Genomic DNA, 144179 nt, shown 5'->3' with positions numbered 1-144179 from the left:
CTTTAGAAGAGCTCCGGCAGGATGATGTGATAATGGAGATCGATTGGCTCTCTAGAAGGGGTTTTGCTAGTGTGTGTGTGTTTTCAGCGTGCATTTTGCGTACGTGTCTTCTTGTAAGTTCCAGGCCCTACCTTCACACAACAGAAGGAACCTGGAGGAGGTAGCGTCTTGATGACTGTGGGACGCGTCACAACAACAGAAGATGTCTAACTATTCACTTCTCTGAGATGGGAGATGAGATGCCTCCAGCCAACGCATGTTTAATGTCTCTCAGGCTACTACACACTGAGGTGGAAAAGGGAGAAATCATTTAAGTTTCTGCTTTTCACAAGATTTTCTCTCTGCAAGTCTTTTTTTTACATTGATCCAATCAACAGTTGAACTAATGGACCTACCTAATCACCAGCTATCACAACCACTCCATGGGTGTTGGACTTTGGACTTGTGAACGCTGCATGATTAGATATCTAGTTGGATGGCAGTGGTCATATTACAATAATACCTTGGCAGGTACTATGTTTAGTTTAGTCCATCCTGCTGGCGGAGTGGACTAATTCCATAGATTTTTTATTTTTAAATATTATTTTTATTTTTAAATTTTTTTAGTCATTTAGCAGACGCTCTTATCCAGAGCGACTTACAGTTAGTGAGTGCATACATTATTATTATCTATTTTTTTTTTCATACCCCCCGTGGGAGTCGAACACACAACCCTGGCGTTGCAAACGCCATGCTCTACCAACTGAGCTACATCCCTGCCGGCCATTCCCTCCCCTACCCTGGACGACGTTGGGCCAATTGTGCGCCACCCCATGGGTCTCCCGGTCGCGGCCGGCTACGACAGAGCCTAGATAGAGAACAGAAGATTTTAGGTTTGAATCTCACTGAGGTGTGACAATAAAAAAAATACATGTGTTTGTATGGTTAATGCCTAAGGAAACCGTTCCTACTGTACTTCCCCTCTAGAGTGTCAACAGTCAACTCCCCAACTCTCCAGAGAAAGCCTTGTGCAAAAAGTGAAATCTAAGCAAGACTGAATATCTTATATCGAGTGATATTTCGCTTAAAATTAGTGTTTGTTTCTTGTTTTATCGGAGCTAAATTATCTAACGTCATTGGCAGATAATTTTGCAGTTTCTAACCTAAAAAACGTTTAATACAAGTAATTAATCTTATTTCAAGATATTTGACCTTAATCGTCTTATTATCATCTTAGTCTTGTGAAGGAAAAGTACCCAAGAGCATACACAGGCTAGGCTACTCAGCATACACAGGCTAGGCTACTCAGCATGCTGAGGCTACTTAGCATACACTGGCTAGGCTACTCAGCATGCCGAGGCTACTTAGCATACACAGGCTAGGCTACTCAGCATGCCGAGGCTACTTAGCATACACAGGCTAGGCTACTTTGCATGCTGCTAGGCTACTTTGCATGCTGCGTTTTGTTTGCCTTTACATAATGTATCCTGTTTGTGTTGGGAGACATCCTCCTACACACTAAAAACAAATGGTATATAGTGTAAGCATAGCATAACCCTTTTTGGTGCTATATGGAACCTTTTTCTTTAAAGGTTCCATAAAGAACCATGTTCATAAGGTTCTAAAGGGAACTTGTATGGTGCTATAAAGTGCCCTTTCCCAAAGTTCTGTATAAAGAACCATCAAAAACAGTTCTATATAGCACCAAAAAAGGGTTCCGCTATGGTTACAACCCTTTTTGTGGCTATATAGAACCCTTTTTTATGGTTCTTTATAGAACCTTTATGGAGAATGGTTCTATAAAGATCTTTGTAGAACCATACAGTTTTTTTTAAAAATTCAGGTTAAATAGCCATGTTATATAGTTAATATTCCATAGGTTTTTATTATTGCGTTTATTAAACAAGTTGAATCAGCTAGCTCTGGAACAGCTGGGGGTTCCTGAGGAGAGAATTAAGAACTACTGATTTAGTCAAACGTTCTCAATTGACACAAGGCCAATACGTCAGTCTTTCACAAGACACCGTCACTGGCCGTAGTCATATATAACATGTAATAGCATAACACACCAGATTAGATCAACTGGAAGGACACTCACTCACGGTTGCACAAAAAGAGCTGTGGACAAAATATTTGAATGAGCTGCCGCCTCCCTACATTTTAATTATCACTAAAAGAGGAAAGAATCCATTTTTGAACTGCAAAGAACCAATTGAAGGGCTCAAATGGTTATTTGGGTCAGTATGGTTCCACATAGAACCCTCACCCTTCCCAAATAACCCTTGAGGAACCCAACTTTTTTTTGTAAAATGCTATACACAAGAAGAGATTGTTACCATAAATATACACAGTCCAATGCAATGCTCTGCCACGAATTGAATAGAGAAGAGAAATGAAGAGGAGAGGAGAGGAGAGACATGTTTAGATGTGCCATCCCACAGTGCTACCATAGAGCTGTGAGCCAAACATTCACCCAGCTCAGTTTTTCTCTGCTCACTCATCTGGACCCACCCACAGACAAGATGCTGGCTCTGACTGTTCCCATAGCGTATGGGTGGGGGTTGGTGCTCGGGGGGGGGGGGGGGGGGGGGGGTGTTTTCGTGTGTGTGTGTGTGTGTTAGACGTATGTGTTTGATGTGACTTCTTGTGTGTCCTATTTGTATTCATGAGTGTAGAGAATGACTGTTTCAATGCTTTCACCTGTGCCTGTTTTGCTGATGTACAATATCATCCTTCATAAAAATAAAAAAAAGACAATTATTCTATAACCAATGACCATACCACTGTTCTTGATGAATACAATCTCTCAAGAGTTTCAACAATGGCCCTCTCAAGTGCAGTGCAATAAAGACTGCATATTTCTTAAAACAGTAAGCTGGTGAATTACTTTCTCAGCACTAACTGACAGAGAGTTGTTGCATTGGTCGGGTACAGAGGTTTTTATTTGACTCTGTACCATACACACTATGTCAACCACAGAGAGACTGGAGACCATTCAGAACCCTGCATGCTTTCAGATGCCAACATTAATGCCAGACTGTACTACGCTCCTTTACACTGATCTCTATCCTTTACACTGATCTCTATCCTTTACACTGATCTCTATCCTTTACACTGATCTCTGTACTTTACACTGATCTCTGTACTTTACACTGATCTCTGTACTTTACACTGATCTCTATCCTTTACACTGATCTCTGTACTTTACACTGATCTCTATCCTTTACACTGATCTCTATCCTTTACACTGATCTCTATCCTTTACACTGATCTCTATCCTTTACACTGATCTCCATCCTTTACACTGATCTCTGTACTTTACACTGATCTCTATCCTTTACACTGATCTCTGTACGTTACACTGATCTATGTACGTTACACTGATTTCTGTACTTTACACTGATCTATGTACTTTACACTGATCTCTGTACTTTACACTGATCTCTATCCTTTACACTGATCTCTGTACGTTACACTGATATCTATCCTTTACACTGATCTCTGTACTTTACACTGATCTCCAACATTTACACTGATCTCTGTACGTTACACTGATCTATGTACTTTACACTGATCTCTGTACTTTACACTGATATCTGTACTTTACACTGATCTCCATCCTTTACACTGATCTCTGTACTTTACACTGATCTCTGAACTTTACACTGATCTCTGTACTTTACACTGATCTCTATCCTTTACACTGATCTCTGTACTTTACACTGATCTCCAACATTTACACTGATCTCTGTACGTTACACTGATCTCTGTACTTTACACTGATCTCTGTACTTTACACTGATCTCTGTACTTTACACTGATCTTCATCCTTTACACTGATCTCTGTACTTTACACTGATCTCCATCCTTTACATTGATCTCTGTACTTTACACTGATCTCCATCCTTTACACTGATCTATATCCTTTACACTGATCTCTAGCCTTTACACTGATCTCTGTACTTTACACTGATCTCTATCCTTTACACTGATGTCTATAGTCTAGATGGAGATCCACAGGTGTTTATGGCAAAAGGATGAAGGGGGAGCCTGTCCGGACATAACCTGGTCCCAGATCTGTTAGTGCTGTCTTGCCAACTCCTATAGCATAATCCTATGATTTATAAGAGTTGGCAAGACAGCACAAACAGATCTGGGACCAGGTAGAAACAGGCCATGTCTGGACCAGTGCTTCCTTCATCCCTGTGGCTCTACATCTAGTCTAGAGAGATGCCTACTGTAACAGACCTAAGTGAAACTTCCCAGAGGACTATAAACAGCGTGACACATCCCAGAAGACGACTGACTGCTCTCTTAGGAATCCACATCCACTAATCTCATGTCTGACCTCCATCATCAGTCTTTATGTTCCCCCTCTCTCATGACACCATCCCTGGTCCCTACATCCAGTAGATTTACAGATAACATGATATGAACTTCAGCAGGAAAGAGGTGAAGCATCGGATGTATGAAAGCCATACATTTGGCAGGAGGTTAGAAAGTGCAGCTCAGTTTCCACTTCATTTTGTGGGCAGTGTGCACATAGCCTGTCTTCTCGTGAGAGCCAGGTCTGCCTATGGCGACCTCTCTCAATAGCAAGGCCATGCTCACTGAGTCTGTACATAGTCAAAACTTTCCTTAATTTGGAGTCAGTCACAGTGGTCAGGTTTTCTGCCACTGTGTACTCTCTGTTTAGAGCCAGATAACATTCCAGTTTACTTTGTTTTTTTCTGTTGATTCTTTCCAATGTGTCAAGTAATGATCTTTTTTTTCTCATGATTTGGTTGGGTCTAATTGTGTTGCTGTCCTGGGGCTCTGTGGGGTCTGTTTGTGTTTGTGAACAGAGTCCCAGTACCAGCTGGCTGAGGAGACTCTTCTCCAGGTTAATTTCTCTGTGGGTGAGGGCTTTAAGCATTATTTTCTCTCTCTCTCTCTCTCTCTCTCTCTCTCTCTCTCTCTCTCTCTCTCTCTCTCTCTCTCTCTCTCCTCTCTCCCCCCCCCCCTGTGTGGTGTATGGCATCCATCCAAAGTACAGAGAATCACAAGCAGGACATAAGAAATCAGACAGTCGAACACTGGGACATGATGAGGCAGCAGGCAGCTTCAGGGACAGAGAACCAGCAGCACTTTTCTCTCAGACAGAAGAGGCTGGATTTCAGGATAGAAATGACCTTTTGAATTTCCTTTCAAAGGACTTTCTCTCAGCTAGAAGGTGAAGAGAAAGGCAGAGACAATCAGGGCAGTGGCCTGGTTTTCAGAGCAGAACACCAGGTGTTTTCTCTGGGGTAATTTCCCCCAGACATAACCACGTCTGACCGGGTGTGCTCTGCTGCTCTGCTGTGTCCAGACAGACTTAGGCACCAGACAGGGTCCCCCCTATCACTCCCACATCGATTTCCCCATCACAGGTTGTCCTTATGGAGCCTGTGTTCAGGATTCTCCTTCCATTGATGTTCCTTCAAAACATCCCTCCCTCCCTGAGAGGTCAAAGGTTGTTATTTTCCTCTTGGCACCCTATTCCCTATATAGTGCACTACTTTTGCCCAGATCCCTATGGGCCCTAGTCAAAAGTAGTGCACTGTAAAGGGAATAGGGTGTTATTTGGGACGTATCCCATGACTCAGGACTCAATGGTGTTTGTGTACCAGACAAATACTGTCCTCATACCGTTAGAATACACGGATTAGCTGCGGAATCCGACTTTCTGGACAGAGACCCTCTCTTTTCCCGAAAGGTTCAGAAAAGTTGCATCTGCAGCCTCGCCCTAAAATATAATGGGAAAGAGAGAATCACTGATGTAGAAGATGGGGTGGTTTTAATAGTTGGGTTTGTTTACTTCCCACTGGGCAAAAAACTGGTTGAATCAACGTTGTATCCACGTCATTTCAAAAACAACAAATCTATGTGATGACAAAACTGGATGGAAAACTCATTGGATTTGCAAAAAGTAACCATTTCATATTTTTTTCCATCTAACTTTCAACCTAAATCCAATGACATGGTGACATGTTTTGTTGATTTCACATTCAATTCACAATAGTTGACAACTCAACCTTAAATGTAAATCAAAACTAGATGTTGAACTGACATCTGTGGCCAGTGGATTTGTATTGTGCCAAGTGCTATCGAGCAGTTTTGGCCTATCTAATGACAGAAATGAGAGTTGGATGTTAAATCACAGGCTATGGTTACTGTGAATCCCCACCCCCACCCTGCTATCTACTGTTGCTTTTGACACTTGTTGCAAGGTAACACTGCTGTTTTAAGCCAGTCAAGTGAACATGAAGGTGTTTCAAACTTTAACTGAGTAGGAGTGCTGATCTGGGATCAGGTCGACCCCCCTGTCAATGTAATATTATTCATTATGGTCTAAAAGGGAAAACTGATCCTGGATCAGCATAAGTCTTTACATAACATTTTTCAGGTATGAGTTGAAATGTTGAGAAGAGCCCCCTTATTCATCGCATCTATTTCTTCCACAATACCTCTATTCACCTGTTTCACTCTCTAACCGAAACACACACATCTCAAGATGACTAAGACAGCTGCTTTAGAGTCTCTTCCTCTTCCTGTTGTTGCCTCTACAGTCAACTGTCTCGCGTTGAGTGGCTGTACCCAACCCTCCCATAGCTGTGGTTAACATACACCTCTACTGGGGCCTACTCTGTCCTCTGAGAGAGCAGACAGTTTAGTACTGTACTGACGTTGGGTAGGTGTATGTGAATAAATACCCCGAAACCTGTACAACACAGTAGTGCATTTAACCATTTGCCTCCTGATGCACTGCTGTGTGAGGTGTTATTGCCCTCATAGATCAGAGCACAACACCAGTTAGTCTGATCAGAACACAACACTACGTAGAGTTAGGCTGATCAGAACACAACACTATGTAACCAACTGTAGAGTTAGTCTGATCAGAACACAACACTACGTAAACAACTGTAGAGTTAGGCTGATCAGAACACAACACTACGTAGAGTTAGGCTGACCAGAACACAACACTACGTAACCAACTGTAGAGTTAGTCTGATCAGAACATAACACTACTTAACCAACTGTAGAGTTAGGCTGATCAGAACACAACACCACGTAACCAACTGTAGAATTAGGCTGATCAGAACACAACACTACGTAACCAACTGTAGAGTTAGGCTGATCAGAACACAACACTACGTAACCAACTGTAGAATTAGGCTGATCAGAACACAACACTACGTAGAGTTAGGCTGATCCGAACACAACACTACGTAACCAACTGTAGAGTTAGTCTTGACAGAACACAACACTACATAGAGTTAGGCTGATCAGAACACAACACTACGTAACCAACTGTAGAGTTAGGCTGATCAGAACACAACACTACGTAGAGTTAGGCTGATCCGAACACAACACTACGTAACCAACTGTAGAGTTAGTCTGATCAGAACACAACACTACGTAGAGTTAGGCAGATCAGAACACAACACCACGTAACCAACTGTAGAGTTAGTCTGATCAGAACACAACACTTTGTAGAGTTAGGCTGATCACAACACAACACTACATAACCAACTGTATAGTTAGGCTGATCAGAACACAACACTACGTAGAGTTAGGCTGACCAGAACACAACAATACGTAACCAACTGTAGAGTTAGGCTGATCAGAACACAACACCACGTAACCAACTGTAGAGTTAGGCTGATCAGAACACAACACTACGTAACCAACTGTAGAGTTAGGCTGATCAGAACACAACACTACGTAGAGTTAGGCTGATCAGAACACAACACTAAGTAACCAACTGTAGAGTTAGTCTGATCAGAACACAACACTACGTAGAGTTAGGCTGATCAGAACACAACACTACGTAACCAACTGTAGAGTTAGGCTGATCATAACACAACACTACGTAGAGTTAGGCTGATCAGAACACAACACTATGTAACCAACTGTAGAGTTAGTCTGATAAGAACACAACACTACGTAGAGTTAGGCTGATCAGAACACAACACTACGTAACCAACTGTAGAGTTAGGCTGATCAGAACACAACACTACGTAGAGTTAGGCTGATCAGAACACAACACTACGTAACCAACTGTAGAGTTCGGCTGATCAGAACACAACACTACGTAGAGTTAGGCTGATCAGAACACAACACTACGTAACCAACTGTAGAGTTAGTCTGATCAGAACACAACATTATGTAGAGTTAGGCTGATCAGAACACAACACTACATAACCAACTGTAGAGTTAGGCTGATCAGAACACAACACTACGTAGAGTTAGGCTGATCAGAACACAACACTACGTAACCAACTGTAGAGTTAGTCTGATCAGAACACAACACTTTGTAGAGTTAGGCTGATCAGAACACAACACTACGTAACCAACTGTATAGTTAGGCTGATCAGAACACAACACTACGTAGAGTTAGGCTGACCAGAACACAACAATACGTAACCAACTGTAGAGTTAGGCTGATCAGAACACAACACCACGTAACCAACTGTAGAGTTAGGCTGATCAGAACACAACACCACGTAACCAACTGTAGAGTTAGGCAGATCAGAACACAACACTACGTAACCAACTGTAGAGTTAGGCTGATCAGAACACAACACTACGTAGAGTTAGGCTGATCAGAACACAACACTATGTAACCAACTGTAGAGTTAGTCTGATCAGAACACAACACTACGTAGAGTTAGGCTGATCAGAACACAACACTACGTAACCAACTGTAGAGTTAGGCTGATCAGAACACAACACTACGTAGAGTTAGGCTGATCAGAACACAACACTACGTAACCAACTGTAGAGTTCGGCTGATCAGAACACAACACTACATAACCAACTGTAGAGTTAGGCTGATCAGAACACAACACTACGTAACCAACTGTAGAGTTAGTCTGATCAGAACCCAACACTTTGTAGAGTTAGGCTGATCAGAACACAACACTACGTAACCAACTGTAGAGTTAGTCTGATCAGAACACAACATTATGTAGAGTTAGGCTGATCAGAACACAACACTACATAACCAACTGTAGAGTTAGGCTGATCAGAACACAACACTACGTAACCAACTGTAGAGTTAGTCTGATCAGAACCCAACACTTTGTAGAGTTAGGCTGATCAGAACACAACACTACATAACCAACTGTAGAGCTAGGCTGATCAGAACACAACACTACGTAACCAACTGCAGAGTTAGGCTGATCAGAAGACAACAGTACCTAACCAACTGTAGAGTTAGTCTGATCAGAACACAACACTTTGTAGAGTTAGGCTGATCAGAACACAACACTACGTAAAAATTGGAGAGCTAGGCTGATCAGAACACAACACCACGTAACCAACTGTAGAACTAGGTTGATCAGAACACAACACTACGTAACCAACTGTAGAGTTAGGCTGATCAGAACACAACACCACGTAACCAACTGTAGAGTTAGTCTTGACAGAACACAACACTACATAGAGTTAGGCTGATCAGAACACAACACCACGTAACCAACTGTAGAACTAGGTTGATCAGAACACAACACTACGTAACCAACTGTAGAGTTAGGCTGATCAGAACACAACACTACGTAGAGTTAGGCTGATCAGAACACAACACTACGTAACCAACTGTAGAGTTAGGCTGATCAGAACACAACACTACGTAACCAACTGTAGAGTTAGTCTGATCAGAACACAACACTTTTAGAGTTAGGCTGATCAGAACACAACACTACGTAACCAACTGTAGAGCAAGGCTGATCAGAACACAACACTACGTAGAGTTAGGCTGATCAGAACACAACACTACGTAGAGTTAGGCTGATCAGAACACAACACTTTTAGAGTTAGGCTGATCAGAACACAACACCACGTAACCAACTGTAGAACTAGGTTGATCAGAACACAACACTACGTAACCAACTGTAGAGTTAGGCTGATCAGAACACAACACTACGTAGAGTTAGGCTGATCAGAACACAACACTACGTAACCAACTGTAGAGTTAGGCTGATCAGAACACAACACTACGTAACCAACTGTAGAGTTAGTCTGATCAGAACACAACACTTTTAGAGTTAGGCTGATCAGAACACAACACTACGTAACCAACTGTAGAGCAAGGCTGATCAGAACACAACACTACGTAGAGTTAGGCTGATCAGAACACAACACTACGTAGAGTTAGGCTGATCAGAACACAACACTACGCAACCAACTGTAGAGTTAGATTGATCAGAACACAACACTACATAACCAACTATAGAGTTAGGCTGATCAGAACACAACACCACGTAACCAACTGTAGAATTAGGTTGATCAGAACACAACACTACGTAACCAACTGTAGAATTAGGCTGATCAGAACACAACACCACGTAACCAACTGTAGAAATAGGTTGATCAGAACACAACACTACGTAACCAACTGTAGAGTTAGGCTGATCAGAACACACAACACTACGTAGAGTTAGGCTGATCAGAACACAACACTACGTAACCAACTGTAGAGTTAGGCTGATCAGAACACAACACTACGTAGAGTTAGGCTGATCAGAACACAACACTACGTAACCAACTGTAGAGTTCGGCTGATCAGAACACAACACTACATAACCAACTGTAGAGTTAGGCTGATCAGAACACAACACTACGTAACCAACTGTAGAGTTAGTCTGATCAGAACCCAACACTTTGTAGAGTTAGGCTGATCAGAACACAACACTACGTAACCAACTGTAGAGTTAGTCTGATCAGAACACAACATTATGTAGAGTTAGGCTGATCAGAACACAACACTACATAACCAACTGTAGAGTTAGGCTGATCAGAACACAACACTACGTAACCAACTGTAGAGTTAGTCTGATCAGAACCCAACACTTTGTAGAGTTAGGCTGATCAGAACACAACACTACATAACCAACTGTAGAGCTAGGCTGATCAGAACACAACACTACGTAACCAACTGCAGAGTTAGGCTGATCAGAAGACAACAGTACCTAACCAACTGTAGAGTTAGTCTGATCAGAACACAACACTTTGTAGAGTTAGGCTGATCAGAACACAACACTACGTAAAAATTGGAGAGCTAGGCTGATCAGAACACAACACCACGTAACCAACTGTAGAACTAGGTTGATCAGAACACAACACTACGTAACCAACTGTAGAGTTAGGCTGATCAGAACACAACACCACGTAACCAACTGTAGAGTTAGTCTTGACAGAACACAACACTACATAGAGTTAGGCTGATCAGAACACAACACCACGTAACCAACTGTAGAACTAGGTTGATCAGAACACAACACTACGTAACCAACTGTAGAGTTAGGCTGATCAGAACACAACACTACGTAGAGTTAGGCTGATCAGAACACAACACTACGTAACCAACTGTAGAGTTAGGCTGATCAGAACACAACACTACGTAACCAACTGTAGAGTTAGTCTGATCAGAACACAACACTTTTAGAGTTAGGCTGATCAGAACACAACACTACGTAACCAACTGTAGAGCAAGGCTGATCAGAACACAACACTACGTAGAGTTAGGCTGATCAGAACACAACACTACGTAGAGTTAGGCTGATCAGAACACAACACTTTTAGAGTTAGGCTGATCAGAACACAACACCACGTAACCAACTGTAGAACTAGGTTGATCAGAACACAACACTACGTAACCAACTGTAGAGTTAGGCTGATCAGAACACAACACTACGTAGAGTTAGGCTGATCAGAACACAACACTACGTAACCAACTGTAGAGTTAGGCTGATCAGAACACAACACTACGTAACCAACTGTAGAGTTAGTCTGATCAGAACACAACACTTTTAGAGTTAGGCTGATCAGAACACAACACTACGTAACCAACTGTAGAGCAAGGCTGATCAGAACACAACACTACGTAGAGTTAGGCTGATCAGAACACAACACTACGTAGAGTTAGGCTGATCAGAACACAACACTACGCAACCAACTGTAGAGTTAGATTGATCAGAACACAACACTACATAACCAACTATAGAGTTAGGCTGATCAGAACACAACACCACGTAACCAACTGTAGAATTAGGTTGATCAGAACACAACACTACGTAACCAACTGTAGAATTAGGCTGATCAGAACACAACACCACGTAACCAACTGTAGAAATAGGTTGATCAGAACACAACACTACGTAACCAACTGTAGAGTTAGGCTGATCAGAACACACAACACTACGTAGAGTTAGGCTGATCAGAACACAACACTACGTAACCAACTGTAGAGTTAGTCTGATCAGAACACAACACTACGTAGAGTTAGTCTGATCAGAACACAACACTACGTAGAGTTAGGCTGATCAGAACCCAACACTACATAACCAACTCTAGAGTTAGGCTGATCAGAACACAACACTACGTAGAGTTAGGCTGATCAGAACCCAACACTACATAACCAACTCTAGAGTTAGGCTGATCAGAACACAACACTACGTAACCAACTGTAGAATTAGGCTGATCAGAACACAACACTATGTAAACAACTGTAGAGTTAGGTTGTGTCACGGATTCAGCCTAGGCTGCTCCTCCTCCTTGCTCGGGCAAGCTTCGGCGTTCGTCGTCCCCGGAGTACTAGCTGCTACCGATCTATGTTTCGGTGGTTGTCTTGTCTGGTCTTTATTGTTTACACCTGTTTCCAATTATGTTGTATTGTGTTCCCTTTATAACCCTCTGTCTCACATTGTGTTTAGTGTGTGATTGTTTTTCGTCATTTTCGGCTGTTGCTATTTTGTGTGCGGGTTAGTTGTTCCTCTCTGTTTGGAGGTTTGTTTTGTTACTTTGTATTTACTGTGTACAGTATAGTACGTGCCAGTAGCTCGGTGTCCTGCTCTTGACTTCACCCACCGCATACACGTCGTATAGACAGAATCACACACCAAGACATGGAGTCAGCAGGAGCGGCGGTGCCAGCTGGATCAATGGAAGAGCGCGTAGCACAACAAGCGGCCATGATCCAGGCTCTCGGCACCGCCATGGAACGGGTGGGGAGCACCATGGAGCGATGGGAAAGAGGAGGTTTGCCTACACCTACCATCAGTTTGATACCACCACCATCAGCGATGCCCATCGCTTCACCTCCGGGGTCCAGTGGGATTCGGCTCTCGCTCCCGAGGGCTTATGATGGCACAGCTGCCGGGTGTCAGGGTTTCCTGCTCCAGGTCGAACTCTACCTGGCAACCATCCACCCGGTGCCCTCGGGATACGAGAGCGTGTCCGCCCTCATCCCCTGTCTGTCCGGCAAGGCGCTGGAGTGGGCCAACGCCGAGTGGGGGGGAATAGACGCCGCTACTGTCAACTATGCGGAGTTCACCCGCCGCTTCAGGGCAGTATTCGATCATCCACCAGAGGGTAAAGCGGCGGGTGAGTGTCTATTCCACCTCAGACAGGGGAGGAGGAGCACGCAGGAGTTCGCACTGGACTTCCGGACGCTGGCTGCCAATGCGGGATGGAATGAGAGGGCCCTCATCGACCACTACAGATGTAGTCTGAGGGAGGACGTGCGTCGGGAATTGGCCTGCAGGGACACCAACCTAAGCTTCGACCAACTGGTGGATATGTCGATTCGCCTGGATACCCTGTTGGCTACCCGCGGACGTCCGGACTCGGGGCCGTCCATTCCATCCCCCAGCACCTCCGAGCCGACCCCTATGGAGCTCGGAGGTGCTGGTACTAGGAGAGAGACCAGGAGAGAGGTCGTCCCCTGCACCAACTGTGGCCGCAGAGGACACACTGCTGGTCGGTGCTGGGGAGGGTCTCCTAGGAATCGAGGCAGTAGGCAGCGCACTGATGAGGGGGACAGACAGGTCACCATCCGACTGGGGAGACAGACAGGTCACCACCCGACTGGGGAGACAGACAGGTCATCACCCGACTGGGGAGGCAGACAGGTCACCATCCGACTGGGGAGGCAGACAGGTCACCACCCGACTGGGGAGACAGACAGGTCACCACCGGACTGGGGGGACAGACAGGTCACCACCGGACTGGGGAGACAGACAGGTCACCACCCGACTGGGGAGACAGACAGGTCATCACCCGACTGGGGAGACTGACAGGTCACCATCCGACTGGGGAGGCAGACAGGTCACCACCGGACTGGGGAGACAGACAGGTCACTACTGGACTACTGGAGAGAGGGGGAATCCATCAGGGTGTGTGAGCACATACACATACACACACACACACACACACACACACATGCATGTACGGACATGCACACACACACACAGCGACATCTCTTCATATTTGGGAAAATGTACATAAATTAATAAAGTGGAAAGTACCATTATCGGCAGGCACCCCTATTTGGAATAACCCCATCTTACCTCTAGTGTTTAATGACAACACCTTTAAGTCCTGGATCCAAAGTGACATCATGAATTTTGAACATGTGTACTATGATGGACCTCTACTGTCATTCAGTGAATTACAAGAAAATTTAGATTATTCAAGGCCAATTATTTTTGTCATGATTTAACTGGATTTGAACCCAAATGCAGACAACTACACCGAGCCAGAGAAGGTTTAACAGGTTTATTTACAAAGTTCAATTTGTCCAGGTTTCCAATAATAGGGGAAGAGCAAGTCCAGGTTTACAGGGAGGGTAACAGATCCAGGTTCAGAGCAGGAGTGGTACCGTAACGTCCTAGTGTCCGTGGTGAGTCCAAAAGGGAGGTCCGGTAGTGGAAAGCAGGATGGTGGTGGCAGGAGTGAAGCGGAGGCAGGAGTCAGGTTCCAATAATCTGTGGCACAGGAGAAAAAATAACTAGAACAGGCCAAAAACACAAAGGGCGAATACAAGCAGGTTGAGTCAATGCATCCACCTCCACGACAAACTGGCGGTCGGGGTCTGGCTGCATCAGAATGGGAGCCGAGGCGAAGCGATGTTTCAGTTCTTCGAACGCTGATTCGGCCCCTTCATTCCAAGCGAACGGTAGTGAGATGGAGGTGAGAGCGGTGAGTGGCGCCGCAATGCGGCTGTAGTCCTTGATGAACCTCCTGTAGAAGTTCGCAAACCCCAGGAATCGTTGAAGTTGTTTGCGGGTGGAGGGGGCTGGCCAGTCCGTGACAGCAGAGATCTTAGCTGGGTCCATCCACAACTCCCCCTGAGCTATTATGTAACCCAAAAAAGAGGTCTCAGACACATGAAATTCACATTTCTCCATCTTCACAAACAGTTTGTTCTCCAACAACCTTTGCAACACCTGGCGCACATGCAGTTCATGTTCCTGGGAGGACTCTGAGAAAATCAGGATATCATCCAGATAGACAAAAACAAACCGATTCAACATGTCCCGAAGGACATCATTCACAAGTGCCTGAAAAACAGCAGGGGCATTGGACAACCCAAAAGGCATAACCAGATACTCAAAATGTCCCAAGGGTGTGTTGAAGGCAGTCTTCCATTCATCACCTTTACGAATGCGCACCAGGTGATACGCATTTCGTAGATCCAGTTTGGTAAAGATTGTAGCACCATGAAGGAGGGGAAAAGCAGAATTAATTAAAGGCAGAGAATATTTGTTCTTAATGGTGATGTTGTTAAGTCCACGGAAATCAATACAGGGTCTGAGGGTCTTATCCTTCTTTCCAACAAAAAAGAATCCCGCTCCTACAGGTGACGAGGAAGGACGAATAATACCTGCCGCCAAGGAGTCCCGAATGTAGTTCTCCATAGCCTCCGTCTCCGGGCGGGAGAGATTGTACAGGCGACTGTTAGGGAGAGGGGCTCCTGGCTGGAGGTCAATGGCGCAGTCGTAAGGCCGGTGAGGAGGAAGAGAAGTAGCTCTGTGTTTGCAGAAAACGGATGCCAGGTCATGATACACGTCAGGGACAGCAGAGAGATCCATGGACTCCAGTGGAGGTTGAGGCACAGTGCTGGCAGGGGTCTGAGCAGAACACAAACAATTCACATGACAAAATGTGCTCCATGAAACAATTCTACCTGTCACCCAATCAATGTGTGGATTGTGTCTTATGAGCCAGGGAATACCAAGGACCAGGGGGGTCTGTGGGCAGTCAATGATGCGAAACTGAATGTTCTCCTGATGATTACCCGACACTCTGAGACAAACAGGCACAGTCTGATGAGTAATACGGGTCAACAATTGTCCATTTAGACCCTTAGCCTGCAGCGGACGGTCCATAGGTACAGTCTCTAAATCCATTCGTTGAGCCAACTCTCGATCCAAAAAGCTTTCATCGGCACCCGAATCAACCAGCGCACTAACAGGAAAATTCTGGGACTGCCACTGGAGGGATGCCTGGAGCAGAATGCGGGAAGAAGAGGAAGAATCCGCTGCTCGGCTCACCAAAACTTCTCCCATTAATGATGAGCTGGCCCTTTTCCCGGACGAACTGGGCAGGAAGGAACGAAATGACCAGCTTCTCCACAATACAGGCAGACCCGAGCCTGAATACGACGTGCACGCTCCTCTGAGGACAACCGTGCACGACCCACCTCCATGGCTTCGGGTTCAGTGCTCCTAGTATCGACTCGGGAAGACTCGGCCCTCTCCGTAGGGAAGAGGCGGGGAGGAGTTGGTTGACGACAGACCGGTTGCTTGGAACTACCAGTCCTCTCCCGGCGGCGCTCCCGAATCCGATTATCCAACCTGATGGTGAGTGAAATAAGATTATCCAGCGTAGGCGATTCATCATATGACACCAATTCATCTTTCAAGGTCTCAGCCAAAGCATTAATGAACACTCCTTGTAATGCCTCGTCATTCCAACCACTCACTGCCGCTAGAGTCCGAAACTCCACTGCCATCTCCGCCACACTGCGAGACCCCTGCCGAAGAGAAAACGAACGTTTAGCAGCCTCCTTGCCCCGTACGGGGTGGTCGAAAACCTTCCTCATCTCAGTGGTGAAGGCAACGTAAGCGTTGCAAATGTCCGACTGACTCTCCCAGACCGCGGATCCCCAGGAACGAGCGGAACCGCTAGTAGAGTTGATAAGGTAGGCAATACGGGCTCTTTCTGAGGCGTAGGTGAGGGGCTGTTGTTCAAATACCAATGAGCATTGAGTCAAAAAATCACCACAGGTTCCCATGTTCCCGTCATAGCGCTCTGGAGCAGGAACAAAAGGCTCTCTGATCTGGGCTGGAGGAGCCGGAAAAACAGGCGGAGCATGAGAAGGAGCAGTTTGTATGCCGTGAACGAGGGGTGCATTATTAACTTGGGTAGTAAGGGCAGACACTTGATTGGTGAGTAATTGAACCTGATTAAGCAGCACCTGACTGTTCTCAGATATAGTCTTAAACAGGGTATCATGTTGGCCAAGTAAAATGCCCTGATTGGCTATGGCAGTCCGAATTTGAGTGCACTCTGGGGTGGTATCCGAGCTACTGTCTGCTGGGTTCATGTTGGTCAGATCATACTGTCATGATTTAACTGGATTTGAACCCAAATGCAGACAACTACACCGAGCCAGAGAATGTTTAACAGGTTTATTTACAAAGTTCAATTTGTCCAGGTTTCCAATAATAGGGGAAGAGCAAGTCCAGGTTTACAGGGAGGGTAACAGATCCAGGTTCAGAGCAGGAGTGGTACCGTAACGTCCTAGTGTCCGTGGTGAGTCCAAAAGGGAGGTCCGGTAGTGGAAAGCAGGATGGTGGTGGCAGGAGTGAAGCGGAGGCAGGAGTCAGGTTCCAATAATCTGTGGCACAGGAGAAAAAATAACTAGAACAGGCCAAAAACACAAAGGGCGAAAACAAGCAGGTTGAGTCAACAGCAAGACTAACATGGTCGTCTTGACTATGATCTGACGATGAGTGGCAAGTTTGACCGGGTCTTTAAGGCTGAGGTGATTATGGTGAATGAGCTGCAGAGAGAGAGAGAGAGAGATACCTAGCAGCAGTAGGCCTAATAACTTTAAGTTCTTACGACTCAAAAATTGTATTAAATTGCTTCAACAGAATCTTGATTAACCTAAGGCATCTAGCATAAAACAAATACTGAAAGAAGCTGCTACGCCAAAGAAGTTGATTGCCAGGTTATATCAAGGGTTGATTGAAACTCTACTTGATGGTTCAGAACCTAAGGAAAAGACGGGGAACAGATGTAAAGGATAAATTGAGGAGAACCATTGGTCACAGATATGTGACAATGTTCATACCTGCTCCTACAACCTACAAGTCATAGGACTTACCAGACTACTGCCATAATACATGCAATGCACCCAGAAACGTCACATCTCTGTTGGAGATGCAAAAGCAGAAAGGAACCCTATTACATATGCTGTAGTCCTGTGATAAACGGACACCATTTTGGGATAATGTACGTGCTGTCATTTCATTGTGCCTAGTCACTTTTTTAAAAAAAAACAAGATCAGCTTTAAAAACCATATCTCTCTCTCTCTCTGTCTCTGTCTCTGTCTCTGTCTCTGTCTCTGTCTCTGTCTCTGTCTCTGTCTCTGTCTCTCTCTCTCTCTCTCTCTCTCTCTCTCTCTCTCTCTCTCTCTCTCTCTCTCTCTCTCTCTCTCTCTCTCTCTCTCTCTCTGTTTATTTTCTCTTTGACCCCTACCTACATCTACATATTACCTCAATTACCTCGTACCACTGCACATTGACTCGGTACCGGTACTCTTTGTATATAGCCTCGTTATTCTTATTTCATTGTGTTACTATTTCCTTTTTTTATTTTGAAATATTTTCTTACTTTTTGACTCTGCATTGTTGGTTAAGGGCTTGTAAGTAAGCATTTCACCTTAAGGTCTACCTACACCTGTTGTATTTGGCGCCTGTGACAAATAAAATTAGATTAGATTTTGATTTGATTTGAAATGTCATTGGCCTCTTCCCTTGCTTGAGGAGCAATAGAGGAGCAATAGAGGAGCAATAGAGGAGCAATAGAGGAGCAATAGAGGAGCAATAGAGGAGCAATAGAGTACAATGGAGACAAGGCCCACCCCCCCACTTGTACCATGTCATGTCATACCTGGACCACCTATTGAGATGTACCTTTTGTTAAGTAAATCAGGTGTTAAATGAGGTGAAAAGGAGACTGGAGGAGGACTTTAATACACAGTTACAGAGCAATGGTGGCTGGTGACTTATTACCTTAGAGAATGATTTACTTTAATTTTACATTTTAATCAAGCCAATGGGGTTGACGTGTTTGTAACAGATGTATAATTCCATTAACAAAGAGCACGTGTTCTTCATGAGGTAGACCATGGTTCCAGATGATGAGGACGGATCGGCCACGCTCTCCGAAAGCCCCCCCCCCCCTCCAACCCCCCCAACATCACCAGACAACCTCTATCCTGGAACCAGCCAGGGGGAAAAGAGGGCACCCCATGGAGCACCTAGAGGAGCAGACACCAGAAGGTCCGGAATGGGATAGAATGACAGCCCATTGTGATGGAGAGGAGTCGTCCATGGCCTACGGTCCCTGGGGGAGAGACGGGTCCTCCCTGAAGGAGTCAACTCGATTACAGAGTTCACTCATTTGTGAGACGACATGCACCCTAACATAGGTCACTGTGTTAAATCAAGGGTGTACTACTTATCCCTATGTGAAATAACGTGTCCCCTTGATAGAGCACCTAGTTAGACAAGGGTGTAGGATACTTATACACACACCTATTGTGAGATGACGTGGCCCCTTCATAGGGCACTATGATTCCCTCCTATATGAGCCGTGCACTCTTTATAGGGTGTAGTATTCACTCCTAAGTGAGACGTGTCCCCTCTCTAGTTCACTTCATTAGAAGCAGGCTATGGTTTAATCACCACCTCTGTAAGGCCGCTCCGGTGCAACCTTCTCTAGTCACCAGGGAGCCAATCAAATGCCAAGCTCTGTCGAGTCCTTCTGAGACCGCAGCTATTGGCTGACAGGTCACCTGCTAGGGCGAGAAGCCGAGAACTCAGCCTGCTTTTCTCTGAGCATAAGAGAGGAGGGACACTTCACTTAATTCAGTGAAAGGGGAAAATGGCACACGCTATTCGACTGGTCAAAGGTAAATGGTGCTGTGTGCTGGGAGAGGAGGACGGTGGAGTGGACTTCTTCAGGAGTTCGCTAACCTGTTAAACAGACAGAGTACAATGTAATATGATGGGTCATCGCCATTCGATCCCCATGGGGGGGAAAGAAAACATTTTAGGAAGTATTTTAGTTCTGGAAATCATGTCAGTAATTATCGGTATCTGTGAGGAGGTAATGACAAACATAATCTTGCCTAATATGGGCTTGTCACAATATCCTTTCAACATTGGATAAAAATACCTCTCACGATTATATTCTTGGGCACATAATCAGTGATGTAATCAAAAGGTTATTGATCCAATTTTGTTTTTCTAATAAAGCAATTTGCTAAAAAGGTTTGAGGCACATTGTCAATAACAACCCGCCTCCTCAGGTCACTGATTGGACGACAGCTCCAATTACCAATCAGTGACAGCCAGGTTCTGTTATTGTTACACTCTGTGTTTATGTGTGTGTGTGTGTGTGTGTGTGTTGTTGTTGATGTCAACCAGCATGTTTATTGGATAATTACCACAAAGTCTCCTGGGAAATGAGCGAGTCAACACTTGATCATCTTTAATGGCTGTGTCTGTCATTCACCCCCTCGGCTTGTGTGTGTGTGTGTGTGTTTGTGCGTGTGTGTGTGTGTGTGTGACTCCTCAGGCTTGGAACATGAGAGTGGATTAGTTACAATGGTCCACTGCTAGCCCCTACAGCCTTACAGTATCAACTCCTTATTTGTTTTAATATAACAGGAAGCTATTTCGTTCCATCCCTTTCACCTCTACGCAATCATCTGTACATTTCACTTACCCTTCCACATCCAAGATGCTAGATTACATTACGTTGTAACACATTAATTTCCATGGGAGCTAAGCTCATATATGCGTATCGGCAATCTCTATTAGAATACAAAATGAAATCAAGTTTTCTCTGAGAAGCATCGATTTCTGACTGATATCCCTCTAAAATTGATCTTCCACAGAGACAGCGGATGTTGAATATGGATGTTGAATATGGATGTTGAACCAACCCAGTCAAATGATGTAGCAGCAAAGCTGTAATTCCATACCTGCAGTCAGTCAGTCAGTAGGTACACTCTGAGAAAAAAAGGTGCTATCTAGAACCTAAAAGGGTTCTTCGGCTGGAGCCTCTCTCCTGTTTCTGTAGTGTGAGGCAGCTTGATGTACATGTACACCCAATGGAAAGGAAGCTAGTCTATCACAGTCAATAGTGTTATGTTTTATCCCAGAGTAGGCCGCCCGTCACGTTGGCAGCTTGTCATCCTCACAGTAACTGGTCTGGAAGAGAAGAGCTGCGGGCTGCCGTGCTCTAGGACTAGGCCACTGGGTAAAAGACAAAGGGGGTGAGAGGTCCACATAGGCACCTGTGTCTCAGGATCCTCCTCATAAATCCTAATTACATTTTGACCCAAGTTTGTAATGAAAGCTATGTCTTGATTGTTTTGTGAGTTTGGGCAGACCAGCACCTGCATTCTGGTAGAACTCTGCTGGTGAAAGAAGAGGAACATTACAGAGCAGTAAAGAAGGATTGCGGGCAGTGTTAAAGGTGAAGACTTAGACAAACACACATGGGCTCAGTAATACCCCAGTCTAGTCTAGTCCTGCTCAGAGAGGACTGTAATATCCCAATCTGGTCTGGTCCTGCTCAGAGAGGACTGTAATATCCCAGTCTGGGCTGGTCCTGCTCAGAGAGGACAGTAATATCCCAATCTGGTCCTCCTACGAGAGGACTGTAATACCCCAGTCTCGTCCTCCTACGAGAAGACAGTAAAATCCCATTCTGGTCTGGTCCTCTTCAGAGAAGACATAAATACCCCAGTCTGGTCTGGTCCTCCTCAGAGAGAACTGCAATACCCCAATGTGGTCTGGTCCTCCTCAAAGAGGACAGTAATACCCCAGACTGGTCTGGTCCTCTTCAGAGAGGACAGTAATACCCCTGGTCTGGTCCTCCTCAGAAAGGACAGTAATATCCCAGCCTAGTCTGGTCCTCCTCAGACAGGACTGTAATACCCCTGGTCTGGTCCTCTTCAGAGAGGACAGTAATATCCCAGTCTGGTCTGGTCCTCCTCAGAGAGGACAGTAATATCCCAGTCTGGTCTGGTCCTCCTCAGAGAGGACAGTAATACCCCAGTCTGGTTTGGACTGGTCCTCAGAGAGGACTGTATCTCCCCAGTATGGACTGGTCCACCTCAGATGAGGACAGTAATACCCTAATCTGGTCTGGTCCTCCTCATAGAGGACAGTAATACCCCAGTCTGGTCTTGTCCTCCTCAGAGAGGACAGTAATATCCCAGTCTGGTCTGGTCCTGCTCAGAGAGGACTGTAATATCCCAGTCTAGTCTGGTCCTCCTCATAGAGGACAGTAATATCCCAGTCTAGTCCTCCTCATAGAGGACAGTAATATCCCAGTCTGGTCTGGTCCTCCTCATAGAGGACAGTAATAACCCTGGTCTGGTCCTCCTCATAGAGGACAGTAATAACCCTGGTCTGGTCCTCCTCATAGAGGACAGTAATAACCCTGGTCTGGTCCTCCTCATAGAGGACAGTAATAACCCTGGTCTGGTCCTCCTCAGAGAGGACAGTGACACCCCAGTCTGGTCTGGTCCTCATCAGAGAGGACAGTGACACCCCAGTCTGGTCTGGTCCTCATCAGAGAGGACAGTGATACCCCAGTCTGGTCTGGTCCTCATCAGAGAGGACAGTAATATCCCAGTCTGGTCCTCATCAGAGAGGACAGTAATACCCCAGTCTGGTCTGGTCCTCATCAGAGAGGACAGTGATACCCCAGTCTGGTCTGGTCTGCTGCTCCAGCCCTGTTTTAACACAGCAGAGCACCTGGGTATTTCTGTCAATGACATCACTTTGAAGTGTGTGTCTCTCTGACTCTCTCTCTGTGTCTCTCTCTAACGCAGCATCATCTGGATATGTGTGCAACAAAAGTTCAACATTCGTCTACGCATACAGTTTGACGTATACGTTCAATAAATCCAACGTATGCACCACACTGCAACTTTTTCTGCAATGCAATAATGCAAGGCAAACGCAGTGTTCCATTGGAAATGAATGTACTTTTGGTGTAACCAAAACGCAACAATGCTGTCGGTGTGATCAAGACATTAGGCCCTAATCTATGGATTTCACAAGACTGGGCAGGGGCTCAGCCATGGGTGGGCCTGGGAGGGCACCGACTTGGGAGCCAGGCCCACCCACTGGGGAGCAAGGCCCAGCCAATCGGAATTTGTTTTTCCCCACCAAAGGGCTTTATTACAGACAGAAATACTCCTCAGTTTCATCAGCTGTCCGGGTGGCTGGTCTCAGACGATCCCGCAGGTGAAGAAGCATGTGGAGGTCCTGGGCTGGCGTGGTTACGCGTGGTCTATGGTTGTGAGGCCGGTTGAATGTGTTGCCAAATTCTCTTTAAAACGATGTTGGAGGCGACTTATGGTCGAGAAATTAACATTAAATTCTCTGGCAACAGCTCTGATGGACATTCCTGCAGTCAGCATGCCAATTGCACGCTCACTCAAAACTTGAGACATCTGTGGCATTGTGTTGGTGACAAAACTGCACATTTTAGAGTAGCCTTTTGTTGTCCCCAGCACAAGGTGCACCTGTGTAATGATCATGCTTTTTAATCAGCTTCTTGATATGCCACACCTGTCAGGTGGATGGATTATCTTGGCAAAGGAGAAATGCTCACTAACAGGGATGTAAACACATTTCTGCACAAAATCTGAGAGAAATACAAGTTTTGAGCGTTTGGAAAATTTCTGGGATCTTTTATTTCAGGACCGACACTTCACATGATGAGTTTGTATTTATGTTCAGTATATATGTGAACTCTATTGAATAGGGAACAGTATGTGAGGTGCATTAGAATGGTGCAGGATAATGTATAGGTGCCCACTGATTTGCCTGTGGGGAGATAGTAGGACAGATAGTTCTCATCAGGCACTAAGGGACAAACACAGGGGTTTGGTGCAGTGTGTGTGTGTGTGTATGTGTGTGTTTGTGTGTGTGTGTGTGTGTGTGTGTGTGTGTATGTGTGTGTTTGTGTGTGTGTGTGTGTATGTGTGTGTGTGTGTGTATGTGTGTGTGTGTATGTGTGTGTGTATGTGTGTGTTTGTGTGTGTGTATGTGTGTGTGTATGTGTGTGTATGTGTGTGTATGTGTGTGTGTGTGTGTGTATGTGTGTGTGTGTGTGTATGTGTGTGTGTGTGTGTGTGTGTGTGTGTGTATGTGTGTGTGTATGTGTGTGTGTGTGTGTGTGTGTGTGTGTATGTGTGTGTGTATGTGTGTGTGTCTGTTTCTGTCCACCTTGATTAATGTGTGCTGTTGCAATGGCTTAATAAGGGCAATAAACAATGAACTTTTCTTTATAACGTCTCAAAGACTTTGACGATGAAAACCTACATCAGAATTCTAAACAGATGCAGGGCAGATGGCAACAGTAGGCACATAATGTATGAGCAGGATTCCTCAACTGTTTTTTTTCAAGATAGCAAAATGTGTAGCCAAAGAGGTCTTTAGTCTCTGACGACTGAGAAGGCCGACATAAGTCCTTCATAATGCCTTCATAAGCACTACATACATGTGTTACAAAGCATCTATAACCATATGTAATGCTTTATAAAGGGTTAATAAATGTGGCATAACTTTGTGGCATAATCACCCATGTCAAATGTGACATACCCACTATATCGAAATATGATATAAAGGGTGACATGTTGTGCTGAAGGAAGGAAATGAAGTAATTTTAGTCACATTAAACTTAATCTCGTTCGGTTAGTGCTATACGGTATCCTTGGGACATCCATCCCCTAAACGCTAACCCTAACCCCTACCCTAACCATAACCCTTACCTAATCCTAACCTTAACCATTTTAAATGTCAACTTCAATAGGGTTGGGACATCCCAAGAATCCCGAATAGCATTCTCGTTCCCAGACACTTCCGCCTAAATGCTCAGAAGGTCTGGTGGACCAACGCATCAAACTTGGCCTTCGTTAGCCAATAGAATGTCGAGAGATTCATTATTCCATTGGCTTAATCTACCAACCAATCATCTCCCACAACACCTTCCCCGACGTGTCTTGTGCACCTCTGTCGTATCGGTCCGACATCTTGGCAAGAAATAGATTGTGTTTGTAATCTTACTGGGATATTGTTTTCAACAAGCCAGACACACATCGACCACAGATTTTAAGGTTGTAGTCTTTCTTCTTCTTGGTGGAGCCATTAGCTAGCTAGCTAAGTCCTTTGCTAATTAGCTAGCTGGAAGGTAGAACCTGTTTTTCTTTCTCCCTTGAGGCCAGGGGGTATGGTTTCCACTAGATAGCACAGCCACAAAGTCAATGCTGGCTATATCATAATAATTCATTCATTTTTTGGGGTGCTTTTTTGTCTTAATTTAAGGTTAGGGTTAGGCGGTTAAGGTTAGGGTTAGGGTTAAAATAACATTTTAAGAAGAAATTGTGGAAATGGGCAGGGTTTAGCCATAATTACTCTGAACACTGCCCTATCCCATCTGGACAAGATGAATACCTATGTAAGAATGCTGTTCATTGACTATAGCTCAGCATTCAACACCATAGTACCCTCCAAGCTCATCATTAAGCTCGAGGCCCTGGGTCTGAACCCCACCCGGTGCAACTGGGTCCTGGACTTCCTGACTTTGCTAATCCTCAACACTGGGGCCCCACAAGGGTGCGTGATCAGCCCACTCCTGTACTCCCTGTTCACCCATGACTGCGTGGCCAAGCACGCCTCCAACTCAATCATCAAGTTTGCAGACGACACAATAGTAGTAGGCTTGATTACCAACAATGACGAGACAGCATACAGGGAGGAGTTGAGGGCTCTGGGAGTGTGGTGCCAGGTGAATAACCTCTCACTCAACATCAACAAAACAAAGGAGATGATTGTGGACTTCAGGAAACAGCAGAGGGTGCACCCCCCTATCCACATCGACGGGACCGCAGTGGAGAAGGTTGAAAGCTTCAAGTTCCTAGGCGTACACATCACTGACAAACTGAAATGGACCACCCACACAGACAGTGTGGTGAAGAAGGCGCAACAGAGCCTCTTCAACCTCAGGAGGCTAAAGACATTTGGCTTGGCACCTAAAACCCTCACAAACTTTTACAGATGCACAATTGAGAGCATCCTGTCGGGCTGTATCACCGCATGGTACGGCAACTGCACCACCCGCAGCCGCAAGGCTCTCCAGAGGGTGGTACGGTCTGCACAACGCATTACCGGGGGCAAGCTACCCGCCCTCCAGGACACCTACAGCACCCGATGTCACAGGAAGTCCAAAAAGATCATTAAGGACATCAACCACCCGAGCCACTGCCTGTTCACCCCGCTATCATCCAGAAGGCGAGGTCAGTACAGGTGCATCAAAGCTGGGACCGACACACTGAAAAACAGCTTCTATCTCAAAGCCATCAGACTGTTAAACAGCCATCACTAGCACATCAGAGGCTGCTGCCTATAGACATAAACTAGAAATCACTGGCCACTTTAATAATGGAACACTAGCCACTTTAATAATGTTTACATATCTTGCATTACTCATCTCATATGTATATACTGTATTCTATACTATTCTATGGTATTTTAGTCACTTTAATAATGTTTACATATCTGCATTACTCATCTCATATGTATATACTGTATTCTATACTATTCTACTGTGTCTTAGTGTCACGATCGTCTTGAAAAGGAGTAGACCAATACGCAGCGTGTTGAGCGAACATGATTGACTTTATTACCGTCAGTGATAATAAGCACACTACACAAAACAATAAACGACTCGTGAAGTCCACGGTGACAAAGACCGACAAGGAACAAAAACCCACAAACACAAAGTGAAACACAGACAGTTAAATATGGCTCCCAATCAGAGACAACCAGCACACAGCTGACACTCGTTGCCTCTGATTGGGAGTCATTCCGTCAAACATAGAAATAACCAACCTAGAACACCCAACAAAGAAACAGAACACATAGAATGAACACACCCTGGCTCAACATATAGAGTCCCAGAGCCAGGTTGTGACACTTAGTCCATGCCGCTCTGACATCGCTCGTCCATATATGTATATATTCTTAATTAATTCCTTACTTAGATTTGTGTGTATTGGGTATATGTTTTGAAATTGTTAGATATTACCTGTTAGATATTACTGCACTGTCAGAGCTAGAAGCACAAGCATTTCGCTACACCCGCAATAACATCTGCTAAACACGTGTAAGTGACCAATAAAATTTGATTTGATTTGATTATGACTTTGTGGCTGTGTTAACAAGTGACGACCAGGTATACTTTTTTTTCTAGCAAAGGACGTAGCCTGATGATAAATACACTATACATACAAAAGTACGTAGACACCCCTTCAAATTAGTGGATTCGGCTATTTCAGTCACACCCGTTGCTGACAGGTGTATAAAACCGAGCACACAGTCATGAAATCTCCATAGACAAACATTGGCAGTAAAATGGCCTTACTGAAGAGCTCAGTGACTTTCAACATGGCACCGTCAAATGATGCCACCTTTCCAACAAGTTAGTTTGTCTAATTTTTGCCCTGCTAGAGCTGCCTCGGTCAACTGTAAGTGCTGTTATTGTGAAGTGGAAACGTCTAGGAGCAACAACAGCTCAGCCACGAAGTGGTAGGCCACACAAGCTCACAGAACGGGACCTCCGAGTGCTGAAGCGCGTAAAAATCGTCTGTCCTTGGTTGCAACACTCACTACAGAGTTCCAAACTGCCTCTGGAAGCAACGTCAGCACAATAACTGTTCGTCGGGAGCTTCATGAAATGGGTTTCCATGGCAGAGCAGCCGCACACAAGCCTAAGATCACCATGGGCAATGCCATGCATCGGCTGGAGTGGTGTAAAGCTTCCCGCCATTGGACTCTGGAACAGTGGAAACGCGTTCTCTTGAGTGATGAATCACGCTTTACCATCTGGCAGTCCGACAGACGAAACTGGGTTTACATTACATTCTAGACAATTCTAGGGCTGTTTTAAATGACATTCTAGACAATTCTGTGCTTTCAACTTTGTGGCAACAGTTTGGGGAAGGCCCTTTCCTGTTTCATCATGACAATGCCCCCGTGCACAAAGCGAGGTCCATTCAGAAATGGTTTGTCGAGATTGGTGAGGAAGAACTTGACTGGCCTGCACAGAGCCCTGACCTCAACCCCATCGAACACCTTTGGCATGAATTGGAACGCCGACTGCGAGCCAGGCCTAATCGCCCAACATCAGTGCCTGATCTCACTAATGCTCTTGTGGCTGAATGGAAGCAAGTCCCCGCAACAACGTTCCAACATCTAGTGGAAAGCCTTCCCAGAAGAGCAGAGTTGTTTCTGGTTTTCCCCCAAGTTTTTTCACACTTTTTTGTTGTTGTTGAAAAACAACAGAATTTCATTTTCTGTGTTCACAACAATGCTTAATCCACATCAGGGGACCACTTGGAAAAAAACTGAATTTGGGATAGACAACTGAATTAAGCAAAAAATAAAAACAGATTTTAACAGGCACTACCAACGTTTTTTTGCTGTGCATGACTGCACTTCAGAGTGTGTCACCCTGCAGCACAGCATTCTGGGGGAAGTTGAGGTCAGGTCCAATATCGACTATGCACCCAAGAGGGAAAGAGATTGGGCCATCCTAGAAATGTTTTAATGTAATATAATATAAAATAATATATGTAATTTAGCAGAATCTTTTATCCAATGTGACTTAAAGTTATGCGTTCATACATTTTTACGTATGCGTGGTCCCGGTAATCAAACCCACTATCCTGATGTTTCCATGCTCTACCAAGGTTATAAATGCTTTGTGAAGCCTCAATTTAATATGATTTATTAAGCCTTTAATAAGCAGTGCTTATGCCACCCTTTATAAAGCACAGGTTTTTGTCATATTTGACATAGTGAATCTTCACCTGTTTAAAGGTCTTACTCACATCGGCTACGGAGAGCGTGGTCAAACAGTCGTCCGGAACATCTGATGCTCTTATGCATGTTTCAGTGTTACTTGCCTTGAAGCAAGCATAGAAGTAATTTAGCTCGTCTGGTAGGCTCGTGTCACTGGGCAGCTCGCGGCTGTAATCTGTAATAGTTTGCAAGCCCTGCCACATCCAACGAGCATTGGAGTCGGTGTAGTACGATTCGATCTTAGTCCTGTATTGACGCTTTGCCTGTTTGATGGTTCGTCGGAGGGCATAGCGGGATTTCTTATAAGTTTCCGGGTTAGAGTCCCGCTCCTTGAAAGCGGCAGCTCTACCCTTTAGCTCAGTGCGGATGTTGCCTGTAATCCATGGCGTCTGGTTGGGGTATGTACGTACAGTCACTGTGGGGTCTATGTACGACGTCATCGATGCACTTATTGATGAAGCCAGTGACTGATGTGGTGTACTCCTCAATGCCATTGGAAGAATCCCGGAACATATTCCAGTCTGTGCTAGCAAAACAGTCCTGTAGCTTAGCATCTACTTCATCTGACCACTTTTTTATTGACAGTCACTGGTGCTTCCTGCTTTAGTTTTTGCTTGTAAGCAGGAATCAGGAGGATAGCATTATGGTCAGATTTGCCAAATGGAGGGTGAGGGAGAGCTTTGTACGCGTCTCTGTGTGTGGAGTAAAGGTGGTCTAGTGTTTTTTTCCCTCTGGTTGCACATGTAACATGCTGGTAGAAATGAGGTAAAACAGATTTAAGTTTCCCTGCATTAAAGTTCCCGGCCACTAGGAGCGCCGCATCTGGATGAGCGTTTTCCTGTTTGCTTATGGCCGTATACAGTTCATTAAGTGCGGTCTTAGTGCCAGCATCGGTTTGTGGTGGTAAATAGACAGCTACGAAGAATATAGATGAAAACTCTCTTGGTAGATAGTGTGGTCTACAGCTTATCATGAGATACTCTACCTCAGGCGAGCAAAACCTCGAGACTTGCTTAGATATCGTGCACCAGCTTTTGTTTACAAATATACATAGACCGCCTTACCAGAGGCTGCTGTTCTATCCTGCCGATACAGTGTATAACCCGCCAGCTGTATGTTATTCATGTCTTCGTTCAGCCACAACTCGGTGAAACATAAGATATTACAGTTTTTAATGTCCCGTTGGTAGGATAATCGTGCCTGTAGTTCGTCCACTTTATTATCAAGCAATTGTAAATTGGCCAATAGTATCGATGGCAAAGGCAGATTAGCCACTCGTCGCCGGCTCCTTACCAAGATCTCCTTCCGCGATATCTCCTTTTCTTTCTACTGCGAATGACGGGGATGAGGCCCCTGTTGGGTGTCTGGAGCAAATCCCTCTCGTCCGACTCATTAAAGAAAGATTATTCGTCCAGTTCAAGGTGAGTAATCGCTGTTCTGATGTCCAGAAGCTCTTTTCGGTCATAAGAGACGGTAGCAGCAACATTATGTACATAATAAGTTACAAACAATGCGAGAAAACATATAAAATAGCACGGTTGGTTAAGAGTCCACAAAACAGCAGCCATACCCTCCGGCGCCATCTTCAATAGACTATATTCCCATGTTAATTTGTCCAGGCTCACCCTTGGAGTTTTACGGTTCCATACAAATTGTCTTATGGTCTTGTTAAGGGACTTAAAGAAACTCTCGGGTAGGGATATGGGTAAATATTGAAATAGGAACATCATCTTAGGCAGAACGTTCATCTTAATACAGCTAATTCTACCAAATAATGTAAGAGGCAGATCTATCCATCTATTCAAATCCGCCAACACCTTCTGAACCAAGACAGAGTAGTTAAGCTTGTACACATTTCTTAAGTCATTATCAACTGTGATTCTTAGATATTTGAACCACTGCGGCGACCATCTGAAGGGACCTGTTCGTTCACAGATGCTATAGTCAAAGCGAGTCAGTGTGAAGTGAAGTATTTCACTTCTGTCCATTTTGACTTTGTAACCTGATATAGAGCTGTATGTATTTTATGGTGTAAAGTCTTAATCCAGTTGACAACTGAAGGACCAAAGTTAAATTTAGCAAGGACCTTGAAAAGGTATGGCCACTCCAGCCTATCAAAGGCCTTTTCAGCGTCTAGAGATACTGCTATACTAGGATGGCTCCTCACACTGGCCATGTGAATTACGTTTAATAACCTGCACAAATTATTGGTGGAGGATCTTTTCTGTATAAAGCCTGTTTGATCGGTGTTATTCAGGTTTGACAAATATTGTCCTAATCTATTAGCCATTGCTTGGAAATCAATTTATAGTTTTCACGATCGTTTACAGACGGGACGGACCAAGGCGCAGCGTAATATGCATACATGTTTATTATATTACTGAATAAACACCACGACAAAACAACAAATGAAACGAAACGTGAAGTCCAAGGTAGAACAACAACATACCTCACACGGAACAAGATCCCACAACCCACTAGTGCCAATAGGCTGCCTAAGTATGGTCCCCAATCAGAGACAACGAGCGACAGCTGCCTCTGATTGGGAACCACACAGGCCAACATAGATCTAGACATAATAGAAACTACAACATAGATATACACAACATAGAAACTACACACCCTGACTCAACATATACGAGTCCCCTGAGTCAGGGCGTGACAATAGTCGTCATTGAGGAGCGAGATCGGCCTATTGGAAGAGCATTGTAGAGGATATTTTACGTATAACTGTTATTTTAGCCGTGGAAAAGGAGCCTGGTAGGCTCTGCGTCTCAGCAGCTAAATTTAGAACATCCATTAAGAGAGGAATAAGCAAATCCTTAAACTCCTTATAAAACTCTGGGGGAAAGCCATCGTCTCCTGGTGATTTGCCTGATTGTAGAGAGGAAATTGCCTTTTCGATTTCAGTTTTTGTAAAGGGGGGATCTAGTTAGTTTTGGTCTTCCTGTGTGAGGTGCGGTAGTTCAATAGTAGACAGAAATGTGTCTATCATTGCTGGTTCCGTTCCATCAGAAGTGTATAACTTAGAATAGTATTGTTTAAATGAATCATTAAGTGTAACCTGGTAGAGAGGATGCACCCGGTCTCACACTAAGAGAGGAAGAGTGAACGGTGTGTGAAAGCCCGTTAAAGTACTAGGGGTAGAAACACACATACAGTTCAGTGGTTTGAAGTTAAGACAAATGCGAGCAAAGGAAAGATTCATGAGGTGTTCCACACGAAAGAAAAGTGGACATCGGGAAAGATAAGAGAAAAACCGAACATATATTTATGATAACTAGATATTCAGTGGTTGGGAAATGGGAGAAATACGCAAGGGGAAGATTAATGAGGTGTTCCACACGAGAGAAAAGTGGACATCAGGAGATATAAGAAATAACCAAACACACATTTCTGATAAATAAGTTCTGGATAAAATAATCAAAGGCACGAACAGATCAATAATAAGAGAAAAGCTAGTACCAATATAAAAAGGTATCAGGGAACAAAAATAGGACGAATGTGACAATAAATCAAAACTAAATAAATAAATAAATATAATATTAAAAATTATAATACAAATAAAAAAAAGGGGTTGAACCTGGGACATTGGGGAGTTCAAAAATACAGGCCATAAACATGAATAAAACGACGGTAGAAATCCTGAGTGCTAGGTATTCCCTAGACAAGGGAGAAATAACAGAAACGTCTACAAAATGGGAACAACGCATCAGGAAGATGGGCACCAAATAGCCAGAAGGAGGAACGTTTGACGTCACAGTGTGTGAGGAAATGAAAACACTAATAAAAAACTATAAAGCAAAAGACACAGGAAAGAAGAGGAAGGCCAAAAGAGAAAGAGAAAAATATTTACTCAACATGTTTAAAATAGAGGGAGAAGGACTGCTGAAAAACATACAAGAAGCCAGAAACATGTTGAGAAAGGATGATGAGAAAACAAACAGAAAGAAAGTGGACTGGTCCACGGGACCTCTGACCTCCGCCATACGCCGGTGGACAACATCCCCTGGTGTCCGGAGTAGTATCAATAAAAGGAGAAATAGAAATGGAAGAAGGAAGAACTCCTTTTACATCTTCCCGAAGGAGAGAAAAGGGCCCGAAAGAAGCAGGAAGAATCAAACAAAGGGCAGAAACAAAGCCAAACAGATTGGACTGCTATGGAGAGCTGAGGGAGGCCTTGGGAAGAATGAAGATGAGAAAAGAAGACGATTGTGATGAGTGTGATTAGAAGGAGTCAGGCGCAGGAGGGTAAATCACAGAATACAGAGTTTATTCCGTTGTACACAGTTGCGCTGGATAACGACAAGAAAATACAGGCACAGGGGAACAATCTACCATGGCAATACAAGGTACGGGTAGCTCCAACAAAATACAGGCACAGGGGAATAATCTACCCCGGCAATACAAGGTACGAGTAGCTCCACCGAGCTTGACTCGACTCACATAAAACAATCACCCACAAGGACAAGGGGGGCAGAGGAGGAAGAAGATTACACAGACTAATGAGGGGATAAGAACCAGGTGTGTGTAATTTACAAGACAAGATAAATGGAATGATGATATATGGAGTGGCAGTGGCTAGTAAGCCGGTGACGACGAACGCCGAAGCCTGCCCGAACAAGGAGGGGAGGCAGCCTCGGCGGAAGTCGTGACAACGATGGGGAATCTCTGGATGAAGATATGACAAATATCGAAGCAACAAACGAACTAATAGGAAGAGAAATAGACAAAATGACGAGAACATTTTGGGAAAATGAAGAAAGAGAGAGAGAACAGAGCTGGGTTAGACAACAGACTGACAGGGAACTAGGGGAGGAGGAAGAAGGAGCAGCGGCTGAAATATGGGGGGGAGCCTGCGACCAAGAAGTAAGGGAGGAAAGAGTGCAGACTAGGAGAACACTTAAAAAACCTGAAAATTATGAGGGGCAATATCCAATTTTAATAAAAGGTACATTATGTTCCATGGGGATCGCAGGACCTGGAAGGATTGGTTGCCCGTCTGCCAGATTTGCATGATGGGGCAGGAAAATAGATAAGGACCTTTGAGGAACAAACCATGGGGAAACTGCTGGCTGTGGGGGATCTGAAGGCACTGTTGGCAAGGGTGGTAGGAAAGGCAAAAATTGAGGATATACTGGGGAACAGTGACCTGAGGAGAGAAGTGACAGACCCGCAAGGAGACGGGATAAACTTTGACTCACACCGCCCTGAAGTCTGGAGAGCACTGAGACTGGAATATCCGGTGAGAATTGACCCCAAGTAACTAAAAGGGGGGACACTGGGGGAAACTGAGAATCCAGCTGCCTATCTACACGAACAGATGAAACGATGGAGACTGGAAACAGAACGAGACCCAGAAGGGGACCCACTAATGACAACTCTGTTCCGAAACTCAGTGATAGAGTCCATGCCCCAGCCAGTGAAAAGCAGGCTGGAGGAGGTGGTAGGACTAACCTCAAAGTCACACAAAGAATTCTGTGACCATGTGATACATGCAGTAGAAAAACACAGAAAGGATGAACAGAGACTCACAGAACAGGGGAGAGACATTCAGAGAAAGCTGACTCAACTCCAACTGGAAGAACTGACAAACAGAGGGAAGAAGAAAATCCAGGCTCCGGTAACAGCACCTATGACTGAGACAGGAATGGTGGCTGCAGTCTCCTCCGGAGGGCCACATCTGCTTCCCGCGCCACAGGCTCAAGTGCAACCCACACAACCAGTAGTGAATGTGTATGCACAACAACCCCAGCAATGGAACAATAGACAACAAAAACCTCTGCAAAACAATCAAAAAGGAGGAAACCGGGGCCCACAAGGGCCACCTGGAATCTGCTGGGGATGCCAACAGCCAGGGCATACCAGACGAAACTGCCCCACAAACCCCTGGCAACAACAGGGGAACAGAAACCAAAGTAATTGGAAACAAACTGGCGGCTGGCAACAAAATCAGAAACAATTCCAAGGTCCTGTGAACCCATGGGCAGGGCCTTATCAGGGGTACTAGGGGTGCCCAGAGAATCCTACAGGGGAGGGTCAGTTTGCAGTGTTAACTACGCGAGCTGATCAAGAACCTATGCTGCAGGTTCAAATAGAAAATCAGCTTAATATTGCAGATACATTGTAACTTCCATCAATGTAATTGTCTGCATCACTTCCAATCCCCCATGTTTTTTATATATGCACTGCCGATTTTGCAGGTTTTCCTACTTACAAAGCATGTAGAGGTCTGTAATTTTTATCATAGGTACACTTCAACTGTGAGAGACGGAATCTAAAACAAAAATCCAGAAAATCACATTGTATGATTTTTAAGTAATTAATTTGCATTTTATTGCATGACATAAGTATTTGATACATCAGAAAAGCAGAACTTTATATTTGGTACAGAAACCTTTGTTTGCAATTACAGAGATCATACGTTTCCTGTAGGTCTTGACCGGGTTTGCACACACTGCAGCAGAGATTTTGGCCCACTCCTCCATACAGACCTTCTCCAGATCCTTCAGGTTTCGGGGCTGTCGCTGGGCAATACGGACTTTCAGCTCCCTCCAAAGATTTTCTATTGGGTTCAGGTCAAGGAGACTGGCTAGGCCACTCCAGGACCTTGAGATGCTTCTTACGGAGCCACTCCTTAGTTGCCCTGGCTGTGTGTTTCGGTTCGTTGTCATGCTGGAAGACCTAGCCACGACCCATCTTCAATGCTCTTACTGAGGGAAGGAGGTTGTTGGCCAAGATCTCGCGATACATGGCCCCATCCATCCTCCCCTCAATATGGTGCAGTCGTCCTGTCCCCTTTGCAGAAAAGCATCCCCAAAGAATGATGTTTCCACCTCCATGCTTCACGGTTGGGATGGTGTTCTTGGGGTTGTACTCATCCTTCTTCTTCCTCCATACACGGCGAGTGGAGTTTAGACCAAAAAGCTCTATTTTTGTCTCATCAGACCACATGACCTTCTCCCATTCCTCCTCTGGATCATCCAGATGGTCATTGGCAAACTTCAGACGGGCCTGGACATGCGCTGGCTTGAGCAGGGGGACCTTGCGTGCGCTGCAGGATTTTAATCCATGACGGCGTAGTGTGTTACTAATGGTTTTCTTTGAGACTGTGGTCCCAGCTCTCTTCAGGTCATTGACCAGGTCCTGCTGTGTAGTTCTGGGGTGATCCCTCACCTTCCTCATGATCATTGATGCCCCACGAGGTGAGATCTTGCATGGAGCCCCAGACCGAGGGTGATTGACCGTCATCTTGAACTTCTTCAATTTTCTAATAATTGCGCCAACAGTTGTTGCCTTCTCACCAAGCTGCTTGCCTATTGTCCTGTAGCCCATCCCAGCCTTGTGCAGGTCTACAATTTTATCCCTGATGTCCTTACACAGCTCTCTGGTCTTGGCCATTGTGGAGAGGTTGGAGTCTGTTTGATTGAGTGTGTGGACAGGTGTCTTTTATACAGGTAACAAGTTCAAACAGGTGCACTTAATACAGGTAATGAGTGGAGAACAGGAGGGCTTCTTAAAGAAAAACTAACAGGTCTGTGAGAGCCGGAATTCTTACTGGTTGGTAGGTGATCAAATACTTATGTCATGCAATAAAATGCAAATTAATTACTTAAAAATCATACAATGTGATTTTCTGGATTTTTGTTTTAGATTCCGTCTCTCACAGTTGAAGTGTACCTATGATCAAAATTACAGACCTCTACATGCTTTGTAAGTAGGAAAACCTGCAAAATCGGCAGTGTATCAAATACTTGTTCTCCCCACTGTACGTCCCTCCACTTCACCCGCCTCCTCAAGTTTCTTCTTTGTGAAGAAGAAAGACGGCGGTCTGCACCCGTGCATTGATTATCGATCACTGAACAAGGAGACGATTAGATTTAGTTATCCTCTCCCCCTCATTCCTTCAGTGATCGAGTCAATGCATGGGGCGCGCTTCTTCACAAAGCTAGATCTCAGGAATGCGTACAACCTGGTGCGTGTTCGGGAGGGGGATGAGTGGAAGACGGCATTCAGCACAACCACGGGGCATTATGAATACCTGTTGATACCCTACGGTTTGATGAATGCTCCATCCGTCTTCCAGTCCTTTGTGAACGAGGTGTTTCGGGACATGCTTGGTCACGGTGTAGTGGTCTACATCGATGACATTCTGGTGTATTCCGCTACTCGCGCCGAGCATGTGTCCTTGGTTCGCAAAGTGCTGGCCAGACTGTTGGAAAATTACCTTTATGCCAAGGCAGAGAAGTGTATGTTTTTCCAGCAGTCCGTCTCCTTCCTCGGATACCGCATTACCACCTCAGGTGTGGAGATGGAGGGAGATCGCATTTCAGCCGTGCGTAATTGGCTGACTCCAACCACGGTTAAGGAGGTGCAGCGATTCCTTGGCTTTGCCAACTACTACCGAATGTTTATCCGGGGCTTTGGCAAGGTCGCAGCTCCCATCACATCCCTGTTGAAGGGTGGGCCGTCCCGGCTCCGCTGGTCTGCTGAGGCGGCTCTGGCCTTTAGGAGACTGCGGGGTCTGTTCACCTCAGCTCCGGTACTGGCCCACCCCGATCCATCGCTACCGTTCATAGTGGAGGTGGATGCGTCCGAGGTAGGGATAGGCGCTGTCCTGTCCCAACGCTCGGGCACACCACCCAAGCTCCGTCCCTGTGCCTTCTTCTCGAAGAAGCTCAGCCCGGCGGAGCAGAACTACGATGTTGGTGATCGGGAGCTGTTGGCTGTTGTCCGAGCTTTGAACGTGTGGAGGCATTGGCTCGAAGGGGTGAAACACCCTTTCCTCGTCTGGACGGACCACCGTAACCTGGAGTACATCCGGGCAGCGAGGAGGCTGAATCCCCGCCAGGCCAGGTGGGCCCTATTCTTCACCTGGTTTGATTTTACACTGTCATACATTCCGGGTATGAAGAACGTGAAGGCAGACGCACTGTCCCGGCTGCATGATACAGAGGAGAGGCCCAGAGACAACACTCCCATACTTCCGGCCTCCTGCATTGTGGCGCCGGTAGTATGGGCGATGGATGCGGATATAGAGCAGGTATTACGCGCAGATCCATCTCCACCGCAGTGTCCAGCTGGGCTGCGGTATGTGCCTGCTCTTATCCGTGATCGTCTGATCTTCTGGGCACACACGTCACCCTCCTCTGGTCACCCAGGTATCGGTCGTACAGTGCGCTGCTTGAGCGGAATGTACTGTTGGCCTACCTTGGCTAAGGACGTGAGGGTGTATGTCTCCTCCTGCTCGGTGTGCGCCCAGAGTAAGGCACCTAGGCACCTCCCAGCGGGTAAGCTACAACCGTTACCAGTTCCACAACAACCATGGTCTTACCTTAGCATTGATTTTCTGACTGATCTTCCCCTCTCCCAAGGTAACACCACCATCCTGGTCGTTGTGGACCGCTTCTCCAAGTCCTGCCGCCTCCTTCCTCTGCCCGGTCTCCCCACGGCCCTGCAGACTGCGGAGGCCCTGCTCACTCACGTCTTCCGGCACTACGGGGTGCCAGAGGATATAGTGTCCGACCGAGGTCCCCAGTTCACGTCCAAGGTTTGGAAGGCGTTCATGGAACGTCTGGGGGTCTCGGTCAGCCTGACCTCTGGGTTCCACCCCGAGTCAAATGGGCAGGTGGAATGAGTAAATCAGGATGTGGGTAGGTTCCTGCGGTCCTACTGCCAGGACCGGCCAGGGGAGTGGTCGGTGTTCTTGCCCAGAACTCTCTCCGCCACTCCACTACTAACCTAACACCATTTCAATGTGTTTTAGGTTACCAACCGGTTCTGGCACCGTGGCACCAGAGCCAGACTGAGGCGCCTGTGGTGGATGACTGGTTTCGGCGCGCGGAGGAGATGTGGGACGCTGCCCATGTTCACTTCCAGCGAACCGTGCATCGTCAGAAGGCCAACACTGACCATCACTGCAGTGAGGCCCCGGTACCGGGGGATCGGGTCTGGCTCTCGACCCGGAATCTGCCCCTCCGCCTGCCCTGCCGGAAGCTGAGCCCGCGGTTTGTGGGGCCATTCAAAGTCCTGAGGAGAATCAACAAGGTTACGTATAGCTTGTTACTCCCCCCTGATTACCGTATTAACCCCTCGTTTCATGTGTCTCTCCTCAGGCCGGTGGTGGTTGGTCCGCTCCAGGAGTCTGAGGTGCGGGAGGTTCCTCCACCTCCTCTGGACATCGAGGGGGCCCCGGCGTACTCTGTCCGCTCCATCCTGGATTCGAGGCGTCGGGTGGGGGGCCTTCAGTACCTCGTGGAGTGGGAGGGGTACGGTCGGGAGGAACGGTGCTGGGTCCCGGTGAGGGATATCCTCGATCCCTCCCTGTTGCGGGATTTCCACCGTCGCCATCCGGCTCGCTCTGCTCCGCGTCCTCCTGGCCGTCCCCGGGTCCGGGGTCGGCGCTTCTGGAGCTGCGCGTCAAGGGGGGGGGGGGTACTATCACGACTTCGGCCGAGGCTGCCTCCCCTCCTTGTTCGGGCAGGCTTCGGCGTTCGTCGTCACCGGCTTACTAACCACTGCCGCCCCAATCATCATCACAATTGTCTCGTCTTGTCAATCACACACACCTGGTTCTTATCCCCTATTTAGTCTGTGTATAAGTGTTCCCTCTGCCCCCTTGTCCTTGTGGGTGATTGTTAATTGTGAGAGTATGTAGCTCGGTGGAGCTACTCATAACATTGTGTTGCCAGGGTAGATTTTCCCCCTGTGCCTATGTATTATTGGATTCCGTTACAGTGTAATTGCCAGGGATGTTTGTTTCCCCTGTGCCTGTTTCGTTGATCGCTATTGGAGCGCATTTGTGTGTCAACGAAGGAATAAACTCTGTATTCAGTGATTACCCTCCTGCGCCTGACATCCTTTCACCACACTCACCACACACTTTGTGGGTGGGCTATAATCATCAAACAATGGGAGAAGCAATCTGGGATGAATATGGCTGTAAAAAAGAAATTGACAAGGGAAACACTACTTGGGAAATTACCTTAGGAGTTAGGAGGACACAAGAAAATGATGCAAAATATGTTTTGGAAATTGTCAGCACTAAATGGTCAGAAGGGAACAATATAACAACGATTGATATTACTCCTAATTCCACAACTAGAAACAAAAGAATCAACTGGGTTCTTTCAAAATGTATGGGAGTCTTTGACTAATTGGGGAAACCAGGAAAATAAAAAATCTAGCTCAGCCCCAGCAGTAATACCGGAAATAATGAAAGCACCAACAAAACTAAGGAGACTAATGGGAGGGAGCATTACAAAATGATTGGTATAGATGGGCACAGTATTCAGCTAAAGTAATTAATAAGAAAACGGATTGTCTAGTATGTTCCCCCTCCCCATTTAAGGAACTGATGGTAATACCGAGTCCGCATAGCCACAGGGACTGTGCTGACTTTAAATGAAAATTCTGTCATCTCAAAAGATCAGAGAGACCCTATTGCCCTGCAGAACGCTTTTCCTTCTTAGGAAGTCCTGAGTCCTCCGTAGCTCAGCTGGTAGAGCACGGCGCTTGTAACGCCAAGGTAGTGGGTTCGATCCCCGGGACCACCCATACACAAAAAAAATATGTATGCACGTGAGACTGTAAGTCGCTTTGGATAAAAGCGTCTGCTAAATGGCATGTTATTATTATTATTATCAAACATGATGGGGGGTGTGGTGGTAAAAAAATTTGATGTCAGAATAGAACCAAGAAAAATGGACCAGAACACCAGAGAAATATTGAATAGATTATGAGCAGAAGTATGAATGCTACAACAAAACAAACAGGGAACATGATTTGGGAAAATGTATGGGAAAGTGTGAGACCACATGGCATTTAAATAACAATATGTCTTGGAATGCAGACACTCCTCGAAGAGCAATTATATCAGGCGGCCCTGGGATGATAGTTACTAATGGAGGGCCTGGTGACCCCTGGGGAATGCGAGAAGCAGACACTATCACTGCCACTGATCTCTCCTTATGAGGAGCAATCGGTGGCAGTGGCAGATTTATTTCGGGTATGTGGAGAACAAAGAATTAGAGCCACTTTGACTAGAGGATGGATGGGAATATGTGCTAGAGTACAAATGCTTCAGGAAGTAGTTATATCAGAATGGGAGTTGGTAAAAACAACAAATCAGGACGCACAGAATAATGATCAAAGGGTAAAAAGAGCGTATGAACATGACCCCAATGTATATTTGGATTCAATAGGTCAGCCCAGAGGAATTCCAAATCAATATAAGGCAAGAGATGAAATTAAAGCAGGATTTTAATCAATATTTGTCTGGATATCGCCTAACAAAAACCTAGAATGGATCAATTATATTTACTATAATCAACAAAGGTTTATTAATTACACAGACTCTGCGTTAACAGCGCCGGGAGAGCAAGTGCAGGCTACAAGTAGAATGACATGGCAGAATAGGCAGGCTTTAAACTGGCTGTTGGCAGAAAAAGGTGGAGTTTGTGTTATGTTTGGGGATGAATGTTGTACCTTCATCCCCAATAATACTGCTCCGGATGGATCATTCACTGAAGCAACGACTAAGCTCAAAGGACTACGAAAAGACGTTAAGGACAATGCTGGGCATGACGCTCACACTTGGGATTGGATGGACTTAACTTTGGGAAAGTGGGGAGCAATGTTTACAAAAATAGCAATCATGATAGGCATAGCACTTGTAGTAATGGGAAAGGTATTTGGTTGTGTACTGCCTTTGTTGAAATCACTCTTGATCCAAACCACAGTAAAGCAAATGACTGTACAGACAATTGTTAATAATTCACCCAAAGAAATACACCCTGTTCAGGGAGCTCCAGGACAGTATGTTAATGAATATGGAAAGCCCTGTAGTATTAAAGGAGGACCAATGGACTGCCCATTTGGGAATCCTGAATGTCTGTATGGTGTTGTCCCTGGGGGTGGATGGGCCTGTCATGGTTACAAAGCTCAACAGCAACAATCGGAGGTTAGCTTAGAGGGAAACCTTCCGGACTTGTACCCAGTACCCGACTGGGCTCCTCGTCCTCATCGTGATGGGTCAGACAATGAGGAAGATACATTGGTCTGAATATATATTATTATAAACATGTAACCACAGATGGCAAGGCTAAGAATAAGTATATGCACATGCTTACACTCATTTTATGTTAACTTTTGTTTTATTGGTTGGGACTTATTTAAGTTCCAAAGGCGGGATATGTGGGGAATTTTTGGTTAACTACTATATCTCACTTAGGGGCGGACAACATAAAAAACAATTATATTAATTATGCATGTTGTAGAATGAAACGCCTATACGCCTTAAATGCTTATGGATTGAGAAGCAATTAAAGGGTTAAAACGGAGCAGAGACATTTCTTTAGTGCAAACGATGTGCTTCTGATAATGGATGGTTCCCTCTAACTCCCTGCAGCTGGTCTGGGTATGTCAATGACGTGATGGAGATAAAACTTCTCGTTGTAGCTGTGTGGAGATTGGAGTAACAATGGAACTAGTGTTATCACTTGTTTTTGCTTATGACCTGACACACACATAGTCACATGCACATAGACACAAGGAAAAACCATAGTGGCTCGAGGTCCAGGGAGGATGGCTGTTGGGAAAGGCTTAAAAGTATTAATTGATATGTTTTATACTGTGTTATGAAACGGTAAAACAGAATGAACATGTCCCTCTTGAACTTCTTAATGTTCTGCCCAACAACATCACTCGTTTAGCTTTTTCGAGTACATAAGGACTCATTTTTGTTTAAACAGGTCTTTGTTCAGTCCGTTAACGTTTAATGATGTATGATTTACTATCTTAGCCACATTGTTCACTCAGTACATGAATGCAAAATGTCAGGAGTATGTCCAATAAGGGTGTTGGATGTTCTATTGCCTATTTTCGTTGAGCCTGTAGTCAAACACAAATTATAAAGTGAAGATCTCTCACAAAACAGTACTGTAATATAAAGTAAACAAACAATTCCCCTCCTCCCCACCCCCCAGTGCTGTTCTTGAACGCGCCCAGCACAAATCCCACCTGTGGTGGAGCTACGCTCCCAGTGTCACTTATTCCTAAATTCAATTTCTAACGTGAAGGCAAACGTCAACCTGGAGCTCGAGCCCAGTCAATTAACAAAAATAGAGAATTATTCAACCCCATCGTTATATGATGCAAGTCAAAAACAAAACCAATAACGGGTGCCCTGATCCAAAGACACCTACCATAACAGGGAGCAAAATAAAAATATAAGTTGTCATGGCTTAGCCATATAAAAAGGTCTAGCAAATCATATTGACACCTCTGAGGACCATGCCTGTCCCAAATAACAGCTTAAAAACAATGTTACACTGGTAAAAACAAATAGTTTGTTTACATGGATATTGGGATTTTACCTCATTGATCTGTCAGTAAACTATAGTATAATCCAGCAAAGCAGTCCTACCGGTTATGTAAGTAATATGGCAGGCTAGTGGGACACAGCCCAGCTAGCAGTGAAATTAACTCGGTCCGCTAGCCAATCAATCATGTCCTGGGCCGGTCGCCTGCAGTCCGCAGAGAAAAGTTGCGACTTCTTTGGACGTTTTTGAAGAATGTTCTCTGTCCACCATGGGATGATCGTCATTGCAGGTTGGAGCAGCGCAAAGGGAATGTTCTTGGAGGTAAGTTCTTCTTTTTTCACTTGGTCGAATTCCTCCCTGCGTTTGACCATCCCGGGAAATAATTTAATCGCCTCTCCATTGTGTAGGATCATTCCTTTCTCCTGGAAATATTTGGCCACGGTTCTGATAACTTTCCCTCTGTCCTGGTACCTCAGGAACCGAATGAGGAAGGGGTTGTGGGTTCTGATCAGGGGATGGGCGAGGGGCAAGTGACCTGTGTTCGATAACCAGGGGTTCAGCAAAATTGTCTTTGCCCAGTAGGGAGGGGATAATGGCAGCAGAGAAATCAATGGGGTCCGTCCCCTCGCAGCCCTCGCGGAGGCCGATAATTCGAATGTTGCTTCGCCTACTGTAGTTTTCCAAATGGTCGACTCATCACGTATTCTTTGTTTTGGCGCAGTTTCTGTAGTTCCATCCCCATTCCCTCCCCATTCCCTCCCCATTCCATCCCCATTCCATCCCCATTCCATCCCCATTCCATCCCCATTCCCTCTAGCTTGTCCTCAGCAGTGCTGATGCGCTCTTCAGCTTCTTCCATTCGCGATCCTAGCGTGTTGATAGTCGTTGTCAAACCTGAAATTGAGTTTTTGATTTCAGCCAACTGTGCTGAGATGGAACGGCTGAACTTAACTGAATTTAACTGCTTTTTTCGAGTTAAATTGTGTTGTGAGGGAGTCATTGCCTTCTTTGATCACTTTGAGGATGCGAGCTAGCCTAGCTTCTTCCTGAGGTGTCATGGCGCCATCTTGGGATTCCCGAGGAGGCCATGGTCAGAGGTTCTTTCTTTGTCGTTTCTTGGTCTGTTTCGGTGCTTCCTTATACTTTTTTTTTGTCTCGTAGGCATATCACCACTCTTGGCTACAGTGTAGCAATAATTATGGGTGAAGTTTTAGGATAAGTTGTTAAAGATTTTTCGGGAGTTCTCGGTCACGCTTCTTACTAGCTTCGCTGCATCACGTGACCCCGCCTTCGTACAGAGAGATCCTTGATGAAAACCTGCTCTAGAGCGCTCACGACCTCAGACCGAGGCGAAGGTTCACTATCCAACAGGACAACAACCCTAAGCACACAGCCAAGACAACGCAGGAGTGGCTTCGGGACAAGTCTCTGAAATGTCCTTGAGTGGCCCAGCCAGAGCCCAGACTTGAACCCGATCGAACATCTCTGGAGAGACCTGAAAATAGCTGTGCAGCAACGCTCCCCATCCAACCTGACAGAGCTTGAGGGGATCTGCAGAGAAGAATGGGAAAAACTCCCCAAATACAGGTGCGCCAAGCTTGTAGCGTCATACCCAAGAAGACTTGATGCTGTAATCGCTGCCAAAGGTGCTTCAACAAAGTACTCAGTAAAGGGTCTGAATACATATGTAAATGTAATTTTTTTATAAATTAGCAAAAAAATCGACAAACCTGTTTTTGCTTTGTCATTATGGGTTATTGTGTGTTTATGTATTTTTAAATGTTTTATTTAACCTTTAGTTAACTAGGCAAGTCAGTTAAGAACAAATTCTTATTTTACAATGACGGCCTACTCCGGCCAAACCTGGACGACGCTGGGCCAATTGTGTGCCGCCCTATGGGACTCCCAATCACGACCGGTTGTGATACAGCCTGGAATCAAACCAGGGTCTGTAGTGACGCCTCTAGCACTGAGATGCAGTGCCTTAGAATGCTGCGCCACCCGTAGATTGATAAGGGAAAAAAACAATGTAATCAATTTTAGAACAAAATGTGAAAAAAGTCAAGGGGTCTGAATACTTTCTGAAGGCACTGTATGTAACTTTTTGGGCGACCCTACCAAATTCACATAGAAATGTGAGATATAGATCTGTCATTCGCATTGAAAACAAGTCTAAGAAGTGGTATATATGTTCTATGTGCTTTATTTCTATGCTTTTTGTTCTTACATTTCGTGCATCTTTTACTTTCAGTTTTGTACTGTACACCAGCTTCAATTCAAACAGCTGAAAATACAATATTTTTGGTTATGGAAAATATATTTCACATTCCAACACCATCATCAAGTTTGCTGTCGACACGACGGTGGTAGGCCTGATCACAGATGGCGATTAGACAGCCTACTGGGAGGAGGTCAGAGACTTGGCGGTGTGGTACCAGGTCAACAAGCTCTCCCTCAATGTCAGTAAGACCAAGGAGCTGATGGTGGACTATATGAGAAAGAGGGGTGAGCACGCCCCCATCCACATCGACGGGGCTGTAGTGGAGCAGATTGAGAGCTTCAAGTTCCTTGGCGTCCACATCACTAAGGACTTAACATGGTCCACACACACCCACACAGTCCTGAACAGGGCACGGCAGCACCTCTTCCCCCTCAAGACGCTGACAAGATTTGGCATGGGCCCTCGGATCCTCAAAACGTTATACAGCTGCACCATCGAGAGCATCTTGACTGGCTGTATCACCGCTTGGTATGGCAAATGCACCGCCCTCAACCGCAAGGCGCTACAGAAGGTGGTGCAGACAGCACAGTACGTCACTGGGGCCAAGCTCCCTGCCATCCAGGACCTATATACCAAGCGGACTGAAACATTTCCAAAGATCAGTCACCCAAGCCATAGTTCACTCTGCTACCGTCCGGCAAACGGTACCAGAGCGTCGGCTCTCAGACGAACAGGCTCAGAGACAGCTTTACCGCCAAGCCATAAGACTGCTAAGTAGCCATAAGACTGCTAAATAGTTAAATGGTTACACAGACTATCTGCATTGACACTATGCACACTCACGAGACTATATATACACACACACTATATACACACTCACTCACACACACTACACTGAAACACACACAAAACCCACACACATTCACATACACTACATATGCACACACACACAACACACACACACACACACACTACACTGAAACACACACAAAACCCACACACATTCACATACACTACATATGCACACACACACACAACACACACACACACACACACACTACACTGAAACACACACAAAACCCACACACATTCACATACACTACATATGCACACACACACAACACACACACACACACTACACTGAAACACACACAAAACCCACACACATTCACATACACTACATATGCACACACACACAACACACACACACACACTACACTGAAACACACACAAAACCCACACACATTCACATACACTACATATGCACACACACACAACACACACACACACACACTACACTGAAACACACACAAAACCCACACACATTCACATACACTACATATGCACACACACACACACACACACTTTCCCACTCATCATATGCTGCTGCTACTCAGTTCTGTACTCTAACTCTTAATATTATCTATCCTGATGCCTAGTCACTTAGAAAAAAGGGTTCCAAAAGGGTTCTAAAGCTGTCCCCATAGGAGGACCCTTCTTGGTTCCAGGTAGAACCCTTTTTGGTTCCAGGTAGAACCCTTTTTGGTTCCAGGTAGAACCCTTTTTGGTTTCAGGTATAACCCTTTTTGGTTTCCTGGTAGAACCCTCTGTGGAAATGGTTCTACATGGAACCAAGAAGGTTTTTTTTACCTGGAACCAAAACTAGTTTTTCAAACGGTTCTCCTATGGGGAAAGCTAAATAACCATTTTAGGTTCAAGATAGCATCTTTTTTTCTAAGAGTGTATTCACTTTACCATACCTTCATGTACATATCTACGTCAAATACCTCGTACCTCTGCACATTGATCTGGTACTGGTACCATTCTTGTGTATTTTATTTCTCTTGTGTTACTATGTTATTTAATTGTGTATTTTTTATAATTGTTTTACTCTGCATCGTTGGGAAGGGCTCGTAAGTAAGCATTTCATGGTCAAGTCTACACCCGTTGTATTTGGCGAATGTGACAAATAAAATTTGATTTGTCTGGGTAGACCAACATTCCATACTTAAAAAAATAATAAAAATAATTAGAGTCCCGGGTGAACGATGTGATCCAGAAATGTGGGGATATTTATTCAACGTTAGCCTGTGTGAATGGCTGTTCATCCGAAGAGATACAACTCTGTCTGTCCATCGCTGTGGTTCATCCATTCTGAGATGATTTATATGGTTTGTTTGCTCCGTCAGGTCCCCCTATCTCCCCTGTTGTCAATTTGTCTGGTACATCACCTCATCACTCACACACACCCCGAGTGCCATTTAACAGACAACATCATCTGAGTGGTGTAAATGTTTTGCCAGCTGTTTTTTCCCCAGCTAGATTGATAGCTAATCTCTCTCTCTCTCTCTCTCTGTCTCTCTCTCTGTCTCTCTCTTGCTCTCTCTCTCTCTCTCTCTCTCTCTCTCTCTCTCCCTCTCTCTCTCTCCCTCTCTCTCTCTCTCCCTCTCTCCATCTTTTCATCTCTGTGTTTCCCCTCAGTGAATAAAGATGATGTAATCTTTGTTCAATCGGAGCACACCGCTATCAATGAGATGCTATTGGACCACACCATTATTGGCATTAGTGAAGGGGGGGGGATATGGGGTTAGTTGTTAATGATCGATAACCTGGTATTAAGATGCAGCAGAAATGAGCCCCCCCCTGCTTCTAGATGAAACATTTATCTTCATAGGTCTGTGAGGCAGGGATTCCTCTGTGAATTGACGACTGCGTCACAGACAGTTCCCCAGAGCTTCGTGCAGGGAGGTGGGAGAGTTGGGGGGGGGGGGGGGGGGGGGAGGGGGGGTCTATTAAGAGGAAAGAGGTCGGTGTTGACTCACTGCTCAGTGTGCTTGTCAGGTTCAGCTGCTGCAGAGGGAAGAGTGTGGTTGAGTCTCACTTCAAGTCTCCCTGATTCAAAGTCAATGGCAGCAGCAGCCGTTAGTCCTCAACGTGGATCTGTCAGGGGGAAACACTGTCACGCGGAGCACTGTGGATCTGTCAGGGGGAAACACTCACGATCAAAACATTACGGAGGGACTAAGGTTTTAAGAAACTGTAATAGGGGTATCTACTTTATTTGATGGTACCATGAAGTGACTATTCAAGCCATCAAGATCCTATTAAAAATTACCGTAAATTATTATTCTAGTTATGAATGGTAGCCATATTGTTTCTAGGAAAACCAACGTTCCAAAGGCAGGACCTTATATAGTGTATAACAGGTCCTACATGAGGTTTTGTAGTGATTCCTATGTTGATGATGTAAATAATATTTGCTGGTCTGTGGTGTGTAATGAGGACTAACCAGACGCTGAACTTGACACATTTATGAAATTGCTTACACCAGTTACTTATAAAAACTATTCAATCTCTGTGGATTGATGAGGAATTGAAAAATGTTATATGGTTGAGAGGAATGAGGCAAAAGGAATGGCAAATAAGTCTGGCTGCACAGCCGATTGGCAAACCTACTGCAAATTGAGAAATCATGTGACAAAACAGAACAAAAAGAAGAAGAAACTATACTATGAAACAAAGATAAATGATATAAAGAATGATAGTAAAAAGCTTTGGAGCACCTTAAATGAAATTTAAGGCCCTAGTTTTGTCACACCTGGACTACTGCCCAGTCGTGTGGTCAGGTGCCACAAAGAGGGACTTGGGAAAAATACAACTGGCCCAGAACAGGGCAGCACGGCTGGCCCTTAAATGTACATGGAGAGCTAACATTAATAATATCCATGTCAATCTCTCATGGCTCAAAGTACAGGAGAGACTGACTTCATCACTACTCGTTTTTATAAGAAGTATTGACATGTTGAATGCACCGAGCTGTCTGTTTAAACTACTAGCACACAGCTCGGATATCCATGCATACCCCACAAGACATGCCACCAGATGTCTCTTCACAGTCCCCAAGTCCAGAACAGACTATGGGAGGCGCACAGTACTACATAGAGCCATGACTACATGGAACTCTATTCCACATCAAGTAACTCACGCAATATTTTTTTTTAAACAGATAAAAATACACCTTATAATACACCTTATGGAACAGCGAGGACTGTGAAGAGACACAGGTACAAACACACACATACAAACACAAATAACATACACACTATACACACACGTACACTTGGATTGTGTGTTGTAGTAGAGCAGTGGCCGGTGGGTACACACTTCATGTATTGTGAAATCTGTTGTAAAATGTATTTTAATGTTTAAAAATTGTATTATAATGTATATTACTGCCTTAATTTTTGCTGGACACCAGGAAGAGTAGCTAACGGGGATCCATAATAAATACAAATACAAAAATTAAAAGCACACAAACATACACTACCTGACCAAAAGTATGTGGACACCTGCTCATCGAACATTTCATTCCAAAGTCAAGGGCATTAATATGGAGTTGGTCCCCCCCTTTGCTGCTATAACAGCCTCCACTCTTCTGGGAAGGCTTTCCACTAGATGTTGGAACATTGCTGCGGGGACTTCCTTCCATTCAGCCACAAGAATATTAGCGAGATCGGGCACTGATGTTGGGCAATTAGGCTTGGCTCGCAGTCGGCGTTCAAATTCATCCCAAAGGTGTTCGATGGGGTTGAGATCAGGGCTCTGTGCAGGTCAGTCAAGTTCTTCCACACTGATCTCGACAAATCATTTCTGTATGGACCTCGCTTTGTGCACGGGGGCATTGTCATGCTGAAACAGGAATGGCCTTTCCCAAACTGTTGCCACAAAGTTGGAAGCGCAGAATCGTCTAGAATGTCATTGTATGCTGTAGCGTTAAGATTTCCCTTCACTGGAACTAAGGAGCCTGAACCATGAAAAACAGCCCCATACCATTATTCCTCCTCCACCAAACTTTACAGTTGGCACTATGCATTCGGGCAGGTACCGTTCTCCTGGCATCCGCCAAACCCAGATTCGTCTGTCGGACTGCCAGATGGTGAAGCGTGATTCATCACACCAGAGAACGCGTTTCCACTGCTCCAGAGTCCAATGGCGGCGAGCTTTACACCACTCCAGCCGATGCTTGGCATTGCGCATGGTGATCTTAGGCTTGTGTGCGGCTGCTCGGCCATGGAAACCCATTTCATGAAGCTACCGATGAACAGTTCTTGTGCTGACGTTGCTTTCAGAGGCAGTTTGGAACTCGGTAGTGAGTGTTGCAACCGAGGACGTTTCCTCGGTTGCAACACTCACTAGACGTTTCCACTTCACAATAATAGCACTTACAGTTGACCGGGGCAGCTCTAGAAGGGCAGAGATTTGACGAACTGACTTATTGGAAAGGTGGCATCCTATGACGGTGCCACGTTGAAAGTCACTGAGCTCTTCAGTACAGGCCATTCTACTGACAATATTTGTCTATGGAGATTGCATGGCTGTGTGCTCGATTTTATACACCTGTCAGCAACTGGTGTGGCTGAAATAGCCAAATCCACTAACTTGAAGGGGTGTCAACATACTTTTGTATAAATAGTATAAATTCCAAAATGAACTGTGGATATTTAAGGCATCTAAATAAATCAGAACGTACAAAGACAACCTGACCTTTACAGACATCCAGACAGCGCAGGAGACTCTCTCTGAACATGGTAATTGTGTGGCATATCACTCAGGCATGTGAGAGGGAGGTAATTTCCATAATGCAAATGCAGACTCTGACCAAAAGAGAAGAAGGCAGATGCTGCTGGAGGGCTTATAGACAGACAGACCGACAGACAGACAGACAGACAGACAGACCGACAGACAGACAGACAGACAGACAGACAGACAGACAGACAGACAGACAGACAGACAGACAGACAGACAGACAGACAGACAGACAGACAGACAGACAGACAGACAGACAGACAGACAGACAACGAAATGTTGTGTGACTGGAGTGGTGGCTAGGACAGAGAGATAGAGGGAGAGGAGGATTTCCCTTTCGTGAGAACTTTGGCATCCAAGGGGTTTCCCTAGAAACGTGTGGCGCCAAAAGGGATCTTTATACAGTGTCTTCAGAAAGTATTCATACCCCTTGACTTATTCCACATTTTGTTGTGTTCCTGAATTCGAAATGGATTAAATTGATATACACACAAACATTGTTTTCAGAAATGTTTGCAAATGTATTGAAAATGAAATACAGACATATCCAGTTGACATAAGTATTCACACCCCTGAGTCAATACTTTGTTAAGCACCACTGGCAGCATTTACAGCTGTGAGTCTTTCTGGGTAAGTCTCTAAGAGCTTTCCACACCTGGATTGTGCAACATTTGCCCATTCTTAAAAAAATTATTCAAGCTCTGTCAAATTGGTTGTTGATCATTGCTAGACAACCATTTTCAGGTCTTGCCATAGATTTTCAAGTAGATTTAAGTCAAAACTGTAACTCGGTGTAGACTTGGCTTTGTGTTTTAGGTTATTGTCCTGCTGAAAGGTGAATTCATTTCCCAGAGTCTGGTGGAAAGCAGACTGAACCAGGTTTTCGTCTAGGATTTTGCTTAGCTCCATTCCGTTTATTTTTTATCATGAAAAACTCCCCAGTCCTTAACTATTACAAGCATACCCATAACATGCAGCCACCACTATGCTTGAAAATACGGAGAGTGGTACTCAGTAATGTGTTGTATTGGATTTGCCCCAAACCTAACACTTTGTATTCAGGACAAAAAGTTAATTTGCATTGGCAAATTTAGTGCCTTGTTGCAAACAGGATGCATGTTTTGGAATATTTTTATTCTGTACAGGCTTCCTTCTTTTCACTATGTCAATTAGGTTAGTATTGTGGAGTAACTACAATGTTGTTGATCCATCCTCAGTTTTCTCCGATCACAGCTATTAAACTCTGTATCTGTTTTAAAGTCACCATTGGCCTCATGGTGAAATCCCTGAGCGGATTCCTTCCTCTCCGGCAACCGAGTTAGGAAAGACGCTTGTATCTTTGTAATGACTGGGTGTATTCATACACCATCCAAAGTTTAATTCATTGCTTATTAATTCATTAATAACTTCACCATGTTCAAAGGGATATTCAGTGTCTGCTTTTTAAAATGTTTTACCCATCTACCAATAGGTGCTCTTCTTTGCGAGGCGTTGGAAAACCTCCCTGGACTTTGTGGTTGAATCTGTGTTTGAAATGTACTGCTCGACTGAGGGACATTACAGATAATTGTACTGTATGTGTGGGGTACAGAGACGAGGTAGTTATTAAAAATGATTTTTTTGTCTCTAATTTATGCTTTGGCCACAAATGCAACTTATTATGTGACTTGATGAGGACATATTTACTCCTGAACTTATTTAGGCTTGCCATAACAAAGGGGTTGAATACTTATTGACTCAAAACATTTCAGCTTTTCATTTCTAATTAATCTTGAAAAACATAATTCCACTTTGACATTATCTGGGAATTGTGTGTAGGCCAGTGACAAAAAAAATCTCAGTTTAAACCATTTTAAATTCCGACTATAACACAACAAAAAGTGGAAAGGTCAAGGGGTGTGAATACTTTCTGAAGCCACTGTTTGTATTACACATGGCTTTAAGACAACCAGTTGCCGAGGCACAATTACAAATACAAACTCAAACAATGTTGAATATGCATGTGCTGGTATATTAAGAGTAAACTTCAATGTGAAGTGCATGTATTACTGACTTCAGTATCAGCAAGTTTGTAAGATTGTCAGTCTGTTTGTGAGTGGAAGGGCATGAGTGAGAAGTGCCTTAAAGGCCCAGTGCAGGGGAAGGGCTCACACAGGCTGGACAGACAGACAGACAGACAGACAGACAGACAGACAGACAGACAGACAGACAGACAGACAGACAGACAGACAGACAGACAGACAGACAGACAGACAGACAGACAGACAGACAGACAGACAGACAGACAGACAGACAGACAGACAGACAGACAGACAGACAGACAGACAGACAGACAGACAGACAGACAGACAGACAGACAGACAGACAGACAGACAGACAGACAGACAGACAGACAGACAGACAGACAGACAGACAGACAGACAGACAGACAGACAGACAGGAGTACTGAACAAACCGGCTACAATGTTATAGTATAGTATAGCATATTATAGTTTAAAGGCCCAGTGCAGTCAAAAATGTGATTTTCCTGTATTTTATATCTATTTCCACACTATGAGGTTGGATTAGTACTGTTAAATTGTGAAAATGATGATAATGCCCTTTTTTCCCCTCCTTTTTTAAAATCCCTTTATTACTTTCCAACCCCACCACCCCTTCCCTAATTGGAGTAAACTAGTGAACGACAACGCTTAATATAATCACTATACTGTCCTAGACACACAATATAATCACAGAGTAGGTCTACTATTACTGTTGATTTGGATGGACTATTACTGTTGATTTGGATGGACTATTACTGTTGATTTGGATGGACTATTACTGTTGATTTGGATGGATTATTACTGTTGATTTGGATGGATTATTATCAGCTTTAATATTGCAGATAGATTGTAACTTCCATCAATGTAATTATCTGCATCACTTCCAATCCCCCATGTTTTTTTTTCTTTCAAATATATATATATACACATATACATACATACACATACATATACACATATATACATATAAATACATATATACACTGTATATCCTTTAAAAAAATATATTTCCCTTTATTACTTTCCAACCCCACCACCCCTTCCCTAATTGGAGTAAACTAGTGAACAACAGCGCTTAGGCCTCTACTTCCAGCTTATACATACCATATACATTTTATGGACACAGTCAATTTTACAATAATTATATTTTGTTTGTTTTTACTCCTGAACTTCCTCTACCCTCAACCTCTCCGATCGTTTTCATGATGTCCATCCGGTTTGCTTCTATATGCCATATCTTTCTAACTGTGCTCTTTCACAAAAGCTCTCAACCTATAACCTATATACTTATTATGGACACAGTATGCTTTACATTAGTTATCTTGTTGTTAGTTGTTATTAGTCCCATCCTTCAGCTCCATTCAACACCTCCCATCTATCTCTTAACACCATCCATATTGGATTTCTATTTGCCATATATATTTAAACTGTAATGTGATGTTTCACAAAAGTTCTGAACCCTTCTATTCTCATTGTTTCTACAGATTGTAAATTGAAAATAAACATTTTTGCTAAAAGTATTATTATTATATTATTGATCGATTGACTATGACTTTTCAGATCACCCAGTAGTGCTACAGTGGGGAGAACAAGTATTTGATACACTGCCGATTTTGCAGGTTTTCCTACTTACAAAGCATGTAGAGGTCTGTAATTTTTATCATAGGTACCCTTTAACTGTGAGAGACGGAATCTAAAACAAAAATCCAGAAAATCACATTGTATGATTTTTAAGTAATTAATTTGCATTTTATTGCATGACATAAGTATTTGATCACCTACCAACCAGTAAGAATTCCAGCTCTCAAAGACCTGTTAGTTTTTCTTTAAGAAGGCCTCCTGTTCTCTACTCATTACCTGTATTAACTGCACCTGTTTGAACTCGTTACCTGTATAAAAGACACCTGTCCACACACTCAATCAAACAGACTCCAACCTCTCCACAATGGCCAAGACCAGAGAGCTGTGTAAGGACATCAGGGATAAATGGTAGACCTGCACAAGGCTGGGATGGGCTACAGGACAATAGGCAAGCAGCTTGGTGAGAAGGCAACAACTGTTGGCGCAATTATTAGAAAATGGAAGAAGTACAAGATGACGGTCAATCACCCTTGGTCTGGGGCTCCATGCAAGATCTCACCTCGTGGGGCATCAATGATCATGAGGAAGGTGAGGGATCACCCCAGAACTACACGGCAGGACCTGGTCAATGACCTGAAGAGAGCTGGGACCACAGTCTCAAAGAAAACCATTAGTAACACACTACGCCGTCATGGATTAAAATCCTGCAGCGCACGCGAGGAAGAAGAAGGATGAGTACAACCCCAAGAACACCATCCCAACCGTGAAGCATGTGATTAGGAGACTAACACTTATGTTGGAATTATTTTGAGTAGAAATAGTGATGTTTTTATTATGAGTATAACCTTGAATGCAAAGATTGTGATTGATAGCATAAACATTATATACTTTTGTAAATTTATGGGATTAGTAATCCCATTAGGAGGGATATGATGTATGTTCTTTAATAAATTAGAAGATAGAACTGGGTTAATCACGAACATTGAGTTAGAATTGTTTGTTACTGGGCTAGGAATTGTATTGGGGCATTTCACTGTGTGTGTGGGGGAGTAGAGAGAAACTGCCCTAGGGTCAAGGTGCTTGCTCTTACTTGAATCCATGGCTGCCTTTTGTCTCTCTCTTCAAACACAGTGAAGGGAGCGGCGCCAGGGTTGAATAGAGTTTGGGCTAGACCTTTGTCTCCTTGGTATCTTCTTGATTGATTACAGCTTGAGGGGGTGAGGTACAGGGGAGCAGGTGATTGGTTGGAGTAATAGTTCAGCCGTCCTCAGGGACAAAGGAAGTGGGCGGAGCAATAAAAAGAGCGGGAAAACTGAAGAGGACTATATAAGTTGAAGGGGGACCTTAAGAAGGTGTGCCCCTCTGCAGACGGTTATCGGCTTTGTTGAAAACTTTAATAAAGTAATTTCTTGATGCAACAAAAACTCTGTAAGACCTTATTTGTAATAATGTATGGTGGTTATTTTCCACAACATAATTGGTGACCCCGACGTGATTGGTTATAGAGATCCTTGAGTGCTTTGCCATCGGAGGAGGTTTTAAGCGACTCACACAGACTCAGTGGCCGCTGTTTAAAAGGTAAGCTATGTTCTTACTTAAACTGTGTGTTTCGATCAAGCTGAATCTGAGGGTGGGGTACGGAAGGGTTCTCTCCAGAAATTAAAGGACCAGATTTAGAAGAAGAAGCAGAGTTTTTGTTGGAATGAGGAATAAACATACATGCAATGTGATTGTTGAAAAGTGTAAATAAGTTAAATCCTGTGGTACCGCTGTGGAGAGCTAAGTTAGCACTCCAGAGGGCTGGAAGAGCAGGTGGCTAGCCAAGACTGAGAGGGCCTACGGTACCGCTCTAACGTGGAGTTCATCGTTAGAGGACTGCTCGAGTAGGTGTGCATTATCCTGATTGAGGTAATGCACAAATTAGACAGCTAAAATTAAGTAGGTCATCCTGAGAAGGTGACGCCATAAATTGGAAGTAACGCCGGGCATCCTGAGTAGGTGCACGGTTGTGAACAGCCATCAGGGCTTCAAAGTATAGAGAAATAATAAGATAGAGTAGGTCTGCTCATCTTGTGCGGGGGAATAATTTGTTTGAGCGGCTGTGGTTCATTCAATTGTGATTGAGTTGTCATTTGGTCAGCTTCGTTCAAACGTCTGACACTATTGTTCGTCCTGCTTGTCATTCTGTCTGACTCATTTAAGCACGAGTGGTGGCTTATTTGTGTGGGTGATCGGAAAACAAAAAGAAATCCTGAAAATAATAGCCTTGTCTTTGTGGAGAAAGTGTAAGGAAAGGGACTATATTTTAGGTCGTTTGAAGCTTCTAAGGCTGGTTGAGAAAGGGAAAGCCCAATCTTGCATTAGGGAGAGAGGAATTAATAGTGGGTGGATATTCATTTACTAACGTAAAGGAGAGAGAGAGAAATCCTGTTGGAGGAACAGGTCACGTGTACGGGGGTGATCATATGACGTCGACACATTGAATTTCGGTCAAGCTTTTAGGGGGTAATTAAAAGTTGGGAAATTTAGAAGGGATATAGGATTATGGTAAAATTGACCATAGTAAAGGAATATTCCGGTAGGTTATGCAAATAGTGATGAAGCGTGTTTGAGAACAACGTTGTGTGAATATGATATGATGAAGAGAAAGAGGTGTGTATGATAATGTGATGTGATGCATGTGTCCAAAGGGGGTGGTTTTAATATTTATATAATATTTTTAATGTTTTTGTGGTAATATATGCAAATTGTATTAAGGATATGAGCAGTAGTAATAATGTGTTATGGGTTAGGTTAAATCTTTTTTGTTTTGTGATAGGAGGCAGGGTGTAGAGGTCTGTCTATGAATTGAGGGGACTACAACGAGCTGGAAGGAGGTGCGCTTCATAATCTCAAGGCTTCTCCTGACGGATGAGAGGACATAAGTAGCATACTGTGTCTCACCTAACCTAACAATGTTCTTAAGATTTTTTTCCCATGGGTGAAGGGAACTCTGCCCAACAAAGTAGGAGAATCTGAGTGTTTTCTGCGCCCTGGAGACAATGTGATGGTAAAACACTATGGAAGAAAGAGTTGGAAAGACCCTATGGGGAGGGGCCTGTACCAGGTGTTGTTGGCTACCTCAATGATGGTAAAAGTGGCGGAGACAGATGCTTAGATCCATGTTTCCCACTATAGGAGTGTTCCAACCCCAGCCATTGGGTAGCATTGTTGTCTTTTGTGTGTGTCTGTGCTTGTGTGTCCTTGCAGCAGTCCTTATGGGTAGGCTGATAGAAGGACACTCTTCGCAGACCGATGTCGATAGATTGAGAGGGACTCTGGCTGATCCGGAGACCCTAGTGACGGGAGAAGGTTAACAGCTAAAGTGACCATACATCATCGTCCCGGTTACACCAACGGCGGTATGGTTAGAGGGGAGCGCGATCGGGTATCATCTAAACCATTGTACCAGAGTGAGGGAACTGATGACTAAGAGACCGCCGAGAGATTCCAGACCTCCAAGAGATTCCAGACCACCGAGAGATTTCAGACCTCCAAGACGCACCAGATATCCTCATCATTGATTTCTCTGCACTTGACTAGTTCCCTGAGAATGAGGGGAATGGGGTACTGATAATAGTAAACAGCAGAAGAACAAGACATAGAAGGGATAATGACAGGATTAGAATGTATATTCCTGCACAGGCAGGAACCATAACTAAAATACAGAAAGGGATCACTATTAAAATACAAGGGTCAACTGGTTATTGGTGTGGGAGGAACCAACACAAGGATTATGGGGAAATCACATGGGGTAACTGTGACCTTAAGATAATAAAAGAAAAAGACAGATGGATCATAGACATAAGAATAACAGCCCAGGACTTAGATAAACAATTGGATGTAGTACTTATAAGTGCTAAATTTCCAGGGGGTAGGGTTGTTGAAGTAATTATTCCTTGGGGAAGTGCATTAAACCCTTTGTTTCCCTTTGTTACTCTTCTTCAGCCGGGTAGAGGGTTTTTGGTTTTTATTGAGGTTTACACCGTTCTGGACCGAATTATCTCTGCTATGCATTACGACACCATCCGTAGTAACCTCAGGAAAGGACAGATCACAACAGTTCAGTTGAGTTAATTTCCAATCCAAATTATATAACCCAATTGTTTTATTGTAACATTCCTATATTTCCTCATAATCTATTTGATATTACCCTGGTGTTTCCCTTTTCCTTGTTCCTATTCTAACAATTGCTTACACTTAATATAATAATAATATAATATGCCATTTAGCAGACGCCTCCATCCAAAGCGACCCACAGTCATGCGTGCATACAGTGGGGAAAAAAGGATTTAGTCAGCCACCAATTGTGCAAGTTCTCCCACTTAAAAAGATGAGAGGTCTGTAATTTTCATCATAGGTACACGTCAACTATGACAGAAAAAATGAGATTTTATTTCTCCAGAAAATCACATTGTAGGAATTTTAATGAATTTATTTGCAAATTATGGTGGAAAATAAGTATTTGGTCAATAACAAAAGTTTCTCAATACTTTGTTATATACCCTTTGTTGGCAATGACACAGGTCAAACGTTTTCTGTAAGTCTTCACAAGGTTTTCACACACTGTTGCTGGTATTTTGGCCCATTCCTCCATGCAGATCTCCTCTAGAGCAGTGATGTTTTGGGGCTGTCGCTGGGCAACACGGACTTTCAACTCCCTCCAAAGATTTTCTATGGGGTTGAGATCTGGAGACTGGCTAGGCCACTCCAGGACCTTGAAATGCTTCTTACGAAGCAACTCCTTCGTTGCACGGGCGGTGTGTTTGGGATCATTGTCATGCTGAAAGACCCAGCCACGTTTCATCTTCAATGCCCTTGCTGATGGAAGGAGGTTTTCACTCAAAATCTCACGATACATGGCCCCATTCATTCTTACACGGATCAGTCATCCTGGTCCCTTTGCAGAAAAACAGCCCCAAAGCATGATGTTTCCACCCCGATGCTTCACAGTAGGTATGGTGTTCTTTGGATGCAACTCAGCATTCTTTGTCCTCCAAACACGATGAGTTGAGTTTTTACCAAAAAGTTATAATTTGGTTTCATCTGACCATATGACATTCTCCCAATCCTCTTCTGGATCATCCAAATGCACTCTAGCAAACTTCAGACGGGCCTGGACATGTACTGGCTTAAGCAGGGGGACACGTCTGGCACTGCAGGATTTGAGTCCCTGGCGGCGTAGTGTGTTACTGATGGTAGGCTTTGTTACTTTGGTCCCAGCTCTCTGCAGGTCATTCACTAGGTCCCCCCGTGTGGTTCTGGGATTTTTGCTCAACGTTCTTGTGATCATTTTGACCCCACGGGGTGAGATCTTGCGTGGAGCCCCAGATCGAGGGAGATTATCAGTGGTCTTGTATGTCTTCCATTTGCTAATAATTGCTCCCACAGTTGATTTCTTCAAATCAAGCTTCTTACCTATTGCAGATTCAGTCTTCCCAGCCTAGTGCAGGTCTACGATTTTGTTTCTGGTGTCCTTTGACAGCTCTTTGGTCTTGGCCATAGCGGAGTTTGGAGTGTGACTGTTTGAGGTTGTGGACAGGTGTCTTTTATACTGATAACAAGTTCAAACAGGTGCCATTAATACAGGTAACGAGTGGAGGACAGCGGAGCCTCTTAAAGAAGAAGTTACAGGTCTGTGAGAGCCAGAAATCTTGCTTGTTTGTAGGTGACCAAATACTTATTTTCCACCATAATTTGCAAATAAATTCATAAAAAATCCTACAATGTGATTTTCTGGATTTTTTTTCCTCAATTTGTCTGTCATAGTTGACGTGTACCTATGATGAAAATTACAGGCCTCTCTCATCTTTTTAAGTGGGAGAACTTGCACAATTGGTGGCTGACTAAATACTTTTTTCCCCCACTGTAAACCAATCATTGTTTAACGCTTCCTTCCATTCCCTTTCTTCTGCATTTGGTATGGCTCTAACATGTAAAGGGTTTAATGCACTTCCCCAAGGAATAATTACTTCAACAACCCTACCCCCTGGAAATGTAGCACTTACAGTGGGGGAAAAAAGTATTTAGTCAGCCACCAATTGTGCAAGTTCTCCCACTTAAAAAGATGAGAGAGGCCTGTAATTTTCATCATAGGTACACGTCAACTATGACAGACAAATTGAGAAAAAAATATCCAGAAAATCACATTGTAGTCTCTTTGACCTGTGTCATTGCCAACAAAGGGTATATAACAAAGTATTGAGAAACTTGTTATTGACCAAATACTTATTTTCCACCATAATTTGCAAATAAATTCATAAAAAATCCTACAATGTGATTTTCTGGAGAAAAAAATTATAATTTTGTCTGTCATAGTTGACGTGTACCTATGATGAAAATTACAGGCCTCTCTCATCTTTTTAAGTGGGAGAACTTGCACAATTGGTGGCTGACTAAATACTTTTTTCCCCCACTGTATAAGTACTACATCCAATTGTTAATCTAAGTCCTGGGCTGTTATTCTTATGTCTATGATCCATCTGTCTTTTTCTTTTATTATCTTAAGGTCACAGTTACCCCATGTGATTTCCCCATAATCCTTGTGTTGGTTCCTCCCACACCAATAACCAGTTGACCCTTGTATTTTAATAGTGATCCCTTTCTGTGACCCCACTGTATAAGTCTTATATGCTGCATGGGTGTCTGACTGTGGGTGAGACATGGCATGGCTGCATGAGAAGAAGTCAGATTTTCAAAGTGGCCCAATGCCTATTATCTACATGGCATTCGGATATTATTCAGACTCCTTCCCTTTTTCCACATTTTGTTAAGTTACAGCATTATTCTAGAATGGATTAAATAAATACAAATCCTCATCAATCTATACACAATACCCCATAATGACAAAGCGAAAACAGGTTTTTAGAAATGTTAGCAAATGTATTAAAAATAAAAAACAGAAATACCTTATTTGCCTAAGTATTCAGACCCTTTGCTATGAGACTCGAAATTGAGCTCAGGTGCATCCTGTTTCCATTGATCATCCTTCAGATGTTTCTGCAACTTGATTGGAGTCCACATGTGGTAAATTCAATTGATTGGACATGATTTGGAAAGGCACACACCTGTCTATATAAAGGTCCCACAGTTGACAGTGCATGTCAGAGCAAAAACCAAGCCATGAGGTCGAAGGAATTGTCCATAAAGCTCAGAGACAGGATTGTGTCGAGGCACAGACCTGGGGAAGAGTACCAAAAAATGTCTGCAGCATTGAAGGTCCCCAAGAACACAGTGGCCTCCATCATTCTTAAATGGAAGAAGTTTGGAACCACCAAGACTCTTCCTAGAGCTGGCCGCCCGGCCAAACTGAGCAATCTGGGGAGAAGGGCCTTGGTCCCGATGGTCACTCTGACAGAGCTCCAGAGTTCCTCTGTGGAGATGGGAGAACCTTCCAGAAGGACAACCATCTCTGCAGCACTCCACCAATCAGGCCTTTATGGTAGAGTGGTCAGACAGAAGCCACTCCTCAGTAAAATGTACATGACAGTCTGCTTGGAGTTTGCCAAAAATCACCTAAAGGACTCTCAGACCATGAGAAATGAAATTCTCTGGTCTGATGAAACCAAGATTGAACTCTTTGGCCTGAATACCAAGCGTCACGTCTGGAGGAAACCTGGCACCATCCCTATGGTGAAGCATGGTGGTGGCAGCATCATGCTGTGGGGATGATTTTTCAGCAGAAGGGACTGTTAGACTAGTCAGGATCGAGGGAAAGATGAATGGAGCAAAGTACCGAGAGATCCTTGATGGAAACCTGCTCCAGAGCGCTCAGGACCTCAGACTGGGGGCGAAGGTTCACCTTCCAAAAGTCAGCGACGCTCCCCATCCACCCTGACAGAGCTTGAGAGGATCTGCAGAGAAGAATGGGAGAAACTCCCCAAATACAGGTGTGCCAAGCTTGTAGCGTCATACCCAAGAAGACTCAAGGCTGTAATCGCTATCAAAGGTTCTTCAACAAGACCACTGAGTAAAGGGTCTGAATACTTATGTAAATGTGATATTTCAGTTTTTAAAAACCTATTTTTGCTTTGTCATTATGGGGTATTGTGTGTAGATTGATGAGGAGAAACAACTATTTAATCCATTTTAGAACAAGGCTGTAACGTAACAAAATGTGGAAAAAAGTAAAGGGGTCTGAATACTTTCCGAATACACTGTATAGTATAGTTCTGAAAGTTATGTAAGCGCTTTAAGTTATAAATAAGTTGAGCTGTGAAAGATAGAGGAGCCCAGCTGTGAGATAGGACAGAACTAGAACACCTTGTCTCCTTTCTTCTCAGTCCTTCCAGCCCACCTGCCTGCTGCCTGCACACTACACTGCAGTACAGTACTGGGCCTTCTCAATCTTCTGCATAGCCACGGAGAAGGAGATCTTGATGCAGTAACGTCACATTGATGAGTCTCAGTCTCAGATAAAGATCAAACTTGGACCAACACCTATACCCTTCCTTTTTGTAGGCTACTCCTACTGCCGTTTCACCACAGTTGTGAGTGGTATAATTCAGGCAGGGCTGGCTCCAGGCAAAAGTGACATAAGCGGTCGCTCAGGGCCCCCCAATGTATATCATTTCTGGGGGGGGGGGGGGATTCAGTCGGGATCTCAACTTACTATTGGGAGTAGGAATGGTAGAATACACCACAAGCAATTTTGCAATTTGGTTGTGCATCATTCAGTCACTGAAAGTCACCCAATTAGCCATGTCAGCTAACAGTAATCATGGCTGAATACCGACCGGGCACGCAGGGCACGTGCTCAGGGCCCTGACCTCAAGGGGGGCCCCCATTGATTTTGTTAGTCATTCTAACTCAGATATCGTATGAACATGGGATAAGTAATGGCAAAAATGGATAGAATTGCATGAAATTTGTTATAAATTTGCTACATTTTTCTCTCCGCTCAATGGCAAAATGTGTAGAAATATTGCTTAGGGACCCTAAAAGGCTATAGCCGGCCCTGGATTCAAGGATGACTCAGGTGCACGCCTTTCAAGGACAGTAACTCACTTACCTAACTAGCTCACAGTGTGAAGTGAAGTGCTGTGTAGGAGTTGCGTGGGGGCATTAGATTAGTCAACATTTGATTACACTCAATTGGCAAACTATTTCCAGAGATGTAGACTACCGCTATTCCGATAAGTACAAAATCAAGAAAATCTCATTTTCTGCAAGTTTGTTTAGGAGTCTTTTAAAGAAGCTGTCCAGTGTTTCCAGAAATATGATATATAATGAATTACAATATGAGTTAAATAGATTTCCTTCCAAAATAATTGTAATTAAGTATGTTTCAAAACAGCTTTTCTGTGTTTGAATGGTGTGGGCATATCACAACAACAGAATGGTCTGGGCATATACTGGTCAATAAAAATATGAATAACAAGTAAACAGCTGATTGGCCAGCTCAACCAATGAGACATCTCAACCCAAAACATGACGTCATCCTCTATCAGGAAATAGCAAGCAAGTGGGTTTTTTTTTTAAGTGTTATTTTTCCCTCCAATTTATACTTTGGCCACAAATACAAGTATAGGATGAGTCAACAACATTTTTGGGGTATGAGTTAACAGATGATGAGCTTTTAAAAGTGAGATTTTCTCTGTGCACAAGATGATGTGCCAATGGGGAAGAGATCCATAACCCCAAGCATGAACTGATGACATATGAAACATCTGTAACTTGAGAATTACATAGTATTACCTCCTGTGACTTTTCATGTGAGGTGCATAAGAACTATAGGCCTAAACCGAGAAGACACGGGCGTCCGTATTTGGTTTACCAAAAGGATGGGAGTTGAGCAGAGCGTTCCACTCAGGTAATGACAACCAATAGGAACGCAAGGGAGTGCTCGAACACGCTCACTCACGAGACAGGCGATCCCTTCCCAAGTACCAACGTAGAACACCTTCTGATTTTGATGAAGTGCTGACTGCAATATTATATATTGGGCAATAGAAGCGTCGTGAAACGGAATACGGCGGTACAGCTCAAATCGTCGGCTCGCAGAAGAGGAGGCAGGTGACCGTCTACGCAGGCAGATCCACCTCCGCTTGGCAGTTCGAACGCAAGGCACGTCGGTGGAAAACAACTGTTTATTAGTCCTTTATTGCCGTAATAGATGTTACATATTTAACTACATGCCTTTTAATTTAATTGTTTAGTTAGTCAGTTCTCCCTCCGAGATGGATAGCGCGCACACTAAATCCGCATCTGAAGTTTTAGAGAACTTCAGTGTGAACGAAAACACTGGACTCACACTTGAACAAGTGAAATCGAATTTTGAAAAATATGGACCGAACGGTGAGTAACATCGTTGCTGATGTTGTATTTTTACTGTTATTCAGTTGACCTGGTTGAGTGTTAAATGCAATTTTACCACGGTCACGGATATCATTGAGCAGCTTAGGGAAATTGGTTAAATGATTTCCCGCGCCTTATTGAAAAACACGAATATCTGTCGCGTACAGCCTGCAAATGTTCCTTCCATCCTACATCTTTCGACTGATCTTATGCTTGACGCTACTGACCGTTGTTTTGAAGTAATTTCTCACACTTCACCGAGCTACATTGAGTTTCTCGCTTTAAACAAAGTTGTGTGTACGTGGGGAAACGACGCACTGAACCCGAACGCTCCTCATCATGGATAACTATTAAAACCTTAAACCTGATTAATAACAGAATATGCTATTATTGTAACACCTGTATTGAGGCTGGACGTCTATCACATCGGTTTTTTGCAATGCATTTATGCAGTTGTTTTGGGGGGTAGAATAGCCTTATGGCAAGTTCATCAACGACAATATGAATTAAGAATAACTATTGCATAGTGCAATACTGTAACAATTTTAATTTGGGGCTATAGTCAACACTAGGAATAGCGTTACACATTATGGTACCTTCTAGCCCTTGATCATGACTCTGTTCCATTACATTACACATAATAGTAATTGGACTAAGGCATCTTCTGTATGGGGTATTTGTTCGATGCTCGGTCTGAACATTAGCATGTATTGCTTGCAATACGGTTTTGGAAGCATAAGGACCTTATCTTTCATATCAGCGATAAATAATTATCACCAAAAAAAAAAAAAAAAAAAAAAGGTTAAAGTGATACACACCATTTGTACAGGATCAGGGTCCCACATTGCCATGTTTCCATCTTATAGCGCTTATCTACGGAAGACAGACAGAAGACAGTGGACTACCTGTGCTAATTAGCTATCGGTGTGTAAACGAAAGATGGACGCCACAAACGTGTTGTCACTGAAAAACACTGTCGGCTGCAACTGTGTTAAGACCGTGTACAGCAAGTGTGTATTTTGCATTTTTTAAATTATTTTAATGTGATATTAAAGTACAGGGATTTATGTGTCTAGAACCGTACCGCATTTGAGAATCGATTCACATTTAGATGGAGTATTTGGCTGTTTTGGCTTCCAGAGCCAATTCGCCCATTAAATAGAACATGTAAGGTCCTTGGACTAAGGAGTAACGTTAAGCTTGAGCTAATTGGGGAACAACTATTCCACCTTTCATTAAAGATAAATAAATAACCTATTATTACATGTCATTCCTGCTATAGACAGTCTACCATTCATGGCATCTGTTAAACGTGTGAACGGATATTTCGCCAGAGGCAGTCATGCCGTTGATAAGGAGAAAGTGTTTCTATGGGATATTGTCTAAGATGCACAACTGATAGAGATCACTTGATTGACCCGTTTCCATTTCAACCTCATTAGAGTTGGATTACGCATTGTTAATACTCTAGGTTTGAAGTTACACGCTCATGCCGTGGTAGGCTACTGTATCAAGTGGAAGAGACTGGCATTTAGTGATAATTCTGTATTCCACTTTGGCACCACCATTCATTCTTTATTCCACTTTGGCACCACCATTCATTCTGTATTCCACTTTGGCACCACCATTCATTCTGTATTCCACTTTGGCACCACCATTCATTCTGTATTCCACTATGGCACGCCCATTCGAGGAACAGAGGGGGCCAAGGCAACATGCTTAACACAGCACACCCACATATTTGGTCTTGGACGTAGTTCCATAATGAAAAACATTCATGAGGAAACTCTCTTATTCTACTTCTGGGAGAAAGCGGAACAACAGTGCGGAACAACAGTGCTGACTTGTGTGAAATCTGCACCAAACAAACATCCAGGACCATCCCTCAATGTGCACAAGGGGGTTTTATAGGCTACAACCTGTTGATTCTGCAGTATAATGGTCAACGTCTTTTCTACCGTGGGTTTATTGGATCAAAGCCTTCCGGTAAAGCCTTCATCTCAGATGTAGATATATACTCTGACAGTCCCCTTTAGCTTAGTTGGTAGAGCATGGCGCTTGCAACGCCGGGGTTGTGGGTTCGTTTCCCACGGGGGGCCAGTATGAAAATGTATGCACTCACTAACTGTAAGTCGCTCTGGATAAGAGCGTCTGCTAAATGACTAAAATGTAAATGTAGATGTGGTGCTGTTTAATTGATGTTTTTTTTAACTTGGCACCTTTACAATGGTCCTGAGTCTATGGCCTGTCATTCTTTTGCATGGTGGCTGGTGCCGTTTAGCCATAGAGGAGAGCCACTGCGCTGTATCATTAGAGAGAACCAGCAGCCCTTTGTTGCACAGAGCGAGACCTACCCAGAGATCTGTGTGTGGCTGTGATGACTTCATGGAAGAAAAAAAAAGAAACGTCTTACAGATAGCGTCTCTTTCGTTGCTAGCTGTGAACTGACTTCCTGTGTGTGTGTGTGCAGATATATTTGCTTAAGGGAATAGCTGTGTGTGTGTGTGTGTGTGTGTGTGTGTGTGTGTGTGTGTGTGTGTGTGTGTGTGTGTGTGGCACATTAAACGGCTCATTCCCTCCGCTGACAAACCCACCACAGCCTGCCTTTGTAGTCGACAGCAACGACTCACGGTACTCGGATTACCAAATTGATTACAACGACTCACGACTATGAGTTTTGTCATTGTTGCAGGGAGGGCGCCACTGTTCAAAGTATGTGTGGGCGAAATGCTTTTCTCTTACAAACCCTCCATGATTACGCCTCGCTCTCTGATACTGAGGTGGGTTGTTTCATAGGGAGAATACAGGAGCTGTGCTGTAGTCTTATTATTATTATTATTATTATTATTACACCTATAGACAACATGACCACAAACAAACATGTCCTGTAATCTAACCTCTTACTGGTATAGGTTATTGCTATATGGTAGTTACCTTGGGGCTTCCTCGTAAGGGCATAGGCCTAATTATCAAAGAGAATATGTTCTCAGTCAGCTTAAATAAAATAAAATCAAATGTTATTTGTCACATACACGTGTTTAGCAGATGTTGTAGCGGGTGTAGCGAAATGCTTGTGCTTCTAGCTCCGACAGTGCAGTAATATCTAACCAGTAATATCTAACAATATCACAACATATACCCAGTTACACACACACAACGAGTAAGGAATGGAATTTAAGAAAATATACATACAGTGAGGGAAAAAAGTATTTGATCCCCTGCTGATTTTGTACGTTTTCCCACTGACAAAGAAATGATCAGTCTATACTTTTAATTATAGGTTTATTTGAACAGTGAGAGACAGAATAACAACAAAAAAATCCAGAAAAACGCATGTCAAAAAGGTTATAAATTGATTTGCATTTTAATGAGGGAAATAAGTATTTGACCCCCTCTCAATCAGAAAGATTTCTGGCTCCCAGGTGTCTTTTATACAGGTAACGAGCTGAGATTAGGAGCACACTCTTAAAGGGAGTGCTCCTAATCTCAGTTTGTTACCTGTATAAAAGACACCTGTCCACAGAAGCAATCAATCAGATTCCAAACTCTCCACCATGGCCAAGACCAAAGAGCTCTCCAAGGATGTCAGGGACAAGATTGTAGACCTACACAAGGCTGGAATGGGCTACAAGACCATCGCCAAGCAGCTTGTTGAGAAGGTGACAACAGTTGGTGCGATTATTCGCAAATGGAAGAAACACAAAATAACTGTCAATCTCCCTCGGCCTGGGGCTCCATGCAAGATCTCACCTCGTGGAGTTGCAATGATCATGAGAACGGTGAGGATTCAGCCCAGAACTACACGGGAGGATCTTGTCAATGATCTCAAGGCAGTTGGGACCATAGTCACCAAGAAAACAATTGGTAACACACTACGCCATGAAGGACCTGCATCACCCGCAAGAAAAAGCTAAAGAAAGCACATATACAGGCGCGTCTGAAGTTTGCCAATGAACATCTGAATGATTCAGAGGAGAACTGGGGGAAAGTGTTGTGGTCAGATGAGACCAAAATCGAGCTCTTTGGCATCAACTCAACTCGCCGTGTTTGGAGGAGGAGGAATGCTGCCTATGACCCCAAGAACACCATCCCCACCGTCAAACATGGAGGTGGAAACATTATGCTTTGGGGGTGTTTTTCTGCTAAGGGGGCAGGACAACTTCACCGCATCAAAGAGACGATGGATGGGGCCATGTACCGTCAAATCTTGGGTGAGAACCTCCTTCCCTCAGCCAGGGCATTGAAAATGGGTCGTGGATGGGTATTCCAGCATGACAATGACCCAAAACACACGGCCAAGACAACAAAGGAGTGGCTCAAGAAAAAGCACATTAAGGTCCTGGAGTGGCCTAGCCAGTCTCCAGAACTTAATCCCATAGAAAATCTGTGGAGGGAGCTGAAGGTTCGAGTTGCCAAACGTCAGCCTCGAAACCTTAATGACTTGGAGAAGATCTGCAAAGAGGAGTGGGACAAAATCCCTCCTGAGATGTGTGCAAACCTGGTGGCCAACTACAAGAAACGTCTGACCTCTGTGATTGCCAACAAGGGTTTTGCCACCAAGTACTAAGTCATGTTTTGCAGAGGGGTCAAATACTTATTTCCCTCATTAAAATGCAAATCAATTTATAACATTTTTTACATGCGTTTTTCTGGATTTTTTTGTTATTTTGTCTCTGACTGTTCAAATATCCTACCATTAAAATTATAGACTGATCATGTCTTTGTCAGTGGGCAAACTTACAAAATCAGCAGGGGATCAAATACTTTTTTCCCTCACTGTATATGGACAAGCAATGACAGATACTAAGATACAGTAGAATTTTATAGAATAGAGTGCAGTATATACATATGAGATGAGTAGTGCAAGATATGTAAACATTATTAAAGTGACTAGTGTCCTATTTCTTAAAGTGGCCAGTTGATTACCTGGTAAAATAAGAGCAAATAAATAATCAGCTGCGCATGAGGGCATATTTCTGAATATTTATAATAATGTATTTAGTGGTAACTAAAAAAAAAGGTTATGAACTAGGGAAGCCCCCTCTTGTTCCTTCAAGCGATCTGCTCGGCTGTAGGAGGTACTAGCCAGTTTCTTAGACACAGATATACAGTGGCTGACTAAATACTTTTTTCCCCCACTGTAACATTCCGACGTCAGTACAGGACACCCTGGAACCCTCCTGGATGGAGTGTTCATTAGGCACCAAATGGAAACTAAAATGGACTTTCTGGACTTATACCATAAGAAATGCTCTTTTATTTTATTTTATTGGAAAACATTTTTCTACGGTATTCCCAGATGATCACGACCATGGGCAATGGAGGGGAGACCCCCTTTTTTTTTTTTTTTAGATGATGCATTGTCACCGTTGGTACTGTCAGAGGTGGGTTGTGCCTTGTGGTTACTGTTATCCTAGCATAGCACACATACTTAATTAGGACTGTCTCACACCTAGTCAAACCTGTGGTATCATTATGGAAGCCAAATCCCCTTTTTTATTCTGAAACTGATAGGGGGAAAAAAAACATTTGTTTTATGGCGTCCTGTTCTGAGGTCAGACAACAGAAAAGTTTTAACCCTCGTTTGGTGGGTTGATGACATTAATATGGTCAAAAACGTTGGTTGTCAGTTAATGAGTTGGTTTTAATTGTTACAAACGGTGACACAGAGTATTTCAGTTATTTTCTTCATGTTAAGAGGACTTGAACCTTCTGTCCACACAGACCATTGGTACTCGCTCTTAGTGTCCTCGCTACTTCAGGTCACACTCCCCCCTTGAGCACACACACGCACACACACACACACAAACACACACACACACACACACAGATACATTCCCTTTCTGGGAATATGGACTGTGTGTGTCATTCACAAGAATATTTACTCGCCGTGTTTGGAGGAGGAGGAATGCTGCCTATGACCCCAAGAACACCATCCCCACCGTCAAACATGGAGGTGGAAACATTATGCTTTGGGGCTGTTTTTCTGCTAAGGGGACAGGACAACTTCACCGCATCAAAGGGACGATGGACGGGGCCATGTACCGTCAAATCTTGGGTGAGAACCTCCTTCCCTCAGTCAGGGCATTGAAAATGGGTCGTGGATGGCTATTCCAGCATGACAATGACCCAAAACACACGGCCAAGGCAACAAAGGAGTGGCTCAAGAAGAAGCACTTTAAGGTCCTGGAGTGGCCTAGCCTGTCTCCAGACCTTAATCCCATAGAAAATCTGTGGAGGGAGCTGAAGGTTCGAGTTGCCAAACGTCAGCCTCGAAACCTTAATGACTTGGAGAAGATCTGCAAAGAGGAGTGGGACAAAATCCCTCCTGAGATGTGTGCAAACCTGGTGGCCAACTACAAGAAACGTCTGACCTCTGTGATGGCCAACAAGGGTTTTGCCACCAAGTACTAAGTCATGTTTTGCAGAGGGGTCAAATACTTACTTCCCTCATTAAAATGCGATTTTTTTTGTTGTTATTCTGTCTCTCACTGTTCAAATAAACCTACCATTAAAATTATAGACTGATCATTTCTTTATCAGTGGGCAAACGTACAAAATCAGCAGGGGATCAAATACTTTTTTCCCTCACTGTATACACCAGTTCTGAAAGGCCCCAGAGTCTGCAACACCACTAAGCAAGGGGCACCAACAAGCAAGCGGCACCATGAAGACCAAGGAGCTCTCCAAACAGGTCAGGGACAAAGTTGTGGAGAAGTACAGGTCAGGGTTGGGTTATAAAAAAATCTCTGAAACTTTGAACATCCCACGGAGCACCATTTTTAAATCCATTATTAAAAACCACAACAAACCTGCCAAGAGAGGGCCGCCCACCAAAACTCACAGACCAGGCAAGGAGGGCATTAATCAGAGAGGCAACAAAGAGACCAAAGATAACCCTGAAGGAGCTGCAAAAAATTTTTTTAGCGTTTTTGTCTGCCGCAAACCCAACACCTCTCATCCCCCCGAGAACACCATCCCCACAATGAAGCATGGTGGTGGCAGCATCATGCTGTGGGGATGTTTTTCATCAGCAGGGACTGGGAAACTGGTCAGAATTGAAGGAATGATGGATGGCGCTAAATACAGTGAAATTCTTGAGGGAAACCAGTTTCGGTCTTCCAGAAATTTGAGACTGGGACGGCGGTTCACCTTCCAGCAGGACAATGACCCTAAGCATACTGCTAAAGCAACACTTGAGTGGTTTAAGGGGAAACATTTAAATATATTGGAATGGCCTAGTCAAAGCCCAGACCTCAATCCAATTGAGAATCTGTGGTATGACATAAAGATTGCTGTACACCAGCGGAATCCATCCAACTTGAAGGAGCTGGAGCAGTTTTGCCTTGAAGAATGGGCAAAAATCTCAGTGGCTAGATATGCCTTGCTTATAGAGACATACCCCAAGAGACTTGCAGCTGTAATTGCTGCAAAAGGTGGCTCTACAAAGTATTGACTTTGGGGGGGTGAATAGTTATGCATGCTCAAGTTTTCTGTTCTTCTGTCTTATTTCTCATTTAAAATGTATTTTTAATATAGGGCTGAATTTATTTATTTATTTGTAAAATACCAGGAAAATATTCAACCCTGACACAGACCCTAACCCCACCCTGTGTAGAACACACCCTGGTGCACCAGAGAAAATACCCTACATTCATCACCAATGTCTTCCTGTCAATTGGAAATGTTTTATCTACTTCCTTTTTGGGAAAGGAGCAGCCCCATGTGTAGCACAACTCTTCAGCTTGGTAATGTTTCTACCTCTGACTTCCACTATATTATGTGTATGTGAGAGTTACCCGTTGTCTTACTATTTCTTGTCAAATACTACACTGAACAACATTTTTTAACGCAACATATAAAGTGTTGGTCCCATGTTTCATGAGCTGAAATAAAAGATCCCAGAAATTTTCCATATGCACATAAAGCTTATTTCTCTCAGATTTGGTGCACAAATTTGTGTACATCCCTGTTTAGTGAGCATTTCTCATTTTCTAAGATAATCCATCCACTTGACAGGTGTGGCATGTCAATAAGCTGATTTAAACAGCATGATCATTACACAGGTGCACCTTGTGCTGGGGACAATAAAAGGCCACTCTAAAATGTGCAGTTTTGTCACACAACACAATGCCACAGATGGCTCATGTTTTGAGGGAGCGTGCAATTGGCACACTGACTGCAGGAATGTTCACCAGAGCTGTTGCCAGTGAATTTAATGTTAATTTCTCTACTATAAGTCGCCTCCAACATAGTTTTTAGAGAATTTGGCAGTACGTCCAACCGGCCTCAACACCGCAGACCACGTGTAACCACGCCAGCGCAGGATCTCAACATCCAGCTTCTTCACCTGCGGGATCGTCTGAGACCAGCCACCTGGACAGCTGATGAAACTGTGGGTTTGAAGAAAACGAAGAATTTCTGCACAAACTGTCAGAAACCGTCTCAGGGAAGCTCATCTGAATGCATGTCGTCCTCACCAGGGTCTTAACCTCACTGCAGTTTGCCATCGTAACCGACTTCAGTGGGCAAATGCTCACCTATGGCCACTGGCACACTGGAGAAGTGTGCTCTTCATGGATGAATCCCAGTTTCAACTGTACCGGGCAGATGGGCAGACCGCGTGTATGGCGTCGTGTGGGGGTGAGTGGTTTGCTGATGTCAACATTGTGAACAGAGTGCCCCATGGTGGCGGTGGGGTTATGTTATGGGCAGGCATAGGCTATGGACAACGAACACAATTGCATTTTATCGACGGCAATTTTAATGATCCTGAGGCCCATTGTCGTGCCATTCATCTGCCACCATCACCTCATGTTTCAGCATGATAATGCACGGCCCCATGTCGCAAGGATCTGTACACAATTCCTGGAAGCTGAAAATGTCCCAGTTCTTCCATGGCTTGCATACTCACCAGACATGTCACCCATTGAGCATGTTTGGGATGCTCTGGATTGACGTGTATGACAGCATATTCCAGTTCCCGCCCAATATCCAGCAACTTCGCACAGCTATTGAAGAGGAGTGGGACAACATTCTTCAGGCCACAATCAACAGCCTGATCAACTCTATGCGAAGGAGAAGTGTCACACTGCTTGAGGCAAATGGTCGCACCAGATACTGACTGGTTTTCTGATCCACGCCCCTACCTTTTTTTAAAGATATCTGTGACCGACATAAGCATATCTGTATTCCCAGTCATGTGAAATCCATAGATTAGGGCCAGTGTACTTTCATCCTCTCCAACTAACTGTCTTCTGTCTTCATATCACTGTTTACTTGTTTCATTTCATCGCAGCCAGCATTGCAACTGCAACAGCAAATTACACAATTTAAATTATTCCTTCCAGTTCCCTGCAAAAGTATTCAGACCCCTTGGATTTCTAAACATTTTTTGTTACAAAGTGGGATTAAAAATTGATTTAATTTTTCAACAAAAATTACAATATTCACAAAATACTATAATGTCAAAGTAGAAGAGAAAATATATTTTTTAAGATAAATAAATACAAAAATGTAAATTGGCGTAGCAGTGCGGTCGTGTTCTCTTGTGTGTCCGTGTAAATAGCCTGTTTTTTTTTATTTAAATTTTATTTTACGTATATATTTCCCTATCACACTTTTCATCCTTCTACTAAATATACTTTCCTGCAACCCGCCTGACTCAATGTGGAACGGATTCTATTATTTACTCACCTTTTATCTAGAATCTCCGGTTGAAACTAGCCAGCCAGCTAACTAGCTACTTGCTATTAGCCACTGTTAGCGGTTTTCACCCAGAACATCGGATTTTCTGCCGGAATAACTGAATCACTGGACCTTAACAACGGATCTAGCTAGCCGCAACCGAATGGATGTTGCTGTAGGCTAATCACCACTGCCCCCGAAGCACCAGTGAGCCTTGAGCTAGCCTCGAGCAGGCCCATATCCCGGCTATCTACCTCTCTGTCTACCGGACGGGAGTAACCAGCTAACTAGTTACTTGCTATTAGCCACCGTTAGCGTTTTTTCACCATTGTCCGTGGCCTGCACTACCTACCAGCCAGCTCTAGCCTGGACTATTATCGGCCAGTCTGCACTGTCTGCACAGCGCGTTATCGACCCAGAACCTATCGGATTTTCTGCCGGAATCACTGAATCACTGGACCTTTAACACTGGATAATCGCAACTAGCTAGCTGCAACCAAATTAACGTTGTTGTTGGCTAATCAGCCTTGAGCTAGCCTTGAGTCAAGCACATCTCCTGGCTATCTACCTCTCTGTCAACCGGACAGGACCTCCTAGAGTCGACACAGAGCCCTTCCAATCCATCACGACTGGTCTGCCGACGTAATCGTCTGTGGTTTCAACAGGCTTCCCGTTGCGACGACCACGAAGATCCACCTGCTAGCCCCGGCCCGCTAGCACACGCAAACAACAACCGTGCTTCCTGCTCGCTGTGCTGTAGCACCAATTCGAACTGCTCTCGGATTCACGTATTGCTGTTCACTGGACCTTATGATTACTCAGCTGCACAGCTGATGCCTGCTGGACTGTTCCTTTACACGGTACCCTGTCCTGTTTAGCCTCAGCCCAAACTTTATCGCCATTACCAGTTGTTGTCTTAGCTCTCTCTAATAACAGCTGTGATTGCTTTATGCCTCTCTCCCATGTCAATATACCTTGCCAAGTCCCTCTCAAACTGCCTCAAATAGTTCCTTTGTTCCACCCCCCATACACGCTGAGACCGGCTCAATCGGTGCCTCCAGTGATGCTATCTCTTTCATTGTTACCCAACGCTTAGGTTTACCTCCACTGTACTCATATCCTTCCATATCCTTGTCTGTACATAATGCCCTGAATCTTTTCTACAACGCCCGGAAATCTGCCCCCTTTATTCTCTGGTCCCAACGCACTAGAAGACCAGTTCTTAAAGCCTTTAGCCGTATCCTTATTCTAGTCCTCCTCTGTTCCTCTGGTGATGTAGAGGCTATCCCAGGCCCTGCAGCCCCCAGTATCACTCCTACTCCCCAGGAGCTATCATTTGTTGACTTCTGTAACAGTAAAAAAATTGGTTTTCTGCACGTTAACATCAGAAGCCTCCTTCCTAAGTTAGAGTTATTCACTGCGTTAGCACACTCCGCCAACCCTGATGTTCTAGCAGTGTCTGAATCGTGGCTTAGGAAGGCCATAAAAAATTCTGAAAATGTCCATCCCCAACTACAACATTTTCCGTCTAGATAGAACTGCCAAAGGGGGTGGAGTTGCAATCTACTATAGAGATAGAGCAGTCTCTATGGGGGTGCCACAGGGTTCAATTCTTGGGCCGACTCTTTTCTCCGTGTATATCAATGATGTCGCTCTTGCTGCTGGTGACTCTCAGATCCACCTCTACGCAGACGACACCATTTTGTATACATCTGGCCCTTCATTGGACACTGTGTTAACAAACCTCCAAACGAGCTTCAATGCCATACAACACTCCTTCAGTAGCCTCCAACTGCTCTTAAACACTAGTAAAACTAAATGCATGCTCTTCAATCGAACGCTGCTGGCACCCGCCCACCCGACTAGAATCACTACTCTCGACGTGTCTTACCTAGAGTATGTTGACAACTACAAATACCTAGGTGTCTGGTTAGACCGTAAACTCTCCTTCCAGACTCACATTAAGCATCTCCAATCCAAAGTTAAATCTAGAATCGGCTTCCTATTTCGCAACAAAGCCTCCTTCACTCATGCTGCCAAACATGCCCTCGTAAAACTGACTATCCTACCGATCCTTGACTTCGGCGATGTCATTTACAAAATAGCCTCCAACACTCTACTCAGCAAATTGGATGTAGTCTATCACAGTGCCATCCGTTTTGTCACCAAAGCCCCATATACTATCCACCATTGTGACCTGTACGCTCTTGTTGGCTGGTCCTCACTACATATTCGTCGCCAAACCCACTGGCTCCAGGCCATCTATAAATCACTGCTAGGCAAATCCCCGCCTTATCTTAGCTCATTGGTCACCATAGCAACACCCACCCGTAGTATGCGCTCCAGCAGGTATATCACACTGGTCATCCCCAAAGCCAACACCTCCTTTGGCCGCCATTCCTTCCAGTTCTCTGCTGCCAATGACTGGAACGAATTGCAAAAATCTCTGAAGCTGGAGACTCTTATCGCCCTCACTAACTTTAAGCATCAGTTGTCAGAGCACCTTACCGATCACTGCACCTGTACACAGCCCATCTGAAATTAGCCCACCCAACTACCTCATCCCCATATTGTTATTTATTTTGCTCATTTGCACCCCAGTATCTCTATTTGCACATCATCTCTTGCACATCTATCATTCCAGTTTTCATTGTAATTATTTTGTACTATGACCTATTTATTGCCTTACCTCCATAACTTACTACATTTGAACACACTGTATATAGATTTTCTGTTGTATTTTTGATTGATGTTTTGTTTTACCCCATATGTAACTCTGTGTTGTTGTTTTTATCGCACTGCTTTGCTTTATCTTGGCCAGGTCGCAGTTGTAAATGAGAACTTGTTCTCAACTGGCTTACCTGGTTAAATAAAGGTGAAATAAAAATAAAATATGAAATATGGTATACCGCCCAGCCCTAGATGAGCCCCACATGCCTGAAGCACTGATGCTTTGTGTTTTGATGGTTCTTAATTTGTTCAGCAGATGTGGGTGGGTATTACTGAAGATGCTATTATATTAGTAGAGAAATACATCTCCATCTTCTAGAGTTTGACAACCCAAACTTGTCAACATCCAAAATGGCCACTTCTCATGCCAAGTGTAGTAGTGAGTAGTGCGAGCCACAGTTGGACCAGGGATATGTGGGCTCTCCCAGTATACTCTCCACAACTCTAGTAACGTTACATCGCTCCAGGCCATGGGCGACCTCTCTGCCAAACCCTCTGCTCTGCCTATATCGCTCTCTCTCACTCACACACACAGAGAGAGAGACCCCCAAAGAGAGAGGGAGAGAGACCCCCCCCCCAAAGAGAGAGAGACCCCGAGAGAGAGAGACCCCGAGAGAGAGACCCCGAAAGAGAGAGACCCCGAAAGAGAGAGAGAGACCCCGAAAGAGACAGAGAGACAGACCCACCGAGAGAGAGAGAGACGGACGCACAGAGAGAGAGAGAGACGGACGCACAGAGAGAGAGAGAGACGGACGCACAGAGAGAGAGAGATGGACGCACAGAGAGAGAGAGAGACGGACGCACAGAGAGAGAGAGAGACGGACCCAAAGAGAGAGAGAGAGACGGACCCAAAGAGAGAGAGAGAGACGGACCCAAAGAGAGAGAGAGAGACGGACCCAAAGAGAGAGAGAGAGAGACGGACCCAAAGAGAGAGAGAGAGAGAGAGAGAGAGAGAGAGAGAGAGAGAGACGGACCCAAAGAGAGGGAGAGAGACGGACCCAAAGAGAGAGAGAGAGAGACGGACCCAAAGAGAGAGAGAGAGACGGACCCACAGAGAGGGAGATGGACGGACGGAGAGAGGGAGACTGACAGACAGATATTGACTGACAGACAGACAGACCGACCGAGACCCAGACAGACAGACCGACCGAGACCGAGACCCAGACAGACAGACCGACCGACCGACCGAGACCGAGACAGACAGACCGACCGACCGAGACCGAGACAGACCAACCGACCCAGACCGAGACAGACAGACCGAGACAGACAGACCGAGACAGACCAACCGACCGAGACAGACCAACCGACCCAGACCGAGACAGACCAACCGACCCAGACCGAGACAGACCAACCGACCCAGACCGAGACAGACCGACAGACAGACCGAGACAGACCGACCGACCCAGACCGTGACAGACAGACCGACCCAGACCGAGACAGACAGACAGACAGACCGAGACAGACACAAATACCCTTAAGCACTTCCAGTCACACTCCAGCCTCTCCTGGGAAGGAAGGTGCACCCTCCATTTATATTAATATTTAATGAGTGACATCCACTGAGTAGACACACCATCATATGCTGAGAGAGCTCTCTAAGGCCTTTTGCCACAGCTACTGACTGGCTGCTATTTATTTTTTACTAACGCTGGCTATTTTCCTGAACGCAACAGTAGACCAACGCAGCGCTACGAGCCGACCGACGGCATCTCCTGGCCACCTGCTTATTATCCCACTATAAAGGCCAGGACCAGGTCCCTCTGTTTTAGAGATGAGCTTTAACTATTTAGTCCATGGGGTTAGTATGCTGTGCTTGCTGTTAGAGATGCCCAGAGAGCCAGTGCGCATCCCAAATGGCTTCCCTATTTAGTGCACTACTTTTGATCTATTCCATAAATGGTGCTCTGGTCAAAAGTAGTGCACTATATAGGGAATAGGGTGCCATTTTGGGATGCAGACCCAGTTTGTAGTGTAGGGATCTATCAAGGTCCTATATGCGTTGCATAACAGTTATTCTGTGTTCTTTTCAACAGGTGTTTTGGCGAGTTTATCCAATGAAACACTGTTTTTCCAGTAGTGTCCACAAGCTAAGTAGCCATGGCAACTGTTTTGAAAACTTTCACATATTTACAGTTGAGACTGACAGGGCCTCGATAATCTAGCCCTATTGCTGTGCTTTCCATATTATTATCATGTGTAGTTTATTAGTCTGCCTAATGATTAGAGCTGTGAGGTTTTTAAAGGAGACATTTTAAGAAGTGTGTGTGTGTGTGTGTGTGTGTGTGGTAGGAAACTGTAGTGAAAGCTACTGACTCAGCAGATCCCGTGTCCTAGTGATGATGGATATTACGTTTCCTGCTGCTTCTCCTGGCTGTCTGTTACTGTCCGTCAGACCTGGGTTTAAATACTATTTGAAGTCTTTCAAATACTTTAAGCATTTGCAGGGTTTGCACTTTTGCAACTATTCCATTTGTTCCATTGTGCCAGCCCAGCTAAAGTATTTGAAATGATTTCAAATACTACTTAAACCCAGGTTTGCTGGCCATGGACTTGGACATGGAACACCTCTGTTCTGTTGTTGGCTACTGTAACCAGGAAGCGGTTCCCCTCTGGTTGGACTGCTAGTGTATAAACAGGCTGGCTTTTGTTTTCATTGTCTCGCAGCCAGAGGGAGGGAGGGAGGGAGGGAGAGAGAGGGACAGAGCATGATTGGTTTGTTGGTGGTACAGAAAGAGACAGCAAGAGAGAAACTGAGAGCCAGGGAGAGAGAGAGAGAAATAATAAAGAGGCGTGGTGAAGTCCGTTTTTTTGGAATAGGCTGGGCTGAGGCTGACAACCCAGATGACTATAGTGAGGAGGGAATCCTTGGCAGAGATAGGGCTGGGGAACCCCATTCAACCCCTCCAGCCCTCTCTCCCTCCCTCGCTCCCTCTTTCCCTCCCTCGCTCCCTCTTTCCCTCCCTCGCTCCCTCTCTCCCTCCCTCGCTCCCTTCCAGCAAGCAAGACCCTTCTTTGTGTGTCTTCCCAGCACAGACCAGCAGAACTAGGAGCTGCAGCCAAGCCTGTCTGCCATAAAAAACATTAGATAAGTGGGGAGGCACTCTAATAGGGAAAAGGGCTTATGTCAGACTGGCAGAGCAGGGAAAACAGAGGGACACTTTAGGGCTGATGGCAGAGCAGGGAAAACAGAGGGACACTTTAGGGCTGATGGCAGAGCAGGGAAAACAGAGGGACACTTTAGGGCTGATGGCAGAGCAGGGAAAACAGAGGGACACTTTAGGGCTGATGGCAGAGCAGGGAAAACAGAGGGACACTTTAGGGCTGATGGCAGAGCAGGGAAAACAGAGGGACACTTTAGGGCTGATGGCAGAGCAGGGAAAACAGAGGGACACTTTAGGGCAGATGGCAGAGCAGGGAAAACAGAGGGACACTTTAGGGCTGATGGCAGAGCAGGGAAAACAGAGGGACACTTTAGGGCTGATGGCAGAGCAGGGAAAACAGAGGGACACTTTAGGGCTGATGGCAGAGCAGGGAAAACAGAGGGACACTTTAGGGCTGATGGCAGAGCAGGGAAAACAGAGGGACACTTACCTCTAGTTCTCATAGACATTATATAGTACACACAGAGGTTCTCCAAAAGGGTTTCCTATGTTCAGCTCAGAGCTCCTACAGGACCCAGAGTCTCTATATGCATGGATCTGAAATACTTTAAATACCTTCTCATTTACAATGAGTCATCGTTGCTACACAGATTACTGCGAGTGAGGATGAGGCAAGAATGATGATGATGATGATGAAAAGATGAACTACAGATGAGATGATTAGTGAAGGACTAAGAAGAAATCCAAGGCTGTAGGACTGTGACTGAAATGCATTAAGGACTAAGAAGAAATCCAAGGCTGTAGGACTGTGACTGAAATGCATTAAGGACTAAGAAGAAATCAAAGGCTGTAGGACTGTGACTGAAATGCATTAAGGACTAAGAAGAAATCCAAGGCTGTAGGACTGTGACTGAAATGCATTAAGGACTAAGAAGAAATCCAAGGCTGTAGGACTGTGACTGAAGCATTAACTAGTTGATATTTACAGGGCAGTTTTATCTCCCTGCTTTATTTTGCCCGCTCCGATGACCTGATCAGTGGAAACAGACCGAAGACTGTTCTTCAAAGCACAATAACCCCTCTTTGTACTGCTACAAGTCATTACATTATTCAGGTACTGGACCGACCCAGTCAATAAAAAGCAATTTCATAAAGGTATATTTTAACCTGAAAGACTTGTCTTTTTTCTTTTTATACTGGTTAATCAGAAAGTTGGAAGAATTCAAAAGCTCCTGATTTAACTCTGGTGTAATTCCAGTGGTCCTGAAATTAAATTACTTTTCTTTCCGTGGTGTGTGTGTGTGTGTGTGTGTGTGTGTGTGCGGATGTGTGTGTGTGTGTGTCTTGCTTGGGTATGTTTTTGGAAGGGCTCTCCTCTCCTCTCCTCTCCGTCCTGGCTCCTCTATTTTCCAGCCCTCTGAGTGGGGTGACGTTTGATGGCCATGTAAAAACCTCCAATGCTAGTTGTACTGTAGTCGAGTCAAAATACGGTTTCAAAACATTTCCATCATGCTTTTAGACTGGCAGGATTTCCATTATTGCTTTAGAGTAAGACTGGAAATTGTAGCTATTGAGAGGTTTCCGTGTTATCAAAAATGAATATGGAGTTTTTCCCTCACATGATCTCCGTAGGGTTAGACAGACCAGTCTTACAGGAGATCCTAGCTTGACGGGAGTGTTTTGCTATGTTCAGCACTTGATAATCTACAATTTAGCAGACGCTTTTATCCAAAGTGACTTAGTCGTGCGTTCATACATTTTACATACGGTTGGTCCTAAGAATCGAACCCACTTTCTTGGCATTGCAAGCGCCATGCTCTACCAACTGAGCTACAGAGGACATCACATTACCTGAGCTGTGAGTTAGTGTTATGCTGACCACAGTATTGATGGACGCATGGTGCTGTAAAGAGGTTGCTCATCACTGTGGTGGGCGTTGTACTATAGCCATAGCTGTGTTCTGTTGCCTGTCCCTCACTCCTCTTCACCCCGCCTCCCCCCTCCCACACGCCTCCCCCCTCCCACACGCCTCCCCCCTCCCACACGCCTCCCCCCTCCCACACGCCTCTCCCCTCCCACACGCCTCCCCCCTCCCACACTCCTCACCCCTCCCACACGCCTCCCCCTCCCACACACCTCCCCCCTTCCACACGCCTCCCCCCTTCCACACGCCTCCCCCCTCCCACACGCCTCCCCCCTCCCACACGCCTCCCCCCTCCCACACGCCTCCCCCCTCCCACACGCCTCCCCCCTCCCACACGCCTCCCCCCTCCCACACGCCTCCCCCCTCCCCCCTCCCACACACCTCCCCCCTCCCACACGCCTCCCCCCTCCCACACGCCTCACCCCTCCCACACGCCTCCCCCCTCCCACACGAATCTGATAATGCGAGAGCAGAAGAATAACAACATTGTTTTAAATCATCAGAGTTGTGACAACAGACAGTAATCCTCTACCATGAGAATCCTTCCTTTATTTCATATGTAATCATACATTTAAACTCAACTGCTCCAGGATTAAGTGGAATTGTTTACACATGTCAAAAGCATCTCAAAGCCTGTTCTAAATGAATCTGTTAATGATAAACATGTCTTTGTTTGTGATGTTCCCCCTCCCTCCTCTCTCCTCCCTCTCTCTCTGTTCTCTCTCTCTCTCTGTTCCCTCTCTCTCTCTCTCGCTGTTCCCTCTCTCTCTCTCTCGCTGTTCCCTCTCTCTCTTGCTCTCTCTGTTCCCGCTCTCTCCCTCTGTTCTCTCTCTGTCTCCCTCTCTCTCTCCTCCCTCTCTCTCTGTTCTCTCTCTCTCTCTGTTCCCTCTCTCTCTCTCTCTCTCTCGCTGTTCCCTCTCTCTCTTGCTCTCTCTGTTCCCGCTCTCTCCCTCTGTTCTCTCTCTCGCTCTCTTCTCTCTCTCTCTCTCTCTGTTCTCTCTCTCTGTTACCTCTCTCGTTCCCTCTGTTCTCTCTCTCTCTCTGTTCTCTCTCTCTCTCTGTTCCCTCTCTCTCACTCGCTCTCTGTTCCCTCTCTCGCTCTCTCTGTTCCCTCTCTCGCTCTCTCTGTTCCCGCTCTCTGTTCCCGCGCTCTCGCTCTCTGTTCCCGCGCTCGCTCTCTGTTCCCGCTCTCTCTGTTCCCTCGCTCTCTCTTTCTCTGTTCCTTCTCGCTCTCTCTCTCTCCATCTTCTCTCTCCTTCCTTCATCAATCTCCCCCTTCCATTCCTCCACGGATGGCGTGATGGTGATGTGACACTGACAGAGCTTCCAGCTGAAGAAGGTAAATATTGATCTTTCCAGTGTGATTCTGGTGCCTCCTCCTTTACAAGCTGATGATTAGCCCTTTTAGCCTACGATCATCTGTACGAGAGAGCGAGAGAGAGTGTTAGGGTTAATCCTCAGAGTACACACTGACTTGTAGCACAACCCATATAGATACACGGACACTGTCAACAGAAAAGGGATTCATGACCGGCAGAACTGAAGTATAGACCTGTAGAAGTTCCATATCATCAAAGGATGGGTAGTTGTGTTTTTATTGTGGTTCAGATTGGCATGATGTACTTTATCAGGCCTTGACTAAGAGTCTATAGGTACAGTATGTGTGACAAAGATGATGTGTAGCCGGACAGCCATATGACTGACTATATATACAGTGCCTTTAGAAAGTATTCACACCCCTTGACTTTTTCCACATTTTGTTGTGTTACAGTCTGAATTTTAAATGTATTACAATTAGATTTGTGTCACTGGCCTACACACAATACCCCATAATGTCAAAGTGGAATAATGTTATTATTATTATTATTATTATTATTATTATTATTATTATTTATTTTTTACAAATGAATGAAATGTCTTGAGTCAGTAAGTATTCAACTCCTTTGATATGGCAAGCCTAAATAACATCAGGAGTAAACATTTGCTTAACAAGTCACATAAGTTGCATGTTTTAACATTTTTTTTTTTATGACTATCTCATCTCGGTACCCCACACATTCAATGGTTTGTAAGGTTACCCAGTCGAGCAGTGCATTTCAAACACAGATTCAACCACAACGACCAGGGAGGTTTTACATTGCCTCGCAAAGAAGGGCACCTATTGGTAGATGGTAAAAATAAATAAAAAATCAGACATTGAATATCTGTTTGAGCATGGTGAAGTCATTAATTACATTTTGGATGGTGTATCAATACACCCAGTCACTACAAAGATACAGGCGTCCTTCCTAACTCAGTTACCGGAAAGGAAGGAAACCGCTCAGGGATTTCACCATGAGGCCAATGATGACTTTAAAACGGTTACAGAGTTGAATGGCTGTGATAGGAGAAAACTGAGGATGGATCAACAACATTGAAGTTCCTCCACAATACTAACCTACATGACAAAGTGAAAAGAAGGAAGCCTGTACAGAATAAAAATATTCCAAAACATGCATCCTTTTTGCAACAAGGCACTAAAGTAATACTGCAAAAAAGGTGGCTAAGCAGTTAACTTTTTGTCCTGGTACAAAGTGTTGTGTTTGGGGAAAATCCAATACAACACATCACTGAGCACCACTCTTCATATTTTTAAGCATGGTGGTGGCTGCATCATGTTATGGGTATGGATGTCATCGGCAAGGACTAGGGAGTTTTTTTAGGATAGAAAGAAACAGAATAGAGCTAAGCACAGTCATAATCCTAGAGGAAAACATTGTTCAGTTTGCTATCCAACAGACACTGAGAGACAAATTCACCTAAAACACAAGGCCAAATTATACACTGGAGTTGCTTACCAAGACTACATTGTATGTTCCTGAGTGGCCTAGTTTTTACTTAAATCTTCTTGAAAATCTATGGCAAGACTTAAAAATGGCTGTCTAGCAATGATCAACAACCAACTTGACACAGCTTGAAGAATAATCAAATAAAAGATGCTGTACAACCCTTTGCCTTAATTACAGCTTTGCACACTCTTGGCATTCTCTCAACCAGCTTCCTGTGGTAGTCAACTGGAATGCATTTCAATTAACAGGTGTGCCTTGTTAAAAGTTAATTTGTGGAATTATTATTTCCTTCTTCATGCGTTTGAGCCTATCAGTTGTGTTGTGACCAGGTAGGGGGGTATACAGAAGATAGCCCTATTTGATAAAAGACCAAGACCATATTATGGCAAGAACAGCTCAAATAAGCAAAGAGAAACGACAGTCTGTAATTACTTTAAGACATGAAGGTTAGTCAATACGGAACATTTCAAGAACTTTGAAAGTTTCTTCAAGTGCAGTCGCAAAAACCATCAAGCGCTATGATGAAACTGGCTCTCATGAGGACCGCCACAGCAAAGGAAGACCCAGAGTTACCTCTGCTGCAGAGGATAAGTTCATTAGAGTTACCAGCCTCAGAAATTGCAGCCCAAAGAAATGCTTCAGAGTTCAAGTAACAGACACATCTCAACATCACCTTTTCAGAGGGGACTGTGTGAATCAGGCCTTCATGGTCAAATTGCTGCAAAGAAACCACTACTAAAGGACACCAATAAGAAGAATAGACTTGCTTGGGCCAAGAAACACGAGCAATGGACATTAGACCGGTGGAAATTCGTCCTTTGGTCTGGAGTCCAAGTTGGAGATTTTTGGTTCCAACCGCCGTGTCTTTGTGAGATGCAGTGTGGGTGAACGGATGATCTCCGCATGCGTAGTTCCCACCGTAAAGCATGGAGGAGCAGGTGGTATGGTGTGGGGGTGCTTTGCTGGTGACACTGTCTGTGATTTATTTTGGAATTCAAGGCACACTTAACCAGCATGGCTACCACAGCATTCTGCAGCGATACGCCATCGCATCTGGTTGGGTTTAGTGGGACTATCATTTGATTTCAACAGGACAATGACCCAACACACCTCCAGGCTGTGTAAGGGTTATTTTACCAAGAAGGAGAGTGATGGAGTGCTGCCTCAGATGACCTGGCCTCCACAATCCCCTGACCTCAACCCAATTGAGATGGTTTGGGATGAGTTGGACTGCAGAGTGAAGGAAAAGCAGCCAAGTGCTCAGCATATGTGGGAACTCCTTCAAGACTGTTGGAAAAGCATTCCAGGTGAAGCTGGTTTAGAGAATGCCAAGAGTGTGCAAAGCTGTCGTCAAGGCAAAGGGTGGCTATTTGAAGAATCTCAAATATTAAATATATTTTTTGGGTTACTACATGATTCTATTATTTCATAGTTGTGATGTCTTCACTATTATTCTACAATGTAGAAAATAGTAAAAATAAAGAAAAACCCTTGAATGAGTAGGTGTGTCCAAACTTTTGACTGGTACTGTATGTAAATTAGATATTTATGCATTTCATTTTCAATAAATGTGCCAACATTTCTAAAAACATGTTTTCACTTTGTCATTATGGGGTATTGTGTAGGTGGGTTAAGGGGGAAAAAACAGAAATGTAATCCATTTTATATTCAGGCTGTAACACAACAAAATGTGGAAGAAATCAAGGGGTATGAAGACTTTCTGAAGGCACTGTATGTGTGTATTCTAGGCAAGTCCCTATGGGAGCTGGTGGCGGAGCAGTTTGAAGACCTCCTGGTCAGGATCCTGTTGCTAGCTGCCTGCGTCTCCTTTGTAAGTAACCACTGTACCCAATATCCTGCTGCTCATCACAATCTCCCTGTTAACCTCCCTCCACTCATTCAGAGTCCTATGTTTTGGTATTTTTACAGTGGCTTGAAAGTTACGTCTGGCTTTGCAGCTTAGCCCAATGGTGACAACCAGGCTACTCTGCCCTGACAGTGGACATAATGTGTTCATAATACTCTGTCTGCAGGCATTGCTTTGCATACCACCTCCGTATTTCCAATAATACCGGCCTGCCGATGGTGGAAGGTTCAGACCCTTGACTCCCTAGATTTTCCCCTCCAAAGCATTTCTCTTTACTTCAGTATTTCCAATACTCTTGACGCATACAATTCCTTAAATAGTGACCCTGTTTTTGGGCCAGGTGGTGGTAGGGTGGAGTATGTGGCACTGCCAGGGGAAACCCTGCCTGGATAATGATTTTATTTCCATATGTTACTCTTACAGCCCCCAGAGCCATGGGATGGAATTACTGGGCTATTCTGGGCGGCAGTAGGAAAATATGGATTAAAATGTATATGATACAAATAAATCTACACTAACTGCCTTTGTGTTGATCCTGGTGTTTTTAAGTGGGAGGCTGTGTGTCCAGGCAGAGCTGGAGTGGGCTGGCTGGGTGTCCAGGCAGAGCTGGAGTGGGCTGGCTGTTTGTCCAGGCAGAGCTGGAGTGGGCTGGCTGTGTGTCCAGGCAGAGCTGGCTGTGTGTCCAGGCAGAGCTGGCTGTGTGTCCAGGCAGAGCTGGAGTGGGCTGGCTGTGTGTCTGCAGAGTTAGTTTTTCCTAATGTAAATTGGGCTGCCCTTGTAATTTTAAATGTGTTAACACTGTAACAAGACCCTGTTTTGTTCCACTGATTTCCCACAACTTTACCAAGCAGACTGAGTTACCTAGGCTGGTTTAACCTCCCGTACATCCTGGTTTAACCTCCCGTACATCCTGGTTTAACCTCCCGTACATCCTGGTTTAACCTCCCGTACATCCTGGTTTAACCTCCCGTACATACTGGTTTAACCTCCCGTACATCCTGGTTTAACCTCCCGTACATACTGGTTTAACCTCCCGTACATCCTGGTTTAACCTCCCGTACATCCTGGTTTAACCTCCCGTACATCCTGGTTTAACCTCCCGTACATCCTGGTTTAACCTCCCGTACATCCTGGTTTAACCTCCCGTACATACTGGTTTAACCTCCCGTACATACTGGTTTAACCTCCCGTACATACTGGTTTAACCTCCCGTACATCCTGGTTTAACCTCCCGTACATACTGGTTTAACCTCCCGTACATCCTGGTTTAACCTCCCGTACATCCTGGTTTAACCTCCCGTACATCCTGGTTTAACCTCCCGTACATCCTGGTTTAACCTCCCGTACATCCTGGTTTAACCTCCCGTACATCCTGGTTTAACCTCCCGTACATACTGGTTTAACCTCCCGTGCATCCTGGTTTAACCTCCCGTACATCCTGGTTTAACCTCCCGTACATCCTGGTTTAACCTCCCGTACATCCTGGTTTAACCTCCCGTACATACTGGTTTAACCTCCCGTGCATCCTGGTTTAACCTCCCGTGCATCCTGGTTTAACCTCCCGTACATCCTGGTTTAACCTCCCGTACATCCTGGTTTAACCTCCCGTACATCCTGGTTTAACCTCCAGTACATCCTGGTTTAACCTCCCGTACATCCTGGTTTAACCTCCCGTACATCCTGGTTTAACCTCCCGTACATCCTGGTTTAACCTCCCGTACATACTGGTTTAACCTCCCGTACATACTGGTTTAACCTCCCGTACATCCTGGTTTAACCTCCCGTACATCCTGGTTTAACCTCCCGTACATCCTGGTTTAACCTCCCGTACATCCTGGTTTAACCTCCCGTACATCCTGGTTTAACCTCCCGTGCATACTGGTTTAACCTCCCGTGCATACTGGTTTAACCTCCCGTGCATCCTGGTTTAACCTCCCGTACATCCTGGTTTAACCTCCCGTACATCCTGGTTTAACCTCCCGTGCTACTGTGCTTTCCAACAATGCAGTTTTAATGACCAACGTTGCTGCTTTAATGAATCACAGCAACATGTGCGCTCCCTGCTCAACCTACTGGTGCTGGCGAAAGTGACCTACAGAAGTATCTGATGGAAAGGCTATCCTAACCTGGAAGGGCCAAACCTCAATGTGGAACTCATTTGTGTGCCTATTTTGAATAATATGTAAATGAAGACATTGAGCTGCTCTGACTCTGCATGACATGAGAATAAAGCCTTGTAACCAAGCAACAAGAGGAACACAGGACAAAGCTGTTGTTATAAAGCTGGCTCCGATATGATATAATCATCACACATGACTATGTATGGAGAGAAGTCATAGAGGAGAAGGAACGCTCAAGTCTTCCATCACAGCCTCAATAACTGTTACACTGGACACGATGATTACTGTAATTTGTCAACTTTTTTACTCTTTAATTCATGTTTTTACTAAGATTGTTGTTTAGTTGAGACAATTTGATCACTCCCAACCATGTATGAGAATAGGGGTTATAGAGAGGGCTATACCAAGTCAGGCTGACCCCATTACACCAACCAACAACTGGAAACATCCATCACCTGAAACAATTAATACACTTCCTCCATTTGATTCTGAGGAAGGAGGAAAGGTTGGCTTTATTTAATTTATTTTTCCACTGCATTATGTGAGAGGGGGGAGTATAGGTAAAGCGTTTTGGGTTGTGCAGGAAGGGAGTGAAAAAGTCAAGTGGCCATTGATTTGGGTTGAATTGGGCCCTCATGCTTCGTTTATTCTCGTCACAGTCTTGGTAAACAGTATTTTAATAACATTGGCACCTGTTTTTTTCCTTCCATTTGTTAAAGCGGTGTTTGGTTTGAAACGTGATGTTGGAACTGAGTGGCCATTCAGTCCCAATAAGCCATCTGTCTGGAAGTGAAGAGTGTTGGAGTGTGAAGGATTCTTATTTTTACTGTAACAAGCTTAGGGGGAGATTCAAGTGTAATTGTGTGACATTTGTTATACTTTTATGTTTGTGGAAAAAGCCCCAGTGATAAGTTGAAATAGACTCCTTCTCTTCTTCCTTCTCTCTCTAACAGGGGCCTCTAACCTTTTCAAGCATGAGAACTACTTTTAACAAATGTAGCATGTCGTGACCTACTCATTTTTTTCTAGCTTTCAAAAAGGAAGCTTTCTTCTCTTCTCCTCTCCCCTGCAACTCTTCCCCGGGTCCTTAGTGTACGAGAGAAAGTAGTGCACTATGTATTCTGTCAATCTACCTGGTAAAATAATGTTTAATAAAAAAAAACATTCTTAATCCCTATAAAATCAGATTTTGTTTCCCAAATCCTGTTTTGATATTTTCCTGGTTTTCGATTTTTTGTTTGTTTGGGGTATTCATAGAGAAACAACGAAATTGGATGTTCTGAGTCGATGTCAATGTTTAAATTACATCAGAAGACCATATTTCTGGGGGTCTGGATGAAAACATTTTTTAAAAATATATATTTTTGTGTAAATCTCCTTTAATTGCGCATCTAGTGTGCCATCTAATGTGCAGGTCTAGCGATGGTTTGGTGCTGCTCATTTCATGGTAAAGTTAGCAAATAACAGATATACTTACTCATGATGTACTTCTGCCAGGTAAGCCTACTTTGCAGTTAACATTTTAATTTTGAAGAAAGGATTTCTGTCAACCCACAAGATGGTTATCACGTCAACTGATTGGCATTATTTTCTGTGAGCCGGACCATTTGGCGTCGTTCACCTAAAAGAGACGTTCATTTGACTCCCGAATGGCTCTTCGTTTAGTAATGCCCAGAAATTGACCTAAAACCATGAAAAAAATATACCATTATGTCAGATCGTGAAATGTGAGTTGAAATACATTTTTACCTGACCAAATTATTAGATGACCTGCAAAAGAAAAGTACGCGGCAAAAGTTGAGCTTTCCCCCATCTTTGTTCCCGCCCTGGTTCACGCTCCCTCGGGCATGCTTCGCTTTCCTCGGTTGAAAATGAATGGGACCTCGTTGTTTAATCCAGACCCGTCGCCAGACCTCAGTCATATGAAATGCATGGGAGGGCAGGGCACAATTATTATTAGCCTACAGTACGTATATTTAATACTAAATTCCCTCAAGTGGGGGGGGGGGGGCACAAGCATTTTTGGGGGCGGGCCCGGCCCCCTATGGCCCGCCCATAGCGACGGGTGTGGTTTCATCACCCCCAACATGCTAGATGGATTTCTGCTGAAAGTGGTGAACGCACCGGGCACACACACACAGATGGGCATTCTCATTGCCTCTTCAGAAAGTTACAGGAAACGTTTCCATCCACAGTTTTAATGTGCGTACAGTCATACTGTATAAAAAAACATTCACGACAGCTGTGATGGAAACAGGAAGTTTCGGTACAATTTTAGAAATGTAGAGAGATCATTTGTTAATTTGACATGGTGAGATCTTTTTGTGTCGGTAAAATGTTATTATGTGAGAAATGGTGGTGGAAACACCTTTGTGCAAATATTGATTATAACCATCATATCGAAGTAAAGTTGGAGTCACGCGATGATATGTTGTGTGGTCCTCCCACTACGACTCGGGAAACCATGCAGTTTATTAGGCTACAGATGAAATAAGTGGGGTCCTCTGTAGCTCAGCTGGTAGAGCACGGCGCTCGTAACGCCAAGGTAGTGGGTTCGATCCCCGGGACCACCCATACGTAAAAATGTATGCACGCATGACTGTAAGTCGCTTTGGATAAAAGCGTCTGCTAAATGGCATTATTATTATTATTATTATTATTATTAAGTTACGATGAACTTCACAGGGTGGTGAAAGTGCATTATGATGAGCTTAATGCTCCTTTTCAATAAATATCGAGGGTCTTATTCTGGTGACATGATGATCGATACTTGACTGCCGTTTGACAAATGCAAAAATGTTCTCGCTCTTATTCATAATAATCTCATCATGTAGACTAGTCTACCCACACAGCATACCCGCACTGTATCTGCAAGCTGTTGGCAAGACGTGCCAAGACCAGAGTAGGCACATTTGCTATTTATCGCAAGTTTTTGTGACAAAACTATCGGTAGAGTTGAAAATGCGATGGAAACACATTGAACTCGATTTTTATTCGGTCCATGAAAAGCAAAAAAAGTAAATTGTGTGCACTGTATCGTCACGCACTGATTTTTATTTCACCAATTGGATGGAAATCTAGCTACTGATGCATTCTGTTCATGTCTTTATGATACACTTGAGCAAATTAATACATTTTCAATACATTTACTTGATTCAATAAATGTTTTTAATATTGTTGAATTTCATTTCAATGCCTGGATTCCGTGAGGGCCCTAATTATCATATTTTGACCAGAATGAGGCTCTCCACTTCCTGTTGTTCCTGCAGTAATGATTCTTCATCTAATGTTTTCATAATCTATCTGCAGATAATCGGCAAAAAGCCTAGGTCTACTAGTAGTCTATGCAAATGACGGAGCCAAATGAAGGGCACTCACCGATGCGATTCGGTAGGCTACACTGACTGAGGAGGTGAGAGTCACTCACTTTAGTGTCACCGTCTGGCAAGCCCCGACATTCTAGGAAAGGAAACCTAGGAAATCCTTTGGTTTATTTGTCCCGATGTGATACCATGGTCATATAACCACGTTGCATGATTTATGAACAGCAAAGTGATATAGGAGACTTTATTCAGTCAGTTTGACACCTTTTTATATACTAGTCAATCAAAGCACAGTAAATAGCCTACTATGAAATTTGACTGCAACCAACCACCGCACATACAAATTGTACCGGGAGGCAGGACAGATGGCAGACTGTGGTTCCCTGTCATCGCTCGCTTTGTGACTGACAGGCGCCTGTCCTATCAATGGATCGCTAGAAGATGCATATCATTCATTCTAGATGGAGAGAGCTCGACGGACTAGCGAATTGATACTTTTAAATGAAAAGTAGCCAAGTTAATATGAAGCGGGAAAAAGTAGCCTGAATGAAAGGACAGATCCGAAGGAGTTGCCCTCATCAATATTCTCTACACAGAGCAGAGTGGAGCGAAGGGTAGATTTGCGGGACCCAAGCGGCCATGAATGATGAGTTATTGACCGTGGCTTGAGCCGCTGATCTGCCGTGCCCCGCTCTGCTCCGATCCTCCTCACTGCTCAATACTCACTGTGGAGGAGAAAATACTTTTACTAGGATCTGTTTTATCTCTCTCTCTCTCTCTCTCTCTGTCTCTCTGTCTCTGTCTCCTCTCTTCTCTTCCTCTCCCTCTCCTCTCTTTCTCTCCCTCTCCCTCTCACCCTCTCCCTCTCTGTCTCTCTCTCTCTGTCTCTCTCTCTCTGTCTCTCTCTCTCTCTCTCTCTCTCTCTCTCTCTCTGTCTCTCTCTCTCCCTCTGTCTGTCTGTCTGTCTGTATCTCTCTCTCTGTCTTTCTGTCTCTCTCTCTCTCTCTCTCTCCCTCTCTAGGTGCTAGCTCTGTTTGAGGAGGGGGAGGAGACTATCACAGCCTTCGTGGAACCCATCGTCATCCTGCTCATCCTCATCGCTAACGCTGTGATCGGAGTCTGGCAGGTGAGACGCTCTTCTCCTAGTGTGTGTTCACCTGATCATGTGTAAGGAGATGGTGTTGACATACAGGATATTATATGGTGTGTCACTTAGGGTGAGGAAGTCATTATGTAACGAGTCATCTATACAGATACGGCTTTCGATCATTATACGTGTCAGCAGGGCTTTTTTGATGGGTAGGATAGTAAAGCCGTATCAACTGAAACGTGGAAACCATGGAACCACAGCCAAGGCCAAGCTTTTAAATAGCCCTCTATATACAATATACATATATGCTTCTAGAGGCGCCAGTAAAACAAGCCACTTATGATGTGAATGCTAATTCTGTAGGCCTTTCAGTCAGAGTGATGACGTACTGTCTTTGTTCATTTCACTCTGTAGATCTGCAGACATAAACGGGTCCGTGTTAATTGAAGACAATGAACAGCAGCCTAATCACAATTGGTCTCTGAATATAGGACTTTGGCCTTGGAGGAATGGGTAGAATAAGAAGGGCTGGGTAGAGAAGATGTGAGGGGTTTGGAGGACAAATTGACAGCTGGGTGAGGGGAACTATAGCGAGAGAGCACTGAGTAAGGTCAGCCTATGGGTTGGATGTTCAGTTTATAGGCATTGCCTTTCTAGTAGGTGTTCATTCCAATGTAGGACGTAATTCTAAAGCGACAGAAATACACAAACACTTCACCATGGTATGAAATGGGGGGCTGCAATAAAGCTTGGACCTCTCTGTTGGTACTGAACCTGCCTCTGTCTCTCTGTGTGGTCCAGGAGAGGAATGCGGAGAACGCCATCGAGGCGCTGAAGGAGTACGAACCAGAGATAGCCAAGGTGTACCGCATGAACCGCAAGGCTGTCCAGAGGATCAAAGCCCGGGAAATAGTTCCTGGGGATGTTGTGGAGATTGCCGGTGAGTAGAGGCTGTCACAGGGTGTCACAGGGTGTCACAGGCTGTCACAGGGTGTCATAGGGTGTCGCAGGGTGTCACGGGGTGAGGGAAAGATGGGTTTTTACAGTGTGAAAGTATTTTTCTGTGTTCACCTTGTATGCCTGCCCATACCAAACACACACACACACACGTATATGGACATATGCCCCATTTCCAGTGCTGGAAACATCACTGAAAACTAAGTTACATACAGTGCCTTCAGAAAGTATTCACACCCCTTGACTTTTTCCACATTTTGTTGTTACAGCCTGCATTTTAAATGGGTTCAATTTAGATTTTTTTGTGACTGACCTACACACAATACCCCATAATGTCTTGAGTCAATAAGTAAGTATTCAGCCTCTTTGTTATGGCAAGCCTAAATAAGTTCAGGAGTAAATATTTGCTTGGAAAGTTACATAATAAGTTGCATGGACTCACTCTGTGTGCAATACTAGTGTTTAACATGATTTTGGAATGACTACCTCATCTCTGTAACCCACACATATACTGAACAAAAATATAAACGCAACATGTAAAGTGTTGGTCCCATGTTTCATGAGCTGAAATAAAAGATCCCAGAAATTTTCCATATGCACAAAAACCTTATTTCTTTCCAATTTTGTGCATACATTTGTTTACATCTCTGTTAGTGAGCATTTTATCCTTTGTCAAGATAATCCATCCACCTGACAGGTGTGGCATATCAAGAAGCTGATTAAACAGCATGATCATTACACAGGTTCACCTTGTGCTGGGGACAAATAAAAGGCCACTCTAAAATGTGCAGTTTTGTCACACAACACAATGCCACAGATGAAGTTTTGATGGAGCATGCAATTGGCATGTTGACTGCAGGAATGTCCACCGGAACTGTTGCCAGAGAATGTAATGTTAATTTCTCCACCATAAGCCAGCCTATTAGAACATTTGGCAGTACGTCCAACCGGTCTCACAACCGCAGACCACATGTAACCATGCCAGCCTGGGCAGGGACGCCCACCTATGGCTGCGTCCCTGCCCAGTCATGTGAAATCCACAGATTAGGGCCTAATTTATTTATTTCAATTGACTGATTTCCTTATATGAACTGTAACTCAGTAAAATCTTAGAAATTGTTGCATGTTGTGTTTATGATATCGTACGTAAACTAAAACAAAGAGAGGCATTCTGGCAGTACTCTTAGTCACTGTGGATCCAAAGGGGCTGATGATGATTTTTTCAATGTCCTCGTTTCTATAATGTTGTTGCCTTGATTTTTTGGGGGGGGTCTCCGGATTCCAGTGGTGTTAAGTTCTTAAGTAAAAATACTTCAAAGTACTACTTAAGTAGTTTTTTGGGGTATCTGTACTATACTTTACTATTTTTACTTTTACTTAACTACATTCCTAAAGAAAATAATGTACTTTTTACTTCTTACATTTTCCCTGACACCCAAAAGTACTCGTTACATTTTTAATGCTTAGCAGGACAGGGAACTGGTCCAAGTCACGCACTTATCAAGAGGAAATCCCTGGTCATCCCTACTGCATCTGATCTGGAGGACTCACTAAACACAAATGCTTCGTTTGTAAATTATGTCTGAGTGTTGGAGTGTGCCCCTGACTATCTGTACATTTAAAAAAAACAAGAAAATCGTGCCTTCTGGTTTGCTTAATATATGGAATTTGAAATGGTTTATACTTTTACTTTTGATACTTAAGTATATTTTAGCAATTAAATGTACTTTTGATACTTAAGTATATTTTAAAACAAACACTTTTAGACTTTTACTCAAGTAGTATTTTACTGGGTGACTTTCACTTTTACTTGAGTCATTTTCTATTAACATAACTTTTTACTTTCACGTGATTTTTGTCATTGTTTGTCATTTGTTTGCTGAAGCCCGTAGGCCCACCTGAACTCATCCCTTTGAGCTTGGTGAAGTTATCAATTACGCTTTGGGTGGTTTATCAATACACCCAGTCACTACAAAGGTGTAGGCGTCCTTCCAACTCAGTTGCCGGAGAGGAAGGAAACCACTCAGGGATTTCACAATGAGGCCAATGGTGACTTTAAAACAGTTACAGAGTTTAATGGCTGTGATAGGAGAAAACTGAGGATTGATCAACAACATTGTAGTTACTCCACAATACTAACCTAATTGACAGAGGGGAAAGAAGGAAGCATGTACAGAATAAAAATATTCCAAAACATGCATCCTGTTGGCAAAAAGGCACTAAAGTAATACTGCAAAAAAAATTCAGCAGGACATTAACTTAAAATACAAGGCACAACATCTACAATGGAGGGTTGCTTACCAAGAAGACAGGGAATGTTCCTGAGTGGCCGAGGTACAGTTTTGATTTAAATCTACATGAAAATCTATGGCAAGACCTGAAAAATGGTTGTCTAGCAATAATCATCAACCAATTTGACAACATTTTGAAAATAATAATGGGCAAATGTTGCACAATCCAGGTGTGGAAAGCTCTTAGAGACTGACCCAGAAAGACTCACAGCTGTAATCGCTGCCAAAGGTACTTCTATAAACTATTGACTCAGGGGTGTTAATACTTATGTAAATTAGATATTTCTGTATTTCATTTTCAATAAATGTGCAAACATTTCTAAAAACATGTTTTCACTTTGTCATTATGGGGTATTGTGTGTGTGTGTGTATATGGGTGAGAATTTAAAAAATCTTTAATCAATTTTGAATTCAGTCTGTAACACAACAAAATGTGGAATAAATCGAGGGGTATGAATACTTTGTGAAGGCACTGTAAAAGGCCTTTCCTCTGGGCCCACAGGTGCCAGCCAGGCCCACAGGTGGGTGTGTGTGTACGCACGATGTACTGTAGAGTGGCTGCGGTCGTCCCTGTATTTAGGGGACTATTTAAATTTCCACAGCATTCCCCTTTGCTCTCAGTCTCACCACCTGGTTACTGCTGCCGGGTGTTTGGCAGACACACAGACTGCCACACACAGACAGGGCTGGCTCATCTAAAAATAGTCTTGTTGTCACTGGTTCCAGAACATATGTGTATGACACACACACACACACACACACACGGTGCAGAGAAGTTCTCATCAACGTGATTAGTGTTTGTTTGTGTAAACCTTGGCTTTGCCGTGCTAATGATCTCTCTCAGTATCAGTAGCAGAGTGCTGTCTTGGGAATGAGGGGGGGGGGGGCGGAAACGGGAGGGAGAGAGAGAGAGAGCAAGAGAGGGACCACAGCTGTCATTCATAATCACTGCACTGCATGCCTCTAAGGCAGTCACAAGACAAGACAAGGGAAAGGGATTGTGTGCTCTGAATGGGTAACGCACTAGCTAGCTAGAATGAAGCCACAGTGTTATTGTTAGCTAGCATGGACACACACCCAGCCAAGCCCCGATCCCCGACCAGACATGACTGGAAGATGGAACAACAGCACACTGCCAGTCAGGGGGGGGCCTACCCAAACAGCCTGTCTCCATGGCAACCATCCTCAGACTAGCTCCGCCTGTACTGCAGCTTAGAGATGTTGAGGTTCTACAGCACCTCTTAGAACACACGGTAATGACCAATTCACAACTTAGAAGAAGCAACACAATTGGCGTGACCAAAATGGCACCCTATACCCTATATAGTGCACTACTTTTGATCAGAGCTCAATGGGAATAGGGAACAGGGAGCCATTTGGGACATATATTACAACCCCGGTCTGACACTATTGTGTATGAGGAACCAATGAGATCTAGTCACTCCATTCCTCCTTATTGTTACCATGGCGATCTGGCGTCTTTGAGCTGAGGTGGAGAGGCAACTGTTTTCTGTTGAAATGGAGTGTGACCCTCATCTGTCCCTGTAATCAGGGTCTCCTCTGTAGACGGTGAGTCAGAGTATCACTCCTCTGTCAGCAGGAGTTTAGTTGGTCTAGCCCACCCAGTACATGCTAAATGAAGGAGTTTAGTTGGTCTAGCCCACCCAGTACATGCTAAATGAAGGAGTTTAGTTGGTCTAGCCCACCCAGTACATGCTAAATGAAGGAGTTTAGTTGGTCTAGCCCACCCAGTACATGCTAAATGGAGTTTAGTTGGTCTAGCCCACCCAGTACATGCTAAATGAAGGAGTTTAGTTGGTCTAGCCCACCCAGTACATGCTAAATGAAGGAGTTTAGTTGGTCTAGCCCACCCAGTACATGCTAAATGAAGGAGTTTAGTTGGTCTAGCCCACCCAGTACATGCTAAATGAAGGAGTTTAGTTGGTCTAGCCCACCCAGTACATGCTAAATGAAGGAGTTTAGTTGGTCTAGCCCACCCAGTACATGCTAAATGGAGTTTAGTTGGTCTAGCCCACCCAGTACATGCTAAATGAAGGAGTTTAGTTGGTCTAGCCCACCCAGTACATGCTAAATGAAGGAGTTTAGTTGGTCTAGCCCACCCAGTACATGCTAAATGAAGGAGTTTAGTTGGTCTAGCCCACCCAGTACCTGCTAAATGGCTGCTGAGTGGAGGGCAGGGCACTTACACAGTCACTGTCACACACGGGCACACCATGCACGCACGCACACACACACACACACACACACACACTGTTGGCGCGCACACACACACACACAGGAAAGATGTTAGTCTGTCAGTGGGATGTGAGCGGCCATTTGGGGGGGGGGGGGGGCTGTTTAATGCCATTTTCCTACCATAGCAGATACTGGATAGAGAGGCTGGAAAAAGTGTCAGTATGTTGAGATCAACTGTCTGAAAGCATGTTCAGAATGGGTGACAAAGCAAACAAACACCTTTTTTTAAATTTATTTTTTACTTACATTTCTTCCTATTTTTATGTTTGTGTCGGAGTCTTTCCTCTCCTGTATGTTGGATTAGCGAGTGTCAGTTCCAGTTGTGGTTCCATGGAGCTCAAGGCGTGGGGTAGAACAAGCCATCTGAAAGGGATGGAAGTGGACATTCTCAACCACAGTGCCTTTTGAGGAGAGCGAAGAAAAAAAAAACATCAATACTGTATGTTTACACACAAGTTTCCACCCTCCTCTCCGCTGCCTCCCATGCCTGCCTGGCTGGGTTCACCACCACAGTTATGGTTCTGGAACGTTCCCTGTTCAGACCATCACATCAACCAGGGTTTGGTCTGATGGATACTAAGTTCCAGCCAGGAGGGAAAGTTAAGTTAAGCACACTTTACTGGATGAATCTCCAAAAGTTCCCTCCAGACAGTTGACAGTTTGCGCTCAGTAATTGCGTAGGCTGCATTATGTTAAGGTAAGTATTCACAAGCTCCTAGTAGTAGCATTTATATTGGAGTGGGGGGGAGAGCGAGCGAGCGAGAGAGACTCAGTCTGTGGGAGTTGATTGGAGAAGAGTGAGGGGTGAGTTGGAGGCGATAGGACTACAGTAGGTGAGGAGGATGCTGGGAGTGGGAGTTTCAAAAGCCTCTTTCTGCTGCCCCCAGCTCCCACACATACACATCTCTCTCTCCATCTCTCTTTTTATTTCTCTCTCCACCTCTCTTTCTGGTTGTTGTTGAGGAAGAGAGGAGAAGTGGAGTGTCAGATACAATGTGAAAGATTGAGAAGTCGTGATACTTTAGGAAAATGAGAACTTCAAGGGTAATGCCAGAAAATGCCATGATGGGGGGGAAAAGAAACACAGGATGTTTTCTGAAATCATCCAACTAGAGGTCTGCCATTGTCCTACTGATGAATGTGATTTATGAAGTGATGAAAGGTTTTTAATCAAGACCTTGGGTTTGGTCAGTGGTTCACTTCCCGATAGAGGTGGAAGCGAGGCCAAATAACGCTCCCACAGCCAGTAGGTCATGTAACGTAGCTAATCACAGTCAGGTTGCCTTGCATAATAATGATCATCCTGCAATACCAGACAAGGCAAAAGACAAGGCAAACTTTTCAAAAGGAATCCGCTTGAAAAGCCTAATCGGTGCATTCTGTTACTACTCATGTTTTAGTGAATAACAGTGAGTTAGACTGATGTCTGAGAACAGGGTTGGACCCATCTGAATAGCAGTGAGTTAGGCTGATGTCTTAGGACAGGGTTGGACCCATCTGGAGAACATATGGTACAGAACTGTGTTGATGGATGCGTTTACCTCTGCAAACCAAGCTACTTCAAACCATTTGCAGAATGGCATATTGGTTGTGTGGTCGTCAACATCAGTTGCTACATAGGTTTCAGGTATGAGGATATCTGGTTCCTTTCTTCTGACTTGTAAACCTCTTACTTTGATATCTTTGTATTATAGAACTCTCTGGGGCTTGGATGAAGCAATTCCAGCATCACTGTCCTGGTGTGATCCACCAACGAGCCCCAACACTGTTGAATGTAAAGCTGTGACAAAAGTGCGCAGCGGACGCAATGAGCGTGGCTCAAAGGACATTAGGTGCCACATGCCCACGACACCTAAACCCTGTCCTGAAATATGACTTTAATATACAGCCAGAGAGGAGACAATAGATTACAGGTATTAATCCAAGCTGCTTGTATCTGGGTTTATCCCTCTGTGATAAGGGAGCTGAGCGCTTTCTCAGATGCTGAGCGTTGTTGACTTGCTGCATGTTGTTGACTTGCAAGGCTAAGCCAGGCCAGGGCTCTCTGGCTAAACAGTTTCTTTGCTCAAGGCTTTGTTTTAACGCTGCGATTCGATAGGTTGCAATTGAGTGGTCACCTGGGGAACGGGGGGGGGGGGGTTGCCGGCAGTTTCACAGCTAGGCTTCCATCTTCTCATTTCCTTTGTGATTACACCTCCTGGCTCGCCGGACTCACATCTTCACAGGTCACTACAGAGGGCAAAGATCCTCATTTAAAATCACACACACCTTTCTCTTATGTCTCTCTTCCTCCCCCTCTCTTCTCTCTCTTCCTCCCCCTCTCTTCTTCTTTCTTACTCCCCCTCTCTTCTCTCTCTTCCTCCCCCTCTCTTCTCTCTCTTCCTCCCCCTCTCTTCTTCTTTCTTCCTCCCCCTCTCTTCTCTCTCTTCCTCCCCCTCTCTTCTTCTTTCTTACTCCCCCTCTCTTCTCTCTCTTCCTCCCCCTCTCTTCTCTCTCTTCCTCCCCCTCTCTTCTTCTTTCTTCCTCCCCCTCTCTTCTCTCTCTTCCTCCCCCTCTCTTCTCTCTCTTCCTCCCCCTCTCTTCTCTCTCTTCCTCCCCCTCTCTTCTTCTTTCTTACTCTGTAGAATGTTAACCCAATACTTTCATCAAATGACCGTTATAAACAAACAATCTGTTGTCTTCTCTTCTAACCCCAGCCTATTTTGTTTGGTTATCTAGTTGGTGACAAGGTCCCTGCTGACATCCGGATCACCTCCATCAAGTCTACCACCCTGAGAGTGGACCAGTCTATTCTCACAGGTAGGCTACAACACTACATACTGACTGGGTAGCTGACTGACTTGACGGGCTGGGTGGTTGGCCGACTGGTTGGCTGACTGGCTGGGTGGTTGGCCGACTGGTTGGCTGACTGGCTGGGTGGTTGGCCGACTGGTTGGCTGACTGGCTGGGTGGTTGGCCGACTGGTTGGCTGACTGGCTGGGTGGTTGGCCGACTGGTTGGCTGACTGGCTGGGTGGTTGGCCGACTGGTTGGCTGACTGTCTGGGTGGTTGGCCGACTGGTTGGCTGACTGGCTGGGTGGTTGGCCGACTGGTTGGCTGACTGGCTGGGTGGTTGGCCGACTGGTTGGCTGACTGGCTGGGTGGTTGGCCGACTGGTTGGCTGACTGGCTGGGTGGTTGGCCGACTGGTTGGCTGACTGGCTGGGTGGTTGGCCGACTGGTTGGCTGACTGACTGGGTGGTTGGCCGACTGGTTGGCTGACTGGCTGGGTGGTTGGCTGACTGGCTGGGTGGTTGGCCGACTGATTGGCTGACTGGCTGGGTGGTTGGCCGACTGGTTGGCTGACTGGCTGGGTGGTTGGTTGACTGGCTGGGTGGGTGGTTGGCTGACTGGCTGGGTGGTTGGCCGACTGGCTGGCTGACTGGCTGGGTGGTTGGCCGACTGGTTGGCTGACTGGCCGACTGGTTGGCTGACTGGCTGGGTGGTTGGCCGACTGGTTGGCTGACTGGCTGGGTGGTTGGCCGACTGGTTGGCTGACTGGCTGGGTGGTTGACCGACTGGTTGGCTGACTGACTGGGTGGTTGGCCGACTGGTTGGCTGACTGGCTAGCTGACTAAGATTAAACCTCTGTTGCTCTTTTATTTTTTATTTATTTTTTATTTCACCTTTATTTAACCAGGTAAGCCAGTTGAGAACAAGTTCTCATTTACAACTGCGACCTGGCCAAGATAAAGCAAAGCAGTGCGATTAAAAACAACAACACAGAGTTACATATGGGGTAAAACAAAACATAAAGTCAAAAATACAACAGAAAATATATATACAGTGTGTTCAAATGTAGCAAGTTATGGAGGTAAGGCAATAAATAGGCCATAGTGCAAAATAATTACAATTAGTATTAACACTGGAATGATAGATGTGCAAGAGATGATGTGCAAATGGAGATACTGGGGTGCAAATGAGCAAAATAAATAACAATATGGGGATGAGGTAGTTGGGTTGGCTAAATCCTCGTACTGTTATAAACAACACCCTCTTACTGTTAATGGCTTGTAGGGTCTTTATGAAACAGTGTGTACTAATCCGTCTCTACAGGCGAGTCTGTGTCTGTGATCAAACACACCGACCCCGTCCCTGACCCCAGAGCTGTCAATCAAGACAAGAAGAACATGCTGTTTTCTGTAAGAACTATACTTTCTTCCTGTTTGGAGCCAACTCTACTCGCTCGCTTGCACTTCTCTCTCACACACTCGCACAGACACACACTCGCACAGACACACACACACACACACACACACACACACACACACACACACGGCTCTGTTCTGGTCTCAGCCTGCTGCATTCCTCAGCCATATCAGGAAATCTTACTTTTATCCCCCTCTGAACATGGTGTGTGTGTGTGTGTGTGTGTGTGTGTGTGTCTCTTTCAAACAGCTCTTACACTAAAAGGGCATTATCATCATTTACACAATTTAACAGTATTATTCCAACCTCATAGTGTGGAAATATATATAAAACACAGGAAAATCACATTTTTGACTGCACTGGGCCTTTAAGATGTGGTCAGCAGATATAATCTTGGTGATGTCTGTAAGCCTACTCTTTAAATGTCAAACCTGATCCAAGATTTAGTTGAAAGTAGCAATTGGATATCCTATATTTTTGCAGTATGCATGGTTTGATTTCAATATTAACCCTGCGCTGACCTCTCCCTCCTACTCTTCCTCATCCACCTCCTCCTCTCCCTCCTACTCCTCCTCTTCCTCCTGCTCCTCTTCCTCAGGGCACCAACATCGCTTCGGGACGAGCCATCGGCATCGTGGTCTCCACCGGCATATCCACGGAGATCGGTAAGATCAGGAACCAGATGGCAGCCACGGAGCAGGAGAAGACCCCCCTGCAGCAGAAACTGGACGAGTTCGGAGAGCAGCTCTCCAAGGTGGGTTTTAGGATGATGATGATGATGATGATGATGATGATGATGATTTTTAATATTTGTATTTATTTATGCTTTGTGCTATCATATCTATACTGTTTCCTGTGTGATTTTTATTCTCTGTGTTTTCTGTTTTCTGTTTGTGTTGTCTGTGCTTTGAATGAGCCATATGACTGCAAGCCCGAGACAAAAGTCAATTTTCACCCCCCCCCCCCCCCCCAAAAAAAAAAACGTTTTCAACTTTGAACTCTCCAAGGTCATCTCCCTGATCTGCGTGGCCGTCTGGATCATTAACATCGGCCATTTTGGGGACCCGGTCCATGGGGGGTCCTGGATGCGGGGGGCCATCTACTACTTTAAGATCGCTGTGGCCCTGGCTGTGGCCGCCATCCCTGAGGGTATGTGGGAACCGTTTGATTGGTTTCCGCTCGCTCGCTCTCACACACTCCAAATTCCATATATATATATATATTATGAATTATCCTATGCTGTTCATGTCTCCTCCACCCTATCCAATCCTGCCTCTCTTTACTACAACCGTCCTCCTCAGGTCTACCCGCTGTGATCACCACCTGCCTGGCGCTGGGGACCCGCCGCATGGCCAAGAAGAACGCCATCGTCCGCAGCCTGCCCTCTGTGGAGACCTTGGGCTGCACCTCTGTCATCTGTTCCGATAAGACTGGCACCCTTACCACCAACCAGATGTCTGTCTGCAGGGTGAGTCTGGGTTTCATGTGGGACTGTAATATTAGTGTGACTGTCAGCTGTGTATATACAGTACCGGTCAAAAGTTTGGACACACCTACTCATTCAAGGGTTTTTCTTTATTTTTACTATTTTCTACATTGTAGAATAATAGTGAAGACATCAAAACTATGAAATAACACATATGGAATCATGTAGTAACCAAAAAAGTGTTAAGCAATTCAAAATATATTTTATATTTGAGATTCTTCAAAGTAGCCACCCTTTGCCTTGATGACAGCTTTGCACACTCTTGGCATTCTCTCAACCAGCTTCACCTGGAATGCTTTTCCAACAGTCTTGGAGTTCCCACATATGCTGAGCACTTGTTGGCTGCTTTCATCCCAAACCATCTCAATTGGGTTGAGGTTGGGTGATTGTGAAGGCCAGATCATCTGATGCAGCACTTAATCACTCTCCTTCATGGTCAAATAGACCTTACACAGCCTGGAGGTGTGTTGGGTCATTGTCCTGTTGAAAAACTAATGATAGTCCCACTAAGCACAAACCAGATGGGATGGCGTATCCCTGCAGAATGCTGTGGTAGACATGCTGGTTAAGTGTGCCTTGAATTCTAAATAAATCACTGACAGTGTCACCAGCAAAGCACCATCACACCTCCTCCTCCATGCTTCACAGTGGGAACCACACATGCGGAGATCATCCGTTCACCTACTCTGCGTCTCACAAAGACATGGCGGTTGGAACCAAAAATCTCAAATTTGGACTCATCAGACCAAAGGACAGATTTCCACCGGTCTAATGTCCATTGCTTGTGTTTCTTGGCCCAAGCAAGTCTCTTCTTCTTATTGGTGTCCTTTAGTAGTGGTTTCTTTGCAGCAATTCGACCATGAAGGCCTGATTCACGCAGTCTCCTCTGAACAGTTGATGTTGAGATGTGTCTGTTACTTGAACTCTGTGAAGCATTTATTTGGGCTGCAATTTCTGAGGCTGGTAACTCTAATGAACTTATCCTCTGCAGCATAGTTAACTCTGGGTCTTCCTTTCCTGTTGCGGTCCTCATGAGAGCCAGTTTCATCATACCGCTTGATGTTTTTTGCCACTGCACTTGAAGAAACTTTCAAAGTTCTTGAAATGTTCCGTATTGACTGACCTTCATGTCTTAAAGTATTGATGGACTGTCATTTCTCTTTGCTTATTTGAGCTGTTCTTGCCATAATATGGACTTGGTCTTTTACCAAATAGGGCTATCTTCTGTATACCACCCCTACCTTGTCACAACACAACTGATTGGCTCAAATGCATTAAGAAGGAAATAGATTCCACAAATTAACTTTTAACAAGGCACACCTGTTAATTGAAATGCATTCCAGGTGACTACCTCATGAAGCTGGTTGAGAGAATGTCAAAGAGTGTGCAAAGCTGTCATCAAGGCAAAGGGTGGCTACTTTGAAGAATCACAAATATAAAATATATTTTGAATTGTTTAACACTTTTTTTGGTTACTACATGATTCCATATGTGTTATTTCATAGTTTTGATGTCTTCACTATTATTCTACAATGTAGAAAATAGTAAAAAAATTAAGAAAAACCCTTGAATGAGTAGGTGTGTCCAAACGTTTGACCGGTACTGTACATCAATTAGAAGGTGAAGTGTTTTTTCTCAAGGGTACAAAAGCAGAAGATGGCACCTAGGATCCCCACACTTTTTTTCCCATCGGTCTTTGGATTCGAACCAACAACCCTTTGGTTGTAGGCCCACGTGTCTAACCTCTAGGTTACATGCCGTTGTAGTGGATGTTGTTTTTTGTTGTTGTACCGGCCCAGTATATTTAGTTCCAGTCCAGAGAGAACCCAAAGCATTGTACTGTACCTTCATATCGTCATACAGGATTGACACTTCCTTCATACTGGGAGTTTCCTTGGAAAGCCTGCAGTCTCTCACACACACACACAGACAGACAGAGGTTTTGGACGGGGGACAGGTGGGGTTAGTCGTGATGGAAAATCCCTGCGGTGTTATAATGTTTCCAGTCCTCAGCCAGCCTTTTGATAGCTAGCCAGGGCAGGCTGGCAGCACCATACTGAGCTGTCGGCAACAACAGTTGGACATGGGCCTCTCACTCACCCTGAGAGAGGCAGGCACAGACCGACAGCCGGCGAGAAGCTGCTGCTGAATAACCATTAGAGACCTTTACATACAGAAACTAAGGCCACTCACACTCTTAACACCCATATTCCCACTCTTGTGGAATCCTCCAGCCCATCCCTTTCCCCTCCACACCGTGTGTGTGTGTGTGTGTGTGTTGGTTGTGTGTGTGTGTGGTGGTGGTGGTTTTGTGTGTGTGTGTGTGTGTGCCAGTTCTGCTCCACCATAGAGGAAATGCCAGGGCCACTGTTTGTCTTGACTTCCATTTAGCCTCTGGAGCAGGATCTGGCTGAAACCCCACCTAACACACACACACTTCTCCTAATCACAGTTAATTCCTCTTACCCTCACACCTGACCTTTCACCTCTGAGAAGGGCCAAACTGTATTTCTCATTTGACCTTTTGAACATCTAAACTGAACATGCTGGCCAGAGGTCACTGGTAAGATTAGCAAACTTAGGCATGACATGCCAGCAGCAAATGCTGACACTACACATCCAAATATAACTGATCAAATTATGAAAGACAAGCGTTGTAATTTTGAATTCCATAAAGTGAGTGTGGAAGAGGTGAAAAAATTATTGTTGTCTGTCAACAATGACTAGCCACCAGGGTCTGACAACTTGGATGGAAAATTACTTGGATGGAAAATTACTGAGGATAATAGCGGACGATATTGCCACTCCTATTTGCCACATATTCAATCTAAGCCTACTAGAAAGCGTGTTCCCTCAGGCCTGGAGGGAAGCTAAAGTAATTCCGCTACCCAAGAATAGTAAAGCCCCTTTACTGGCTCAAATAGCCAACCAATCAGCCTGTTACCAACCCTTAGTAAACTATTGGGAGAACTTGTGTTTGACAAGATACAATGCTATTTTACTGTAAACAAATTGACAACAGACATTCAGCACGCTTATAAGGAAGGACATTCAACAAGCACAGCACTTACACAAATGACTGATGATTGGCTGAGAGAAATTGATGATAAAAAGATTGTGGGGGCTGTTTTGTTAGACTTCAGTGCGGCTTTTGACATTATCGATCATAGTCTGCTGCTGGAAAAAACGTGTGTGTGTGTGTGTTATGGCTTTACACTCCCTGCTATATTGTGGATAAATAGTTACCTGTCTAACAGAACACCTATCCAACATAATCCAGGTAGAATCAGGAATTCCCCAGGGCAGCTGTCTTGGCCCCATTTTTCTATATTTACTAATGACTTGCCACTGGCCTTGAGTAAAGCCAGTGTGTCTATGTATGCGGATGACTCAACACTATACACATCAGCTACTACAGCGAGTGAAATCACTGCAACACTTAACAAAGAGCTGCAGTTAATTTCAGAATGGGTGGCAAGGAATAAGTTAGTCCTAAATAGTTCAAAAACTAAAAGCATTGTATTTGTGACAAATTATTCACTAAACCCTAAACCTCAACTACTTGTAATGAATAATGTGGAAATTGAGCAAGTTGAGGAGACTAAATTGCTTGGAGTAACCCTGGATTGTAAACTGTCATGGTCAAAACATATTGATACAACAGTAACTCGGATGGGGAGAAGTCTGTCCATAATAAAGTGCTGTTCTGCCTTTTTAACAACACTATCAACAAGGCAGGTCCTACAGGCCCTAGTTTTGTCGCACCTGGACTACTGTTCAGTCGTGTGGTCAGGTGCCACAAAGAGGGACCTCGGGAAATTACAATTGGCTCTGAACAGGGCAGCACGGCTGGCCCTTAAATGTACATGGAGAGCTAACATTAATAATATGCATGTACCTCGACTAACCTGTACCCCCGCACATTGACTCGGTACCGGTACCCCCTGTATATAGCCTCGTTATTGTTATTTTATTGTTACTTAGTAAATATTTTCTTAACTGCATTGTTGGTTAAGGGCTTGCAAGTAAGCATTTCACGGTGAGGTCTACACCTGTTGTATTTGGCGCATGTGACGAATAAAATTAGATTAGTAAATCTCTCATAGCTCAAAGTAGAGGAGAAATTGACTTCATCACTACTTGTTTTTTGTAAGAAGTGTTGACATGCTGTTGACATAGTGTACCAACTGTTGAACATCGTTGGCAGCATGGAGCGAGAGAGAGGGAGTTCCCTCCAGTCCTGTGAGAATAGATCAGAACAGGGCTAACCGCTATCCCTGGTCCCTCCCTGCCTGTGTGGCTGGAGCGACCTGGGCGTGCGTCCCAAATGACCCCCTATTCCCTATATAGTGCACTACTTTTGTTTTGACCGGGGCCCCCTATTGGCTCTGATCAAAAGTAGTGCACTATATAGGGAGCCATTTGGGACTCAACCCTGCTCTGCTCTCTCAGGTAAATATTTACTCTCAGTGCTCAGGCTATATTTGCTTAGTGCACCTGGGAGATACAGGGAAACACAGAGTAGACATCCTCACGGGTACAAAAATGACCCGTTTCGAAATGGACCTGGGGCTTTCCCACCCGGGCCCGATATGCATCGTTAAAAAAAAATATATTAGAGACCTGTTCCGAACGGACACGGGGACAACTAGACCCGTTCCGATCAGAGTGAGGGAAGCAGCAGAAAAGTAATTTAAGTTACTGTATTTTATTATAAAGCGTGAGAGGAGGGGGAGGTGCCACTCTAGCAGGTGGGGGAGGGGCCGTACTGTGAGTGAGTGACACGGTGAGGCGGGAGGGAGAGACTGCAACCAACCAAGCCGACTAGCGGTATAGTAGACCAATAGCTGCCATAGATGGGTTATTTATCATCCAATATGATTATGTAGCTGTCTTGACTGCATCAAACCAGGAGAAGTTAGTTAAGATAGCTAACGTTAGCTAGCTAGGCTAATTGAGGCTGCAGTGCATGCGCTTTCTCATCCTACAGTTACAAATAACAACTCCATTCAGAATTGTATTAAGTAACAGACTACCTGTTGGCTCTTGGTCGCTGTTGCCTATCCTTCTCCTTTAACTTTTAATTCGGTCGCTTTAATTCCATCTTCCATTGATTTAGATATGCCAGCAGCATACGACCCTGCATCCCGATGCTGGCTTGCCTCTGAAGCTAAGCAGGGTTGGTCCTGGTCGGTCCCTGGATGGGAGACCAGATGCTGCTGGAAGTGGTGTTGGATGACCAGTATTAGACACTCTTTCCTCTGGTCTAAAAATAATAATAATATCCCAATTCCCCAAGGCAGTGATTGGGGACATTGCCCTGTGTAGGGTGCCGCCTTTCAGATGGGACGTTAAACGGGTGTCCTGACTCTGTGTTTGTTGTCAGTACTGACCTCATTGTAGTCCGAAGGCTTTTTACCACTGAGGAAAACTGGATGAAAGGATAGGGGCCCAGAGGGTGACAGAACAGTCCCTTAATGTCTCACAAGACCATAGTGTGTGTGTGTGTGTGTGTGGACAGTACTGACCTCATTGTAGTCCAGTGAGGAGTCGTTGCACATGGAAAACACGGTAGCCAGCTCCAGAAGTCCATCATAATCTCCACACTGCACCACCTTGTCCCCTTTCAACCTGGGAGAGAGAACACACACACACCATAATTCACTCCCATAACAAATAATGGAGTACTTGCACTGTTCTTCCTGTACACACAAGCTACGTCTATGTATCTGTGTGTTACAACTAGTGTCTTAAGATGTCTCGTAAACGTCTCAAGGCATAGTGACAGCTGGGTATGTTCACAGCATTCAATATAGCTGGTAGGTTGGAGAGGTTGACACACACACACGATGTGTTGTAAATCACTATGTATAAACAGCACACACGCATCCTCTAGATGCAGCAGAAGGGAAAAGTAGTATTTTTATTGGATGACTGCATTCTTTAAAGGGGCAATCTGCAGTTGCTACATCCATTTTTGACTTTTAAATTAATCATATGAACCCATTTGGTTCTTGAAGAATATAACATGTAAATGCTTCATGAGCTTAGTTCAACTGTCGTACCCCATCAGAACCCAAAATAAAAGCTTGTTTTACTCCAATGTTTGTTAACCAAGTAAATGTTTAAAAAAATAACACTATATAGCCTTAAAACATGGTTAAAACTATAGTTTTGATATCATGGATGGTCAGTCCTTGCATCCATATCTCTGTCTATGAATTTGAGTGGTTACATTAATTCTCCAGCCTAATCCCTCAGCCGGGGAAAGGGATTGGGCTTTGTTTACAGAAACAACAAGGGGGCAGGGAGCTTTAATTTGCAATATGTTAGACCTTTTTCGACATACGTTTTAATCATACTCACATTTTTCCTTTTGCTTGTTAGTTGTGTGTCTGTGCGTGCACGGGCACGCATGTGTGTACGCTTGTGTGTGTCCGTGACAGCGCCCCTCTTAACCTTGAGCTGGGTCTAGCTGCTCCATATGGTTCTGATAAGAACGTTCATGTCCACTAGCCTGCTTTCCCAGCCCAGAGGATGTCCCAGGGCACGGTCACACACAGAGGAGGGAATCCCCTCTGACATCATACCGTTTGCACTTCCATTACACACAGTGCGGAGGCACACCCTCACAATGTTACTGCTGCCATCACAGCATAATAACCACAATACGGACCGAGTCAGATTTGAGTTGAGGAGAGGTTCAACGACTACAGCCATGCACCATATAGGTTCATATGGCTTGTTTCCATGGAGACCACATCTCAGATAGTGAGAGGAATATGTAGTGATAAACAGAACACTAAAATGGCAGTTGAAAGGGAGAAATGAGCTAGTAGCTGTACTAATAGGCCATGTAGTAAGCCACTATCTTGGTAGGTCAGTGAAGTATATAGTATTTTATGTTATTCGCTTATTTGATACGGACCACGCTACAGAAACGTCAGTGAGGCTCCTGCTCCTATGAGCCGTTTCGGCTCGCACAAGCCAAGGCTACTTACTTACTAACTAACTTACTTACTTACTTATGCACAATAAATATAGCACCATGTTGGCTACTTATCTAATTTTACTGCTTGTGTGAGTTACTTGATGTGGAATAGAGTTCCATGTAGTCATGGCTCTATGTAGTACTGTGCGCCTCCCATAGTCTGTTCTGGACTTGGGGACTGTGAAGTGACCTCTGGTGGCATGTCTTGTGGGGTATGCATGGGTGTCCTAGCTGTGTGCTAGTAGTTTTTAAACAGACAGCTCGGTGCATTCAACATGTCAAGACTTCTTACAAAAACAAGTAGTGATGAAGTCGATCTTTCCTCTACTTTGAGCCATGAGATATTGACATGCTCTGGGCCAGTTGTTGTAATTTTCCCAAGCCCCTCTTTGTGGCACCTGACCACACGACTGGGCAGTAGTCCAGGTGTGACTAGGGCCTGTAGGACCTGCCTTGTTGATAGTGCTGTTAAGAAGGCAGAGCTGCGCTTTATGATGGACAGACCTCTCCCCATCTTAGCTACTGTTGCATCAATATGTTTTGACTATAACAGTTTACAATCCAGGGTTACTTCAAGCAGTTTAGTCTCCTCAACTTGCTCAATTTCCACATTATTCATTACAAGATGTAGTTGAGTTTTAGTGAACGATTTTGTCCCAAATACAATGCTTTTAGTTTTTGAAATATTTAGGACTAACTTGTTTTTTTGCCACCCATTCTGAAACTGACTGCAGCTCTTTAAGTGTTGCAGTGATTTCACTCGCTGTAGTAGCTGATGTGTATAGTGTTGAGTCATCCGCATACATAGACACACAGGCTTTACTCCAGTGGGCAGGTCATTAAATCAAATCAAATCACATTTTATTTGTCACATGCACCGAATACAACAGGTGTAGACCTTACAGTAAAATGCTTACTTACTAGCCCTTAACCAACAATGCAGTTTTAATAAAAATAAGTATGTACATGTAGATAGAGTTAAAGTGACTATAGATAATAAACAGAGAGTAGCAGCAGCATACAATGAGGAGGTGGGGGGGGGGGGGGACAATGCAAATAGTCTGGGTAGCCATTTGATTAGCTGTTCATGAGTCTTATGGCTTGGGGGTAGAAGCTGTTAAGAAGCCTTTTGGACCTAGACTTGGCACTCAGGTACCGCTTGTCATGCGGTAGCAGAGAGAACCGTCTGACTAGGGTGGCTGGAGTCTTTGACAATTTTGAGGACCTTCCTCTGACACTGCCTGGTATAGAGGTCCTGGATGGCAGGAAGCTTGGCCCCAGTGATGTACTGGGCCGTACGCACTACCCTCTGTAGTGCCTTGCGGTCGGAGGCTGAGCAGTTGCCATACCAGGCAGTGATGCAACCAGTCAGGATGCTCTCGATGGTGCAGCTGTAGAACTTTTTGAGGATCTGAGGACCCATGCCAAATCTTTTCAGTCTCCTGAGGGGGAATAGGCTTTGTCGTGCCCTCTTCACGACTGTCTTGGTGTGTTTGGACCATGATAGTTTGTTGGTGATGTGGACACCAAGGAACTTGAAGCTCTCAACCTGCTCCACTACAGCCCCGTCGATGAGAATGGGGGCGTGCTCAGTCAGATTACCAGGACGTGTACTCCAAGCATGCGCTGATCAACTGGCAAGTGTCTTCAATGACATTTTCAACCTGTCCCTGACTGAGTCTGTAATACCAACATGTTTCAAGCAGACCCTGTGCCCTGTGCCCAAGAACACTAAGGTAACCTGCCTAAATGACTACAGACCCGTAGCACTCACGTCTGTAGCCATGAAGTGCTTTGAAAGGCTTGTCATGGCTCACATCAACACCATTATCCCAGAAACCCTAGACCCATCAAATTTGCATACCGCCCCAACAGATCCACAGATGATGCAATCTCTATTGCACTCCACACTGCCCTTTCCCACCTGGACAAAAGGAACACCTTCGTGATAATGCTATTCATTGACTACAGCTCAGTGTTCAACACCATAGTGCCCTCAAAGCTCATCACTAAGCTAAGGATCCTGGGACTAAACACCTCCCTCTGCAACTTGATCCTAGACTTCCTGACAGGCTGCCCCCAGGTGGTAAGGGTAGGTAACAACACATCTGCCACGCTGATCCTCAACACGGGGGTCCCTCAGGGGTGAGTGCTCAGTCCCCTCCTGTACTCCCTGTTCACCCATAACTGCACAGCCAGGCACGACTCCAACACAATCATTAAGTTTGCCGACGACACAACAGTGGTAGGCCTGATCAAAAACATCGGCTACGGAGAGCGTGATCACACAGTCGTCCGGAACAGCTGATGCTCTCATGCATGCTTCAGTGTTGCTTGCCTCGAAGCGAGCATAGAGGTAATTTAGCTCATCTGGTAGGCTCGTGTCACTGGGCAGCTTGCGGCTGTGCTTCCCTTTTATAGTCTGTAATAGTTTGCAAGCCCTGCCATATCCGACGAGCATCAGAGCCGGTGTAGTACGATTAGTAAAGATTGAAAAAAAAGTAAGGGGCCTAGACAGCTGACCTGGGGATTGCCTGATTCTACCTGGATTATGTTGGTGAGGCTACTATTAAATAACACCATCTGTGTTCTGTTAGACAGGTAACTCTCAATCCACAATATAACAGGGGGTGTAAAGCTATAACATATACCCTTTTCCAGCAGCAAACTATGATTGATAATGTCAAAAGCCACATTGAAGTCTAACAAAACAGCTCCCACAATCTTTTTATTATCAATTTCTCTCAGTCATTTATGTAAGTGCCGTGCATGTGAAAGCCCTTCCCTATAAGCGTGCTGCAAGTCTGTTGATAATTTATTTACTTTATTGTACAACTGCCTTAATTTTGCTGGACCCCAGAAAGAGTATAAATACAATTTCATTTAAGGTGCTCCAAAGCTTTTTACTATCATTCTTTATATAATTTATCTTTGTTTCATAGTATAGTTTCATCTCCTTTTTGTTTAGTCACACGATTTCTCAATTTGCAGTAGGTTTGCCAATCGGTTATGCAGCCGGACTTATGTGTCCTCCTTTAAATCCTCTCACAGCAGTGAGTGTCTTTGCGCGTGCTGTTGGTAGCAGCACCGGCTAACGTTGGTATCTATATAGCACAGTTCCAGCTAGGTCAGGTTGCAAAGAAAGATTTACCAAGAATTTACAAGAACTACGGTTGGGCGACATTTGGGGAGACGTCTTCTACCGATATCGCGATATCTGATATAATCGTTTTGCACCATTTAATTACTAAATAATTTGACTGTGCAATTTCTTTGCTTGTTTACGATATTATAGTCGCATTCTCATTCAATAATCTTAGTATGGTGAAAAAATAAGTCATAGTTATTAATTCATTTAGACTTAATTTTCAACATATTGATACAGCCTAAAAGAGAAAACAGTTCAAATAGAGTATGGTCTTTCGCAACCCAATATATATACTGCCAGGTCGCATTTACGTCATTTAGCAGACGCTCTTATCCAGAGCGACTTACAGTTAGTGCATACATTGTTATTTTTTTTTTATTTTTTCATTTTTTTTTTTTCATACTGGCCCCCCGTGGGAAACGAACCCACAACCCTGGCGTTGCAAACGACATGCTCTACCAACTGAGCTACCTCCCTGCCGGCCATTCCCTCCCCTACCCTGGACGACGCTGGGCCAATTGTGCGCCGCCCCATTGGTCTCCCGGTTGCAGCCGGCTACAGCAGAGCCTGGATTCGAGCCAGGATCTCTAGTGGCACAGCTAGCCTTAGACCACTTCGCCACTCGGGAGACTCAATGAGAACATGTTCTCAACTGGCTTACCTGGTTAAATAAAGGTGAAAAAAAAAAAAAAAAAAAAACTTTTTTTTTAATATCATGATATTGGATTTAATCATATATCGGCCCAACCCTACCCAGAACCTAACCCCCGTCTCACCTCCTAGAGAACAGTGTTAGATCTGGCCGTGAGCCACACAGACAGCAACCTCCGACACAGCAATGTTATTTATCGGTCTAATGGGGCGGCAGGTAGCTTAGTGGTTAAGAGCTTTGTGCCAGAAAACCGAAAGGTCGCTGGTTATAATCCCCAATGTTATTTATCGGTCTAATAATTGTTCTAGTTCACATTATTTAACTTTTTCCACTGCTTGATAAGGACTGCGGGTGAAGGCAGATGGATAGTTTGTCAGTGAATAAAGCCTCTGTGGCAGAGGGGTGTTGTTTTTAGTGCTGGATCTACCCTAGAGAACCTGTGTGCCCCCTGAGCATCCAGCCTGGCAAAGAGAGAGCCATCATAGTCCGGGAAGATCCTGGACTGGCTGGCTGGCTGACTGGCTGGCTGCATCATTTGGATTGTCTTTTTAAAGAGCGAATTGAAAAACCCAAGGTGTCTTGTTGAAAATGGTCTATGTTGCATTGATACGAGTCAAACATTTTATTCTAGTGTCAAAATTGACTACAAAGTGTAAATAGGATTTTGGTCATGAAGTCAGTCTCGTCCAAAATGGAGATTTGCGAGATGATTAGGAGAAAATTGTATTTCACGGATATAAGGGTACGCCACAGTTTTCCTTCAACCCTGTCCACAGCTGGCTGCACCCAAGTCATCATCAATTCGGAGCGCAGCTGCATGGAACCCGATCATAATGCCCGTGGTAGATTTGGTTTGACTTTGGATATCCCTATGGGACTAGTTAGGGACCATCAGTAAACTACACAATGTAACAATGTACATGTGACAATATTTTAAACATTTCAAAAGCTCCTAATTTCAATGACTTAAACCTCAAAAACCAACTAAATTTTAGTTCATATATAAATATTGAAAGCATTTAATGAGAACTGAAAGGTGTTCAACATCAAAATATTGTCCCATTTACTGACGGCCCCGAACCAACACCACATATGTGACCGACCGGCTCGATTCGGTCTAATGTAGCAAAATTTGAAATTGTGTTTTTTACATTGGATAAAAGTAGAGACTCAGAGCTAGAAAATGGTATATCATACACTACAGTTGAGGAACAATGGGAAAGTAATTCTGCTTTGAAAGTTGATCAACTTGTAATCTCACTTTTGAGAAAATGGCCCTTGAATGTTTTGGTTCACCTACTGGAGAGATCTTTGTCTACACCCAGTCGACATCGTTCACACCCTCTTAAGCTTTAGCCCCACCCATCTCTTTAAGCTAATTAGTATTGAGCATCTATTAATGTTGTATTTATTGTCATTCTGCAGTTTGGTTATGTAAAGACTAAACGCTGACGTTCTGTACATTACCTTGGAAAATAATGGACGACGCAGCAGAGTTCATTTTTCCAAGGTAATGTACAGAACTGAGGCGTTTATCCTGCATATTCCACAGTTGCCAAAGAAAACAATACTAAAGCACACATTTACCGATCGTTGATATTTACATTTTTATAAGAGAATTCATAATTTCTCATCTTTTGGTTGCTAGAGACGTGAGCCGTTGGTTTGATTAGTTGTATATTTATGGTGCGACCCGTTTGTTAGTTCTATATGTTCTGTTGCCATGCTGGCTGCCAACGTTCTTGTCCCTTGCTTGCTAGCTAGCCAACTAGTTACAGCTAACACAGTCACGACCTCCGCAGCCAGAATAACAGCAAAGTAGCTGCATTTGCGTTTGTTTAAGCTGTTTTCTATTGACATTCATTTACATAGATCCATAACAATGAGCTGACGATGCCCGATTTTTGCCAGGCATAGCTAGAAAAGTTTGCCTCCTCGTCAGGACACAACACCTTTCATTACGAGGAGATTGCATTGCATATCAAACACTAGGCTAGAAGCTAGCTAAATAGTTTGCTGCTAGCAAACCTGCCATTATGAAAACCAAATTCAAAAATAACAGTTGCTGAAAACAGCTGGTTAAACTAGAAACATGTGGGAGGATTTGACAGCATAGCACCACTTGCGTCGTGACTGCAACATATGGACCGGAGAAATTCATGTTCATCACTCACCACCATGTTAGGTCATCAGATGCTCCAGAATAATGTCTCTGCAAAATCAAATAATAATAATAATATACCATTTAGCAGACGCGTTTATCCAAAGCGACTTACAGTCATGCGTGCATACATTTTTTGTGTATGGGTGGTCCCGGGGATCGAACCCACTACCCTGGCGTTACAAGCGCCGTGCTCTACCAGCTGAGCTACAGAGGACCACCAAATCAATGCTAGCTACGTTCTTTCTCATTGGACCTGTGTTTACAATGCATCCAATTTTGGTTTGTGTGGTATTTGGTTTAGCTTTCTGTAACTTTGTAGCAAGTACGGTAGGCGCATATTGTGTCATGATTGCAAGGTGTCCCGATATCTTTTCCAACTGTCCCTTCTAGAATGCCCTTCTAACCAATCAGAAACAAGTATTCAACAATGCTGTGGTATAAATATATATATTTAAATGTATGTAGTTCTGTTCTTGTTTATTAATGTTCTGTATTGTGTCTTGTTTTGTGTGGACCCCAGGAAGAGTAGCTGCTGCTTTCACAACCGCCAATGGGGATCCTAATAAAATGTCAAAATACACTGAAGGGAGATGTCCTCTGACTGCATTAATTCTTTAAAGGGGCAATCTGCAGTTGCTACATCCATTTTTTGCTTTTAAATGAATGATATGAACCCATTGATTCTTGAAGAATATAACTTATAAATGCCTCATGAGCTTAGTTCAACTGTCGTACCTGATCAGAACCCAAAATATAAGATTGTTTTAATCCAATGTTTGTTAACAAAGTAAATGTAAACAAACACTTTATAGCCTTAAACCATGGTTAAAACGATAGTTTTGATATCATGGATGGTCGGTCTCGGTCTATGAATTTGAGAGTAATTACATTTCTCCAGCCCAATTCCTCAGCTTTTTACCGAAACGGGCAGGGAGTCCGCTTTGTTATTGTTTCAACTGACGATTGCCCCTTTAATCGGCCACTGTTTGTGTTTGTAACCTCTTGTTGTTCTCAGTTCAGAAGAATCTTGCACCGAAGTAGGGCTTTGACTACTCAATACCCTAAATGGTGAACAGGTCAATTCCAGAAACCCTTGGTCCTAAGTTTACTCACCATATTATCCTAGTGTTCTGAACACCCTGTTCTCCAGACTCCATCTATCCTCTCCTTAGTGTTCCACTTCAGTGTGAGCCTCTCCCCCCCCCCCCCCCCCCCCGTACAGACTCCATCCTGTGACAAACAAATCAATGTACCCTCACAAATTATCTAGAGCAGAGCCATTCCACCTGAGCACAGGGAAGGACAGACAGACAGACGTCAACACAACTTTGACCTGGGCAACAACTTGGCCCATATACTCATCCACTACAGGATATATACAGGCTCTGTCCATCTGTCTGGCTGTCTCTGTCCGTCTTTGTCTGGCTGTCTCCTGTTGGTCTGTCTCTGTTTGTCAGCAAGAGTATGGTTTATAGTCTTTCTGTCTCTCTCTGTGTCTCTCTGTCTGTCTGTCTGTCTGTCTGTCTGTCTGTGTCTCTGTCGGCAAGATAAACATTATTTACATTGCCAAAGCAAGTGAAATAGATAAACAATCAACAATCTCTCAGAAAAAACATCTGTGTGACATGTAGCCAGTGATTGGCTGTATATGGTGGAAAATCCCTGTGTTTTGTGGGGCTACGATTGAATGAGTGTGTGTGTGTGTGTGTGTGTGTGTGTGTGTGTGTGTGTGTGTGTGTCTTTCCCTCTGCATCAGTGGCCGATGGGCCACATTCACCTCTCCCATGGCCCTGTACAGAACCCTGGGAAACCCTGGGCCTCCCACTGAAAGCACAGGGGTTTTAACTGCAAACTCTTTGCTGATAGCCTGGCCGACTCTACCATGCTTTAACCAGCCCAACTCTTTCTCTTCCTTCTCCAGATGTTTGTGGTGGACAAGGTGGAGGATTCCAGCTGTGCTGTCCATGAGTTCTCTATAACTGGCTCAACCTACGCCCCTGAAGGACAAGTGTGAGTGTCCCATATTTTTATTAGCTCGAAGCCAGTGCCCCTGCAGAAATCTAATTAGCATAATGCATTAAAAAAACCATCAAAATCCCTCTGTTTAAACTATCTGGTGGGGCTGCGTCTCAATCCACCGCATGGGCTGCGTCTCAATCCACCGCTGTTGATGTTGATGAAAACCCCATCATTCTATCCAATGTGATGCCAAATGATGATAGTGTTTTAGGCCCTCGTCACTGTTCAGGGCTCGTATCCACAAAGCATCTCAGAGTAGGAGGCTGATCTAGGATCCACACACACAACGACTGCTCCCGGAGCACTGAGCTCCCACAACCATCACACAACGACTGCTCCCGGAGCACTGAGCTCCCACAACCATCACACACACTCACTGTCAACCTCTCCAACCTACCAGCTACATTGAATGTTGTGAACATACCCAGCCGTCACTGTGCCTTGAGACGTTTACGAGACATCTTAAGATTACTAGTTGTAACACACAGATACATAGACGTAGCTTGTGTGTACAGGAAGAACAGTGCAAGTACTCCATTATTTGTTATGAGAGTGAATTATGGTGTGTGTGTGTGTGTGTGTGTGTGTGTGTTCTCTCTCCCAGGTTGAAAGGGGACAAGGTGGTGCAGTGTGGAGATTATGATGGACTTCTGGAGCTGGCTACCGTGTGTTCCATGTGCAACGACTCCTCACTGGACTACAATGAGGTCAGTACTGTCCACACACCCACACACACACTATGGTCTTGTGAGACATTAAGGGACTGTTCTGTCACCCTCTCGGTCCCCTTATCCTTTCATCCAGTTTTCCTCAGTGGTAAAAAGCCTTTGCTTTAAGCAGCTGTGGCACGCACACCCACACATACAAATACACACGGTTAGAGCGTTGGGCCAGTAACCAAAAGCTAGTTAGAATCCTGAGCTGACTAGGTGAAAAATCTGCCGATCTGCCCTTGAACAAGGCACTTAACCCTAATTACTCCAGGGTCGGCGTCAATAATGGCTGATCCCTGGCCGTGTTCACACACACACTGAACTGAGCCGTAAGTGTGGTTGAGACATGACTACACATCTGTTGCTGCTTTCTCCTAGGTTTGACTGATGTCATCGTTAATGTGGAGTTGGACTAACAAATGAGTGTGGTTGCTAAGCAAAGCAGACTCCTCTCTTAGAGACCGGGCTTTGTGCCGGTAAGACAAGCTGGGAAACGTCTTCATGGACTTAGCGATGTATACAAATGACCTACTACATTGCCCTGAATGCATGAATCATGACCAAGGCACATGCACACACGCAAACAAACAAACAAACAAACAAACAAACAAGAGTCTTCTACAAAAGCCAATCTAATTTTACTGTGATGTGTGATTCTGTTCCTCTAGTCTCAGATTGTTTTCTCACCTCTCAGTCATCACCATGGTGCCATGGTAACCATGCTGCGTGTAAAGGGAAGCTGAAGACATGGCAGTCTAATTGCAAGATATTCAAACACTGACAAGATTCCCAGTATAACGGAATTAGTATGTAATGCCATTTTTTGTGAAAGTTAACCAGCAGAATGTAAATGGCTTATCCCAACTAGACATCATGGAGGGATGGAGAAAGTCATTTAGGGGGATGGAGGTGGAGGTAGGAGGAGAGAGGGCAGCTGTGTGGAGAGGGAGAGGGGTGGAGGAGCCTGGAGGGTTGTTGACCATGGTGTGGTTCAGCTGGTCAGACAGACGGACAGTGTGGGCAGAGCTGTACCCTATGAAAACCTAGGTGGTTACCATTCTCACATCATATAATAATATATCACTGTCCTGGCTCTCTCTCACTCCCTGAATGACGGTGTGTTTCAATGCTTTTGACTCTTACCCCTCCTGTCTCCCGTCCCAGGCCAAAGGAGTGTATGAGAAGGTGGGCGAGGCGACAGAAACGGCCCTCACTACACTGGTGGAGAAGATGAACGTGTTCAAGACTGACACGTCAGGCCTCAGCAAGGTGGAGCGCGCCGGAGCCTGCAACTCAGTAAGCAGCTAGGGGAAACACTGGGGGGAGGTAGGGAGGGAGTTGTGGATGGAATGTATACAGCACTACTATTCATACATGTTGTGTGTATTAGGCATAATACATACTGCTCGCATATTCATATACGGTATTTAATTATGCATCTAATATGTTGTCTTGAATAAAGTGATTAAACAACTGAACATGGACAACAAGTTTGAAGAACGTATGGTAATGGTAGCTGGTACAACCTCCACCTAGATTACCTCAGCCTCTGTGGTATGATGGGGCTGCAGGTAGCTTAGTGGGTAAGAGCGTTGTGCCAGTAACCGAAAGGTCGCTGGTTCTAATCCCCGAGCCGACTAGGTGAAAAATCTGTCGATGTGCCCTTGAGCAAGGCACTTAACCCTAATTGCTCCTGTAAGTCGCTCTGGATAAGAGCGTCTGCTAAATGACTAAAAATAAAATAAAAAATATACTCCTATTGTCCCTGAGGGGAAATTTGACTTGGACAATCGAGTGCTGCTGCTTCCACATAGATACATCAATACATAGAATCGATTTGAAGTTTCTCACACAGAACGGATTATGTAATGAAACCATTGATTGCTCCATCAGTTGCCCAAATTGGATTGGTAAATGGCCGGCCTGCACCTTATTGGTTAGAGGGATCCCTCACAGAGAGTAGAGACGTGTTCTAGAAGCTTCGCATGGAAAAACTGACCTCACTGCTTTGTGGTCAATGCCCAGTGATGAACTCTCAGAGCTTCCGTCTGTGTGAATAATGGCTTTCCTGCTCTGAGTCTGTCAATGAGAAGTGGTACGTCTTCCCTTCTCTCGGTCTTTGTGCATAACCAATGACACTGTGACAGGAAGCCGCGAGAGAGAGACTAACTCCCTGTGCTCTTTTCAATGACCAGCGGTTCCAAGTTTTTCCACGGAACAGTCCCACGATGAGAAAAAAATACTATCACTGTCACAAGTCTTGTCCTTGGAGGCTAGAGATGATAATATTTAGACAAGCCGGTGGGTTTATGAAGAGGTTAGCTAAACTTTCCAGCCCTCTGTTAGGGCTTTCAACAGAAAAAAGGAAGATATTGTTTCCTACTAATGCATTAGACCGACTTGAACTCACGTTCCTCGACTTTTGTTTTATGATGGGAGGAAGAGGAATTTTGGTTCAGTGGCTGTCTTTCTGTGAGGACATCTGTCAAGTGTCTGAGGCCCCTGGCATCGTGTCTCCACGTCATAGCTGTCTGAGCTGGGAGGGGAGGAGAGGAGAAGGGAGGGAGGCTGGGGGGGAGGGAGGGAGGCTGGGGGGAAGGGATGATGGGAGGGAGGGGAGAGAAGGTAGTGATGAAGAGGGAGGGAGGCTGGTAGTGGGAGAGGAGAAGGTAGTGGGAGAGGAGAAGGTAGTGGGAGAGGAGAAGGTTGGGGGAGGGATGGGGGGAGAAGGTAGTGGGTGGGAGGGAGTGGGGGGGTGGGAGGGAGGGAGAGGAGAAGGTTGGGAGGGAGGGGGGTTGGGAGAGGAGAGGAGAGGAGAAGTTGGGTGGGAGAGGAGAAGGTTGGGAGGGAGGGGGGTTGGGAGAGGAGAGGATAAGTTGGGTGGGAGAGGAGAAGGTTGGGAGGGAGGGGGGTTGGGAGAGGAGAGGAGAAGTTGGGTGGGAGAGGAGAAGGTTGGGAGTGGGTGGTTGTGGGGGTGGGAGGGAGGGAGGGTTGGGTGGGAGGGGAGGGAGGGAGGGAGGGAGGGGGGGAGGGGAGGGTTGGGAGGGAGGGTTGGGTGGGAGGGAGGGAGGGAGTGGGAGGGAGAAAGGTGGTAGAGCGATAGAGATGCTGGGAGGGAAGCAGTGGGTGATAGTGTTCCGACCTGACTACCAGCCTGAGAACTCCCTGAGCTGTGAAACTAGAGCTAGAGTGACCCCTACTGATACAAATGCTCCATCAGAATCCACGATACTATACCCAGCCATTAACCATCCTTTAGATGGTTGGTATATTCTTATGTATTTATAGCAGTGTTTTTATTTGGCAGATTTTGAAGGGTGTGAAAGCAGGGCTGTATACATTCCCTGGTAACCATACACGTCACTACAAGCTTAAAGTTGAGTTGCTAAGGGTGTGTTTACACAGGGAGCCCAATTCTGATATGTTTTTTTAAAAACTAATTGGTCTTTTGACCAATCAGATCCGCTCTTTTGCCTATAATTGGGCAACCTTTGAAAACTCGAAAACTCTAAAATTGGTCTACCTTTGTAAAGCCTGTCAGTGCCTTTACCTCTGTACCACCTGTTGTCACTGGAGCTTCACAGACAGAGGGTCCTTTCTAGCCCACATTGATTCTGGAAGTTCATATATACACACTTGCCCAATTGTCTGTCTGTTGCCTTTGGCTGACTGTCCAGACAGGATGTTAGAGCACCATCAGTGTTTTCACTACGAACCAACCGGAAGCAGACAGAACGAAACAGGGAAGGACCTACCTTAATTTGTCCAATAGAAACTCTTGTTTTCGTTGCAAATGTTTTTCCGTTGCGAGGCGGTTAGCTACAGTGTAGAATAATGATTACACCCCAGGTGTCAACAACGCAGCCAAACCTCCCAGTCCTAGTCACCCACCTGGTCTGATAGAGAGAGAACCCTCCCTCCATCACAACAACACAGCTAAACCTCCCAGTCCTAGGTCTGATAGAGAGAGAACCCTCCCTCCATCACAACAACACAGCTAAACCTCCCAGTCCTAGGTCTGATAGAGAGAGAACCCTCCCTCCATCACAACAACACAGCTAAACCTCCTTGTCCAGAGGAGACAGGGTGTTGGTGTCTCATCCATCACGGTTGAGTTCAGTTGGCGTCATTGTTTGCTACGTTGCGTGACGCTCTGTACTGAACGACACGTTTCCCCAAAACGGTGCACACCGTTCTTCAACAGCCTTTGCGGTACATTTTTCTCCTGGTTGGTAGGTGTGGCGAGGTGTAGTCTGATCAATATGGGACCAGTAACTGCGCTCTGGGCCACCATAATCAAGCTTTTCAACTGGTCGTTCAGTACAGTACCGTTTCCGTTAAATTCAACGTTGCACACCGTTCTGCCATACTGAACGCAACTCGTGTCTGCAGCCCAGCCAAGACTCCCGCCCCCGGCCATCACCCACCTGCTCTTATTGAGCCCAGCCATTAGGTGTCAGCAACCCAGCCAGAGAAGCATCCCACTCTGTCTCCCACCTGGCCCATAAGAGCCCCCTCGATCACAACAGCAGCACAGCCAAGCCAGCTGCCCACTAACATGCCTGTCTGGAATAAACATCTTGGGCACCGGCATCTGCCTCTCTCTCTCCATCTGCCTCCCTCTTTCTCTATCTGCCTTCCTCTCTCTCTCCATCTGCCTCCCTCTCTCTCTCTCTCCATCTCCCTCCCTCTCTCCCTCCCTCTCTCCATCTCTCTCTCATCTGCCTTTCTCTCTCTCCATCTGCCTCCCTCCCTCCCTCCCTCTCTCTCGCTCTCCATCTGCCTCTCTCTCTCCATCTGCCTCTCTCTCTCCATCTACCTCTCTCTCTCTCTCCATCTACCTCTCTCTCTCTCTCTCCCCATCTGCCTCTCTCTCTCTCTCTCTCTCCCTCTGCCTCTCTCTCTCTCTCTCTCTCTCTCTCTCCATCTGCCTCTCTCTCCATCTGCCTCTCTCTCTCTCCCCATCTGCCTCTCTCTCTCTCTCCCATCTGCCTCTCTCTCTCTCTCTCTCCCCATCTGCCTCTCTCTCTCTCCCATCTGCCTCTCTCTCTCTCTCTCTCTCTCTCTCTCTTTCTCTCTCTCTCTCTCTCTCTCTCTCTCTCTCTCTCTCTCCATCTGCCTCTCTCTCTCTCCATCTGCCTCTCTCTCTCTTTCCCATCTGCCTGTCTCTCTCTTTCCCATCTGCCTGTCTCTCTCTCCCCATCTCTCTCTCCATCTGCCTCTCTCCATCTGCCTCTCTCCATCTGCCTCTGCCTCTCTCTCTCTCTCTCTCTCTCTCTCTCTCTCTCTCTCTCTGCCTCTCTCTCTCTCTCTCTCTGCCTCTCTCTCACCCCATCTGCCTCTCTCTCTTTCCATCTGCCTCTCTCTCTCTCTCTCTCCCTCCCTCCATCTGCCTCTCTCTCTCTCTCTCTCTCTCTCTCTCCATCTGCCTCTCTCTCTCTGCCTCTCTCACCCCATCTGCCTCTCTCTCTCTCTCACTCTCTCTCTTTCCATCTGCCTCTCTCTCTCTCTCTCCCTCCCTCCATCTGCCTCTCTCTCTCTCTCTCTCTCTCTCTCTCTCTCTCCATCTGCCTCTCTCTCTCTCTGCCTCTCTCACCCCATCTGCCTCTCTCTCTCTTTCCATCTGCCTCTCTCTCTCTCTCTCATCTGCCTCTCTCTCTCTCATCTGCCTCTCTCTCCCTCCATCTGCCTCTCTCTCTCTCTCTCCCTCCATCTGCCTCTCTCTCTCCCATCTGCCTCTCTCTCTCTCTCCCCATCTCTCTCTCTCTCCATCTGCCTCTCTCTCTCGCCATCTGCTACTCTCCGCCATCTGCCTCTCTCTCCCCATCTGTCTCTCTCGCTCTCCCCATCTGTCTCTCGCTCTCTCTCTCCCTATCTGTCTGTCTCTCTCTCTCTCTCCATCTGCCTCTCTCTCTCCATCTGCCTCTATCTCTTGCGCCATCTGCCTCTCTCTCTCTTGCGCCATCTGCCTCTTTCTCTCTGCCTCTTACTCCATCTGCCTCTTTCTCTCTCCATCTGCCTCTCTCTTTCTCTCTCCAACAGGTGATCAGACAGCTGATGAAGAAAGAGTTCACTCTGGAGTTCTCTCGCGACCGCAAGTCCATGTCGGTGTACTGTACCCCCACCAGCAAACCAGGCTCTGGGAGCAAGATGTTCATCAAGGTACACGCAGACAGACAGACAGACAGACACCTCAATCAACAGATCTTTCACATGCTGTAATACTATAGAGTCAGACGCTATGCATTTTCCCTACAAACCAGAGTGAGAGAGGAGCTTGGATGTCCATTATGTGACCTTTTGACCCCTCTACTAACCCCCCCCCCCCCCCCCCCCCCCCTCCCTCCTCCCCCCCACCATATATATATATCACGCCCAACCCCTCCACTCCCACAGGGTGCCCCAGAGAGTGTGATGGAGCGTTGCCAGTACCTGCGTGTTGGCACAGGGAAGGTGCCACTGACCATGCCGCTGAAAGAGCAGCTGACCTCACTGATCAGGGACTGGGGCACGGGCAGGGACACGCTGAGATGCCTGGGCATGGCCACACGGGACTCGCCACCTAAACAACAGGACATGGATCTGGAGAACTCCACCAAGTTCGCTGAGTACGAGGTCAGTCCGAGACGAACAAGAAGCTGAGTGAATGTCAGACTCATGGGCAGACTAGGAGATTACCTAGTTCCTGTTGGGAAAGACCATCCACATTGAAAGAAATGATAACGATCATCATATTTTAAATGGTTTAATATCTAGTTCTACGGTGACGCTCATCATCATCCATCCTTCACTACATCCAGGTTGTATTTGAATGACTGACTGGGTGCTGGACGTTCATCCATCGTGTGCTTACTGGTTCATTCTAATGTCTTCCTCTCTGCTTTCCCTTCTCCTCTCTCTCTCCTCCTCTCTCTCTATCCTCCTCTCTCCCTCTCTCCTCCTCTCTCCTCCTCTCTCCTCTCTCTCTCCTCCTCTCTCTCTCCTCCTCTCTCTCTCCTCCTCCTCTCTCTCTCCTCCTCTCTCTCTCTCATCCTCTCTCTCCTCCTCCTCTCTCTCCTCCTCCTCCTCCTCTCTCCTCCTCTCTCCTCCTCTCTCTCTCCTCTCTCCTCCTCTCTCTCTTTCCTCCTCTCTCATCCTCTCTCTCTCTCATCCTCTCTCTCTCCTCCTCTCTCCTCTCTCTCTCCTCCTCCTCTCTCTCTCCTCCTCTCTCTCCTCCTCTCTCTCTCTCCTCCTCCTCTCTCTCTCCTCCTCTCTCTCTCTCCTCCCTCTCCTCCTCTCTCTCTCCTCGTCTCTCTCCTCCCCTCCCTCTCTCCTCGTCCTCCCCTCCCTCTCTCCAGACGGGCCTAACGTTTGTTGGCTGTGTGGGCATGCTGGACCCGCCCAGGAAGGAGGTGATTGGTTCCATCCAGCTGTGCGCCGAGGCGGGCATCCGTGTCATCATGATCACCGGGGACAACAAGGGCACGGCCGTGGCCATCTGCCGACGCATCGGTATCTTCGGCGAGGATGAGGATGTGATGGGCAAGGCCTACACAGGCCGGGAGTTTGACGACCTGCCCATAGTGTCCCAGAGAGACGCTGTGAAGCGGGCACGGTGCTTTGCCCGCGTGGAGCCTGCCCACAAGTCCAAGATCGTGGGCTACCTGCAGTCGTTTGATGAGATCACTGCCATGGTGAAGAGAGGGGTCACACAGCTCCTCCCCCTTTTGAGTCCTTTAACTGCATGGCTGTGGGAGCTCAGTGCCTCATTTCATTAGAATCAGTATAATCCTGACTGGATCTAGATTAATATTGACCTTATTTGAAATTAATAAATGAATCCATAGATACGCTGTATGTTAGATCAAATTCTTTGGATAAGTCACTTATGGGCCAATCTATTCTGACTTGAGTTCTGTGAAGGGTCAAGTTTTCCCATCTTATGTCTGTATAACACCCTATTAACCTATAAGAGTCTAACCCTATTAACCTATAAGAGTCTAACCCTATTAACCTATAAGAGTCTAACCCTATTAACCTATAAGAGTCTAACCCTATTAACCTATAAGAGTCTAACCCTATTAACCTATAAGAGTCTAACCCTATTAACCTATAAGAGTCTAACTCTATTAACCTATAAGAGTCTAACCCTATTAACCTATAAGAGTCTAACCCTATTAACCTATAAGAGTCTAACCCTATTAACCTATAAGAGTCTAACCCTATTAACCTATAAGAGTCTAACTCTATTAACCTATAAGAGTCTAACCCTATTAACCTATAAGACTCTATTAAATAAATAAAGAATGCAATATTCCTCCTTCTCTCCACAGACTGGTGATGGAGTGAACGACGCACCAGCCCTGAAGAAGGCAGAGATTGGCATTGCCATGGGCTCGGGCACGGCTGTGGCCAAGTCAGCATCTGAGATGGTTCTGTCTGATGACAACTTCTCTACCATCGTGGCGGCTGTGGAGGAGGGCAGAGCCATCTACAACAACATGAAACAGTTCATACGATACCTCATCTCCTCCAACGTGGGAGAGGTCGTCTGGTAACCACAGATGCACACACACACACACACACACACACACACACACAGCATATGTTTTACTATCCTTGTGGGGACCTAAAATTGATTTCCATTCAAAATCATATTTTTTCCTAACCCGTAACATTAACCTCTAACCCTAATTCTAACCCTAATTGTAACCCTAAACTTAACCCCTAAAATAGCCTTTGTCCTTGTGGGGACCTGGGAAATGTCCCCATGAGGCAGAAATATCCTTGTTTTACTATCCTTGTGGGGACTTTGGGGGATTTCCACGACGATAGTAAATCGAGCACACCACATCAGATAGACACCCACACATGTTTTCCTATGGCCAGTCTCCTAACCAGAGTTTTCAGGAATGCTGACTCTTGTCTTTATGTATTTCTGATATTTTTTCCCTCGCTGTCTGAAGCATCTTCTTGACCGCCATCTTGGGTCTACCTGAGGCTCTGATCCCAGTCCAGTTGCTGTGGGTCAACCTGGTGACAGATGGTCTCCCTGCGACTGCCCTGGGCTTCAACCCCCCAGACCTGGACATCATGGACAAGCCCCCCCGCAACCCCAAGGAGCCCCTCATCTCTGGGTGGCTGTTCTTCAGATACCTGGCCATCGGAGGTGAGACACCGTCTGGTCCACTGGACACTGGTTAGAAAACAACAGGAGTTACCCATCGGCAGCTCATTCAGACTCATCTTTGTATCCGTAATGTATTTCATGCTAGCTACTTAAAGATGATCCTTTACATTGGGGATTAAATCGTGATTGACTTGGATCTCACTGTTGCTGGGTCTCTGACTGACTGTCTGTCTGACTGTCTAACTCTGTCTGTGTGTTCCTGCAGGGTATGTTGGTCTGGGCACAGTGGGTGCTGCCACCTGGTGGTACCTGTTTGATGATGAAGGCCCACAGGTGTCCTTCTATCAGCTGGTAAGTGGAGACAAACACACCTTTACAAAGACTTCATTAGGGCCTTATTCATAAGACACCAAGTGGAAGAAAACACACTGAAACGGGAGAGGGACTGTCCAATAAGAAACGCTTGTTTGTTTTTTTTCCCCCCTGTTGCAAAATGTTTTGCTACAGTGTGTCCTAATGAGTAAGACCTAGTATTGAATATGTCTTAGGATCCCCATTACCTGCTGCCAAGGCAGCAGCTACTCTTCCTAGGCTCCAAACAGGGTTAAAACAATTACATCACAACAAAACAACAGCCTACATTTAACAAATATAATAAACAAAAACATGATTAAAAAGTCATTATTACATTATAACTTGATTACAAATTAACAATCTAAAATGTACAATGCTACATTATTACAATGTGTTTGTGTGTAGAGTGAGTGTGTTTGTGTGTACGTCTCTTCACGGTCCGCGTTGTGCCGTGAGGTGTTTTTATCAATTCGTTTTTAATCTGATTTTACTGCTAGCTTGAGTTACTTGATGTGGAAGAGTTCCATGTAGTCATGGCTCTATACTATAATATAATAATAATAATATGCCATTTAGCAGACGCTTTTATCCAAAGCGACTTACAGTCATGTGCGCATACCTTTTTACGTATGGGTGGTCCCGGGGATCGAACCCACTACCCTGGCATTACAAGCGCCGTGCTCTACCAGCTGAGCTACAGAGGACCACTCTATGTAGTACTGTGCAGTCAACCCTTTATCTCTGCTGCTCCTAGAAATGTTGTTCTGGTGAAAACAGTCACTTTCCAATCGCCTCGTGTTTGTCTGTGTTTTCAGACCATAGTGCTTTATCACGTAGGACTGATCTTGACTGGATTTGGCTGTTCTTATGTTCAGCCCCCCGGTTACCCCATCAGCTGTTTGCCATGACGACGATCTCTCTGGGGTCATACAAACAGAGAAATAGAATTGGAGGAGAACAAGACCCGTGGTCTGAGGGAAGGAAGAGAAAGGTCAGAGAAACAGGAGGAACAGGGGAGGAGAAGTTAGAGTCCAAGGGTCCCCAGAAAGAGAAATGTCAGAGAAGGAAAGGGGGAACAGAGGAGGAGGAGAGGAACTGAGTCAAGCTGCTGTGGGGTCAGATCTGATCTGGGACCCATCATAGCATGTCTCAGGGGGTTAGGCCACTTCCTGTGGACACAACACACACACACACACACATTGTGCTCCGATTGTTCTGGTCATTGACTTGTGGGAAGTCAGTCAAGCTTTGGAATAATACTCCAATATACAATTAATGTATCTACAGTGCATTCGGAAGGTTTTCAGACCCCTTGACATTTTCCACATTTTGTTAACTTAAAGCCTTATTCTAAAATTGATTAAATTGTTGTTTTTCCTCATCAATCTACACACAATACCCCAAAAACAGGTTTTTAGAAATTTTATCAAATTTATATTTAAAAAAAAACTGATATCACAAGTATTCAGACCCTTTACTCAGTACTTAAATAATAATTGTTGTTGTATTTTTACACCTTTTTCTCCCCAATTTCGTGATATCCAATTGGTAGTTAGTCTTGTCCCATCGCTGCAACTCCCCTACGGACTCGGGAGAGGCGAAGGTCGAGAGCCATGCGTCCCCCGAAACACGACCCTGCCAAGCCACACTGCTTCTTGACACACTGCTCGCTTAACCCGGAAGCCAGCCGCATCAATGTGTCAGAGGAAACACGGTCCAGCTGGCGACGAGTCAGCTTGCAGGCGCCCGGCCCGCCACAAGGAGTCGCTAGAGCGCGATGGGACAAGGAAATCCCCACCGGCCAAATCCTCTCCTAACACGGACGACGCTGGGCCAAATGTGCGCCGCCTCATGGGTCTCCCGGTCACGGCCGGCTGTGACACAGCCTGGGATCGAACCCGGGACTGTAGGGACGCCTCAAGCACTGCGATGCAGTGCATTAGACCGCTGCAACACTCGGAAGGCCCTACTCAGTACTTTGTTGAAGCACCTTTAGCAGCGATTACAGCCTCCAGTCTTCTTGGGTATGATGCTACAAGCTTGGCACACCTGTATGTGGGGAGTTTATCCCATTCTTCTCTGCAGATCCTCTCAAGCTCTGTCAGGTTGGATGGGGAGCGTCTCTGCACAGCTATATTCAGGTCTCTCCAGGGATGTTTGATCGGGTTCACGTCCGGGTCTGACTGGGTCACTCAAGGACATTCAGAGACTTGTCCCGAAGCCACTCCTGTGTTATCTTGGCTGTGTGCTTAGGGTCTTTGTCCTGTTGGAAGGTGAACCTTCGCCCCAGTCTGAGGTCCTGAGCGCTCTGGAGCAGGTTTTCATCAAGGATCTCTCTGTACTTTGCTCCGTTCATCTTCCTCTTGAGCCTGACTAGTCTCCCAGTCCCAGTCCCAGTCCCTGCCACTGAAAACCATCCCCACAGCATGATGCTGCCACCACCATGATTCACTGTAGAGATGGTGCCAGGTTTCCTCCAGGCGTGACGCTTGGCATTCAAGCCAAAGAGTTCAATCTTGGTTTCATCAGACCAGAGAATCTTGTTTCTCATGGTCTGAGAGTCCTTTAGGTGCCTTTTGGCAAACGCCAAGCGGCTGTCATGTGCCTTTTACTGAGGAGTGGCTTCCATCTGGCCACTCTATCATAAAGGCCTGATTGGTGGAGTGCTGCATAGATGGTTGTCCTTTTGGAAGGTTCTCCCATCTCCACTAAGGAACTCTGGAGCTCATTCAGAGTGACCATCGGGTTCTCGGTCACCTCCCTGACCAAGGCCCTTCTCCCCCGATTGCTCAGTTTGGCCAGGCGGCCAGCTCTAGGAAGAGTCTTGGTGGTTCCAAACTTCTTCCGTTTAAGAATGATGGAGGCCACTGTGTTCTTGGGGACCTTCAATGCTGCAGATATGTTTTGGTACCCTTCCCCAGACCTGTGCCTCGACACAATCCTGTCTCGCAGCTCTACGGACAATTCCTTCGACCTCATGGCTTGGTTTTTGCTCTGACATGCACTGTCAACTGTGGGACCTTATATAGACAGATGTATGCCGTTCCAAATCATGTCCAATCAATTGCATTTACCATAGGTGGACTCCAATCCAGTTGTAGAAACATCTCAAGGATGATCAATGGAAACAGGATGCACCTGTGCTACATTTTGAGTGTCATAGCAAAGGGTCTGAATACTTATGTAAATAAGGTATTTTAAAAAATTGTAATATATTTGCAAAAATTTCTAAAAACCTGTTTTCGCTTTGTCATTATGGGGTATTGTGTGTATTTTGATGAGGGAAAAAAATAATTTAATAAATTTTAGAATAAGGCTGTAACGTAACAAAATGTGGAAAAATCAAGGGGTCTGAATACTTTCCGAATGCACTGTAAATACAGTGGGGAGAACAAGTATTTGATACACTGCCGATTTTGCAGGTTTTCCTACTTACAAAGCATGTAGAGGTCTGTAATTTTTATCATAGGAACACTTCAACTGTGAGAGATGGAATCTCAAACAAAAATCCAGAAAATCACATTGTATGATTTTTAAGTAATTAATTTGCATTTTATGGCATGACATAAGTATTTGATACATCAGAAAAACAGAACTTAATATGTTCTTAGGGTTGTACTTATCGTTCTTCTTCCTCCAAACACGGCGAGTGGAGTTTAGACCAAAAAGCTATATTTTTGTCTCATCAGACCACATTACCTTCTCCCATTCCTCCTCTGGATCATCCAGATGGTCATTGGCAAACTTCAGACGGGCCTGGACATGCGCTGGCTTGAGCAGGGGGACCTTGCGTGCGCTGCAGGATTTTAATCCATGACGGCGTAGTGTGTTACTAATGGTTTTCTTTGAGACTGTGGTCCCAGCTCTCTTCAGGTCATTGACCAGGTCCTGCCGTGTAGTTCTGGGCTGATCCCTCACCTTCCTCATGATCATTGATGCCCCACGAGGTGGGATCTTGCATGGAGCCCCAGACCGAGGGTGATTGACCTTCATCTTGAACTTCTTCCATTTTCTAATAATTGCGCCAACAGTTGTTGCCTTCTCACCAAGCTGCTTGCCTATTGTCCTGTAGCCCATCCCAGCCTTGTGCAGGTCTACAATTTTATCCCTGATGTCCTTACATAGCTCTCTGATCTTGGCCATTGTGGAGAGGTTGGAGTCTGTTTGATTGAGTGTGTGGACAGGTGTCTTTTATACAGGTAAAGAGTTCAAACAGGTGCAGTTAATATAGGTAATGAGTGGAGAACAGGAGGGCTTCTTATAGAAAAACTAACAGGTCTGTGAGAGCTGGAATTCTTACTGGTTGGTAGGTGATCAAATACTTATGTCATGCCATAAAATGCAAATGAATTACTTAAAAATCGTACAATGTGATTTTCTAGATTTTTGTTTTAGAGTCCGTCTCTCGCAGTTGAAGTGTGCCTATGATAAAAATTACAGACCTCTACATGCTTTGTAAGTAGGAAAACCTGCAAAATCGGCAGTGTATCAAATACTTGTTCTCCCCACTGTAGAATTTAAGAGAATGAAGTTCAATGGTGCAGCACGAAGCCCGTTCCACTTCCTGTATGTTTCTGTTGTCTATATGCTCACCCCTGTCCTCTCTGCTCACAGAGACACTTCATGCAGTGCTCGGAGGACAACCCCATGTTCCAGGGCATCGACTGTGAGGTGTTTGAGTCCCGCTACCCCACCACCATGGCCCTCTCCGTGCTGGTGACCATAGAGATGTTCAACTCCCTCAACAGGTCAGTCAGCAGCCTCTCCTACTTAGAACGGGAACATAGAATATATGATTAAATATGTACATATCTGGTGGTCCTCTCTAGCTCATGGCGCTTGTAACCGCAGGATAGTGGGTTCGATTCCCGTGACCATCCCGTACGTAAAATGTATGCACGCATGACTAAGTCACTTTGAATAAAAGCTAAATGGCAAATATTATTTCTTATATTAACTGTACAACAAGCATACAACATCTCCCACTGGCACTGATGCACCGTCGTAAAGGGCACCTGGCCATATATGGCTTTTTATAAGTACAGCTTATTATTTTTGCTTAAAGATAGCGTAGCCTACAGTCACATCCGTGTTACTGTGGATACGACTGTTTTCCCACCATTTCCCAAGTGTCAGCATGTTATTTCTGGGTAGTTGGAAGGCATCAGGCCTAGTTCCACGTCTCGTACATGGAGAGATGTCATCATGTTGTTTTGTGATGGAGGGAGAGAGGGAAAAGTCTGACTCTCTCTGCCAGGGTTTCCCATGGAGTAACCCTGTCATAAGCTCCCCACAAAACCATAGGCCTAACATCTTTCTCTCTCTCATAAATAGGAAACATTTCTTTGGGAAGGGAATATTATTATTAATAGTACTAGGGTTGGTTTGGCAAGTAATAAAGTAAATTGTGGTTCATTTCCCCAAAGCCAAACGAGACACAGTAAAATTGACAGATGGACCACATTTAAGTTTACGTTAGCTCGGGAAGGCTGTTGTTTTCATTTAGTCAGAACTCCATCCATATGATGTAAGAATATGACCACATTAACAGGTGAGGAAATAACACTTCCATGGAAGACATTTGGGTACATTACAGAATAACTATTTATCTTCGTGTTAAAAGATGATTCAAGTGGAATATATTAAGCAGTCAGTCGATTCATGTTTTGCTCCTGCACTAACTACAGTAATATATCATCACTATTTGCGATTTAGCAGATGCTTTTATCCAAAGTGACTTACAGTCATGCGTGCATAAATGTTTACGTCTTGGTGGTCCCGGGAATCGAACCTACAATCCTGGCGTTGCAACCTCCCGAGTGGCGCAATGGTCTAAGGCACTGCATCGCAGTGCTAGCTGTGCCACTAGAGATCCTGCTTCGAATCCAGGCTCTGTCGTAGCCGGCCGCGACCGGGAGACCCATGGGGGCGGCGCACAATTGGCCCAGCGTCGTCCAGGCTAGGGGAGGGGAATGGCCGGCAGGGATGTAGCTCAATTGGTAGAGCATGGCGTTTGCAACGCCAGGGTTGTGGGTTCGATTCCCACGGGGGGCCAGTAGGAAAAAAATTAAATAATACAAAAATAATACAAAAAATAATACAATAATGTATGCACTCACTTAACTGTAAGTCGCTCTGGATAAGAGCGTCTGCTAAATGACGTAAATGTCAATGTAAGTGCCATGCTCTACCAACTGACACATACAGGACCACTACATCAGACCTGGTACATCTGTAATCTCTGTCCTGTAGACCATGTTTTGCTGCCCAGGTCTGGGGCCAGTAGTTGTTTTGGATATTAAGACAGTGTTCTGATGTGGCCGCTCCTCCTCTGGCCCCTAGTCTGTCAGAGAACCAGTCCTTGATCAGGATGCCTCCGTGGGTCAACTTCTGGCTGCTGGGAGCCATCGTCCTCTCCATGTCCCTCCACTTCCTCATCCTGTATGTTGAGCCCCTGCCTGTGAGTACATATACAGTCTCTGTCCATTTGGCTGGCTGTCTCTGTCTGTCAGCAAGAGTATGGTTTATAGTCTCTCTCTCTCTCTCTATCTATCTATCTATCCATCTATCCATCTATCCATCTATCCATCTATCTATCTATCTAATCTAATCTAATCTAATCTAATCTGGCAGCAAGAGTATGGTTTATAGTGTCTCTCTCTCTCTCTCCCCCGTCTCTCTCTCTCTCTCTATCTCTATCTCTATCTAGCTGATCTTCCAAGTGACCCCTCTGACCTGGTGCCAGTGGATCGTGGTCCTAAAGATCTCCATCCCTGTCATCCTATTGGACGAGCTCCTCAAGTACATCTCCCGCAACCACTTAGACGGTACGACTCACTGTTTCTAAAATTAGCTTCCTGTAGAAAAAAGGGCATGTGATTGTGTTTGTTTTCCATAGAGATATGTAACTGGCTTTGGTGAGACAACAGAGTTAAGGATAGCTTGTCTTCTTACTGGATAAAAGTTACAGTTTCTCCTTTTTCTGCTTTCCTTATTCAGCCTAAACTCTCTCCTCTCTCCTTCTAGAAAAGGTACTATTTTTATTGTATTAATTACTTTGTTTCGTTCTCCTCCCCTCTCCCCTCTCCCCTCTCTCCTCTCCCCTCTCTCATCTGCTTCCTCCTTGCACCTCTCTGAACCTGCATATTTAGCTAAAACCTGCTAGGTTTTGGACTTAGCTATTTTTTTAGTTTACTTACATTTAGTTTTTATGGCTCAGGGTTAAGCCCTATGCATGGACACATCCATGTAGACGTTCATGTGGTTTTTATTACTGATAAAAATTTGTTTTTTTCCTCCCCAACAGACAACGACGACAAGAAGTACAGGAACAGGCAGCTAAAATATTAAGACCCCCCCCACACCACACACACACACACACAAAATAATGCATGCCCAATTTCACGTAGGCCCAGGAAAGTGAGACGAAAACGACAAAACACATCCAGGACTTTAAAACTTTCCGCTCATCGCTTTTGACTCTGTACATTAACATAGTGGTGCAATAAGTGGACCGTGGGGAGAGAGATAGGTAGGAGGAGGAGAGGGGTCAGTCAGCTGAGGGATTGGGGTGTGTCTACGGGGATAGAGAGAAGGAACAGGGGGGGGGGCATAACCTGGAGGCTACAGACAGACTTGATGGTACCAACAACAGACGGAGAGACTGGCATGCTAACTGGAGGAGAAGATACCACCAACGGGCAGCTAGAGGAACCACACTGCTTGGCCTGAGGTGTCTGCCCACCCCCCAGGCCAGATGTCTGTGGCAGACTGTTCTAGGCGTACCCAGTACTCATGTGTCCATCCCACCACATAGGAACCCTTTTGTCTGCCAAGGCTTCTTGTCATTCAGATCCACACTATTGGCAAAGTGATCTGGGCTGCTCTGTCAGGATCGTGGTAGTGGCCGTCAGACGACTCTCCTCTAACTGAATCACCACATTCCTCTCTACCTCCTTTTTCCTCCCCTCTCTCTTTCTCTCCACCTCTGTTTGCTGTATATTGAGCTGATTTCTGCAGTTTGGCTCTGATTTGTCCTTATATCTCTCTCTCTCTGTTGAAGAGATAGGCAGCGTTGGGCCTGAGTTGTGATTCATCCAGCCTTGGGCGGTGTGGTGTGGTGTGGTGTGGTGTGGTGTGGTGTGGTGTAGTGTAGTGTAGTGTAGGCTTCTATCTCCTGAATGTGTGAATAGCTTTCTGCTGCTTGGCTGCTACTGGGGGAGGCGGGGTCAGCCCACAGACATACCAACCGAGATGAAATGTGAAATGTTGACTCCACCCACTTTGAGTTTAAACCCACTCTGCTCAGACTATTCTGACAAGCCTCTCACAGTGTTGAAACTGGAGCTGGTCAATAATTACACACCCCTCTCCCTCCTCCCATGTCCATTCCAGAATAACTCTGTTCCTTAATCACAGCTGTAGATACAGAGTACTACTCATACAGAGGAAATGCACAAAATATACTTCTGCTTTGGAAAGGATGCTTGGGCAGGAGCGTGAGGAGGAGAATGAACAAGCAAGGCAGCTGAATTGGCCAGCCTTCAGTAGAGATATATCAGAGACCTTTGTCTCCCACTCATAAGAACACGTCATATCAAGACTCTAACACTCCCAACATGCTGTACTTCCCACTTGGACCTAGTAAGGTCAGATAATGAATGTATTTTTCCCCCCCTACCCCTCTACTTCCAGGTCATACCACCCCCGTTAACCCTCTCTAGCCGTTTAGTTAGTTAGTTAGTTAGTTGTGATATTATTGAATAATAATAATAACACGCCATCGCTATCCTTAAAGCATGTTCAGTAAGGCCAGTTTACTCCCCCCGCTGCTCTCCACGCTACCGCCAGTGCTTTTTTTTTGCGTTACAGGTTAACTATTGGGTATTGTTTTTAAAACTAGTAATAATAATGTATTTGACTGAATGAACCCGGGAGGTTTTGGATTGTGTCTTTTTTAGCTCTTGTTTTGGGGGTTCGCTGTGGAGCCATGCTGTGTGGGCTGGGGCCAGTGGGATAGCTAGTGGGAAGCGGACTCTCTAATCAGTGTCTCGTCCATACTGAGCCTTCTGACACTATGGCAGAGCACCAGCCAGTAAGACCACTGGACCGGTCTTGGGTCAGTCCCCGTCACTCCAGATCAGACGAGTTCTGACCAAGTCGGTTTTTGATTTCATCAAGGAACCGCGTAGCCTACAGTTGTAACATGCAAAGACTGGCTCTTTTTTTAAAGGTTAGACAACCACTTAACTCTTTTTAACCAGTTACCCGTTACACATAACACAGCTTAGAGGAGAGAGGCTAGATGTAGAAGACTGTAGCTTGGTTTCGTCAAGGAGATGTATACCAAGGCGATGCAGAAGCTCTCTCTAGTGTACCTATTGGCTAAACAGTGGCAGAAGGCTTCAGGACCGCCCGTGTGCTTCCTAGCTGGTCCTCAGCCCCAGATCATGATGGACACACATAGCATGCTGGTACTCATTGTGATGTGGGTTTGTACAGTACATTGTTATTTACTACTGAATCCTTGAACTTTGTACAGAAAAATGAGAAAGAAGGATTGCATGGATAGTTTGTTACTGTAATTAATAACCTATACAGTATATTATATATTTAATTTTTTGATAACTTACATGACATCAATGAAACCTACCAACAGCAAGAGAACCAACTGCGAGAAACTATTACATTTTTTCTTTAAGCGCATCTTGGCATCTAAGGATCTCCATTTTCTTGTAGACTAGAAAAAGGTTGTTTATTAATCGTTACTGTTGGTTTTTACGGTTGCTAGGGGGTAAAAATGACTGTGTAAAATAAAGAACAATAATCAGGATAATGACCATGAGAATAATAACAGTGATAGTAATCTGGTTTGAGAATGTTTGATGAGCATTTCCAAATTAATTGTGTCTGGTTTACACAGAGCGATGAGCAGTGATGAATCTTGGGTAATGAAGTTTTATGTGTGTTGAAGGGCTTGGTGTGACTGCAGGCTCCAGAGACCCCCCTGTTAGACATTTGGGTCACTGTTAGGAAGGTGGTCCTCTTCTAACCATGGTAGCCTGGTCCCAGATCTGTTTGCGCGGTCGATTGACAACGGCTATAAGCGTAGACAAGACCGCAGAAACAGATCTGGGACCAGGCTAACACTTGGCATCTTGTACTCTGATAAAATAACCACCAATGTGTGTATGATCAGTCAGGTAGTCACCAATCTACAGTTGGCTCTGCTCCCATTGGACCATTCTCCCTGTCAACCAATAGGAAACATTCACAGGCCTCTGGAGCCTGAATCCCACCACTCAGAAATAAAGGATTCTCTTAATTGCCTTGTTAATATTAATTGTGGACACAATTTTATATATGACAAATACATGGAAATAAAGATTATTTATCTTATTTATTCAGAGGTTTGTGTTTCTTTGATTATTTTGTAATACTACAGTTGAAGTCGGAAGTTTACATACACCTTAGCCAAATACATTTAAACTCAGTTTTTCACAATTCCTGACATTTAATCCTAGTAACAATTCCCGGTCTTAGGTCAGCTAGGATCACCACTTTTATTTTAAGAATGTGAAATGTCAGAATAATAGTAGAGAGAATGATTTATTTCAGCTTTTATTTATTTCATCACATTCCCAGTGGGTCAGAAGTTTACATACACTCAATTAGTATTTGGTAGCATTGCCTTTAAATTGTTTAACTTGGGTCAAACGTTTCGGGTAGCCTTCCACAAGCTTCCCACAATAAGTTGGGTGAATTTTGGCCCATTCCTCCTGACAGAGCTGGTGGAACTGAGTCAGGTTTGTAGACCTCCTTGCTCGCACACGCTTTTTCAGTTCTGCCACAAATTTTCTATAGGATTGAGGTCAGGGCTTTGTAATGGCCACTCCAATACCTTGACTTTGTTGTCCTTAAGCCATTTTGCCACAACTTTGGAAGTATGCTTGGGGTCATTGTCCATTTGGAAGACCCATTTGGGACCAAGCTTTAACTTCCTGACTGATGTCTTGAGATGTTGCTTCAATATATCCACATAATTTTCCTTCCTCATGATGCCATCTATTTTGTGAAGTGCACCAGTCCCTCCTGCAGCAAAGCACCCCCCCACAGCATGATGCTGCCACCCCCGTGCTTCACAGTTGGGATGGTGTTCTTCGGCTTGCAAGCGTCCCCCTTTTTCCTCCAAACATAACGATGGTCATTATGGCCAATCAGTTCTATTTTTGTTTCATCAGACCAGAGGACATTTCTCCAAAAAGTATGATCTTTGTCCCCATGTGCAGTTGCAAACCGTAGTCTGGCTTTTTTATAGCGGTTTTGGAGCAGTGGCTTCTTCCATGCTGAGTGGCCTTTCAGGGTATGTCGATATAGGACTTGTTTAACTGTGGAAATAGATACTTTTGTACCGGTTTCCTCCAGCATCTTCACAAGGTCCTTTGCTGTTGTTCTGGGATTGATTTACACTTTTCGCACCAAAGTACGTTCATCTCTAGAAGACAGAATGCGTCTCCTTCCTGAGCGGTATGACGACTGCGTGGTCCCATGGTGTTTATACTTGCGTACTATTGTTTGTACAGATGAACGTGGTACCATCAGGCGTTTGGAAATTGCTCCCAAGGATGAACCAGACTTGTGGAGGTCTACAATTTTTTTTTCTGAGGTCTTGGCTGATTTCTTTTGATTTTCCCATGATGTCAAGCAAAGAGTTTGAAGGTAGGCCTTGAAATACATCCACAGGTACACCTCCAATTGACTAAAATTATGTCAATTAGCCTATCAGAAGCTTCTAAAGCCATGACATCATTTTCTGGAATTTTCCAAGCTGTTTAAAGGCACAGTCAACTTTAGCCACAGTAATTTTTCCAACAATTGTTTACAGACGGATTATTTCACTTATAATTCACTGTATCACAATTCCAGTGGGTCAGAAGTTCACATACACAAAGTAGATGTCCTAACCGACTTTCCAAAACGATAATTTGTTAACAAGAAATGTGTTGAGTGGTTGAAAAACAAGTTTTAATGACTCTAACCTAAGTGTGTGTAAACTTCCGACTTCAACTGCATATGTTGGATCCGGTGGGTTGGGTTTGGTTGTTAAAGAACGTTTGATGGAGGGACAAACAAGATCTGTGCACTGTCTGCTGGACCGATTTTTATTTTAATGTTCTTCATACAATATCTTGGAGGGTAGAATTTAAACTGTGATAGTGCCTGAATTAAATCTTACCAGCAGAGGGTGGATTGGATAATTTTCCCATCTCCGAAGATGTCTGTGACTCACATCACTTCACTAGAGAAGACAAATGTCTGTGACTCACATCACTTCACTAGAAAAGCCAATGGAACCATATTGTAGGTAGAGATGTCAGGTCATATCAGGTGTTTTATAATGCTGTCTGGGAGGAGAACAGATTATTACATGGAGGATAAAGATTAATCACTACCTGAGCCCTCTCCTGAAGACCAGATTAGAAGGTAGCCACACACACACACACACACTGAGCATGAAGTGTGGTATTAAGCCTGAGTATTACTCAGGGGACACACGTGCACTTACTCACGTGCCCTCAAAAACATGCAATATATATATTAGGAACACACCTATAAGTCCTACTGTGAATGATCTGTGATGTTTGACTGACAGGGATGATAAACGACATCCCAACACGTTTCTATTAGAGGTCAGGTCATTAATCAGAGATAATACAGTCCTGGAACAGTAGGTTTTATTAACCCTGTGGACCCTGGTCAAGTGAGCAGTACGTACAGTAGGGAATAGAGTACAATTTGGCACACAACCAAAGTCAATTGCACTTAATTTGCTCAGGCTGGTCTGCGTGTGCCTTTACTCTGCTGTGGTGCAGAATTAGGTTAAGTTCGACATTTTGAAAACAACTAAATATCTATTCCCCCTCCTGAGTAGTTAGTGGAGGCACACATCTTTAGACAAAAAAAAGTGAAATAATTTATCTTCATTTTTTTTTTTTCCCCATCATATAACATTTCATATGCTAGGCTGCCTCAAGTCACAGAAGAGGATAATGGGACATTACTGAAAGGCTCAACTGAGACCTGTGTGATTATTCTGAGAAGCATTTAAATGTCTCTTCAGGTTTGATTAAATTAATCCCACGACACAGCAACTGTCACTTACCCTTTTTTTCATTTAGGATTTTAATCAAAGCTTCATATTCTGTTTTCACAAAAGACAAGTTACATGAGAACTGACTACACAGTCAATGATATCTGTCAATAATAAAACAATATTTTGTTTAGGCTATGCCATCTTTATTTAATTGAATTTCTTGTTAGAACACACATCTTTAATAAGTCAAGAACATTTACCATGGAAAAACTTCATTACAATGTGTACTAAATTCAGCTAAAAAAAATAAAGGGTAACTATGTGATATTACTTTTGGTAAAGGTTTTCCACCTGAACAGAAACCTGTCTTGGTAGGATCCGCAGTGGTTGAGGCTTGGACCAAGAGAAGAATGGATAGAACTTCTCTGTAAAACATGATGTGATTAAAGGTGTGGATATGCCGGAAAGCACCTGGAGTACGATCAAAGAAGGACAGCACCCCTTTGTCAAAGTCCAGGCGCACCCTGACCTTCTTGGGTCTTGTCTTGACCGTCTGTGGTCCAACCAACCACAATTTATAATTTCTTGTTTCCTGGGCAAAGATTCTCTGGCCACCCCTACCCTCCAGTCACTGCTGTCCCCCACCTCCACGTCCCAGTAGTGAGTACCTGTGGAGAACCCCTCTGAACCCAGGACATCATGGTATTTATAACCTCTCTGGGTTGTCGGGGAGGCTCTGCTGTTGATCAGCTTGACACATTAGACTAGTCAGGTCTGTGGACGGATGGAGAGAGGGAGTAGCAGTGTTTTTTTTGTTTTCAGAATCACAGGAAAGTATTCCACCACCTCCCCCACATCTTCTGCCAGATGTTCAATCGAAGGTTGCCCAGGTTGTTTGGCTTCATCGATCAGTGCTCCTGGTCCCAAGGCCAGCTCTGGATCCGGTAAGGGAGGTAAGTTCTGGGCTTTCTCCTTCGTAGTCCTGTAGCTCTGTAGGAACGCCACATCATCATCCCCTGCCAGCTTCTCCTCCAA

The 144179-nt window shown here is 44.8% G+C and overlaps 1 protein-coding gene across 1 annotated transcript; it reads left to right on the top strand.

Moving 5' to 3' along the window:
- Positions 1–64902: 64902 nt before the first annotated feature.
- LOC311142343 (sarcoplasmic/endoplasmic reticulum calcium ATPase 1-like) lies at positions 64903–137568 on the top strand. The gene is made up of 23 exons (XM_084177972.1): positions 64903–65054; positions 83818–83835; positions 87073–87155; positions 93656–93760; positions 94526–94664; positions 101947–102027; positions 103323–103408; positions 104014–104169; positions 104423–104564; positions 104717–104883; positions 119778–119866; positions 120480–120582; positions 121753–121884; positions 126631–126750; positions 126985–127203; positions 127926–128261; positions 128901–129121; positions 129534–129736; positions 129963–130048; positions 134666–134799; positions 136394–136511; positions 136761–136878; positions 137358–137568. The coding sequence occupies exons 1-23, from the start codon at positions 64937–64939 to the stop codon at positions 137399–137401; spliced, it is 3018 nt and encodes a 1005-aa protein (XP_084034098.1). The 5' UTR covers positions 64903–64936; the 3' UTR covers positions 137402–137568.
- Positions 137569–144179: the final 6611 nt, after the last annotated feature.

Source organism: Coregonus lavaretus (assembly GCF_964263955.1).
Source record: "Coregonus lavaretus genome assembly, chromosome: 15".
NCBI lineage: Eukaryota > Metazoa > Chordata > Actinopteri > Salmoniformes > Salmonidae > Coregonus > Coregonus lavaretus.
Note: the sequence above shows the minus strand (reverse complement) of the source record. Positions and strands in the feature narration are given on the sequence as shown.

Excerpts from the sequence above, each read along its gene's own strand:
- LOC311142343 (XM_084177972.1), top strand. The coding sequence starts at position 64,937 with ATGGATAGCGCGCACACTAAATCCGCATCTGAAGTTTTAGAGAACTTC. Across the intron at positions 104,884-119,777 it reads ACCAGATGTCTGTCTGCAGG|ATGTTTGTGGTGGACAAGGT; the intron begins GTGAGTCTGGGT and ends TTCCTTCTCCAG. Across the intron at positions 134,800-136,393 it reads ATGTTCAACTCCCTCAACAG|TCTGTCAGAGAACCAGTCCT; the intron begins GTCAGTCAGCAG and ends TCTGGCCCCTAG.